The 128,910-nt window shown below is 40.9% G+C and overlaps 4 protein-coding genes across 7 annotated transcripts; 2 read left to right on the forward strand and 2 right to left on the reverse strand.

Annotated features, from left to right (window-relative positions):
- Positions 1-25,192: 25,192 nt before the first annotated feature.
- rab11fip5a (RAB11 family interacting protein 5a (class I)) lies at positions 25,193-58,728 on the forward strand. 2 transcript variants are annotated; one of them, XM_080414686.1, is made up of 6 exons: positions 25,193-25,888; positions 43,206-43,717; positions 46,410-47,025; positions 50,240-52,909; positions 53,924-54,068; positions 56,010-58,728. In XM_080414686.1, the coding sequence occupies exons 1-6, from the start codon at positions 25,509-25,511 to the stop codon at positions 56,265-56,267; spliced, it is 4,581 nt and encodes a 1,526-aa protein (XP_080270812.1). In that variant the 5' UTR covers positions 25,193-25,508; the 3' UTR covers positions 56,268-58,728. The 2 variants fall into 2 exon arrangements, with proteins under 2 accessions (XP_080270812.1, XP_080270813.1); XM_080414687.1 differs by lacking the exon at positions 50,240-52,909.
- A 976-nt stretch (positions 58,729-59,704) lies between these two features.
- On the forward strand, positions 59,705-89,056 carry sfxn5a (sideroflexin 5a). 3 transcript variants are annotated; one of them, XR_013932167.1, is made up of 15 exons: positions 59,705-59,863; positions 61,759-61,827; positions 63,926-64,003; positions 65,388-65,414; positions 66,519-66,573; positions 67,669-67,694; positions 67,991-68,044; positions 68,623-68,679; positions 69,425-69,490; positions 73,158-73,248; positions 76,263-76,378; positions 78,103-78,188; positions 83,552-83,669; positions 85,824-88,009; positions 88,938-89,056. XR_013932167.1 is itself a non-coding variant. In XM_080414793.1 (14 exons), exons 1-14 carry the CDS (start codon positions 59,816-59,818, stop codon positions 85,899-85,901), a joined length of 969 nt encoding a protein of 322 aa, XP_080270919.1. In that variant the 5' UTR covers positions 59,705-59,815; the 3' UTR covers positions 85,902-88,694. The 3 variants fall into 3 exon arrangements, 1 of the variants encoding a protein (XP_080270919.1); XR_013932168.1 differs by having other exon boundaries at positions 85,824-86,008; positions 88,938-89,040; XM_080414793.1 differs by lacking the exon at positions 88,938-89,056 and having other exon boundaries at positions 85,824-88,694.
- A 1,489-nt stretch (positions 89,057-90,545) lies between these two features.
- On the reverse strand, positions 90,546-97,829 carry emx1 (empty spiracles homeobox 1). The gene is made up of 3 exons (XM_080414794.1): positions 97,174-97,829; positions 93,836-94,023; positions 90,546-90,721 (listed from the first exon to the last, which is right to left on the reverse strand). The coding sequence occupies exons 1-3, from the start codon at positions 97,532-97,534 to the stop codon at positions 90,554-90,556; spliced, it is 717 nt and encodes a 238-aa protein (XP_080270920.1). The 5' UTR covers positions 97,535-97,829; the 3' UTR covers positions 90,546-90,553.
- Positions 97,830-107,239: 9,410 nt separating this feature from the next.
- noto (notochord homeobox) lies at positions 107,240-108,292 on the reverse strand (the record flags this gene model as incomplete). The annotated part of the gene is made up of 3 exons (XM_080414283.1): positions 107,240-107,449; positions 107,563-107,744; positions 107,908-108,292. 3 exons carry the CDS (start codon positions 108,290-108,292, stop codon positions 107,240-107,242), a joined length of 777 nt encoding a protein of 258 aa, XP_080270409.1.
- Positions 108,293-128,910: the final 20,618 nt, after the last annotated feature.

Raw genomic sequence — 128,910 nt, forward strand, 5'->3', positions numbered from 1 at the left:
GCCTCTTGATATTTTTCTGTAGAACCAGTGCTGAAAAACAGTGCTGATATGGGCAGTAGAGGGAGTGCTTGGCTAAAGTAATCCCATGTGTTGTGTAGCATCTGAAGCTGTTTCAGCCACCAGATGGAGACTTTGACACATTCATAGATTAGGTATTCACAGCTATAAAAATAAAGACTCAATAAGGCAGTATATATCCCTACTAATTAAAAATCCTTAGTATTATTGTAAACAAATGGACCCATTTTATTAAATGTGTACACTCAGGGTGAACTGCTGGCCTATAGCGGTTAAGGCACATACCACATAGGCTCTAATTGATTGATTGAATACTTTATTAACAGTTTGAAAATAGTACAGAGGTACAATTTTACAATGTTTGTTAAAAGGATAACACAAAAAAGCCTTAGGGGCTTGTTTCCATTGTGGTCCTGTGTATTCAATTTATCAAGAATGCAGCCTGACAGCGAGTCGATGGTTTGATTCCCGACCTTTGCTCCATGTCACTCCCTGTCTCCTTGTGTCTCTCTCTACTGTACTATCACTAAAGGCAGAAAAACAAATATCTAAAACAAATACAAATAATTGTACACTCAGGGTTACAAATGGCTATATTGATACTAAGGATTTTACTGTGTAGTATTCCTCCATTCACAGGCATGTATTGTCTGACACCCCGGAGGTGACAGCTTGTTTGTCTATAAACTATAAATACCTTTATATTTGTTGTTGTTAAGTTTTAGCCTGCAGCAGGTTTGTGTGATTACTAAATTAGAAAGGCTCTCCCCTACCTCACCAACAACCGTTTATGTCCTTGAGCGCTGAACAATGGTTGGAGCTGCTCAGTGGTCTAGCAGCAAGCAGACTGGTAGCTCTGTGATGCTTCCATTCAGAAATGTGTTTAACTGTATGAAGTGGGATGCAGGATATCAAAGCAAAGAGGATCTGGGATTTTTACCTGGATAACAAAAAAACTGTGATGAGTTAAGGTTTCAGGGTCTTTAGATATCAGACCCTCTCAGCCAGGTGAAAATGATCCCTCCCCAGGTAGTGACCACCCAGTAGTGCATGTGTAATCCACATGGAAACTGCAACTGTCATTAAATGCTCCTCTGCAGTGTCCCAGAGCCACAGCTATGCCTGAGTGAATATGTGCTTTATTGGTGCCATCACAACAAGAATGTCTGTCACTGTGGCTTGTATTAATCACTTAAACCATGTATACTCTGTTTACCGGGGTCCCCCAGAGGTCTATTCTTTCTTTTTTTCCTCTATATCAAATCCTTTTGCTGAATGTGTCCCTATTTTCACCAAAACGTTCACCTATTATGACATGCCCAGAGTAAAGACACTAGGGTTCAAGGGGTTAAGCAGATTAATATTCAAGATAAATTTGGTAGGCCAGGTAGTGCAAGTATCACACAATCCTAATGTCATTGGTTTGAATCTTTCTTGTAACCTGTGTAGTGTCATGTCATACTGTACCCTCTATTGTCTTGTCTGTCTTTTCACTGTGCTATCATAAAGAAAAAATGCAACAAAATCATCGTAAGAATGACAGTAATTTCATTAATTTATATCAGTCTTTCATGTGTTTTATGAAATTGACAGAAATAAAGAGAAGCTTACTGCACTTACACAGCCATGTAATCTTGTGCATATGCGATGTGTTTATGGATGTCACGCACAGTCGCACACAAAAGTGCGCACGCACGCACGCACGCACGCACGCACGCACGCACGCACGCACGCACGCACGCACGCACGCACGCACGCACACACACACACACACACACACACACACACACACACACACACACACACACACACACACACACACACACACACACACACACACACACACACACACACACACACACACACAGGGTACAGTAAGTTTTTAATGCACACAATGAAGAAACTGCGTAGGTGTTTTGTTTATAGTCTCCTATATGCTAAAGAAAATTACGTTTTTTATTTAATCTAGATGACTTGTATGTTCCAGGCCTTTATGCATACGAGGCCCCCATGAAATCTTGTTCTCCATCGGGCTCTGTGCATAATGAAAAGGGGCTTATCGTGATGTTGGGCCCCAGGGTGACGTCGACTTTCTCCATTTCCACCACGAATAAGGTGAACGCCACTTTCGACTACGTGAACGTGTGGAAATCTCCCCGGACACATATAGCCTAGGTGCAGGACTGGGAACAATAACTCTGCTAGAGAATAAAATGAAGAGTTCAATTGGGAAGCGATTAAAATGAATAGAAAGAAGCCTCAACCTGATAAGACACATACCATTTCCTCATCTATTTAACATTCATTGAATTGAATAATCCGGTCTTATTATCGTAAATAGTCTGCATATTTACCCTGAATATGCAAATTTATGTTTGCTGCAAGCGCTCCAGCGACTTAATAATTTTTTCATCAATATATGCATATCTCTGTCCCTTTCTCCTATAGCTATTTATGGAGAGGAGTGGAGAGAGAGAGAGTGGGGAGGGAGAGAGAGGAAAGGGAGAGACTGGTGAGAGAGTGAGAGATGAATACTGCCATATAGTGCTCATTGTTTCTGTAACTTTTCTATTCTTTTTTTTTTTTTTGCTCTTTGCCCAGGGCCAACCCAGTTACATTTCAATCAAAAGATTCATTGTAAAGTCATTATCCCAAACTAGGCCTCGATAATTGGCTGTCATTTTGCATAGTGGTCCCACTGTGGCTCTGGGGCAAATGGCTGTGGTCTTATCTTTCACTTTTAAGGAAAAATAATGGACAATTTATCATTAATCTTCTCCGGGAAATAATAACAAGTTAAATGTCATTCCCCATGTCGTGCCTTACAAATAAATCTCTGTTGCTTTAGGCTGGAGCTGATCACTGACTGACCTAGCCTCTTCACAGAGAAGGTAAAGGAGAAGTTTAAATGCTTGAATGCAAACGGCAATGGCTAAAGGCCTGTATAGAACTAGAGGATTAACATAGCTTTTCCTCCCTGTCACCGTATGGAATATACAGTCGTAGTAATGTTTTGTAACATAGTAATGTATTGAAATATGGTAACACATATGGAAAGTGTATTTGACAAATATATACATATACAATTTGTATTCCAGACATTCTTGGTTACACATTTAGCTAATCCACAGCAAGTTAAAGTAAATGCAGAAATTCAGTGTCTTGAAATGTACACACATAGGCCCATCTACTTAATAATATGCACAAATCATTGTCATCAAGTCATTTTGATTTACCTTGCATATCATAATATTTGGATTAATGGGGATTATTCTTTAAATATCAAGCTTCAAATATTGCTTTTTTTTCTTGCAGGTTATCAAAAGAACATTTGAAAGGTTTTGGCCAGTGACCCTGTTCATTCTGTGAGGGTCTCTGAAACCTATTAAGTCAAACAATATCCAATAAATGGCTAGGCGAAAAGGGGGACATCAGCAGAGGACGACACTCATTCCCATTCGTTTATCGGATTAGTGCCCCTGCAAAGGACAAGGGGAAGGGAATGACTCGTTTGGCATTCAAAGGCAACTGTGGCCCAAGCGGACTTGTTTGAACAAGGATCAATTATCAATCAGTCTATCGTTGAGGGTGAACACGGAGGATGCAGAGATGAACAAATCTTAGATGAGATCTGTTGACAAATAGCCGCCTAAGATCCTGTCAATGAATGCACACGACTGAGCGCCTTTGGCTTTGACACTGGACGGTGACACTGGTCACGGCTGAAATACCCGCTTAAGATTAGGGGGCCTGAGTCAAATAGAGTTTCAAATAACAATAGATTAGTGTGTATTATGTCTTGTCAATTGTTGGACCTCATTTCTGGCCCCTATTGTCAGTTGAATGATATTAAATTGGGGCCCTGACTAGCTGCTACAGGGCAAATGCGTTCTTGTCTCAGTTGATCATGTTTAATGTAATTTCACAAATATGAACTCCTTTGCACACCTGGGTATTGTATGTGATGAAGTGTGCATAAGAGGCCCCAGGTACGAAGGGAAAAAAAGAAAAGTCTAATACTTTTAATCTACTGCATCCAAAATGTTGTATATTTTCACAAATATAATTCAACGTCACTGTATCTATTTCTACTGTACATTCGTTTTATGAATTCAAATTACCGTTACAGGATTCAGTTAAACACTACGGCTATATAGGCTGTATCCATAATCGATGATGCAAACAATATTATATAATGCTGGAAATTGAAGACTACATTCAACCATACCAGTGTTTTTGCATGTTTTTGTTCATTGATACCAAATCATGTATAAATTACACTAACCAATTACTGACCATTTTCCAAAGCATGGCTTTTTGTAGATTTCTTTTTTTAATGCTTTATTGTAGAGAGGTGAGTGTATAGAGACAGGAAACAAGGGCAGGGAGAGAGGAGAGACCTGCAAGACAAGGCGGAAGTCAGATTCAAACAAGCAGCATGCTATGGTCTGTGCACTTACTGGTTAAGCCACCAGGCACCCAGCATCCCGTAGTTGGGATGTTGTAAGTCGTGGCTCTAAGAAGCGAGACATGTAGAAGAGGGTGTGTGTGTGTTTGTCCAAAGCTTATCTTGCAAACCACTGGACCGATCAGTGCCACATTTCTTGTGCAGAATGTCAGTATAGGCCAAAGAAGTACTTCTATTAAAGATATTTAATATTTCACTTTAATTTTACAATTTTACAATGGAAGTAAATGGGGGACGGTTCAGACTGAAACCTTGCCCAAATAGATATGTATGATGTCATACACATGACTTCATGCATCCACATGGGAACCATGCTGTTATTAGACCTTCTTGGGTAAAACTTTACGACGTGGCACCAAAAGGGAAAGCCGTTTAGATAGTTGTCTCCTGTACACATGCATGTATTGTATGTAGGCCTACAGTATGTGTTTATGTACTGTCTGTCTGTCTGTCCCCCACATTTTGCCCAAATATGGAGTTCAGCTCCAGCTCCAGACTGGACTCTAAGTACTGAGGGCACACCGGGAAGCCATGCAACTGTCATGTTTTAACATTTTTTTCCCTATACCTCCCAAGAATCCACTGTTCAGTACAGTATGAAAATCTACTTGACAAAACAAGACTTGAAACTTGTTTGAGATACAGTACTGTAGGTATCCCAAAACAATTAACTTTATGTCAGGGTTCAACGTTCAGAAATCAAAGTTACGCTTAATATGCCATCATTCCAGATAATGTAGCTGAAAGCACCGATTGATTTGAAAAGTCTTGCAAATGAAAAGATTCATGTATGAACTAAATTGAACCATTCTTCATGGCGACTGCTAATATTAGCCAGTGAAGCAAAGCATTTTATCATGGGTTTATCACCTGAATGTCTGGAGAAAATATAAAAATATAAAATTGTATAAGATATAACCAGCTTGGTGGCCTAGCAGTTTAAGAGACTGTCCTGTAAGCTGAAGGTCATAGGTTTAAGCCCTGCAGCTGCCAGTGTCTAGTATCCATCAAAATCGTCTGGTTGAGGTGCTCTTGACCAAGATAATGAACCTCAGAATATCCAGAGTAACACACTGTTAATCTGGATAAGAACATCAAATAAATGCCTGAAACATAGAATGCTGAATTTGCAGTAGCTGTTGTGGCATATGTGTCTGCTTTTTATTCTATTTAACTTGTTAAGTCATATCACTTTACAAAGTAATCTAATAATTTTGTTTCCACTGCTACTTCCTTATAAGTCAAGTCATGTGTCAGAAGGTTTGTTTTCTTCCACCAACATGCCTTCTGTTCTCAATTTGAAATTAATTGCTCTACTTGATTTTAAATCCACTCCTATTTTCTCTCAAAGCATTCATTTAAGTAATTCATGTTTATTTGGATATCCATTAACATGATACTACAAGGTAATACACATGTCGTTATAATTATTTTAATGGGAGTTCAGTAAATATACAGGAATTTTGCAGGCATTAACAATTGACAGTACATATGCCACGCAGTACAAGGACAGCAGGGCCTCTAATACAAAAAAGTGCAAAAGAACAGTGGAAAACAATTTGAATAAGTTTCAAAGGCCTTCCACTGATGAACATAAGGGCTGGTCAGCTGCTCAGTTGCAATGCTGGTGCTTTGTGCATAAATAAACATTCATATGAATCGGCCGATCAACTGCACTTTGAATATGATTGTTTGATTGTTTGGATAGCATCATGCTCACTAAAGCACAAGGAATCCACTGCTACACTTTCAACAAGGTATGACAGATGAGGGTTTGAACCTGGCCAAATGCCACTGTTTGCTCATGCTAATAACATGTAGACTATCTGGCCTTCTTGTTGTGTATTGAATGGAGGAGATCTTAATGCTCTTACAATGGCTATAATAGCATTCTTACACTGTTATATATTGTGTCCTTCAGCCTCATATCCACAACAATAGTGATGGTCAGTGTGTCCATTTGGAGGTCAATCATCACGGCCAATGCGAGGTCAGTGGGTGGACGTCCCCTCTGTCTGCGAGGGCAGGCTGAAGGGCAACAGACTTCGAGGAGGGTGAAGGGTTAAGCCTAAATTACACTTTGTCACACAGCGATGTCGCTCATGCCACGTTTATTGCTTGAAAATCAGTTGTTTTCGGCGAATGACCCCGTCGTGCGACGCAGTATAAATTACACTCCATAGAGAGGGTAATAGAGGAGTGTCTCCAAGAACAAACACCATCTCCTAATCCTGGCCTTCCCAAATTTCTGGCAGCTAACAGTTGACCATGATGGCTAAGAAGCAGGCTGACTGCCCAGGCACGTCTGAACTCTATCCTTAAAGGTACCTCAATTGGATCATCAATGAGTCTATGGACACAGCTGAGTGTGCTGCTTGCATTTGCAAATTATTCAGCATTTCGTTTTGACCTCCTCTGGAAGAGCGGTTTACGCCATCAGAGCATTACCCAGTGTGGTACCCCTTACCATAGTACATAGTGGCATAAAAGGGACACACAGACCTGCCCGACACCTCGCTCCCATCACCCGTGTCATTTGATCGGCCGGACTGTTCACCGTGGATTTAAGTAGCTTGGTCAACTCTTGCACCGTTAACGAATGGAGTTTAATTGTACCTATTGCACAACTACTGGTAGAGTGGCACAAAAATAGTGAAAAAAGCAGATCTACAAGCTATGATGCTGTGCAATGCGTTTGTGCTTATAGATTGGCTATTTTCAGTGAAGAGATTTGGTGTAGATGTTTACATTGTTTACACTTACAGTGTCATAAAAGTGATAACACATGTAAAAAGGTTATTTTGCATGGAACCTTGCCTTGAGATTGTGACTAGGCCTATATCAATGTGGTGGACATTTCTGTAATAAAGCGCTCACAAAGTCTTTCACAGGTTTATTAGCTCACTTGCAAGTGGGCACAAACAGCCTTCGGCAGAGTTCAGGCTGAACCATCCATTCGCTTATTTACTTATGCATTTAATATATTCTTGCTGTCTGGCAGAAACCTTGTACATCCAGATTTACAGTCAAATGTCCCCCCCCCCTTTTTTTTTGGTAAATTAATGCCGTACTTCATTGTATGAGAGTGTCCCGCAAAAGTAACAAAAATAGATGTGTATGTAATGACATGCCTAACATAGGACACCAGGTTTAAAAGTGGTTATGTCTGTCTGTGGGTTTTATACATATTTAACCAATGAAAAGTATAAACAACAGCTTGTGACTATTAATAACTACATTGGTTTCGGACATCCAAGGTTTCCACCTGACAGCGATGATATGGTAATAAGAGCATGGGACTATGATTATGATTTGAACAGTGTAGAGTACAGGATGCTATAAATTCTAATATAGTCTTGAATATTAGCTCAAGGCATGCAGGGTCAGATGCTGCTAATTAAAACTGTCACTTGCCTTGTGTCCAATTAGGAGGACAGAGACAAGGCTTTATTTGTCACATACAACATCTAGTGAGTATAGGGTCAGGACAGGGACAAGACAGTGACATGGTTCAATTCCTTCCATCAGAATCAACATAGTGATCATTGGTTCACTATGTGTTTCAACCTGTTGTGAAACACTGTAGGTTTTTATGTTGAAAGAAACAGTGATATACATTATAATTCTCATTAGTGAGACACACAATCCAAATATAGATCTGAGCACATATTTAAGGCGATTTGTAAAACAACAACCCTATTCACATACTTTAAAGCACCTAGATGACACACACACACACACACACACACACACACACACACACACACACACACACACACACACACACACACACACACACACACACACACACACACACACACACACACACACACACACACACACACACACACACACACACACACACACACACACACACACAAAATGCTTTTCTGTCCCATCTACAGGGGGTCAACCTGGGACGCTTTAAAAATCCTGACTTGGGAAACACTGGAGAAAAGCCTCTTGGGAATTAACCCTACCCTGGCAACCCCAAACAGTAAATGACAGGGGGCTTACATGATTTCTCTGTTCCCTGGGGACATCAAACAGGTCAGAGACAACCAATTGACTGGGTCCATTAAACATACCCTAGTAAAGTTATTCAGCTATGATTTCTCTGTCTCTTTTGGTTCTGTGTTATATATGGCTCATCACGCATGTGAGTGAGTCACTCTCCAATTTTTTTTGTATTTTTAACTGAGGTAATTGTTGACATTAGTCTTTAGTTTGCTCTCCTACAAAACTAAAGGGAGACTATTCTGTTGTTCTCTGCCCTTCTCTTTCTCTTGTTTCAGTGTTATTTTGGTCTCTGCAACAGGGAGACATGTCTATGTCTCTGTTCTTCTCTGTCCCTCTCCCTTTCTCTCTTGTCCCATTGATTGTAACCAGTTAAATGTTTAGACAACATTCACACCTACATTACTCTCTCTCTCTCTCTGTCTCATTCCTTTCTCTTACTTTTCTTTTAGATTTACTGTTGCAATGTGTTTCATGTTGCTCTATCTGCAGCTAAATATGCCACTGGCTTCACCAGGGCCTGAAAGGATTTGCGAACAGATCTCAGTGGGATACACTGGGTTAAGTCTGAATAAGAAAAACAATGAAAGTAGGATAGGACACTCCAATTCCCACATCAATTCCTCCCCATTGATATGAAGAGGTAAATCACCAAGGTGATGTTGATTTTACACCAGGGAGTCTCTTCCCCGCTACCCCTCTCTCAGCAGGTTAGACCTCTGGGTCTGTGGCTGCCCAGTATTGACTTGTCTCCCGGGGAGGAACAATAGCATTATGTCTGAGTAGATCTCTGGGGTGACTGGGTGTCTTCATTCAGAGAGGGGGCCCTGCTGAGACCAGATTAGCCTCTTTGTGGGGGGCCGCTGGGGATGAGACGCCGAGGGAGGAAGTATCAGAGAAAAGACAAATCATCTTGCGTTCTACTTGTTATTCATCGCAAACAGACAGCTGGAGGGTGCGGCCTTTGAACTGAGAGCGGTTGAGGGTGAGTTAAACACTTTCAACCTGGCGTGCCTATTTTGGGCATGTCATTATAGGCAAACATTTTCAAAAATGTAAAACAATTATCCAAGATTTTCTAAAATAGCCGATTTACAAGCTTACAATGTGTCATGATGCAATGCGTGGCAGAGCTTGTAGATCCATCATTTTGGACACTTTTTGAATAGGGCTTAAGTGGTTAATTCATAAGTAGAGTTGTGTGTTTTATTGTCTCAAAGTTCTTCTTTTCAATTTATCAGGAGCCCCATTGAGGTGATCACAGGTCCTCCTGAGGACCACAACGCACACATGGGAGAACAAGAAAATAAATAAATAGAAGTCAACAACAATAGAGAAGTAGAAAATGACAATGATCATTAACTGAAATAATTATTTGATCTATTGCAAAACAAACAAACAAACAAAGTCATCACCTAAAGTCCAATTAGTAAATTCCAAGGAACCTTAGTTTGATATGCATTAGGCCCCCATTTGATACAGGGTTTATCTCTGGGACCCTGATCTACGCTGTAAAAGCCTGGTCCCTTTGTAGTACACTCTCTGTGTTACAGATCCATAATGGTCCATTTGGTTCCTAACACCTTCTAGATCTGCAATTTTTGAATAATTTACCTATAATGACATACCAAAAATATAGCTGAAAGCGCTTGAAAAGATATAATTGTCACGCCTGTGTGTGTGCGTGTATGTAGCCTATATATATAGTATATATGATCTTGGAGCCATGACTAAACAACTCGCGCATAATATTAAAGATTATTTTCATTGTATTTTTATATAATATATATATATATATATATATATATATATATACACACACACACACACACACACACACACACACACACACACACACACACACACACACACACACACACACACACACACACACACACACACACATTTATACATACATATATATATACACACACACACACACACACACACACACACACACACACACACACACACACACACACACACACACACACACACACACACACACACACACACACACACACACACACACACACACACACACACACACACACACACAATACACATCACGTATAGCCTATATAATATACGTAATATCTTGGAGCCATGACTAAACAACTCGCATAATATTAGCCTATTTGAATTAGGTTTACAAGATTATTTTCATCATGTGCTTACTTTATTTCATTGCACTCACTCCCTAACATCTAGAATGCCACTTCTTACAGGGTTTACACATGGTGACTAAATGGGACATGAACAAAGTGGTCTGCACAGTATGGTAAATGCTCTTTTATGGAATTGATCATTTTAACTTGTCATAGAAACACATGTTGCCATTTGATTTAAGTGGACTGTGCCATCCGTTTTCATTGCCAGTCATGTATTCTAAGGCTGGATTGCATGACCAACAGATGGCGTCAGATACAAACTCAACTTGTATCTGCCTACTTAATAGATGGTGGAGTAGCCTAGATCCTTTAGGCCGGTTTGAAGAATCAAATAAAGTAAGGTAAACATATTTCCACAAAATACAAAATATGTAAATATGTGTGTAAATAATGCTATCACTAGAATAGGCTATTGTGTATGATATGGTTTAAGTATGAATACAATTTTGCCTCAGCATGCTGTTGTCTGATAGGACTCTTGTCTCTTGTCTACACTTGTCTACACTGCAAAAGCCTCAGTGATAATTTAACGAGAATGTGCAAATGAAACCAAATTCATTTGGTTTCATTTGTACACTCTGAGTTACAGAACCGTAAGAGACCGTTTGGTTCCTATCTATCAGTAATTTAGCTGATGGGAAACCTCTAGCCATGGTTCACATGACGCTCGTCTCTGTTTCAGGGCTAGGAACCCTCTAAAGTTAACCCACCCGAGAACCAGCACTACGAGTGGATGTGAATGGGAATCAGGTTGGTGTGTAGAATTTCTACACACCAACCTGACTATTTCTGCAGTAGGCCTACAAATAGTCTGCCTACCCAGAAAAAGAAAATCATATCAACTAAATAGTCTAAGTAGAATAATAGTTTATAGTTCATCAACAAGACACATGAACCTACAAATCCACCCTATTACTGAATGATTGACGTGTCCAGAGGTCAAAACGGAGTCCCAGCCGCTAGTTTGCTCTGTTCGACTGGACCCTCGACGCCCCGGCGCAGGCGAACACTTGTCCACAACAGCTGGCCTGAACGCGGCGTGTTTTTCTTTCGGAGCTTAATGTGGTGTTGGTTTACCAGCTTTGTGGATTCTCCTTTTGTGTCTGTTAACCAGGGACTTAGTGGTCTTTGTTCGATTTATATTTTAATTATCTGCTAAACTGCATATGAGGAGCGCTGTGTGGGAAAAGTGCAGAGGGTTTGCGTTGTGAGGCTGACTGTGGGCATTTGGCACTGAATGAATCTGCCGTTCTGTTTGGATAGGATGAGACCCTGCTGTCTACCGTCAGTCCAGGACACAGAATCTATCAGAGCTGTATGGAATTCCAATAAGTCACTGAGCCTTCCTGCATGGGTTAATGTAAGTTGGATAGTGCCGAACAATCACAAATTCCATTGAAACATTTCAAGGTCTAGGTTTTTTTCTTAGGCATCCTAATTAAGTGATCACTATCACCATATAGGCCTTTGCTGAAATGTAGCCTACTTGAACAAAAATGTGGTTTTAGAATGAACTTGATGAAATTGTGTTCAGGATAAGCCTATGCTATAAATTAATATTCCACGGTGGCGCAAGTGGTTTAGTAGCAAATAGTAGTAGAGGTGCACATGGTATAGCATTGAACTTGAGATGGAAATGTTGGCCTATTAAAATGATTTGGACTTGGTTATTGATATATATGCAATATTTTCTGTATAAGGGTTGTGCCAGATACAGTATGAGCCATATGGGTAATGAAATATGTCATCATTGTCTGCAGGTATGCATGTATATGATGTGATGTATATGTGGTGTATATGTATATGTACAGGTATGTAAATGTGAATTGTGATATGTATGAAAGTAGCCTACTATGTGATGTTTTATTTTATTTTATGTGGAACTGCACAATGGAATCAAAAACACATTTCCCCACAGGGACAATAAATGTATATCATATCCTTTAAAGGATTATTTATTTTTGTCCAATAAATGCAATGTTGACATAAATGTAAAGACAACTGTGTCTGTCATATTATTCTAATCCAGTGTTTTTGTGAACTATACAGCATTTCCCTGGACATTTTACATTTGGTTTTATAATTTATTTATATTTAGAAGTAACACAAAACATTTTTGTGTGTTTTTCTCATTTCAACAACACCACTCTAGGTCGATGACTATGCACTTGGCCATTCACTTTATCCCCCTTTCTACCAGGCCTGTGTCCATGAACTCTGGATCGCCAGATAAAAACTCATTAGAGAGGACCTGGGGACCCGGGCCCAATCTGTAATCGATACCTGATCTCCTCTTCACAGACTAAATATTTAGATATACATAGGCTAAAGCTCAGAAACATAGACTGACCCCTCTCTCTTACACAGCTGTTTCTAACCTGCAGAGTATCATCTCTAAATCTATGAAACTTAAATATGATACAGGATGTGGAGAGTAAAATGACAAATGTCTTCTCAAGTACAGCAATCATCCTCAATATAACTGCACTATCATACTTTGCAACACACGTCTAGCCCAGCTCGCAAGAACACATAAGGCGTTGGTTCCACCGTGCCTGAGGGGTGCTTCAGGATATACGGGATTGAGGTGTGACTGTGAGTGACAGGGAGGAGTCGCTCAACAGCTGTTGTGCCCCGTGTGAGAATCTCGAGTTGGCGAGGGTGTCACGTACAAGGACAGGAGCAGGCATTTCATTACGTTCAGCAGGGCTGAGAATGTGAGCCCTGATTAGGTATCTAATTACCCAGTTTAGACTCTAAGTAGGCCATTTGCACTCTGGTGCTTGAATTGGTTCCATCACAACCTGACCGGGTCTATCTGTTTCTTTTGGCCCCATAGAAAAGTGTCCCCTCACCGGCATCTGTCCCTTATTGCCTTTTGCTTGCATGTGTGTGTGCGCGTTCAATCACAATGTTCTATTTTACAGCGTGGATTAACCGCTGTTATATAACAGCTGTTGTCAGGCTCTCAGCGCTCTGATATGAATCTGTGGTCCTGATGAGGCCTTGATTGACAGCTCTACTCCTAGAATAGACAAGGAATGGACGGGAGGAATCCCCCTTTGATGAGGTCCTAAGCTTGGAGTTGATCCTCTTTAGGGAGCCAGGCTATAGGAATCTCTTGGTTCTCCTTTTGATTGGCCTGGCTAATAACTTAATTAGACAGATTAGATTGTCAGAAAATATTACTAAAGATCTCAGGCCTCCTCTTTAGATGCTCTATGACGCTAGAATAGGTTTTGTCCCAGTCTGATTAGGGTTAAGTCGAGAGATGCTAAGCCGCCTTACAATCTAATTCTGTACATAGGTTCATGTTGCAAAATAATAGATCTTAGTAAAAAAAAAACCATAGTAAAGGTCTCGACAATCATTAGACTCTGAGCAGAATTTAAAGGGAGATGACACAGGTTATTAACCTGCCCAAGAAAAACAACGATTAATATTGTAGTTGCTACGGGTGTCCAGCAGATGCCAATATAGGCTTCAACTGGTCTGTGGCATTAACATCTTGGGATGGGAAGATCAGGAAGATTAAAATACATTGAAGACGAATTAAAACAAGATGGGGTCTACAACGTGGCTTTCCTGTGGAAAGTTTCAGCCCATTCTGACCTCCATTGACTTCCAGTACAACATTTTAAAAAGTAAAATAATATGTGAACATTTTATATTAAATATTAGCTGCCGAAACAGACAGACAGGCACTCTAGAATCGATGGCTTGCCCCCTAAGTGCCACACCGTAAAGAAATATTCAAAGCAGTCAGGCGTTATCAGAATATCCAATGTCTACTGTGGGTAAAAACTTGATAACATGCAAATGTAGGCGTACCCAACATGCTCACTGTACTGTACTTTGATTTGCATGAACAGAGGACAGGGATTTTTAGACTAGTTTTAGACTAGGTTCATGCAGTGACTGGAGGTCACACACACTAGCACAAAGACCAATGCTAAGGATCAATCTCTTGGGATTTACACAGCATATACAGAGTAGCCTGTACCACAGGTTTTGAAAGTGGGGGTCACAGACCCCATGGGGGACCAATTGGAAAAGAGAGGAAAATTGAGGTATTTTCACATGCCCACCAACATATTGTGGTCATAGTAAAGATCTTTCAAAAATAGCTGATCTACAAGCTCATAAAGCCTCGTAACACAACGGGTCATAACTACGTAGATCAGCTATTTTCAGACTTTTTTGAAAAGCCATTTCACAATAGGGGGGCTGCAGCAGCCAGAAGCTATGGCTACTTAGGGGTCCGCCTTGGCATGGAAAAGTTTGGGAACCCCTGGATATACCATACCCTATACCCAGATAGAAGCATATACTACTGTATGTGCGTGTACGTGCTCGCGTGTGTGCTTGCGTGACCCTTCTTTTGAAGGTTCAGTTGTTTTAATTTTATGTAAACCGTCTTGCCTTGACCCCACCTCTCATGCTGGGGTTTGGATGTGCACAAGTGTCCTGTTTATACAGCCATTTAGCAGACGCTCTTATCCAAAGCGACGTACAGTACAATAACCAAGGTAAAGTAATCACATGCATAGAATGCAGAGGGACTGTGTAGTGCCTCAGGAGGAAAACTAGGATCAAGAGTAAACCAAGAATTTCGCATCAGCTTAAACAATAGCCTATCAAAAATAATAATCTGTACATTGAAACTATAGGATACCAGGTAAACAATGGACCTAGCATTTGTTTAAATAACATGCTATCTAAATTACATTCTTCTGTTTCAATATTTTTATTAAACAAAAAAGGTAAACGACAAGCATGATGTCACCCAACATGACAATAAAGACATAGGAAAAAAATACAAATCATAAGAAACGTATTCGCACCAAATATATATAGTAGTATATACTAGTATATGATAATTACAATATTTCAGCCAACAGCATCTCTCCCATATACAGCTCAGCCATTTGTATCCATCCCCTGCATCCCAATTAGTATGACAACTGGCATCCTCCGTCACTCCAATACACAGGACATTTGACCACTCATCCCCCTATATATGGCTCTAATGGCAGCCATGCTTCTACAAATTCGGCCAAGGTACCCCGTAGAACATATGAGAGTCTCTCCAAGGGCATTAAGTGTAACACTTTTTGTAACACAAACCATAGTAGGACACTTGGAGGACTGTCATCAATCCATTCATTATGGGTTGGCAACCGAGCAGCATAGAGCTAAATTACATTCTTAACATTGTGGTCAAGAAAAACAAGCTTAAGTAACAAAAACATGACAACGAATGACCAACGTATGCCTGCATGGCAGTCATATCTTGGTCAGTCGCTTGCATCAATGTACAGGAAGGGGTACATTACGGCGGAAAATTGGGAGTGAGTCTGCAGTTCTGACTGTAATGGGGAGTTGGCTCCACAGTTTGGGAGCCAGGAGGGAGCAGAGTCTATAGGACGTGTCGTGTGGAGCGTTGGCCGGATGTTTTAGGGAAGGTGTTCACTGTCAGACAGCTTCCCTGTGTTAGCTGATATGAGTGAGCGGGAGGGGTTGTAGGGTTGGATCAGGCTTTGAAGGTATGGGGGTGCCATGCCTTTGGTTGCCTTGTAGGCCAACATCAGTGTTTTGTACTTTGTACGGGCAGCAACTGCGAGCCAATGGAGGGAGCGGAAAAGGGGAGAGACATGTGGACATTTTGGCTGGTTGAAGACCAGGCGTGCTGCGGCATTCTGGATCATTTGGAGGGGCTTAAGTACACATGCCGGGAGGCCAGTAAGGAGGGAGTTACAGTAGTCAAGTTTTGATATGACTGAGGCCTGGATAAGGAGCTGGGCAGACATTAATTATATATATATATATATATATATATATATATATATATATATATATATATATATATATATATATATATATATATATATATATATACACACACACATATACACACACACACACACACACACACAAACAGTGTCACACACTCATTACTCAATGCTAATTTAATAAACACTTATATCACTGTGTTGTGCAACATCTCACCATTATTCTGCTATAATATTGTTCACTTCTCTCACTCTGTGCTTCTATTCCAGGCATTGATATGCATGACCTGAAAACATCCAGTTCACTTTAAATAAATTATAATGGGTACAAGGATTTGTCAAGTGGACCATGTTGATGCTCTCTTCTTGGTCGCTACTCGCTACAGGGACTGTTTATTCGGTCTTTACTTGAGTGGAAAGTCTCAAGTGCTTCTGTCAAAATACCCACTAAATAGATACAGATATCTCCATGAACAAAGAAGACAATTTGTCTTCAACCAAAATGAGCTCAAAACTAGTATTTTATTGAGTTCTCTCAATCCCTGTTCTCACGATACTCTTGAGCAAGGCACTGAACCCCCAACCAGAGCTTCAGTGGAAATAAATAGGAGACAGTTATTGTACAGACGTGAAAGTGTGATGCATATGAAGCAGTGTCAACAAACCCTCTATGGATAATTAAAGACATGGAAATGAATTCACCTATCTATGATTAGTAAGCTAACAAATCCATAGCCTGGTTTCCCATATTAATAGTAAAATTGCCCAGTTTAAAAAATAAAATCAACAATCACGATATCAGCCAATCAAAAGAAATATCCCAAAACTACAAAGTCTTCTATGAAGCTAAGACAAAAACAATCATACAAATATAATATGATAAATAATGCCCCATTATCTGTCCAAATTGACATAGGCTTCTATAAGCAAGCTGCCAACCAGCTGATCAGTCAGTCAACGACAAGTCCTCTGCATGTGATTTGCATGCTATACAGTAGTGCACTTAACAGGTTTGTGAAATAAACTGATATTTTGATGCCACTTGCAGTGTTGCAGCCTTTTAACATGGACCACTGGAGTCACACACTTTGATAAGTCACCAGCTCTGGCATAATTAGCAACCAACACAAACCTCTACAAATTAAAAGTTATACTCAAAGTTAGCCATGTGAAATGTAACTTGTTGGGTTGCCGCTTGCCCACCCTCGCTTTGCGAGTCCTTCGTGGGAGGAAGTAAGAAATGATGCAAAGCCTGCCTGCAGAGCTAGATCAGGCAGACAACACAAAGCAGCGCCAACTCAACATCAGGTGATCAGTCACATGCACGCTTCACTGATTGGCACAGGCTATTTAAACATCCCTGCTTACTGCTCATTCTGTTTGATGCTGCTCTGCTATGCTGCTGCCTCTCTGCCATCTTGCTGCACTGCTATGCTGCTGTTGCTTTGAGCTTTGCTCTATGAAGACTTTTGCGTTCCCACCACCATCCTAGCATCCAACTGTGGGATTTGTTTCTATACAATTCCCTTTGGGGGTCTTCCCTAATTGAATTCCCTGTAATATCTATTTGTCAGATTACTTATTTATTATTAAACATTTTCATGCTTACAGGGAATGAATGAATTGGGACAGAGCCTTGACTTCAATGTATACATACTGTACGCTCATAGATATTTGTGGACAGAGTTGAATATGCACAGACATTATGACTAGTAATGTGGGGGTTTTGGGGTCAGGTTTAATGAATGTTCGTGTTACTCAAACATGTGCTTCAACCCAACTGTCTCAATCTCTCTCGCTCTCTCTCTCTCCCCCCACTCCGTTTCTTGATCTGTACAATCTTCACCAATAAGTAACTGTACTTCATAAGAACAATGTTGGTTTAACTACAAGATATGCTGAAAGAATGTTTTACATGTATAGATTATCAACTACGATCATCAACTATTATCAACTACGATCCCTAGGGCGTGCGCCTGAGGGAGTGCCCATATATGGGCAAGGCCTTGGTGCCTTTTTACCACGGCACTGGCCTATTATTGGGCACTTGCCTAATAATAATTGTATTTGGTTAACTTGAAGGGCTTGTGCAAAGGAACAGTTGTGAGAATATGAAGCTACGTCAAGCCCAAGAAAGAGTCTAAAGATGGCAGGGAGCTACTACATCTGGAGCTTTTGGCCCAGTGACAGAACTTCAGGGTGTTTAACTGTACATCACACTTTCAAATACAAGAGAAACCGGCTCCTGATGTGAGCCAGTGCTGATCTCAGAACAAAAGGACTGTGGGTTTACTTGGCAGCTCCAAGTGGGGATGTGTGTAAATGTGCGACTGTAAATCAGAGTTGTGCCAGAAAAAAGCATGTGTGCTCAGAAAAATGCCCATGAGTTATAATAACTAGAAAAATGGGAATGAGAGTTATCATTCCTTTCAATGTACTCAATCATTCAGCACACTTCACTAAAAAAATATTTTCGTTCAAACAATTTGTTCACCAGTTGGTTCATTGCTTAGCTGGGTTTCCGCCTGTGTTGCGTTGTCACTCACTGAACTGAAACACAGACAGTTTGTTCCCTGACTGAATCAGTCAGCGCAACACGCTCTACCCAAGCCGTGGGTAGAACATTAACCCAAGCTGTGCTACTCATATGCTGAGTTGGCCGTGCTCAGGATAGAACCCAGAACCTGTTATTCAAAAGCAAGCACTCTATCGACTGAGCTACAAGGGCACTAAACTCCTATACTAAACTCCTTACTCCTATAGTGTAATTTAGCAATATATATATGATAGTAACAGACTGGATATTAGCTTAACCATGGCCTGATGACCCACTGACATCTGTTTTTGTGTACCGCCTGGACACATCGCACCGCAGACCCAGTTAGTCACATTCCCTGGAGAATCACTAAGCTAGAGGCCTAAAATGTCATTACAGCATCTGTCTATGGTCTGTTAGAACGACGATTCCCAGAATTCAGTTTGAAACAAAACCACAAAAGTTGTCTCCAAAACAAATGCCATACACACACACACACACACACACACACACACACACACACACACACACACACACACACACACACACACACACACACACACACACACACACACACACACACACACACACACATATATATATATACTCTATTTCCTGTACATTTCTGGTGCCTGCGTCATTTTGGCGTGAGTGTCGGGGCATACACTCAAGACAAACAATAGTGTTTAGAGGAGTTGTAAAAAAAACTCATTTATGAGGTATGTTATTGTGAAAAATACACCGTCAGCAAAAGATTATATCAAAAATAACTTTTGTTTCATTGAAAAAGTGACACAGTATGACTTTAAAGTAGCCACCCTTTGCCCGTTGCCTTAGTCCGGCAGGGGGGGGGGGGGGGGGGGTTGGCCAAAATTTTGTCTATATGCATACAGTACATTCATGAAACCACCTGCTGACCGGCTGTCAGCATTGAGCAATCTTTTTTATAGGGGGGGTATAGTAAGGCAAAGCTCCTTTTGGACCTCAAAATCAAAAGTAATTCTAGCAGAATTTTTTTCTTCACAGACCATTTCTAAGTCACCAGAAAAAACATACTAAAAGTCCTGAGAAGTCCTAGTTGCAGAAATATGTTTAATTGGCATCAATTCAAAATGGCCACCACATTATAGTCAAAAAGCCATATAAAATGATTCTTTTATATGGCTATGGAATTTTCATTAGTCTGAGATTTCAATTGACTTCCAAATACATTTTGAGGTAAGGAATTCAGATAAAATATTAAAAAAAACATTTGAGCCATTTTTGAATCAGTATAACAGAACTACAGGATGTTATTACCAGATAGTCCATACAAACTAGCATTTCACATCAAAGTAACTGTAACAGATTTTTTCTCACCAGACACCATTTCAATGAGGTGTCCAGAACAACATGCTAAAAGTCCTAATAAATCCTAGTTGCTGAAATATGTTTAATTTGCATCAATCCAAGATGTCCACCAATTATTGTAAAAAAGCATATAAATTTATGGTGAGTTCAATTTTTATTCCTGAGATTTCAATTGACTCCCAAAATTTTGAGGTGAGGAATTAAGATAAAATACCCTGACCGAAGCCTGAAAATTCTGTTACAATTACTTTGATGTGAAATGCTAGTTTGCTAGACTATCTGCTAATAACATCCTGTAGTTCTGTTATATTGATTAAAAAATGTCTCAAATGTTTTTTTCATATTTTATTCCTTACCTTAAAGTGTATATGGAAGTCAATTGAAATCTCAGATGAGGCCTGGGCCGTGGTGTGGCGGTCCAGGCACCCTAGGCTGCAGTGCCAGCCTGACAGCGTACGTGCCGCGAGTTCGAGTCCCGATCCCAACGGCCTTTGCTGCGTGTCATTCCCCATCTCTCTCTCCCCGTCTACTGTCCTATAAATAAAGGCATAAAAGCCCCCCAAAAAAACGTATACAAATAAAAAATAGCAGACAAATGAAAATTCGACTCAGCATCCTTTTATATGGCTTTTTGACAATAATGTGGTGGCCATTTTGGATTTATGCCAATTAAACAGGATTTCTTAGGATATTTAGTATTGTGTACTGGTGACTTAATAGAAATGGTCTGGGAAGAAAACAATTCTGTTACAATTACTTAGATTTTGTCCAAAATTAGCTAGTTTGCTTGGACTATACCCCCCTATAAAATAAATTGCTCAATGCTGACAGCTGAGCGGTCAGCAGGTGGTTTCACTAATCTATGTATATAGACAATATTTTAGGCCAATAAAAAAAAACGATATACCAAATGTCATACTTCAGCCAAAAAAGGCCCTTTGGCTGCCAGTCATGGTCATTCTCTCAACCAGTGTCATGAGGCAGTCACCTCATAGAATGCCTTTAAATTCACTTAAATTCTTAAAAGTTAATTTTACTTTATTTGAGCATCAGTTGTGTTGTGGTACAGAGTAAATAGCCATATTTGCTCATGGCAAGAGCAGCTCAACTAATCAAAGAGAAACAAAACGTTTCAAGAGCTGAATGTCTGAAATGTTTCTAGCAAAATCCACAAACAAGCCCCCCCAAAAAACAGTGTGATGAAACTGGCTCTCAAGAGGACTGCCACAGGAAAGGAATTTGCAGAATTTCCTCTGCTGCATAGGATACATTTATTAGAGCTAACAGCCAGAAATCACCAATTAACTGCACCTCTACAGTTCAGGTAGCAGACACACATCTCAACATGAACTGTTCAGAGGAGACAGTGATTAGGCCTGCTTGGTTGAAAAAACACTACTGAAGGAGACCAGTGAGAGGAAAAGACTTGTTTTGGCCAAGAACACAAACCAAAAGTGAGATTTTTGTCTTGTGCCTTTGTGAGATGCAGAGATTATCTCTGCATGTGTGGTTCCTACCGTGAAGCATGGAGGTGGTGTGACACTGGTGACACTTAAACAGCAGGTCTACCACAGCAATCTGCAGCGATACGCCACCCGATCTGGCAGTGGTGGAAAGTAACAAAGTACATTTACTTAAGTACTGTACTTAAGTACGATTTTGAGGTATTTGTACTTTACTTGAGTATTTCCAATTTCCAATACTTTTACTTCTACTCCACTACATCTCAGAGGCAAATATTGTACTTTTACTCCACTACATTTATTTGAAAACTTTAGTTACTATTTACTCTTCAGATATAAATTATGATATAATGAAACATACATTAACCACTTTAACCCTATTTTATACATAGGCTAGTTGAAAATAGCCGATCTACAAGCTCACAACGCGTTGCGATGCGACGCGTTGTGAGCTTGTAGATCTGCTATTTTCAAATATTTAGTACTTTAACTTTTGGTACTTTAAGTACATTTTGATGCCAATACTTTTCTACTTTTACTCAAGTAAATTTTGAATTCTGGACTTTTACTTGTAAAAGAGTATTTTTATATTGCAGTATTGGTACTTTTACTTAAGTAAAGAATTTGAGTACTTTTCCCACCACTGCGATCTGGTTTGTGTTTAGTGGGAACATATTTTGTTTTTCAACAGGACAATGATCCAAAACACACCTCAAGGCTAAGGGCTGTGGTGGAGTGCTGCATCAAATGATAATCAAATGATAATCAAATCAAATCCTAACAGATCTTATTAGCTATTCCCAGACTCTGCCATGATGGGAGCCAGGGGGAGGATTACATATTCACTGGATGCCCTGTTGGCAGAGCATATCCTCTTATTTGCAACCAATTTCTGATGCTCCCTTTCAATCCAACAAAGTTTGTTCCATTATCGTAACAAAGTAGTTTCACGTGGCCTCTTCTGACTATGAATGACAACGAGAATTGTTGAATGGTCTGTATCCAGGGATGGATGGGCAATCGGGTGAAAATGACACCATACCTTTTCACGAAAGATCTCCCTCTTTTTGCTCCAAAGGCACCAAAACTGTCAACTCCGGTGAATCTGAATGAAGGCTCATCCATCATGACTCTATCCCGGCAGATCAGGAGAACTGTTGAGATGCAAACAGAATTACACACGGAACAGGACTGTGTTTGCTGCGTTGCTGTTATTCAAACTTAAAGTGGAGGATATGGATTCTAGTTCTAACATTTAAAATGTTAAGATTTTGGGTCTGTGAGAAATAGGTAACGATCTACAAGCTCACGATCTACAAGATCTGTAGATCTGCTATATTCAAAAGGTTTTCATACATTTTGAACTTGTGAAATGGGACATTCTGCACAATGAGTACTTTTACTTTTGGTACGTTAAGTAAATTTTGATACCAATACCTCTGTACTTTTACTCAAGTAAATTTTGAATACCTTACTTTTACTTGTAATAGAGTATTTCTACACTTCAGTATTGATACTTTTACTCAAGTAAAACTTTTGTGTACTTTTTCCAACACTGGCAAAAACGACATGCAAGGACGCATACATCCACAGCTAGGTGGTATGGTTAAACTGTTTGAAGGGACTGTTATGCATGTTACTCTGTCCAGTGACTCAATATACATCCTCATCAAATCATAACTTCATATATTAGATCTCAAACTGTGTATCTGACATACGGTATGGTGCAATTTGGTGTTCAAGGTCAAGAAGGTCAATTATTGTCTTGATTACATGACTTTTGAACTATTCATGTTAGAAGGATAACATTGATTTGAAATCTTCTCTCAAGCCATTTCAATTCCCTGCATGAAGTCTTATAATTTATACATCATCATATGACTGTGTCGTTCACCACAAAACACGGATTGGTCTTATGTGGTCTATGAGGTCTATGTTGAAGTATAATAGGTGTAGTGACCTTTACCTTCAACCACTACTGGTTGCCGATTAGATAGATTGACGTGTGCTCAACAAACGGATGTCCAAACGCTTCCATGCAGTTCATAATAAAAGTATTTATTTTATGTTACACAGTTGTCGTCACTTTCAGCATACATTTTTCAAAGCGAAAATACAGGCCAAACTTAAACTGAGCACACACACAGTCAAAACGGCTTCCCTCTTCCCAATCAAATCAACTACACCTGTGCTACACCTCATTTAAGCACCTGGCCAGCCTGGCCTTGACTACCCTCAGTGTTTTCCTCCAGGTGGAAAGACTGGTGACACCAGGTTACCCTCAGTGACATAGACCTAATTGAATGGCAGAAAACAAGTATGGCTCTTACAATAGTTTCCTATGACATAAGATTCCATGGGCCCTAGACTGACAGGTAGCTATCTTCAAGGACACCATGGTTTATCTTATTTACTGTTTATTCCAGCATGAGATTTAGCCCAGCTCTTCAGCCTTTGCTGCCATTCTGTCCTAAACAAACAAACAAACAAACAAACAAACAAACAAACAAACAAAAACACACACACACACACACACACACACACACACACACACACACACACACACACACACACACACACACACACACACACACACACACACACACACACACACACACACACACACTTTAATATTTTAAGGCACACTCGCCTAATAGAAAAGTTACTAAAAATATACCTGTGCATAGACACGTAAATAAGGCTGGTAAAACATGAATCACAGCTGTAGATTTCACACCTTATCAAAGTTACATAACATTTACCAGACAGACCCCACCTAGTATCCTAAGGCAGGGTCTCCCCCCTCACCCCCATGTGCAATCCATGCACACATTGTTCATCCCACCACCTGATGGAGCATACATTGTTAGCATCTGTTCTCATGTCTTTGCTGTATTTATTTTGAAATGGGTAGAACATATTTTACATTGTCTATTGCAAAGTAAACTTAACCATATTGACCTACATTCTATATTAAAGGAGCGTATGCTCTATAGTTATTAAGTAGTACTGTATGGCACTTCACTTTATAATTCATTATTTATTCAATGTATTCATGAATTTGTCTTTCCCACCAGGCATGCTATGGGTCTAGGCTAGACAGGTAGGCCTATTAAAAGACATATTTACTCATGAGCATCTGCAATGAAGTCATTTAAGGCCAGCCATCTAGTCACATAAATCTTTTCATTTCCACAGACAGACCTGCAGAGTGTGTTCACAACAGGAGCATATTTACATTACATTCCGAAGCACATGCCCTGCATTATAATCCCATCATAGCAGCACATGTGTTCGCAGCGCTGCTGGACTTCCTTGTCCTGCAGAAAGGAGGATAAAGGCGTGACGTCGCTGCCTGCAGAGGGGCCTGCGTGCCCGAGAGGAGGAGAGAGGCAGACAGAGAGACACGCACTGTGTCGGGGAACGAGCGAGGCGAGCGCGTATGCGGCAGGCAGCCACACTGCGAAGAAACACACAACAAGGGGGCTAAAACAGCAACGCGAGGGTGAAATTAACCCAAAAATACATCTCGACAACTTTTAAGGCCACGAGGGGCAATAATGCGGCGCTGTCAGCCGCGGAGTTAATGCGACTACTGCACACCTTTTGACGAACAGGAGGAAACGGCGGGTCTATCGCGTTGAGAGCCCACCCGTGTCCCCCCGTGTCGCCTCGCCTGCGTCCCCGGATACTATGTCCTCGCTATTAATCGCAGAGGAGACAGAGCAGACATGGGTGCCCACACACGTCCAGGTAACAGTCCTGCGGGGCCGGGGCTTGCGAGGCAAGGGCAAACACGGGACCAGCGACGTCTACACCATCATTCAGGTGGGGAAGGAGAAGTACTCGACCGGCGTGGTGGAGAAGACCACCTCTCCGGAGTGGAAGGAGGAATGCGCGTTCGAGCTGCAGCCGGGGGTGCTGGAGAACGGCGGCCGGAGCGGCGCCTACCCCCCGGGGAGCTGCGACCTGACGCTCACGGTGATGCACCGGGCTCTGATCGAGGTGTTTCTCGGACAAGCGGTGGTTCCCCTGGATAAGGCCTTTCGTGACAATGTATGCGTGAAAAACGAGTAGGTTCTCATTCTATGGTTAAGCAATCTTTTTCCTATAAGTTCTCTTGTATGTGTTTTATTTTCTAATATAGCCTACAGTTAAATCGGTGTGCTTGTTGTGCTGCTGACCCTAGACTGCGTCGGTTTGGAAAGAGCACCTCTGTGGCTGCTGTATGTTATGTGTTCAGTTTATCAGGTCGTTTCCTGTCTAAACGGCTGATATGGGATGGTTGGTCAGTTAGTTAGTTGCACAGGTTTGAGCTAAAACAACTGTCACATATCGTTGTTGTGCTGTGCTGCATCAGGCCCCTGCAGACACACCCTCTCCTCCCACGGATAGTAAACTAGTTTAGATTCAGAGTGCCCACTACTGTCCTCACTGAGGAGTACCCACCCCAACCTGCTGTTTTTTCACTAGAAATGTTCTAGAACATCTAAGTTATTCCTTTACTATTCCTGAGAAGGTGCTATACTGCATTAGTTTTATTGGGTATTCTTGGAATTCTCTCTCTCTCTCTCTCTCTCTCTCTCTCTCTCCCCTGTGATGTACCACATGGATTACTGGCTGTCCTAATTCCAAGGATTATCTAACAGTTGTACAATCTAAAAGCTTTGGATGTATTTTTAACATAACATGTTATTATATAGAGTGACCCATAGATCTTTCTAGACCTTTGAAAGTCAACAAGATTGGTTGTTGTGTAGCAGGGATGCTGTGTACCCCAAAACAAACATAATATCAGCACGCACCATAACCTATTGAGGTAAAAACAAATGTGTTTCAGCTATAAACTTCATCGGCATAATCAAAACGAGCAGAAATGGCATTTCATAGAGGGTGTTGTGCACCCCAAAATTTTTTTGGTTCACTTTATGCGTTCCATAATGCTAATCAATACAGTTCATAGACAGTCTACCCTCATCTGAAAGCAACTCCCAATTTAGAAACACTGGCGTTATTTATGGAAACATGTGGGAAGAAATTGTGTGTGTGTGTGTGTGTGTGTGTGTGTGTGTGTGTGTGTGTGTGTGTGTGTGTGTGTGTGTGTGTGTGTGTGTGTGTGTGTGTGTGTGTGTGTGTGTGTGTGTGTGTGTGTGTGTGTGTGTGTGTGTGTGTGTGTGTGTGTGTGTGTGTGTGTGTTTTATCAGAAGATCTGCACATCACAATCTGTACGTTCCCCTCCTAGGTAGTATTCATCTTCAAACCCTGTCACAACATCATGGCATTGTGTTGACTAGGCTGACGTAGAATAGATTACTGACTAGATAATTTCCACCTACCTCATTATTTCTTCCTCCAGCCTTGACTCGTAGGTCATCAGAAAAGCATCTGAGTGAATACACTTCACCTAAGGCCCTGACACTTGAACGCAAAATGAAAGGGGAGCCATTTGCCTCACTGACTGCCCACTGAGCTTGGTCACTTGAAGGTTATTGTCAGCCAGTTGATGTGTCAGCAGTTTGATGCCCCTGGAAGATTCAGTGGCTTCATGTGGCGTTCAGTAAATCTAGGTTAGACAACAAAACCATCGCACCTGATGGTGACCGTTGCTTTCAAAACGTACCCCCCTAAACTAAATGACTACATATTCATTTCCCAAGACACTCACTCTTAACAGTAAACTACTGTACACATTGGCTGTAAAGAGCAAACGCTTTTCCTACTTTCAAGACAAGTTCTTAATCAAGTGTTCTATTTATTCCCGTTTGGAATTTTGCTTTTATCTACCGGTATGCATACAACACGATACATACTGACAAGAGACTAACTTAATACTAAAAAACATAAAATGAGCAGTGCTAATGAAGGAATGGTCCCTCAACAAGACATGGTGCATTTACACTAAGTTTAAACTTGTAACCTGCTTGGAAAGGCAAGTAGACCAAAATGTAAATCCCTGTCTGTCTCCAACATTCTGTTCCATTATCTCCTGGATGATTTGAACTTGGGACTGTTCCCAGCCCAGCAGTCCTGAGGAGTAAAGTTTAGTGATGTGTATGTTGGCATGTTCACTGTCCTGGAGGGGTTTCCCAGCTTTGTAGTGTCTCTAAATACAGTAACTTCAATGTTGTGGTCTTAAGGAGGTCAGCAGAAAATAATGGTTATTTCCCCATTTAAAGGGCTGTGCATTTTTTTACATTTTGAAAGGGAATGTTACAGCTAGCAAAGGGCCTGAATGGCCATCAGACTCGACACAAGCTGTCAGTCAGAGAGAGACAGAGGGGGTGGGGGATTGCACTTGCATGTTTTTTCCATGCAGCATCACTGGTGTTCAGGACCAATGCTGTGGAGGAGGATGCCAGGGGTGGGTATGAGCCAGTGCCCTGCCAAAAGCCCTGTCACTTACCCATTTCTAATATTTATAAGGTCTTTCACAGCAGGCAGAGGCGGATGGTGGTACAGTTCTGCAGCTCGTATATTTCAGCCCTCCCTTCTTCTCAGGTCTTTGCAGGACAGGACTCTGCATATCTTTTTCTGTTTACTACAATCGGTGTAGATTGGAGAAATAGTGGTGGTTGTATCAGAGAAGCTGTAGGCCTAGTATGTACCTGCATTTCTCATTGAGTGATGTTTTAGTGTGAGCTGGTCTATATCTACATCAGCTCTAAAGGGGAAATACCATGAGGAAAAAGTGTGATTGAATGGACAACCATTACATTGTTGGTCACCTGCCTAGATATGTATTTTATTCTGCCTCCATGTTGTATTTGACAAGCCTCAGTTGGGGCACAGATTCACTTAGGAGTTTGGAAATGGGCCTATTCCCCAATGGCAGTACAATATTTTTTGCTGTAAGTTTGTATCCAGCCCACAGTTTGATTAAGCATAAAGTAATTAAATGGATGAGTAACGCTTCCAGATTAAACATGTCCAACATGTCTATGCTTGTGTCAGCAGTTACTTGTACACTGAAGTAAAAGGCAGAGCACTTTACCCTACGTAGTACGTACAGTATTGTCGAGGAAGAGACGGGGGAAGATGGCTCTAGTTTAGATGTGCATGAGTGCTCTGCTACCTACCACTGTATAGAGCAGATTCTCAGAATGGTGCACAAGGGGCACACTCACCCTGCATGCATGCACACCGAGAGGAGGAAGCTAGTAAGCTACAGAGGACAGACACAAGCACAAATAATAGATTGAGACCACTGACAGGTCTTTCCCTGTTTGCAGTATGACTGCTTTGGTACTAAGACAATTATTTGGTGATTATTTTGTTGCATGTTAAGATACAAGTTATAATGTATTAATATACTGACATTGTAATGACAGATAATACCTTATTTTCATATTATTTTTTTTGGTGAGTGACTGCTTAATTAGGCTCAGTTTGAAAAATGTTTTTCTTGTGAGACTTTTCAAATTAATTTTTTGCAACTTTATGTTTAGACCAAGGATGTTGCTCAGCACTAGCCTGGAAACCAGACAAATCTGCCAGTGCAAAAAAAGGCCTCTGCACATTAGTCTGGCCCTGCACGGCTGTGATTGGATTTCGCTGCCCCGAAGTTGTGGGGCACCAATCAGGGCCCAGTATGCAAACATGGCGCAGGTTTATCACCAGAACCTGCATTCCCGAACATTCTTAGGTGGCCATCAGAAACTCCCCTGGGGCCTGGGCCTCTGATAAAAAAAGCTGCTGCCTCTTGCAATTTAGGGAATATTTGCAGTAAGTAAATCTAAATTCTAAATAAAACAGTTCATAATCATATTGCTTTTTAATCAGTTGTGTAGTCCTATGTTGTAATCAGGTTTTATTTATTTACCGCTGGCTCTCCCTCTTTACAATCCCTGCCCCGATTTGCAACATTTGGGGTGGCAGATCTTCCTTGGCCTTACATCTTGATCACACGACTACAAAGATAATGTGTACCGAGTATGGCACTGCATGCACACCATGCAGAGAGCAGCATAAAGGCTTAATGTCTTTATCAGTGAACCTGGAATTTCATGGAATAACATATTCATTCAGGTTAGGTTTGCAGAGCAGTGAGAGCACATTGGGTGTTGGCTCAAGCAACACCGTTTGATATAATTATATAGTTACAAAACTCCACACCTGGGAGCTGCCCAGTACCACTGCATTCCTTGGCCACTGAGCTCATTCACTGAAACCATTTGGGTTGAATGCCTTACTTAAGGGATTTTCAAGGGTGTAACTGAAGCAGTTGAAAGTAAAAGGGTGATCTATGGGCCTCTTCACACAGGTGCATAACTAGAGATGCCCCAGTCTCTTTTTTTACTTGATGTGCACCAGTTACAGTCCTGTAGTTAAGCTGAGAAGGCAGAATGAGACCACTAGCTAATGTTTTATACATGAATGTACAATGATCGGTAACAGAATCTGTGCACCATCAGAAAAACGAGAATCTCCACACAGTGGTTAATCCATACAATGAACAGTTAAAAGACCATACTTACGGTCTGGCATGTTTAGGCCATTCAATATGACTCATGGTGTATTTAGCATTACTGCTAACCATTTTCCAAAGCATACCATTGTTGGTTAGGAAACAGAATCTGTACACCATCATCAGAAATGAAGGAAAGAATTATAATAATCTCCATACACACGTCAATCCATGAAATGAATAGTTGGAGGACCATACCAGCGGCCTGGCATGTTTAGGCTCTATTAGACTATGATTCATGGTACAGTATGTTTCTGCTGACCATTTTGCAAGGCATATCATTGTTGGTTTGATTTTCTAGGAAACCATTGGATTCAGTATGGTGTGTAAATAAACTCGCCTGAAACTACCTTGTGTAGTCCAACATGCTAAATGTAACGATATGGTTCTTTTTGTCAAAGTTATGGTATTATCTTAGCATGTTTTAAGATATTCTTTTGTCTTTTTCTGCCTTTATTGATAGTATACAGTAGATTGAGTACAGTAGAAATAGGGAGACAGAGACGGGGAGTGACACGAACCAGTGACACGCTGTCAGGCTGCATTGGAGCCTTTATACAGTAGTGTATAATAATACTAAGTGCCCGGACCGCTAGGCCAGTGGTCCAGGCCATTATCTTAGCATTTTAATGTATTTTGAAGTGCAGATTCATTTGAAAAGCATAAAATAGTCCCTGGAGAAAAGATTGATTTACAAATTGAATCACTTAACCGCACAATTGTTTGACTGATTTACTGAACATTGACTAAATTATTGAGGTACGTTTAGTAACATTTTAATAACTTTGGACGAAATTTAAACAAATGTGAAGTCTAAACGTTTATGTACAATATATGGCCAAAGCGATGAATAAACAATTACTTGTACTGACGTCAGTAGGCACCATCATCAGTTTATTTCATCATCAGTTTGCTTTCTAATACATCCTTTCTAGTCAGAAAGTTAGCTGACTCTCCCCAGTTTCTCTGAGATGACTGATTTTGATATCTTAATCCTTTCCTGGATTTTTTGCTTGAGGCCTTCTGAAACAACAAACTTTTAGAAAGTTACTCTAATGCATTAGCTGTTATGTAATACGCCTGGCTCTTATCCTTTTACATTAAGTGCCCACAGGCATTTAGACTGGGGAGATTAACCAAGAAATCTAGAGTGAGTCTTTTCAGTAGATGGAAATGGAGAGAATCGCAATATATTTGCAATAACACAGTTGGTTTCTTACGCGACTGCCCAGAAACATCTGGACACTTGGCAATGTTTACAAAGCCTAGCCTCCTGTGAAGCCAAAAGAAATGGACCTTTAGGTGTCGATACATGCAAGTCAAGAGAACATATTTGAAAGTTGATTACAAAGTAGTATGTGAACAGAGGAGACAGCAGTAACAGGTAACCTTCAGGATGTACTATTATGCAGTGTCTCTGTATGCTACATTCCACATTCTACCTGTGCTAGTCTTTTTAGACTAACGTAATGGGTTGTATGTCATTAAAGACTCCATGACATTAAAATCTATGTTTATGTTTTCACATAACAGTTGTACAGGACGAGAGCAGTGGAAACATACAATGACTGATTTTCTCTGGCCACCAAGCTGCAGCACTTTCTGGAAATAGACGGATCCGAGCCGACCGATAGACTTCCGTTATAAACGGAACAGAATATTCACATAATATTCAAACATTTATTGCCAAAACCAACTTGCAGTTGATTTGGCCTGGTGGATATCTGCGCTCCAAGGAGTACACTTTCTTTCTATCTCCCAGTAAAATCCAGTCAATTCACATGGAAAGTTTCCACCTTGAATATTCCCAGAATTGTGCTACAACTCTAATTCACTTTAGTATTCCTGATCCCTGGGTTAAGCCCGAGAAGTGTTATTTAAACATACATTCCCATATACTGAATAAAAGTTATTGTCTGAGGGGTCAGTCTGTGGTAAGGCCAGGGCTCATCACATCCAGATGTGGAATGTGGTTCCCCTCTGTCTCCTCCATGCCTGTTCACAGCTTCTGCTAGTGAGGCAGTTTAGAAAGCCAGCCACCACTCAAGCTCACATGACCCATGTTATTGTACTGTTCCTAGGTATAGATTTGACGTGTGACATACTGAAAACCATCCCCAAATATTGCCACTGTCATTGCAACCGTAAATTGACAAAATGCAAAAAGCATGTTGAAGCCCTGCCTCTTCCTGTTGTGTTGCTGCTGGCTGCTCCCTTCACTATATTTGGCCATTTTGTTATGTCATGTCAACCCCACCCCGATGGTCTCCATTCGCTATCCCCCTCTACTTAAATATAATGTACCGTATGTCCATCTCAGAGTGAGTGAGATCCCAAGAAACATGTTGCTAAACTTAATAAATACAATTCTCACTAATACAGATATTTAAGTGTTTAAATTACAAATATATCTTCTAACTTTCCCTCACCCAAGTCAAAATGAAACCTAGTCCCCCAGGCACCCATAATGCTCCAGAAACACAGTGTCTTGTCTGCCCGGCTGCAATTCCTCCCCTAGAGCACTTTAGAGAACACTGGAGGAACACCTGAATATGTCTTGGATAAAGTAGGCTGATAACCTACTTGTTTTAATACCATTGTGCCTTGTCCTGCCTTGAAGGGTGTTTCTGGGGACCCAGTTGCCTCCTCAGTAGATCTATGTACTGCACTTGAAAGTGTTAACCTAAAATAAAGCACCAGCAGCAGTCCCTGGAATTGATCTTGTATATTTTTTCCCCTTCCCATTCCTAAGAGGATCAGAGAGACGGTGGATGATGCAGATGGTATCGTGCTGGGATGGGATGGAGTGGAGTGGAGTGGATTGTTGTGAGTTCCTGTTTTGGGGAGATGGGGAAGCAGATATGCGGTTGTGCGCCGACGAGGCTCTGGAATGGGATTGTTTACAAAATGTCTGTGTAGACTGACTCTGCTTATCGGTTCCTTCTCTCTTAAAAATCATCTTGTTCCTAAGATGTAATTTTTCAAAAGCATTTTCAAGCTTGTGCTTTTCTTTTTTCATTTCATGTTTCATGTTTTTGCCATCTATCTGCCCAAGGAAAAACTAATTAACTTTTCATTCAGATTGGCCAAAGGGGGTGTGGCAATGGGTGTGGCTTGTCACAAAAAAAACGTACCTAACTTTTGAACAGATTTAACATAAAACAACACATAACAATACTTTTTATGATATGCCAAATCATGGGCCCACGGCCCCGTAGGAATAACCGATCAACTGGTCACATGCATCTTGGAGGTTATAGTCTATTGGCCAAAAGGGGACATGGTGCCAGAAGCGCCACAACACAACTGCCACTTTGGCACAGGTCTGTTCTCTGCTGAGCACATTTATCATTATTATTTTGTATTATAACCCTTATTTATACTGAGTAGGTTGACTGAACGTGCATGCTCTTTTACAACGTGTTGTCCCTAACATGCATGTGTTTTTGGTGTGTGTGAGGAAAACTGAGCACCCAGAGGAAACCCACGTGAACATCATGGAGAAAATGCAAACTCCACACAGAAAAGCCTCAGTCAGAATTGAAGCGAGCTGCACTCGAGTGCTGCAGTGGTAAAGTACCTACCCACCACCGTAGAGTCTGGGGTTTTCGAATGGTGCATCCGGCTTTGTCGAGTGTCTATATTGGCCCGTGTTCGGAGGAGGGAAGGTGGGCGGGGAGGGTGATATTTGTCATTGCACATACGTCTGCAGGCTGGGGAGGCACCTGTCAGCAAGGAGTGTTGGGTGGAAGGAGTAGGATGGAGGCTCTACGTCCTTCCGTTGGGGGCTCCTCGGTGGCAGGTGAGCCAGTAGGATAAACCAGAATCTAAATCCTAACAGTAAAAAATAAAAAAATAAAAAAGTTTTTCAAGATTTTTCAAAAATAGCAGATCTACAAGCTCATAGTGCGGTACTCGGTGCCGCGCTATGAGCTTGTATATCTGCTATTTTTTAATAGCCAAAGAAATCTAAAGTGACACAGATGCGTTCCAGGTCTTAATGGGTTAATGTAATTGAAGCAAGGACCTTCTCACTGTGAGGCAACAGTATTAACCACTGAGCCACCATGCCACCCCTGAACGATAACATCTGTCATTTACCAAATCCTTTCATCCAAACAGTTTTACGGTATGAGACTGGTGGTCCCAACCTCTAACCCTAGTAGCACTGGTCCCAAGCTCTGTTTGTTGTGCTCCCTGGGCAATGGCACCAATAACCCAGCAATAGTAGCCTCTTCCTGTGTGCAGGTTTTTTATTTAACAGAAGACATATTCTGTAGTTTTTCCTTTATAGGCTGGTCATTTTTGTCTGTTTGTTTCCGTTTTGTACTTGGCTATGTATGTTTCCGTTTTGTACTTGGCTATGTAGGTTTGGTTGCATTCAGATGTTGTTTGTGCCAGTTATTTATGTGCCACATGACCTATAAGCACAGGTGCACAGAAATATACCTGTAATATTTTCTGCATAGTCTGCAAAAAGCAAGACAGTAGCTGTCATGAGAATAGCTTTTTAGAAAATGCCTTTTGTCAGCATAGGCTGTGTCCCATATATTTTCCGCTTCTCGGGAACACCTCAGCCTTTTAATAAAGCAGGAGAATTTCACTTATCTGGCAGTGTTTCAGGGCTGCACAAGTAATCGTGTGCAATAAAATATAGCCCTTTTTTTTAATGATTCATAATTGTAATGTACCCATATGCTATACTGTAATGTGGCATATGGGCAACAGTGAAACATTTCACTTAAGCCGGGGTAGGAGGAAAAAACACTGTTGTCCCTGCCACCACCACCCAGCAGCGGTGCCTCCGGCTTGGCCAGTCGCTCCAATGAACACAATGGTAGTGTGAGTGGGTGGGAAGACAGCAGGTCCCGCCCCCTATAACAATAATTTAATCTAAGATCATGTGCACTGTAGTTGTAGTAATTGCAGTCATAATCTTACAGTAGAGCTGTGATTCACACAGACAAGGCCCTTCTGATTTCTAGAATGCCTGCAATATGCATCCTTTTTGGAGACCTCACTAAGGCTTTTGTGTGTTTGATATTTGATAGGATGTTTAAGTTGTGTGAGACATAAGACTATTATGGATCTCGCTTCCTATTCCTTAACAAAATAACAAGAACGGGGTGGTCACAGACTAGCTTAAATGCCCCCTGAGGTCCTAAATTATAGTCCCTACGCATGCTGCTACCACAGTAATGTTGTATAATTTTAATTTCATCATGTGAGTGATGACATTTAGTAGAAAAGTCGTAGAAAAGAAAGTCCTACACAGTCAAATACCCAGTGTTAATTTGTAACCAAATGAGCCTCTAAGTCCATTTGTTGTCATTGACACTCTCAGAGTTAAATTAAAACACTGATTTTTACCACACACACACACACACACACACACACACACACACACACACACACACACACACACACACACACACACACACACACACACACACACACACACACACACACACACACACACACACACACACACACACACACACACACACACACACACACACACACAATGAAATGGTCTTGGAATGTTGTGGACCACTCCCTGGCCACAGGGTGTTGTCCTGGCTATGTCAGGAGGAGAGGAAGGAATGATACTATTGTTGGAGCATTGGTGTGAAACTAGAGTCAACACCATAAGAAGCATTTCGTCACTGTCGGGTGGAAACCTTGTGTACGTCCAAAACCATTCCTTTTTTTATTATTATATAAAAATAGTGAAAATAGACGATCTACAAGCTCACAACTCGTCGCATTGTGAGCTTGTAGATTGGCTATTTTCACTATTTTTGTGCGACACTCTTGCATGACTAAGTAGGACATCAACATCAAACATATAAACAATATGGAGATACGAGGTTCCTGCCCGACAGCAACGATTTCCGAGTGATGTTCAATTTTGAGGAGCTGTTTTGACACTCGTGCAGAAGCCTAAGCAGAGGCTTTGCGCAGTTCTGATGTGTGAAATAACTGTCCCAAGTCCAAAGGTCACGTGTTTTACCAGAGCCCTTTGTTCCAAAATGGGTCATTCAGTGTGTTTACATCAAGATTGTTTGAACCGCCAGGCCGAAGGCATGCCCAGAGATTTAGTTTTCACCCCTGTGTGTCTGTCTGACTGTTTGTGTATAATTAATAGTGTAGAAGTTTGGACTAATCTGGCAAACTACTACACGATCAGGGTAAGACTCCATATGCCGAGCTGGAGAGACAAAAAAAAGTCACTTTAAGATCAGCATCATTTATCATTTCCCCCAATCCTGTACAGTACCTGCCACAGTAAAATAATTTAATCACATGCACGACACAGACCCAACAATGACACTCTAGTCCAGTCCATTACTGTGATGTAGATGAGAGATTTGTTCAACCTCTTCATACAGCACTATCAAACTTTGTAGTAGCTTGCAAAGCACTAAATGTTGACACAATATGTCACATCTTACGTAGATAATTTCACATCATATGTATATGATTTCCTGCATTTCAATTGGGCTAGCGAGGCTGAAATAACAATTGGAGCAAACTAAAACATTTTAACCATGTGAATCCCATTTTTAGCAATTCATACATATGCACTGATTGCAGTTCTGATTCACTTCATCAGAGCAGGGAAATACTTTTACTTTACAGATTGTAATTCATTTTAATGTTTTAAACCCATTTAGACCTGAGGCCAATTCTAAAAAGGCCTTCTAAATCCTGACCTAAGTTTTCTGAAAAACTTCAAATATGTATTAAAAAATTACAAAACATGTATGTTGCTATATACTGTACATAGCAACAGGAACCGCAAATGGGGTTTCCGTCTTGAAAGGTATAGTTACAAATAGGGGTTCCTGCCCAAAATGGGTTAAGGCAAATATATCTCTGATTTCATACTTGTATATAATTGATAGTGTGAATATCTGCTGTTAGTCCATCTACCTGTATAAACATGTATTTCTGTTGGTCCTTTGTATTGTTGGTAAATATCCTGTTAATTTTCACATTACAAAAGATCACACTCATTCTGTGAATTAGCTCTGTTCTGTTTCCCTCTCCCTTGCTCTACTCAACTCTCTCTCATCGACCCCCTCTGTGTCTGTCTGTCTGTTATGGTACAGAAAGTAACTGCAGATGCTCTGTGCCAAGGTGACCGTCTTGCTTCACTGTCTTTTATCTAATCATAAGATTATATGGTTCTGCAGCTGTGATTGTAGAACGTTTGGGCTGTCAAGGGAAATGGTTATCCATAGTTAGCATGGCACTCTGCATGTATATTCTGCTCAATTTGATCAGAATGAAAACTATGATTTGGTTTTAAGTCAAAACTACAGTTCCCTGTGATGATGACCCACACTTACCCTTAGCTGTCCTATTTAAAAAAAAAGAATAAAGACTCACTATATTGGCGTGGCACAATAGTGCAGGAATATGGAGGGCTGTATCAGATACAGAACTGTCAAGACAGTCACATTTATGCATAAAACGAGGACGGAACAATTGTGGTCGAGGTGTAACACAAAAAAAGTCCATCACAGGAACCAAACAGGAAATTGTGTGTGTGTGTGTGTGTGTGTGTGTGCTATAAGTAGCATGTCTCAGTTTCAAACCTGATTATGTGCTACAATATGCACTCTCACTCTCTCATCCATAGATGTTTTTCTTTCCATCTGGCAGTGTGAAGTGTCAAAAAAAATCACCTTGAGGGGACTTCTCTTTTCAGTCATAAAAAAAAGCCACTTTTTGCCAGTCATAGCCGTCTCTGATGAGATTTCCCCATGAGTCATGTTGTTGTTGTTGACTTGTTTGTTTGACATTATTCCACCTGTTGGTATGCACAAACGAACCATACCATTTCTAAGAATTGTTTTTGTTCATGCTCAAACTGAAAGCAAAGAAAATCCCTCCTGCATCTCTCCTCCTTCATCCAGGGGTTCCCAAACCTTTCCCTGCCAAGGACCCCGAAATAGGCATAACCTCTGTTTGTGGCCCTCCTATTTTGAAATGGCAAACCTGTGTCCTAAGTGTACACTGACACTTGTCTTATACATGATCATTGTAAGATCAAAGGAGTAGTGTGGACACTGTGGCTTTGTGTTCCTTTAGTTTGGCTGCTTGTTATTCTCAGTGGTCTAGAAATCTGAGGTTCTGCTGTTGTAAAACACTTGATTGGAAACCGGGTCTCCCGCATGGGGAAACCAAACATCTACCACTCAACCGAAGGGGAATCCCTTGTTGGCCAAGACAAGATGGATGGTAGGATTCTGGTCTTCCGGCAGGGATACTCTTAGAAAGCCTGATTTATACTTACTTATACTCACGGAAAATAAGGATTATTTCTTCAGACTAGTGTGAGATGCATGTATGTTGGTAAGGTATATTGTTGGTGAAGATAATAGTAGTAGACTGGGGCGGTCATAGCTGAGTGGTTAGTGAGCCCGCCTAGGGAGCCAGAGGCCCTGGTTGCCCCAGGTACGATTCCAGGCCACGCCAGCATATGTGTCGATGAAATGAAATTTGTCCCTGAGCAAGACTCTTAACCCCTAATTGTTCACAGGCCCTCATTGGAAACAAGCCCGCAAGGACTTTCATGAACGTCTTGTTAAAAGGAATTATCCTTAGACGGTAGATTGTGATGAGGTGTTAAACCATAAGAGGTGTATGGTGACCATAAGGACCTTAAGGTAACTCCAGACCAAACAGACTCGTAAGATAAATGCTAAAATGTAAATGTTAATTAGTGTACTTTTATTGGGACCCGTTGATTTCATGGCCAGTTTTATTCAGGGTGTACATTGTTAAGTCAGAGATGAGTATTATTTTACCTCATTACCCTTGCTTGCCTGATCTGATGACAAAAATAGACGCCTCCCAAAGGTATTATGGGATGTCTGCTGGCTCTACTCCCAAAGTTTGTTTGGTGTCCGTTTAGTAGGACACAGTCTGACCCCCCCCCTCCCACACACACACACACACACACAGTATGTATTGTGTTCTACACGTGCACACACTGACAGAGTATTGTGTAACGTGCACAGATGCTTGCACGCATGCGCGCCCACGCACAGTCTCATTATGAGGACAGATTGACCTTATTTTCATTTACAATTCTGCATGTCCTCACTTAAGTCTGCACTCAATTGTTGAAAAGCACTCATTGAAAGGTTTTGGAGAGATTTGTATGGTTCTTGTAGCTGTGGGTACTTTCCAAATGGGGGGGGTGGGAGGGTGTGTGTGGGTACTTTAAAAATGGGGGGGAGGAGGTGTGTGTGTGTGTGTGTGTGTGTGTGTGTGTGTGTGTATGGGGGGGGGGGTGTTCAACTATATGTCATGTGTATTATGATAAAATTAATACTTGTGCTCTGGCTCTCTCTGACTTAACACAAAGCACACCTCATCTCAAAACCAACAAAAAAGAACACTACATTACATATGTGTGTGTTCACATTCACAATGCACTCATATGTATTACAATTGGGCCGGTGTAAATTTGAATTCATATTCATGTTTGAAACTGGACTGAACCACTAATATTGACTTTGGCCACTTGGAGTCACAGTTTTCTTCTAAAGTTTTAGTTCTGCGTGTGTATCTCAACAACCGCCTGAGTGATTAAGTATTATGTTCATCACAGTGTCATTTTGCTTATTACTAATGCAATACAAGATAGATGAGGTACTGTGTACCGGTTCAGTTGGTCCATATATAATAAAACTGGCTTAAGCTTGTACACCAGACCGGATCTGGTAAACTGGCCCAACTCTAATATGTATACATTATACACAATAACATTGCATATTATACAATAACAATGTGTGGTGCATGGGTGCATCAGCTGTTCAGCAACCAGACTGCCCGAGGAAAGAAATAGTTAATGAGATGGATGCTGTGTGATTTGATGATCCGATTAGGGCTTTCTTCTTTTCTTTTTTTTGATGGAAGGAGTGAGAGCAGAACCGGGGTGCCTACTGTCCTTAATTATGTTTTGGGCTTTCCTTTTGCAGCGGGTGGTGTAAATGTTATGGAATTGTGCTTGTTCTGTGCCAATGACTTTCGCTGCTGTCTTTGCAGTCTTTTGTAGCAGTCTACAGTTCTGAGTAGTCAGGTTGCCAAACCACACTGTGTTACAGCCTGTAAGAACACTCTCAGTCTCAATGGTATCCTCTATATTAAAATTGGCTAATGGGTGGGCGGGCCGCCAACTATGCCTCAGACATAGCCATAAACAAACCCGATACGCTCATATCTAGGAATGTCACTATGACTCAAACAGAACCATAAACAAATTAGATACGCCCATATATAGGCATATATGGAGATCCGGTTGTCCAGAGCCACAGATCCGACCGCTGTGCCCATATGGTCATGCACAAATATGGGACCAACCGACTTCAAACTCTGTGCGTGCATCGGCAAGGACTCGAGTGCGATGGGGGCCCTCCCTCGAGTCGTTCGGATATTCGGTATACAGTTGGTGTTGAGGGACAATGTGTGGGTGTATACCAAGAAATCAAAAATGTCAACAGATCCATTGATGGAAGTAGGAATGTGATTTCTTCTGATCCTCTGATTACGATTTCTCAAGTCAACAATGGTTTCTTATTGACATTTAGAGAGAGGTTATCATGGCACCATTATGTTAGATCTTCCACTTACCTCTCATAGGCTCTCTCATCACTGTTGCTTATTTGTCATGTTATTGTTGTCATCTGCAAGTTTTATGATGCTGTTGTACAGTTGTGTGTAAACAGACTGTACAATAGTAGGGGACTAAGACAGCAGCCCTGAGATCCTAAGAACTAATGTAGCTATTCTCACAGTCTGGGGCCTGCCAGTTAAGAAATGAAATACCCAATTACAGATACAGTCGCCCAGACCAAGACCTCTGAGTTTCAACCCCAGTTTGGATGTTATTCCAATGGTATTAAAAGCACAGCTAAAATCAATAAACAACAGACATGGGTAGTTTTTTCTTTTCAAGGTGTACTAAAGCAGTATGCAGAGTATGTGAGATAACGTCACACCTACAGCTCTATTGGAGCAATAGGAAAAACAAGACATGAAATGTCATTTGCAGCTTGGCTGCCAATATAAAGAAAACCAGTGTGTCTGTGTTTGTTCTAAGCTGGTCCACCTGGAATTGCTGGATAGCGAAAATGACGTAGATGACCGTACCTTCTTTTTATTTACCTTGGCCTGTCTCATAGGCCTGCTTGCATCAGGTCTGGTCCGGTTCAGGGGCTGAACAGCACTGCACGCATACAGGTATTTCGGGGCTTGTTCGAATCCGCCATTCCTTTGCTGGGTCAAACACAACTTTCACCATTGGAATTGCATTACGGAACGTATACATTGTTACATTTTATGTTTTTTTTGCCATTATAGCGCAAAATATGTCACCAGAGCTCTGCCCCTTTTAGAGTATGGTATGGGAGCCCATTGTGGGCCGTCCACCAAGACAAAAATAGCAAGACATACCATCTCCGGTTTACTTACTGTATCGTGTGAAATGGCGAGTGGCGAGATTTTCCGTCAGACGCCGGTGCGTACTTAGGAGACCATTTGTAGGATTTTGTGCCGTTTTGCCTCTAGCGGCTCCAATTGGGACGGCATATATTCCTAAATTAACCATCTTTGCCGTCCGTTCAGAGTGTGGGAAGCCATTGGCGACCCCTCATTGGCTGGCCTTTTGCCAACAGGGAGACAGGGGAGAAAGTGACGACTAGTTCCAGCGTCTGTATATTGACAGCTTTGCCAAGCTGTAAAAAAAAGTAATTACAAACCTGATGAGGGTAGCATGTCTTGAGGATGCCATCTTGGCCAGCGGCTTTATGATCCTTAACCCTTTTAAAAGTTCTACTAGAACTTACATCAGCCTCTGTCACCTCTAGATCGACTACATTAGGTGGACACTGTGCTTTGTCACTGGGCCCAAGTTGTGAAGTTCGAAGCGGGCACAAGAGTTGTTCAGCTCAGCTGGGAGAAAGGCAGAGGTGTTGGTGTCCAAACTGGGATTTGTAGTCCATAATTGCCTCCACATCCAAGCAAGTCACATCCACCGTAGTAATTTTCAAATGTATCCCTAAATTGTATTTTTGCAGCTTTGATTGCACTCCGTAGGTCATACCTGGCTTTTGTGTAGCGTGTGTGTGTGTGTGTGTGTGTGTGCCATCCAGTGAAATAGTCAAATTTTCTGGGAATGTTTTTTGAAATTATAACTATTAAAAACAAAATGTAGGGAACAAAATAAAGGGATATTTACTTGTGACCCATAAAAATGTGTCCGCGACACACACATGGGTCCCGACCCAGTGTTTGGAAAACCACTATACCTGCAGACTCCTTCATTGGCCTCTAAACAGACTAATGGCTAAACAGTTGCCAAAGACCAACCATCTTGTTCCATCTGTTGATTAATCATATAATACATGTTTATTGTTTATTAGGATCCCCATTAGCTTTTGCCATGACAAAAGCTAATCTTCCTGGGGTCTGACGATGTATGCAGACCTATTACCCAGTGGGTTGTACGAATAATAAACACACAGTTTCAGGCTGCCTGCCTGGTTATTAGCGTTCTTCTTTTTTGTTTAACCTCACAGGGATCTTGTATTCTCTGACAGTGGTTGAGAGTATCCATACTAACTAACGTCCATAAGTATATCATGCACAGTATACGTCTGCTGCTATGCACCTTTTATCTTATCTCAGGTACCATGTGTAAATATGTAGATAATGTGTTTTTTTTTGGTTCTCTTGTTTGATCTCCTTTCCCCCTTGCCACCCCCCCTCCTTCTTCTTCCCTTTCTTTTTTTTCCCTATGAAAATAACGATACGCTGGGAACTATGCACGAAAATGAATTCCACCCACTTTTTAACTTCTGTAAACCTGTGATGTAACAATAAAGCTGATTCTGATGTCTCTCTTCCAGGTGGTATAAGCTGAACTCAAAAACCGGGAAGAAGGAGAAGGAGCGAGGCGAGATCCAGGTCACGGTCACGTTCACCCGCAACAACCTGACGGCCAGCATGTACGACCTGGCCGTGAAGGACAAGAGCCACTCCACCTTCACCAAGTTGAAAGAGCGCATGAAGGGGAAGAAAAGATCCAGCGAGGAGGACAGCGCCGCGGACATCTTGACGAGCGGGTACGGCACGCTTGTCAAGAGGCGCGACCGGCTGCCAAGCGATGGCGGCGGGGAGGAGGAGTACGAGGACGACGAAGGGGGCGAGGCGCGGCGGAGCAAGATGAGAAGCTACTTCCTGCGGGGGAAGTTAAGGAAGTCGTCGGACACGCGCTCCAGCACGTCGCTGGGCTCGGAGAGCAGCGAGTCGTCCTCCAGGGGGGGCAGTCTCAGCCCCACGGCGGGCATCAGCGTGGTGGTGTCCGACCTCTCCAATTCACCCAGCAACAGCAGCAACCTGACGGCTGATAACAGCCCTGGTGAGAGTCACACGATCAAGATCAGAATCACTTTATCTGGTCCTATGCATACGTATTTCTGTTGTAGTAATCATCAAAACCACAAAAGAGAGGCGGTTTGGTTGTGTACATCATTCATCTGAGATGGGTCCAGTGATGGTACAGACTAGTTAGAACTTCAATAAAGCAGCTGTCAAGTTTTTTCCCCCATTTCTTGTCATTATCATTAGCCTCACTGAAGCCCAGACTAGGATACAGTCAGGGCCGCACCAAGGGTAGTGCGAACGGTGCGGCCGCACAGGGCCCCGCGCTTGAACAGAATCACGTTTAGTAAGAGTTAAACCGAGAAATAACCGCAAATAACCACCAAAAACTCGGAAATATCCGCCCAAAACCGCCAAACGCGACTTCGCACAGGGCCCCGCATTTCTCCCATAAGGATAAGGATAATTCCTTTTAACAGGTCGTTCATGAAAGTCCTTGCGGTCTTGTTTCCAATGAGAACCTGTGAGCAATTGGGGTTAAAGGGATACTTCACTTTCAAATAAAATAAACATTAAAAAAAAATATTTAAAAAAAATGAAAGAAGTTATGGCAAAATAAAGGCCCCCTCACGCATTAGAGTGTCCTACTAATGTGTGAGGGGGCCTTTATTTTGCCATAACTTCTTTCATTTTTTTTAAATCATTTTTTTAAATGTTTATTTTATTTGAAAGTGAAGTATCCCTTTAAGAGTCTTGCTCAGGGACAAATTTCATATCATCGGCACATATGCTGGGATAGCCTGGAATCAAACCTGGGGCAACCAGGGCCTCTGGTTCCCTAGGCGGGCTCACAGCCTCACTGAAGAGAGGCGGACGCCTCTGGATACAGACGCCTCTGGATACAGTGGTTTAACCCATTCAATCGGGGAACGCATCTGTGTCATCTATTCAAAAATAGCAGATCTACAAGCTCATAGCGCTGCACTCGGTGCAGCGCTATGAGCTTTAATTGCCAAAGTATAAAATAATGGTTATAGCTAAAATCTGAAATTTGCTGGGGTTCCAGGGGATCCCCAGCAAAAGTAGTTAATACAGCATCACAATCATCTTAAACACTTTATCCATTTATATGTTGGCTATTCAAACAATAGCAGATCCCATTCAATCCTGGAACGCATCTGTGTCATTTTAGATTTGAGCTATAACCATTATTTTAGGCTTTGGCTATTAAAAAATAGCAGATCTGCAAGCTCATAGCGCTACGAGCTTGTAGATCTGCTATTTTTGAAAAATCTTGAACATTTGTAATTCAAAACTTCTGGAGGTCCCTGGAACAAAATATTTTACAAATGTTCATTTTAAAATATATATTCAAAGATTTGCACACATTTTCACGATCTTTCAAAAATAGCAGATCTACAAGCTCATGGCGTGGCACTCGGTGCCGCGCTATGAGCTTGTAGATCTGCTATTTTTGAATAGCCAAAGAAATCTAAAATAACCCATCCTTCATTGAATGGGTTAATGCATGTACCAGAGTGGCCGCTGGTCAGACCTAAACCTGTTACCAATTAATATTGAAATCAGTCATTTCATTTACATTGAGTGATTGTGTTAGTGTATGTGGAGTGCAGGGTTGGCATGGTTTTGCACTTGGTATGGGAGTACAATTGGTTCCGCTGTGCAAGACAAGTTTTTGCCATCCCAGAAAGGTAATTTAATTTTGTTCCAATATTTCTTGAGTCCGGGTCTACTTGTGATTCTGACCTGCAGTGCTATGTTGAAAGCCCAACCAGGCAGTTGGTCAGAGCCTTTATGGTGTTTTCAATTGATAGGCAGCTTACAAATTTAATGTGCCCATTGATTTCTTGGAGCAATTGTCTCTTACTTTCTTACTTCTCCCTGTAATTTTCTTTGTCAAGTATTTCCTACACAATTGTGTAGTTCCATGAAACATAACATGTTGCTGCTTTAGTACAGCTCAACTGTTTTAGTTGAGCTTGTCTTTTGAAGTTTTGATTATAGTAAAGCTCCTAGTTTCCGTGGATTTCCCATTAATTTACTTTTGCGATTTCAGAAAATACTTACTTTAAGAGTTTTAACTCTGGTTCCAAGTCAACCAACTATGAGGTTAAGTAGTCAAGTGTAGTAAAATGTCAACTGTGATTTTGGGGGTGTTAACATTGCCACCAATCAGAAATGTCGCTGCCACACTTTAGGTTTGTGGGTACCGTCGTATTTCGCCATGATTTCTCCACGTGAATATAACAACATCGTAACATTAGGTTAATTTCATGCAGACGTGTGGCTTCAACTGGTACATACACTATACTATCGTTTCACAACCACGTAGCTCATGAGTCTACCCTGAATGACATTATGGTTAATAATACAGGCCTCCTGTCTATGCAGAATATCAAGGGATTTTTACTTCCAGAGCCTCACTGTTGAGCTCTATGGGACAAACCTGGAAAAATAAAGGTTTAATGAATACAAGCTGTGATTTATGGTATCACGTGTATGTGATAGAAAATATTATTACCTGATTGAATCTCCCTCTCTTGCTATCTCTATAACACTTTCTCTCTCTCCCTTCCTGTGTATGTCTCCCTCACTCCTTTTACTCCTTGTCTCTGTCTCTCATTGTCTCTTGTCTTTTTTTTCTGCCTCTACTCCACCCTGTTGTATTTCGTCCATCTTGGCCCCCCTCCCCCACTCTCGTTTCACAGAGCACACAGACACCTCGCCCAAGTTGTCCCCCCTCTACCACGGAGGTCACTTCAGTGATGAAGAGATTGGTGGGGAGATCACCCTCTTCGTGCCCCAGCCCTTCGCCCGCTTCAATGGAAGCCACACCCAGCCCACGGAAGAGCCTGGCTCAGGGAAACCCGTCCTGGGAAATTCTCTGGGCTTGCTGCAGAGGTCCCTGCCAATGTCCATGTCGCTCCAGAACCTCAGGCCACCAAGGGCTGAAGAGGAGCTGCCCAAGGGCCCTGCTGGAGATGGCCGGCGCTGGTCCTTCGACAAGGCCGGCGATGAGGAGAAGGCGGCCATCGCTGCGGTCCTGGAACAAAGCGGGTGCCCCATACTTGGATTCGGAGACTCAGTAGAGAGACTGGGGCAGACGGAGTCTGCCACGAATCCTCCTCCTGCCTCCTCCTTTGGGGCAGTGGAGTCCGTAAGCCCGGGTAAGAAGCAGAGGAGGAATCTGTTCTCTCATGGCAAGAGTGAGACTTCGGGGAAGGGGCAAAGCCAATCCGGCGTTGAGCCCCAACACGCCCCAACGCACACCCAGGAGAAACAACACAAGGGAGGATGGTTTGGATCGAAAGACAGCAAACCCAGGTGAGATTAACCACATGAACCCTAGCGTCCCTATTCTGGGCACAGAATTGTTGCTTTGCAACACGTTGTTTGTAGATCATCTATTTTTGCTAGTTGATGCACCACAAAGTATATACGGTTTAAGTGGTTAAATGGCCACAATCCAATGTGAGAGAGAAAGCGAGAGAGAGACATTTATGACACTGTGTCACAGAATAATAGAGGGCTAGTTGTAATATGAATGTGAAAACCTATAAAGGCTCTGTACCTCTGTCACGATGAGTGCTGCGGGGGTTCGCCACATTCAGGAAGTGTCTAACCTTACCAACAAAAGTGTCAAGACAGGAAGAGCGATGGTGTTATTCTGAGAAAAAGAGAAAGAGCCTATAAGTGGTACCTGTGGTCCATTAGAAACGAGCTCCTTAGTTAGTGTACACTAAACAGATGATGAATTGTCATTTCCCTGTGAATTTGACAGAACGAGGGCCTTTAGATCACTGGTTCCCAAACGTTTTAGCTAGAGAGCCCAACAGAGACATTTTATGTCTCCCCAGGACCCAAACTAGTTACTAAAAAATAGATCGGCTATTTTAAGTTTTCTAAATTTATGGAATTTATTCTTTTTTTATGTATGAAATTCTTTTGAATTTCGGAATTTCTTTTTTTAAAATCTTTTTAAATAATAAACATTGTAGGAAACGGGGGGGGGGTTATTTACTCGCAACCCAACAATGGGTCCCGACCCATTGTTTAGTAACCACTGCTTTAGATCATCTGGAGCAGACAGCATGAGCCGGCACAAAGATGATGCCTGTATTGGTTTCATCTTCCCCACATCATTATTCCCTGACTCCAATGTGTAATTGCGTGTGACCCGTATTATATTGCCTTATGCTTGTTCTGCAAAACTGGTGGCATGAAAGAATGTGTTTGATGTGGAGACCTGTATTGTACCAGCAGAGGTGGGAAGAGCACTGAAATATTTTAAGCATGTAAGAGATAGCGCTAGCTCAGTGATAGCTCTGAACGGCTAGCAAAACATTGTCACCCAGTAAAAATACTTTCATGCTAAATCTGTGGGGGAAAAAATATAATTTGATGCATCATTGTAAGTCTCAGAGCTAATGTCTCAGGTTGATGATAGGTAGCCTTTATGATGGTCAGTACATTTTAAAGTATTTTCTTTTATTTGAGTGTATTAACCACTCTTGTGTGTAAAATGTAAACTTCCTCAAGCCAAAGTAGAAGAAAAAATAAAACATAAAACAATTCTAAGTAAAGATACAGAAAGATTATCTGAGAAAGGGCGCTTTTGTTATGTAGCTATTTTAGTTTATTTTTGCATGCATAATAGCAGGGAGAAGAGGATACATTTACAGATGGAACATTTACAAGAAAAATAATGAACTCAGTCACTGGGCTTTTCACAATAACAATTATACTCAAGTAAAATGTCTTCAGTAATGGCAACTAATTAGTTTTCACATCTGCGTACCAGCATGATACAGGATCCAGTTCTGTATTCCATGTGCCCTACTGTACGTCACTTCCTCCCCCAGCAGTTGCTCTCTCAAGGCTCTGGTTACAGGCTTACAAAAGCAGGTATCTGCAATGCAGATGGGGTGGGGTGCTGCTCCACCGAGGCCAGAGTCCCAGTCCACTTAAGTCAATATTATTGCTCAAAAGTAAAGTGAAAATGATAAATGTGAGGTTGAAATGTTGTTTTAGTGTGTATGTGTGTGTCTGTGTGTGTGTGCATATGTTTTGAATTTGCAAGTGTGTGTCTGTCTATATGTGTTTGTGTCTATGTACATGTGTTTTACTGTACATGTCTGTGTACATGTGTTTTACATCCATATTTGTCCATTTATTTGAAAAAAAGGGGCAAATTAATAGTGTAATTATAGCTTCACTTCTGCGATCACTTTGAACACCCTTCATTGTGAGTGGGTTAAGTTATTGTATTTGGATAGTGCGTGCACTAGACATTTATCTTGCACTTATCCCTCACAATTATACTGAGCACAATGCTACTGTACTTATGGCTGTATTTATTTTTAAATTAAGCATTGAATTATTGACTATTATTATACTGTTGATATAAATATATATATATATATATATATATATATATATATATATATATATATATATATATATATATATATATATATATATATATATATATATATATATATATATATATATATATATATATATAAAATAAAAAGCCACTGTGTTTCCATATATTGGATGGAAGCTAAATCTTTACCAGACAGATGAGAGCATTCTGATTGCCACAAGTCAGATATTCTGGACACGAGTACATTGGATCGTATTTCTGACTGCTCTACAACTAGAGATTTTCATAGCCTGCACTCTCATGCTTTTTAAAACCTTGGGAATAGTGCCAAGTTGGCACCAGCATTGCTACGCAGCCACTATGTCCAAGTTGCATCAGCTTTCTCGCTATACAATACAAAACTGACCTCCTAACATATACTGTAAGCCCAGAATGGGTTTAAAAGGATATAACTAAAATATATTTTTCAAAACACCTTAAATATTGTATTTCTTTTAGAAACGGTTAATCTTTTACTCAAGAGGGACAATGCCCGTAGCAAGTTGATGATGTCATTTGTCCATTTGTGGTCCAGCCCTATGGAATTTATGGAATGCATGTGGAAAAAAAACATATTTAAAATATTGATTTGATGCTCATATTAACCTTAAGAAGTATTAATTTGTTTTTTATTTTCACTTGCATTCCATAAATTCCATAGAGCTGGACCACACATGGACAAATGTCATCATCAACTTGCGACGGGTATTGCCCCTATTGAGTGAACGGTGAATTATTTCTAAAATAAATACAATATTTAAGGTGTTTATTTAAAATTTAACATTTTAGTGACAATTATAATGTATTAAGGCATAATTGGCGTATTAGCCAGGGATCCTTTTAAGAATGAATGAATAATTATTCTGATATGACTCTATACAGGAATCCAGGATTGTTCCACACTCAAAAGCATGCCAAGAGTCACAGACTAAGAAAAAAATACTTATTTTAATTGGAAATAGGAAGAGGGTACAAAACTCCTACCACTCATGCCTAGTCCTGGAATTAGTCCAGTCCTTGAATGAACTTGAATTGCTGACTTGACTAAGAAATGAAGACTCAAGTGTTAACAATCCTCACTAATCAGCAGGATGGTGTGCCTTCCTTTCACAGCCCGGTGGTATCACCTAAGCTAGAGCCCAGCACTGACCACTACTCCCCCCACCACCCTCACCTCCCATCCCAACCACCCAGTGATCACCCATGGGGTCCCCCTGTACCCCCCATAGATCCCTCTGCTTCTCCGGGTTGCCCCTTCCACCACACTAACCCCTTCTCTGACTCACAAACCAGCCCACCTCCCATGTCCCCGGCCAACCCATTTTTTCCTCTGCCCCATTGTAACCCTTTCTTTGGAGACAAGCTGGCCAACCAAGCCCTCAAATCTGTGCCTCCACCTCTGCCCTGTCTCTCCAGTTCTCGGCCACCGATATCAGAACTCTTCCCAGAGCATGAAAGGAACCCTAACCCTGCCCTGTGCCATGGCCAAACAAGCCCTGAAGATCCCGTTGCCTTGGACAAACCTCAGCAACGGCCTCTTCCTCCGGTTCCCACAGAAGAAGAGAGGAGATTAATCAAGGAGTTGTCTAATCCTTTCACATCTTCCGGGGCTATGGAACCAGAGGCAGAGTGGGACGCAGACTTTGATTTGTTTACAGCTGGCAGACTGCAGTCCCCCGGGAGCCCAACTACACACTGCAAGCCCCATCACACTGTGCTGAATGGCCCTCAACTGGATCACTGCAGTAACAAAGGAGTGCTACTATTGACCACGGACATGAATGATGCAGTACACCCCCAGAATACTTGCACAGAGACATCAATTGAGGCAAAGGAAGTTACTAATCAGGTTATTAACTCTGACATGGAAAACCCAGTCATGTTTGCACGGTTCCCCAATGCTAACACACATGAATGCATGGAGGGTGATAATATAATGTTGGCTGCTTCTGCTGATGCCTCTGCTCACTCACCAGAACTGGGTGTTTGTCTTGAAACTATATCTAACCACAACACTAATGCTATTGCTGCAACCACCTCTAATGCAAATGACATCCCCTGTCATGACTGTGACCACATACACAGCATACACACATCTCCGTGCTCCAGCCCTATCCGGAAGCTCCACAACAACTCCCCAAATGCTTGTTCTTCAGGTATCGGAAGCTCTGCAGAGGAGGATGTTCCCACCAGTCTATCTCCTTATTCTGCATCCGAGAAGTTTTCAACGTCGTCTTCATCTGAGGATGTCGAGTTCCAGACTGTTGATGGCGCCTTCCATGAGAAGTGTCCTGAGAAAACCTGGAAAGAAATTTTAGACTGTTCAGAATCTGTGAATCCAGTTTTCAACAAGTCAGATGTCCTGTCTGTCTTATGTGATGAAGCATGTCAGTTCATCCCGTTTCAAAATTCTCATGACAAAGAAGTCCAACCAAGTGGCGCTGAGGGGCACGGGCAGTTATTGGCACCGCAAATTACGATCCCTCCTCTGATACCCCCCATGGTCATCAAAGAGGAGTTTGGGGATGATGAAACACTCTGTCTGTCACCAAATCTACCTGATATCTTGAGTCGAGACCTGCTGCCAAAACCTTCAGTCTCTTTACAATCAGTCAACGACCATGGAAAGAAGATACTTTGTAACCTCAAAGAACCTCAAGGGGGTATAGGAGGTTTTTCTGAGGATACAGATAACACCTTAATTGACAACACAAAGCCAAACATCCCAAACATTATTTTGGATAATAAAAATGTTGCCACATACACTTCCTTTCACATCATGACCTCCTCCCCCTGTGACAATCCATCCTTGAAGGAATCAGCTGTTGCTAGCATTGGCTTAGGACCACAGAACTTAAGCAAAGGTTCTCCCAGACCAGACCAGCTTTTCGGGGACTTTCTAAACTCCAGCTACATCGGGACCAGTCCTGCTCAAGGCCAAGGCTTTAACAACTCCCTACGACACACAGGGGTTTTTGATCAAAGCCCCAGCACCCTCCTCAGCTGCAGCCTGTACGTGAGTGCTGACACAGAGCATTATCAAAGCTGCCTAACTCACCACTCCGATGCCTCAGAGGAAAGCGTGGGCAAGCTAGGGGCTGGAACGCTACCCTCTGCTTACTCAACAGTATGTGGAGCAGAGGCTTGTGATGAGGTGGGCGAGTTTCAGTCAGTTTCAGTTGCTGACACTGAGCCTATATCTGTTCTGGGTCTAGAAGATTCTACAAATGAATGCAGTCAATGTGACGATGAAAGCAACCAGACTGAAGGACTGGAGATGCTGAATGCAGAGAGGATGGTAGTGTTTGAGTCATGTTTCACGATGGGGGAGGACTTTAGTTTACACATACTTTCTAATGCGCTTACGGACTCTCATATAAGCTCCGTCTCCAATGATCATTTTTCAGACCCCCCCAAGACAGAATGCACTACACTACAGCGCTCCCACTCTGAGGGCACCATGAACATTCAATCTGACAGCCTCCACATGCCCTCTTTTGGCAGTGACCCTGGTTTGTCTCTCTACTCCTCCTCTGCCTCTGCCCAGCCTGTCTCTGACCTTTCTCCTCCTTTGCCCGCCTCCTCTTCCTCCCTAACTGCAAAAAGTAGCTTCCCCTCAGCTCTCAGCCCTGTCCCGCTCCCCAATGGCTCTGTGAGGTCACCACCCAGCATGGCCCCACAAGCCACTGTCCCAGCTCTCTGCACTGCACTGCCAACGACTGACGCGCCGCACACAGCTTTGCCCCAGGAGACATGGTGGCAACCGGCCAATCAGGAGAACAGGTGAGGTTGCGTGCGGTGCTGACTGCTCAGGTGTCGAATATATGGCAGCGAACCTCTTCTTACGCGCTGCTTCCAGCATTTTCTATTTTTCTTCTTCTATCTTCTGTTCAGTGCCTTCAACCTTCTTCTTCAGGCATTTCCACTTCTCTTCTTCTTTTTCCTCTTCCTCCTCTTCTTCTGTGCCATAGGATCTCAAGGGATTTCTCCTGTTGTGGTGTGACCATCTCTTTGTATCGCTTCTCAGACACACACAGACAGGAACTCTCACGCACAAAAACACAAACACATCTCAGGGTACGCAGACACACATAATTCAGCGTGAACGACACTATCCTGCAGGTGTCTGTGGCCGAGAGGGTGGGGGGGAAACGGAGCCACAGTCCAATTAGCAGTTATTATTTTCCATCGCTCCTACCACAGGTCCCCGCCACTACCCCATCTCTCTCCCTAACCTCCCCCAGAGTCCAAATAGTGTTCTCACACAACAACAGACCTCCATCTCCATCAGGAACTAGGCATGTACTATAGATGAAGTGAAAGGGTGTTGTCTGTGTGTCAGATGACATTTTTACCACTATTTCTCCCTCCTGTCTCACCTCGGCTTAGTTACGCACTTAACATAATCATACATGTTTGACTGCACAAATGTGTGTAATTAATTGTCAATTAAATGAATACAATTAAATTATTTACAGTTTTAATGATTTAATGAAATGACAAGAATTATGTAATGACTTGAATGTTTAAAAAAATATATTTGAGGATGGGAATCTTTCCACACGATTTAATGACCTTGTGTTTTTAATATGATTTCCACTTCCCCTGAAGAACTCTATCCCATCTCCTTTTCTTCCAACCTCTCAAAACCTTTTGTGGTGGTAATGGGTGCTTTCTGGTGATAACTTCTGATAACCATAACACTCTCTCTCCCTCTCTCTGTTGTCAGTAATGTCTCTCTCTCAGTTGTCAGTAATGACTGTTGTGTCTATCCTTATCCTCCCCTCCCCTCTCCAGCCCCCACCCTGTGAAGCCACTGACCACTGCCATACTGGTGGAGGAGAAGAGAACAGAAGGCCGGTCGGTGCTGGAGAAGCTCAAGTCTACCATCCACCCAGGAAGGAGCGCCCAGCACAGCGAGCAGGAGGCAGAGAGCAAAAAGGCATGCAGTGATGATGATGTGATAATGACTGTAATGTTATTTGCATAGTGCCGTTCATATCAAAACAGGTGTTGCCCCAAGTGCTTCAGAAATTATTTTCTCACTTATACTTCATATTTGATGAAGTGAGTGAGCAACGAACGGATAAAACGCAACAAAAAAACTCCCAGGAATGGCAAATAGGGTATGATTAATGTCATTAATTAATGTCATTAACACAGTGGAAGCTGTGTGATATGACTCATATCCCGATATAGGTAATCATACAACATATCACGATATGGCACATTTTCTGTAGATTCAATGAATAAAAAGATTATTTATGACCACATGGAAAGGCCTACATTTTGAATTATATACTAGACAAATGATAGGCACTTACTCATATTTAATTATTTATGTCCAACTGAAATATATTTTTACATTATTTTAGACACTCACCAATGGCTAGATGAAGACAGGCCAAAACACTGTAAGAGCGTCCAATCATTCAGCTGAAGTGCAAGGATGTTGTTTGGACATCATCTGTAGTGACAGAGACTAGGATCCCCACAACAACCCCAGAGCTTTCCTGTGACATCTGGCTATAATTTTCTCCCTGTCTGTAAAAACAATGACTGCAGTGTCCAGCCTTGAATGATGTGCGTTGTCAGGCTCATTTAGGGCTATGTCACTCTGCTCATCCACCACATATCTGTTGTTGTAGTGTAGTACAATACCTTGTGCATTTTCTCCTCTGCTTTGGTCCAGCACTCTTGATATAAATGAGGCAACTCCACATGAGTGAAGTGTTTTTGTCTTGGGTCGAGTGTTACCACCAACTCATGAAACCCATGTCTTTGCAGATATACAATAAGTTGCAATGGTAGTTGTTATCTCCTACCATCTTTGTGATTCTTTGCCATATGGCATGTCGCAAGCAAACAGCCTCTTGCAATGTCTTTTGTGGCTCTCATCCGTAGACTCTCCGTACTGTTTGACATTATTCTTTGGTAGGGGGTAAAAGAGGTTTGCGTCTGTTGGGGCGACCGATCTGTGACATTCTTGCAAAGTATTGTTTTCTGGTCAGTATCAGACTTTCAATACGACAGAAGTAGCTCCTCTTTTAGGTATAACCCCCTCGTTTTGTGTTGGCTGGTCGGAGTCCTTCCCCTATTCAGAAGCATTAAGTGTCATGCTTCTCCATGTTTGTTTGTGTTGCCTTTCATTCAATGTGCGGTATGGAAGAATGCAAACCTTTGTCCAAATTATGTACATTTTGCTGTAAAGCCTGTGACATGTGTGACACGACAAAATAATATATAATATAGTAATATGGAACGATAGACATTTTTATATTGTTATAGGATGTATATCGTCATCTTTTTGTAGTAATATTAATAATACTACAAAGTTGATAACTGTTCTGTAATGATTTAGTACAGGGGGTCCTCAGAGTTGCTACAGGGGGGCTGCCAAATCTTTGAGATGGGAACCTTTTTCTTTTTATTAACCACTTGAAACCTAGCATCAACGAAAATAGCCAATCTACATTCTCACATGCTCAGCTATTTTCAGATGTAGATGACAGTGCTCTCAAACAAGTCTATGAAGCTATCTATGAACAAGTTTAATCTGCAACACAATTGTATACAATACTGTATGTAGTGGGGGTCCCTGCTTCATCTCTCTCTCATCCAAGCGGTCCTTGGCCCGAATAATGTTGAAGACCCCTGATTTAGAACATGTGTTCCATGCATGTGTTGCATTTATTTTATGGAAGAATTCTGAAAAGGATATTGTGTTTACTTACATATTGTATTTATTACAAACAATTGCAGCGCAATGCTGGCCCACCATGAACTATTCATTTCTATTCCCCATCACTTTTCATTGACATAATTTCTTTCTCTTTCCCTCTGTTTTCCTGTCTTTCTCTCTTCCACTTCATCCTTTGTGCAGTCTCTGACAGAGGGAGCTGGGTCTTACTACCACCTGAACCACAGTGAGCTGGTGGCCCTGCTGGTGCAGCGGGAAGCTCAGCTCCAGAGGCAGAAGGCAGAGTTTGAGTGCCAGCGGGTGCTACTGGCCAAGCGTGAGGTGGAGCTTAAGAAGCTGAAGCCGCAGGTCCGAGATCTGGAGGACTACATTGATACGCTCCTGGTTCGCATCATGGAGCAGACGCCCACCCTTCTGCAATTTGTCTGCAAGAAAAAGTGACAAGGGGGGAAGTGAAGGACAAAAAAAACTTGAGTTTGCAGTACAAGTATGCATCTGTTCACTCTAACCTCCACACCACAGCTGTCTAGTCTTTTCCACTGCTATGCTGTCCTTTTTTATATAATGAAGCTCAGCATTGAGACACAGTCTGGGCGATTGTTTCTCAGCCGGCATGCTTCTACTGTGTTGAAACACATCCTCGTTGAAGGGGTTTGGTTTGTTTGGTCGGTGAATCTAGGAAAGGTAGTGGGTCCTCAGGTTCGTTTGGTAACCCCCCCTCTCCAAATGCTTCCATTTTGGAACCTACTGATTGTAGAAACATTGAATTCCTCCTTTTCACTTCACTTTGTCACATCACCACTTCATAATGGATTTCAACCATTTCTTTCACAAATGGTGAATATCCTCTTGTGGAATGAAACTGTTCAAATGTTCCCCAATAGACAACAAGTGCACCAATTAGCTTTGGAGCTACAATCCAAAACAGCAGGTATAAGTATCCACTCTTGTCATGTGCACAATATTGGGGGAAGTTGATTGTAGGGTTAGAAAGATTGTTCAAAAGTGTTCTTAGCCAGCAAGTGAATGGTTTTATTTTATGTTTTATAAATGCACATAACAGTGCTGAATATCTTTTCTGCTTGTTCCTTTTTCTTTTTTTAGCATGTTTTGACATTTACATATAATGCTCAGCTGCATAAGCTAACTGGTCTGAAGTAGTTTGAGTTGGGACACATACAGTACAGCATAGGGCTTGTCGTTATCAGGTGAAGACAGTATCACACACTGTAACCAGTCAGTATCAAAGTCAGCCATCGTCGCTTCTCTAATCTAATGCTTTTTGCCGTCGTCCCTACATTATCAACATGATTTTTACCATTGCCAAAATGCCTAAAACATGTTAGTACTTGACTCCTCCGTCCCTTCTCTCCCCACCTGTCTCTCTGTTTGTCACATCCGCTTCTGCTAAAGCACGCAAACTGCTGCTATGCTTTCAGGTGTGTTACAAAATGGATATATACCGTATCTATGTACAGCATATATGCCATGGAAATGCCAAATGCTGCCTTATTTTGTTTTCTTGTCCTATATAGTTCCTGAGGTTTGTTTTGGTATAGCACCTCGTTTTACTTGTAGGGGCCTGGGGGCAAGCTTTGAAAAACAAAAGCCATCTGTTCACCGAGTTATTTGTCCTATACTTTGTTACAATATTTTTTTAAATCATTGCACAAAAATAAATGGTATGGTATGTATGTATGTATGTATGCATACCAACAGAAATATTTTACATTAATTCCGGTAAAACACCAAATGTTACAGCCAAGCCTTGAAACTTAATATATGGAGCAAAATTGATACACCGTAAAGTATTCTAATATGACACCACCTTCAACAGCATTTGTGGATGTTCTTGCACTACTTTTTCTTCAGAATTTACTTTCTACTGTACCCATCTGTTGTTGTTGGTATAGCTGCAGTAGATCTAGGATCACAGCGTACTACACTTTCCGACAGAAGTCTGACTGTTTCGAGTGTTTAAAGCAGAGGTTCTCAAAGTCGGGTCTGGGGACCCCCAGGATCCTTGAGTGGGTTCCAGGGGGTCCCCTGCTAAATTAGTTAATATAGCATCAAAAGCATCAGTTTAACCCTATATAGGCTACATCGGCTATTTGAAAATGGCTGTTTAGCTTGTAATTAGATCGGCTACTTGAAAATAGCTGATCATCAAGCTCACGATTTGTGGGCTTGTGGGCGATTTGTGGGATTTGTGTATCTTGTATCCTGACACAAAATATTTTTAGATGTGGGTCTGTGGCCAATTACATATAAATTTGGGGGTTAAGATGGGGTGAACATGAAGATGTTTGAGAACCTCTGGTTTAGAGAAGCACTTACCAGCAGTTATGAAGAACTGTGCGCCATGTTGGAGGAGTGAGTGTCATTGCCAATGACAATAAAGAAATTGCCTATTTTTCTGAGATGGTAAGAATTTTCAAAGCAAAATCAGAAAAGAGAAAATAAGGTTGCTCCATTTCCATTTGTTGTCACTCTTACAACATGGTGGCGTGTTTCTCATTGCTCTTTGTGACTTAGCCAAGGCTATGTGACAACACACAAATGACTGAGCTTAAAGCATACAAAAACATTGGAAAGACTGCCATATCATCTCAGTTCTGCTATAATTGCAATATCAAGTGCATAGATTGACTGTAGAGACATTAAATGTGACTTGCATTTATCAAGCAATTGCTGTCCTCTCCATGTCTTCCATTTTGAAAAGCATTTATTTTTATTTATTTTTAGTTTTAACTCCATTGTATTTCGTCCTCGGTCGTGTAGCAGGTGGAATGTGCTTAAGGTAGAAATATAACATTTGGAAAGTTTACAATCCGTGATGCAATTCTGTTTCACAAATTTTGTATATTTAATAAAGAATATTTTGTGTTTCTTGCTCACAGTATGATTTGGATGTAAATCTTTCTTTGTGTGCATTTGAGTGGACTTTGTGTGCCTATATCTGTGAGCTTAAATTACACAAGGGTTTGGCTATTTGCACAGGTGTCCTTGTTTCACCTGCATTTCGTACCAGATTTGGGGAAAACTTGACTTAAAATATTTGTAATATGTCAGTTATTGTTAAACAGCCATATAACAAATGCAAACTTCTGTAGCATGGTTAAAATATTTATGCTAATCATGATATCTATCTCATCTCTCTAGTATGTAATCTGTTTTGTTGTGGCCACACAGACTGGCAGCAGCACTACTACTATAAAAGATTACCACTAGAGGGCTATGTTTCCCCCCTACACTGTATTAACCTCGCATCACCAGTCTTTCAAAAACAATGTAGAGTATAATATTGCGAAACATTGTTTAAAATATTGAAAGTATAATCTGCCACTGGTATTTGCGCCGTCATCAGATAGTTACATTACCCACGCCTTCTATTTTCTTTCTTATAAAAACTAAAATATCAGATGTTTCACTGGGAATTGTAGTTTACTTCAATGTTCAAGATACTTCCTGTTTTGTCCAGCCAGCCTGAAAAACGACATTACCAAGAATTCCACTGTGATATGACTGTTGACGGCATTGTTGCCATGTCGTCTTATTATAAGCGACTTTGGGCTTGTTTTTCTGTAAAGTGCTTTTGGGCTTGTTTCTAAACGTGTAGTTGCTTATTTGGGCTTGTTAACACATTTTGTTTAAACCAGTGGTTCTTAAACATTTTCATGTCAAGGACCCCCAAATTAATATGTATTTGTCCACTGACCCCCCCCATCTGAAAATATAATATGTTGAGGCGTTGTGAGCTTGTAGATTGGCTGTTTTTCAAATAGCCATAGTTGCTTCTTTTGGGCTTGTTTTCATAGACCTGATTCCTTATATCTCTCGCAGAATCTGGCAACACTGGCTAGCTGCTAACTTCTGGTCACAACTCTTAAATAAGTGGTCAGACTCAGAAGTTCAGAACAGTAAACCAACAAGTTCACTGAGTTGTGAATTCGGATGGTTTGCGCTGCTTTTCAGCTGCACCGTGCAAAATGTCAGAGTCTACGACATTCGAGTATGGAAAGTCACGTTTCGACCAGGTAGTTTAAAGTTATTTTCATGCACTGTACAGTATTGACAACACAAACACATTCATTAAATCCTTATTATGTCCAAAAAGCACAAATTCACCAGATTGAATGTGAAAACTGGTGACGTTTAAATGATACTTTAAGTCGGTGGTTCTCAAACCTTTTCATGTGAAGGACCCCCACAATATTTGGCTGCGGACCCCCGCCACCCCATCTCTTAAATATTTTGTGCCAGGGACCTCCAGAAGCAAAGATTTGAGTGGAAAATGCAGAAAACTAAAACAAACAAATGATCAAAGATTTGCACACATTTTCTAGATTTTTCAAAAATAGTAGATCTACAAGCTCATAGTGCAGCACGAAGTGACGCGCTATGAGCTTGTATATCTGCTATGTTTTATAGCCAAAGTATAAGATATGGTTAAAGTGATTTCGCTGGGGACCCCCTGGTATCCCCCCAAGGACCCCTGGGGGTTCCTGGACCCCAGTTTGAGATATGCTTTAAGTAATATTCTATGAATAGACTTTCCTAGTATTTAATGTATTTCCCCAGTATACATGTTTTGAATTTCACACATAAACGTTGCGCAAAAGCTTTCCTAAATGATCCTGTTGCAGGTGCAAGGTGCATAAGTCAATGCAACTGGAGTAAAGGTGGACACTCACACTCTCCTCCTGTGAGATGTGGATGGATCCTCATGGTTGAGAGTGGTACTGTTCAGTGGTGGATAAAGTACTCGTTTTACTTAAGTAAAAGCGATATAGAATTACTCTGTTACAAGTAAAAGTCTGGAGTAAAAAATTTACTTGACTAAAAGTACAAAAGTATTGGTATCAAGGTGTACTTAAAGTAACAAAAGTAGGAAGTACTCATTATGCACAATATCCCATTTCACAAGTTTTCAAATGTATAAAAATCTTACATAATGGCAGATAATAGCAGATCTGCTATTTTCAAATGGCCGAAATGTATGTAGGGCTGAAGTGATTAATGTATGTTTTGTAATAATAATCAAAATCTACGAAGTAACTAGTAACTCAAGTTTTCAAATAATTGTAGTGGAGTAAAAGTGCAATATTTGCCTCTGAGATGAAGTGGAGTAGAAGTAAAAGTATTACAAATTGGAAATACTCCAGTAAAGTAAAAATACCTCAAAATTGTACGTAAGTACAGTACTTGAGTAAATATGTTTAGTTACTTTACAGCACTGGGACCAACGGGGACCTCTATTGGCCAGATAAAAAATAGATTTGATACCCAGTTTCCACACCAAGACATTTTGAACTAGCCATATGTTCAGGAAGTTGCAAGGCACAACAGTTTGGCAGTTGCCAGATTTTCATTCAAATTAAAGACTGCTGTAATTAAGTCTGAAAAGAATGGACGTTGCCCCCCCCCCCCTCCCTCTATTATAACTTCCTTATGCTATTAGGAATAAATGATAAAGAGATACATTTCTGGCACAGCCTTTGAAATTTTTAATTGCCATGGATGTGAACTGATTCGCTCCTGGGGGGGGGGGGGGGGGGGGGGAGAGAGAGAGAGAGAGAGAGAGAGAGAGAGAGAGAGAGAGAGAGAGAGAGAGAGAGGGAAAAAACACAGTTTGTAGAGGTATTAATGAGGAGCCTCCACCTGGCGTGATAAAACAACTGGCGTTCTGTGGTGTCACAATTTACTCTGCGACAGCTGCCCATGTCGTCTGGTAACGGGTGGAGAGAGACATGTGTGAGTTCCTGAATTAAAGGCACAATCCCAAATGTATTTGGCCTGATAATAATCTTTCTCTCTCTCTCTCTCTCTCTCTCTCTCTCTCTGTCTCTCTCTCTCTCTCTCTCTCTCTCTCTCTCTCTCTCTCTCTCTCTCTCTCTCTCTCTCTCTCTCTCTCTCCCTATTTCTATTTCAGAACACTTTCTTTGGAAGGTTCAGACATTTCCTGGATGTGATTGACCCCAGCACACTCTTTGTGACAGAGGTACAGAGCCTTTATCACCAAATATGTAATACTTAGAACTTTAACATGACATTTGTATTAGTTTGTGTGCTTGTTAAAATCAACATCAGCACCACAAACCCTTCCCCTGCTTAAGATCATCATGTACACATGTAGTCTACTTTATTACTACCAGAGCCAGTACGGAGAGTTATGACACTAGCGTTGACTCCCATTGTAAGAATGGAATGTGGAAGTGCTCTGTCTATCTCAATGGTATAGTTCCAATGTTTGGAACTATAGCCCATAGCAGCCCGCTTTGCGGCGAGATCTGTCTGAAAAAAAATCTACTCAATTCTTAACTGTGGCAGACCGGGAAGTTTGGGGGAAGACAGTTTATAGCAGTGGTTCTCAACCTCCGGGTCAGGAAAAAGACCATCATTGCATCAAAAGTAATAATCAACAAACTATTCTATAAAAACGGGTCAAACATTGGCCAAATTGTCAAATAATATAAGGGGGAGTCAAAACTTTTGAAAATAGACGATCTACAAGCTCACAACGCCTCGCAAAGCAAGCCGTTGTGCACTTGTAGATCTGTAGATCTGTAACTCTTACTCTCTGTACAAATGGTGTGTATACTGGTTCCATTTGTACACACTCAGAGTTAAATAAAAACGGTGGATTTTACAGTGTAGATTGGGAGATTGAAAAACATTTCTAGGCCCAGGAGAAAGGCAGAGGCGGGACTCAATCAGTACATGCAGGGGACTTTTTTTTTGCCACCACATCATCTCTGGTCACGTCTGGCATAATATTTCCCCCTGGCCCAGGTGGCGTTGGTGGAGGGTTTGGCTTTAGGAGGGAGTGCAGTGCAGTGCAGTCATCAGTGCCCTGGGTAATGAAGCTGTTAGCAGCCTCATTGCTGACAGTAATAGCAGCAGAGCCTCCTGGGATGAGATGAGGTGTGGACATGTGGGGCAGCTGTGAGGGGTGGAGTGTGTGTGTGTGTGTGTGTGTGTGTGTGTGTGTGTGTGTGTGTGTGTGTGTGTGTGTGTGTGTGTGTGTGTGTGTGTGTGTGTGTGTGTGTGTGTGTGTGTGTGTGTGTGTGTGTGTGTGTGTGTGTGTGTGTGTGTGTGTGTGTGTGTGTGTGTGTGTGAGAGCTCCCTCTGCCCCTAACTCTTGCACCCCGCTGGGCCAGACATAGCCTCAACTTGCCCCTAATGATGAGGAGTGGAGCAGAGTTGGCCCTTGTTTTTGCACACACAGGCAAATGTCCACGTGAACTCACACACACACGCATGCACACATTTAATGTTGTGGCACATGCACACGGGGTGTGCAAGAACACACGAACACACACACACACACTAAGCTAAGCTAATTAGACCAAATTGGACCATATGACCCTGTATTGTGCTCAGCATTAGTCAATGATCACACCATAGATCGATGCTCATTACCTTTTAGGAAATTCATTTGTCAACGGAAAATCAGCATGATAGTCACACTGACATGCAATTATCACACACTGAACCATGTGTAGAAGAATTAGAAATAACCTCTTACTGCTTCTATCACACACTGAACCATGTGTAGAAGAATTAGAAATAACCTCTTACTGCAGTTGAAGCCAGGCCTTCGGCACTTTCAACCCGGTGTCCCGATTTCAGGCATGACATTATAGAGAACTTTATTTATTTTTTACTTTTTTTATTATAGTGAAAATAGCAGACTTATAAGTTCACAACGCGTCACATCACGATGTGTTGTGTGCTTGTAGATTGGCTATTCATCGTATGACAAAGTATAGGGCTTAAGTTGTTAAAAGATCTTTGGAATGGGTTGCTGTTATTGCCTTTATTTGACAGTTTTTGGATTGAATTGTGTTCAGATTCTTCTTTGTATTATTATTACCAGTATAGAAATATTGATTTAAAAAAAATCTTTAACAGCAACAACGACTGATTATTGATCTACATTATGAGATTCAAAAGTGCAATAAAATAATGTGCCTTATTTAGACAAATAATTGTGATTAACAATCAGTATCACTATACGTATCACTGTACGTAAAAATATAGATATTTTAGCCATGACCATGAAACCCAAATGTCTGTATTTATTTTTGCTGATCCAGAAACGCCTCCAGGAGTGTGGGGAACTCCTGGAGCATTTCAAACACGGAACTCTGCCTCCAGGGGTGACAGATGCTCAGGTAAGCTCAGCACTCATTCAACAACAACACACAACACGCTTCTCGTCTGACTGGTCTCAGGTCTGTGAACGCGGATCAGGAATTGGTAAATGGGTCGTTCCCTGAGTAAATGAAAAGCATTTCCCCTTTGACGAGCCTTTGAAGAGCGTCTTAAGTAGTCAGACGTCTCTTCTTTTCCTCTCTGTTGTCTGTTGGCTGTGTGTTGTTTTTGAAAAAGGACACTGCGGTGTGTTCAGGATGTGTTGACTGGTCACAGACAAAGGGGTGGGGGCTGTCAGGGGAAACCAGGTGTGTTGGAAGGGTCAAAGGGCAGATGAGTTCCATGAGACTCTTTAAGTAAGTGTTGCTATGGAAATCTACCTGAACTCACTGCCAAACTCACTGCCAAACTAATACTCAAACATTTTCATGTCAAGGTCCCCCAAATTGACCTTGGCCACAGACCCCCATTTGGAAAGATTTCAAAAACAGCCGATTGATCGGCTGTTTTCAAATAGCTGAAAAATAACATAGGGCTTAAGGGTTTGAATTGTTCCTCATCTTGCTGGGGATTGGGGACCCCCTGGAATCCTCTCAAGGACCCCTGAAGGGTACCTGGGCTGGACCCCACTTTGAGAACCAGTGCTATAGACGATAAATTAAAGGGATAGTTCACCCAAAATTCTATCGATTAGTCACCCCATGGAGACTTGAATTCATGGATATTTTAATTTATTTTAAATTCCTACGCCAATAATTTGATGACCATCGGACTGGTAGGCAGTGGTTCCGGTAGGAGCTACAAAGGAGACTCTTTGTGTCTCCTACCGGAACCGCTGCCGGTCATCAAATTATTGGCTTAGGAATGTGACAAAAACAAAAACATATCCATGAATTCAAGTCTCCATTGGGTGTCTAATCGATAGAAAAAAAGTCATTTTGGGGGGGATCTATCCCTTCAAGGCAGCACTCAACAAAAGCTTAGATTTTGTAAAATTTAACTAATATTGACATCCAATTTAAATTACCATAAGTGGGGAAATTCCTGAACGTAAAGGTCATCGATAGACCTGGGGTAGTTTAGTTTACTTTAGCAATACACAGACACAAAGTATTGTAAATACTCATGAGGTTATTAAACAACACAAAGATGTAAATGTGCGTGAGCGATAACAGTTTTCTTCTCAGGGAATATTCAATGCAACATACTGGAACATGGCCCAAAGCCATGATGAAGCACTTAGCAATACACATTACTCATGCCATTTTGTGTTAAAGATCCTTGTATTTACTTTTCCTTAATGTTTTGGGTGTGCGGTTGGGTTACTACTTTGAAATGATGTGGCTCATCTTGTGATGGGCTGAAGTGGGCTCTAATTTAGTCTATTTGTTATTTATTTTTCAGCTTTGGCAAGCTCAGAAAATAAAACAGGTAAAACATGCTTCTTTCATTTCACTCTTTCATTCTCTGTCTCCCTCACTCACACATGCACACATGCACGCACGCACGCTCGCGTGCACACACACGCACGCACGCACGCACGCACGCACGCACGCACGCACGCACGCACGCACGCACGCACGCACACACACACACACACACACACACACACACACACACACACACACACACACACACACACACACACACACACACACACACACACACACACACACACACACACACACACACACACACAAACAAAAACAAATCTTGAGATCATTATCGGTGTTATCCGTGTTTGTCTTGGTGAGGTGTCACTGAATTGGCCAGGAAACTGACACCCGTGCTTTGTACTTGAGCTAAACATGTGTCTGTTTAGTCAGCACGTATATCACTTAGTGATGTCGCAATGACTTAACGGGGAAATTCTCAATTGCAGTATCTCAGTCTGTCCCCCTTCACCTGTCAATCTGTAACTCAGAGATATTCTGTCTCTACTGTGAATATCTGTTATATATGCTAGACTTGGGTGGAGTAAAGCTCAAAACTTAGCATTTGTTTTAACTTGCATCGAGTGCCATAAGCGTTTTGTTTTTTTACTTCTCTGTGCCGAGTACGTGGTCGGTCACAGAGAAGTATACGAGACGTATATTACTATACTAGAAGTATACTAGAATTAGACATATTTTCCTGTGATTGTTGAAAATGGTCTAGCTCTAACTGGGTAGCCCTGCCCATCTGGCACTCCCTAAATGTAAAAACAAACAAAGAACTAATTTCATTTGTGAATTAGTGTATTTAAGCCTTAAAACCAACAAAATGACATAAATGTATAATAAAGCAATTATTTATTATAATGTCATCATGCACAGGCTATATTAAAAGTAAAACTGCATATAGTAATATAGTATAGTATTATGCAGTATTTACCAAATTTATACCCAATATTTGAACGTTTCAAATAATGTCGCAAATATTTACTTAACATTCTCATTCTACTGATTGTACTCATGTATTCTATTCTATTCTATTCTATTCTATTCTATTCTATTCTATTCTATTCTATTCTATTCATTGCACACTTGATCACAGGCCATCATTCACCCTGACACTGGGGACAAGATCATCATGCCTTTCCGCATGTCAGGTATATTCAGTCACCTTCCTTTGAAGACTGGGGTGGTGGTGGTTCTATGTCTGTGTGCACTGTGTTTTAAACCCCAAATCACGGAGACTTGCAATGATGTACCCCTAATGAGTAATATATGTGATTAATAATCATTATCACAACATCCAACAAAATAATTAAGAGCATCATTTTAGCAATAAGTATATAATATAATATTTATCTCTTTATTATAACTTTATTGTGTGATCCTTAAAAGTAGCAGAGCTGTACATTCAGGGTGCTTGTTATGAGGTCCACCATAGTGGTCTCATCCACCCCTGGGGACTGTCAGGGCACCACAGGGACTCTTCAGGGTGTCTCAAACCTGGAAAAGGTCACTCGCAGCTGGGTGCTGATTAGAACTGCTCCCCCACAGTGACCAAGAGGTACGGTTGGACCTCGGGTGAAACCGAAGTGTTTTGATTGAGTTCTTCTCAACACCTTCTCGGGAGGAAAGACAACCTTGGACACGGACAAAGGGAGGGGAGGGGGAGATATGAAGTGAGACATGGAGATGGACAGGAGAGCGGGGGAGCAAGAGATGGAGAGTAATGGAGAAATGGAAAAAGATCGAAGGAATGTAAGAGAAGGAGATGGAATGATGGGAAGAGGTGGAATGAGGCATGGAGAAAAAGAGATTGAGACGGGAAGATGCTAGAGCCAAATAGAGAAATTATGGGGAAAGATTATGAGAAATTGAGAGATAAGAGAGAATTAAACTGCTGGAGAGAAAAATAACAATGGAGAGAGAGAAATGATAAAGGTATGGAGAGAGAAAAATTACGTAATGAAGACAATACAATTACAAATATATAGAGAGAAGCAGCATTGTATAGAGAGTAGAGAAAAAGAACTGAAGAGAAGTCATGGACGAGGAAAATGCGTTGGGAGATGAGGAAGGTTGGAGTGAAATGGAAACACCAAAAAACTAAAAGACAACAACAAAAAGAAAAGGGATTCATCTGTCATTGTTTTGAAGTTTTTCCCAAAACTGTGTCCATGATGTCAATGTGGTCAAATCCCTTGAAATTGTGATTTTAACACTGTTTACACCACTCCCTCTTTTTTTTACAGGTTTCATCCCATTTGGTACACCAGTGGTAAGAAATCTTGAAAGATATCATGTTGACAGGATGATATCTAGGAGCATACAAACATTTTTGCCAAATGCCAAATTTGGACCTAGCCTAAACTTGGGGATTTATTTATTTATTTACTTAGTTAGTTAGTTTAGAATGAGGAACAGTGTCCAGAGATAAAGAACATTAGGCTAAATGTTCCTCCATCTTCTCCTGTGTGATGTACCAGAAACTGTTAATCATTATTTCTGTTACCTTTACTATTTTAATTCATTCATGCTACTTTATGGCTACTAAGAGGTTGTCTTTGTGTTTAGGTTGTTGGTCTCCTTCTTCCCAATCAAACACTGATGACCACTATCTTCTGGCAGGTAGTGACTCAATGCTGTATTGTCCCTTGTATGTCCAAAAACCATTACATTTCTGGAAATGGAAAAAAATAATCTGTGTTCTAATGGATCAAATGTAGTTATTATTTAGTCACAAGCTCTTGTTAATACTTTTCATTGGTTAAACATTTATAAATTCTACAGACAGACTTAACCGCTTTAAACCTGGTGTCCCTATTTTTGGCATCTAATTGTAGGCGAAAGTCTTCAAAAGCTTTTACAGTTGTGAGCTTGTAGACAGGCTATTTTTGGGCGATACTGTCATATAACAAAGTATAAAAGGGGTCCTTAATTTACGAAAAAACATAATGATATTTGGAGATAAAGGTTTTTGCCCGAAAATATGATTAGCAAATTAAAATGATATTTCACTGTGGGTGTATTTGTGCTGAATCTTTTGTCCACATACGGTACCTGTAAGGCTTCATGAATGGAGTGAAATGATGACTTGACTTTGTTCTGAGCACAGCTAGTTCTTAACACAACTTTGCTAACAACAGTGTGCTTATTATAAATAACAACCCTGTTGTTGCATCTGTTGTTTCACCTTCTTTTACCAGTGGTTAAACCAGAGTCACAATGCTTGTGTCAATTACAGCAACCGGAATGCATCCAAGGTACAGTATAGCATCCACTGCTAAGAACCTACTGGTCCCACAGAGGAAAAATAACTGTAGTAACCTATATCACTGACTCTCACACATTTTCATATCAAGGACACCAAAATTGATATGTATTTAGCCACAGACCCCCATTTGAAAAGATTTGGGGCCAGGGACCCCCATAAGAGAAGATTTGTTAACATTTGTCAACATTGTTTGAAAATAGCAGCTCTACAAGCTTACAACAAGTTGCAATGCAATGCTTTGTGACCTTGTAGATCGGGTTATTTTCGAATGTGTTTAAACTGTTCCTTGGGACCCCCTGGAACTCCCTGAAGGACCTTGAGAACCACTGGCCTATATAATCACTTACTCCATGTAATTGTAATTGTAATGTTAGATGACAGTCAACACGTGCACTCGTGTTTCAAGGGGTCCGCTCATAATTCCGATATCCCATTATTCTGACGTCCCAATAGTCCGACAAACATTAGGTTAATATTGTAACAGAATAAAAGAAACAGTGCAGTAAACTCCCAGGTCTTATAAAGGGTCCAAACCTGAAAGCATGCAGTACAAACAGTAGTCAGTATTGACAAATGTAGCCTTTTCAATTATTCACACTGAAGAAGGCTTTAGTCTGAAATGCATTCATGTTGTTCTATGATGTGCGCAAATAAATAATCAAAAAGGTTTGTGAGTGTGTACTAATGTTTCTTTTTAATTTTGTAACCTCATGTCCGTTTTCTTGCCACTAAAGCCAGCGCCTGCTTCCACATTCTTCCAAGGATACCTGGGTGCAGTGACCAGTGCAGTCTCCATTGCTGTGAGTTTATGCTATGAGTTTATTAATTAAATGTCTACCTATGATAAATTTGGTGTCTCTCCATGACCCAAGCTTACAAAAATGTATAATATGAATCAAGCCTTTCATCTGCTACTTTCACTATTGTTGAACATTTTTGAAAAATTCAGAAAAGAACAAAACAAATTGGTAGGAAAGGTTATAAAATGTGATATTTACTCGCGAGCCATATAAAACGGGTCCACCAGCCTATGGGAAACACCTGTCTACCATATAATTTAGATTAAATCTGTGAATCATTGTCATGTGTCTTTTAAACCTGAGCAAATTATGTCAAAAGGGTCTAGCACAGGGGTTCTCATTGATTGATCTAATCAATACTTTATTAACAGTTTGCGAAAAGTACAGAGGTACAGTACAGTGGTCCTTGACAGTTCAAGAACCCCCATCCGAAAGGATGTTGTGCCAGGGATCCATAAGAGAAGATTTGTGTTATAGTAACATCTATAAGCTCACAACACGTTGTGACTTGTAGATATCCTATTTTAGATTAGCTTCGGTATAAAATGGGGTTAAACTGATTTTGATGCTATATTAGCTCATTTTACTGGGGACCCCCTGGAACACCGTCAAGATCACACTTTGGGAACTGCTGGTCTAGCACACACATCCTGACACTCTCACAGACACCTGCCTTACATGCCACTTAACAGCGCTTTACCGCTGCGTGGTACCGGGCTCAACTCAACAGCACTCTACTCGCCTTTTTTGGTTTTCCATCGGGCAAAAATTGTGGATAGTACCTGGTACTTTTTTTTTGTATCACCTCCATCAAGGTTCAGAGCAAGCTGAGGCGATACCATAAGGTGACGTGAAAACTGATTGGTCAGTTTTCCAGTATCGTCACTAGCGTCATTATTGCAAGGAAGCTCCTGAATACTGTTTAACAAACTTTTAAACTAGCCATTGTAAATGTTAAATGAATCAATATTGAGCAAATGCATGGCATATTTCTGGCCTAAAGTGTGACAAGAAATGTTTTGTTGTTGGACTGTATAGGTGCCGTTGTTCTTTTGGAACTACGCAGAGGTTTGGACGTCGCAATGACAAACACTGAAATTGACGGTGTACTATCTGCCATGGCAAACTGGTTCCACAAACGAGTAGAGTCAAGTTGTACCTTTCAGTTGAAAAGCGTCATTGTGTCATAATGGCCTAATAGCCAGGGCTGTTAGTGACCCGATCGTTCACTTTGTGATACAAGCGTCAAATTTTCCACAAAGTTTCTTCTGGACCTACTTTTTCACAAAAGCCCGTTAGCCACCCAAAAAAAAACAATATGGCTGCCATTTTCCAAAATGGCTGCCGGCGAAAGACATGCTATGTGGTTTTTGACCTGGGTTGTGATTGGATAATCCAATTTTGATTATTTTGGCATCAGAATATAGTTTTTACTTGCCAAATGTCATCCTATGCTCGCCATCCCCAGCTGCAGGGCTCTCTGTATGCATTTGACATACAGTTGCCTGGCTTCAGACACGGGCAACTTGATAAGTGGCATGCTTCACATGATGTGCAAGAGATGCCCTTGTAGGTGGAATGGCATCATAGGACCTCTGCTTCCATGCAAACAGGTCAAATATTGCATCATCAACCCCATCACAAGGGCTGTTCTTGTCATGCACTGTTACTGGTGGGTATTGACTGAGCTTCTGGAAGACATGAGACACTTCAGGCCACACCTACCGGGTTTCTGTCTTTTTGCCTTTTCCCACGAAAGGCTGACACAACCTCACATCCAGTGAAAGCGTGAAAGAAAAGGATGCCAATGGATTTTTCAGGGCCTAGATTCTTCACTAAATCGTGAACTGGTAACCAACAACAATACAGTACAGTACAGTGCTGTTCAATAACAATACAGTACAGAACAGTACAGTACTGTGCTGTACAATAGCAATACAGTACAGTACAGTACAGTACAGTACTATGTTGTACAATAACAGAACAGTACAGTAGAGTAAAGTACAGTGCTGTACAATAACAGTACAGTACTGTTTTGTAATGTGTTAGTTTGTCCTGTTACTTTTTACTTTACTGTTGTGTTTGTTTTATTTTGTCGTAACGTTTCCTGTCTTGTCTCGTTACCTTGTGATTAGTTTTATTTCTCCACCTGTGTCCCGTTAGTCCCTTAGCTCAGTGGTGCGCATTCTGCGCAACCTTTTTACAGTAGGCCAACACCCTCAGAAAACATTTGGATTATCCAATCACAATCCAGGTCAAAAAACACATAAAATGTCTTTCGCCGGCAGCCATTTTGGAAAATGGCAGTCATATATATATATTTTTGTGTGGCTAATGGGGGAGGGGGCGGGGGGGGAGTCAAAACTATATTATGATGCCAAAGTAATCAAAATTGGATAATCCAATCACAATCCAGGTCAAAAACCACATAAAATGTCTTTCACCAGCAGCCATTTTGGAAAATGTCAGCCATATTGGGTTTTTTTGGGTGGCTAATGGGGGGTGGGCGGGGGGGAGTCAAAACTATATTCTGATGCCAAAATAATCAAAATTGGATAATCCAATCACAATCCAGGTCAAAAACCACATAAAATGTCTTTCACCAGCAGCCATTTTGGAAAATGGCAGCCATATTGTTTTTTTTGGGTGGCTAACGGGGGGAGGGGGTGGGGGGGGAGTCAAAACTATATTCTGATGCCAAAATAATCAAAATTGGATTATCCAATCACAATCCAGGTCAAAAACTACATAGCATGTCTTTCGCCGGCAGCCATTTTGGAAAATGGCAGCCACATTGGGTTTTTTTGGGTGGCTAACGGGCTTTTGTGAAAAAGTAGGTCCAGAAGAAACTTTGTGGAAAATTTGGCGCTTGTATCACAAAGTGAACGATTGTAACATAAAAATGGACTTAAGGGCCCTGGCTATAACCTGCATGTTCACAGACACTCACTCAGACATAAATGCAAACACACAATACCAGATACACAAACTCTTTGCACACACTCTCTCTCTCTCTCTCTCTCTCTCTCTCTCTCTCTCTCTCTCTCTCTCTCTCTCTCTCTCTCTCTCTCTCTCTCTCTCTCTCACACACACATACACACACACACACACACATGCACACACCTACCTGACACACCTCTCGGTATAGACACAGGGACTCAAACTGAGCCAATTAGTTTTCCTGCTGGGTGTCCCATCCGCCCGCTTGCCCTCAGGCCCTGACAACAGCAGCAGGCATGGAGAACCGCCAAGGTTTCCGGAGTTGGGGGGCAGTGGGGTTGGGCGACAGGTCAGGAGGGGGGGCGGGACGTCTCCAATTAAACCAATGCCTTGGTGACGACCCCCTGCCTGGCCCGGGAGAGCTAGAGGGCAAAAGGGTGATGTGGTGTGATGGTGGAGGTGGTGTCTTATATGAGAAGAGGCTTTGTTATCCGGAGGAAGTTACGGGATGCTCAAATCTAATGGGGCATATTGACTTGGTATAGTCCCCAGAACTAGGTGCCGTTGGCAGTTTTGCGATGTTTCAAGTTTCAGCCCTTAAGTGCAACTTTTTCCAGTGTTTTTCTAAGATAGTCTGAAACAATGGGGGTTTCATGCGTGTATTTTTGTCTTTGTCTTGGTGTGTGTGTGTGTGTGTGTGTGTGTGTGTGTGTGGTAACTTTTGCAGGTAGGGCTGAACGTGTTGATCCAGAAAGCTAACCGCTTCAGTCCAGCCACCAGACTGTTGGTACAGAGGTTTATTCCCTTTCCAGCAGTAGGTACGTGTGTTGAAGAAATGCCTGAACACTTAAATACACGTCATTTAGGCCTGGGCCTATGTATTTTCACATTTCTGTTGTTTCTGTGTTGTTGTCTCCACCGAGACTATGTTTTGCACCCTGTCCGTCCGTCCGTCTTTCCGTGTGTCTGTGTCCGTCGCCCCCTCCGTCTGTGGACAGCTAATCTCCGCCACTGTTGGCTTGATCGCAGCGAAACTGTGCACACACACTCCCTGGATGCCCGTTCAGAACCTCTGCCCCAAAGTTTTCACATGGGCCTGTTATAGCGCCACCAGGAGACTGCTTTTTGCAAAACACATTTGTTGACACTACTTCTACAGATTTTATCCAAACATCACGCAAATCGGTACACGGTATCTCTATAGTCATTAAACGAAACTGGTCTTTTAGATTTTTCATATTCCATCCTGATTGGCTAAGAATGGCCTACAAAGTTTGCAGGAGTGCTCCGTTTTCAACTAAGTGCCTCAAATCATAAACACAGCATGCAATTTCCGTGAAATTTTGCAGCACATTCTCACATGTTTTTCTACATAACCAATTGTCCCCTCTATCTCAGGAGGGATAGGCTTGATTCTTTATCACTTGCGCACCAGTGTCACGCAGCAAAAATAACTAGCAAAATAAGCAGATCTACAAGCTCTTGTAGATCTGCTATTTTTGGTGTGCGACACTGGTGCACGTCCAAGTATAAATCAGGCTAGCAGAGAGGGTCTGTTATGTCAGACATACGTTGCCACAAGGCCCCCACTTTTTCTAATGTCACCCCACCAATCTCTCCACACACACACACACACACACACACACACACACACACACACACACACACACACACACACACACACACACACACACACACACACACACACACAAACACAAACTCAGCACCCCAAACACATAGTCACACCCTAGGGTATTGGACTGTGTGTCCCAGAGTGCCCCGGGGGCTGCTGGCTTGTAATTAAATTGTTTTGCCTGCCCCCCGCCTCACCCCCACAACCCAAAGCACCCTCCTCCCTCCCGCCCCTCCCTTACCCTGGCGGTATCTTTAATTAAATCAACAGGTTTCTGCAGACCCGCTCTTTGCCTGGTAATTGGCTCCTCGTTAGTACTGTGCTACCGCAAACAAATTGGATAATTACTCCTAAAGTGGCCTCTATGTCAGGGCCTCATTTACCTGATTTCTGTTTGTTCATTGTTGTTGTGGTTGTGCTTGTTGTTTTCCGGTACGGGTCTCGCATCAAAGGTAATTAAAATGGCTAATTGAAGAGAGCAAGTAAAAAGTGCCGTTTAAAATGTTCCAACCCCCCTGTTTGATGTGACTGCTTACTTAAGGGGGTAGATTTATTTGTAATAACCTAATCAAGCGGCTGTCTGTCATTCATTTAGATTGTGACGAAGACCTTAACTGGAGCATTGAGGCTATACCTCCAGAAATACACAGGGATAATTATTTTTTAATTTGTCTTTTTGAACAAACATTTTCTCATTTACGTGTGATATTTGTGGTGTAATGCGGCGAGAAGACCATTTTAAACGCTTTGTCTGCATTTCCATTAGTGTACTTTCATTTATTAGATGACAATTAGAATGCATATTAATGTAATTATTGACAATAATTATAAACGTGCACCCACATATTGCCATTTAGCTTTGCAGACACACAATAATCAATTAAATTGTATTAATCATGTAGAGTTGACTTAGATGCCTTCATTTGTTTTAATTGCAATCTTTTTTTCCTCCTTATTTGATCCGTTTGCTCTTAGTTTGTATTTCTCCCTGCCAGAATCCCCTCATATCTGTCCCTTTATTAATTGGTCTGGGATGAAAAAAAATCCCTTGTAGGTAAAAAGAGCTATTTGCTCAGTCAATTGAATTCCACTCACGCTGCGGGCCGACAGGCCTTCAGGCCCTCAGTAAAGATAAGTCTGAAACGCTGTTGTCTTAAATTAAAAAGGCCCGTGGCACTAACGCTAAACTCTCTAAAATGAGTTTTTTCTTATTCCTATTAGAGTCAAGGAGACAGGTCTATCTATATTAACATATACATTTGTGTTCATTTTGTGAATACATCACAGGGTGACAACACCACTGCTTTAACCTTGACTAGATTGCCTGTTTGTGGGGGCTGTGGCTCACAGTCAGAGTCACACATGCACAGGAGGAGAGTGGTGTTAAACTGTTAAATTACTAGTCCCACAGCTGTTTTGTGGAAGGTGCTGTTATAGGTCAGCATCTTATGCCAATGTTCACCATAAAATAAACAACCGCCAAAAACGGTGTTTTCACAATAATAGAAGTGGTAATTGTGGTAACGTAATACTGCTACTATAATTACTATCACTTTCACTATATGACTAAATAATAGTTTCACTTAATAGTTTAATATACTGTATAGATTACAGAATATCTGATTATTTTAATATCCATATCCATCAGCTTAAATGGGGTCAGACTCTGTTCTCCGAATGCAAAGGTGGGCAAACTGATTTGAGGTGATTTTAGGCTCTGCTGCATATTGCACATTGACATGTTGTACTCCAAATCCACTTCAGGTTTAAGTTTAAGACTTTACTATCTCAAAAGTGAAACTCAGGCAGGCATAAAAGCCAGATAATAAACTCTAAGGCTAATTTATACCAAATTGTACGTTATCAAAAACGCTATATTCAGTTCAAATCATTCTCATCATTTTTGGCGTGGAAAATGGTCGTTTGACAAAATATAGCTGAGCACTATGCTGTAGAACGTCTAATGGTGAAGATTCCTGTATCTGGAACCACACGTGCTCCCACCTGACCTGGATGGGATCCTGCCAGAGGCCTCTCTGCATGTTTTCACCCACTCTCACTGCAGTTATTATCCACTTTCAACCTGAACGTCCCTGAAAAATGTCAAATATTTTCCCAAAATGTCAAATTATCTCGAGACCTAAAATACAGCTTGCTAATGAAGTGCTTATTTTCTAAATCATCTTCTCTTCTACACAGCCACTGCCAATGTCTGCAACGTGGTCCTTATGAGGCACTCTGAGCTGTCAGAAGGCATCAGTGTGCTCGACGACAACGGAAATGTGGTGGGAACCTCCAAAGTGGCTGCCAGACATGTAAGGCTGCTTAAGTGCCCATTATACTTGGTTGCGCACGGGTGTTGCACACCGGAAATACCCAATCTACAAGCTCAACACGTTGCAGCACAACATGTGAGCTTGTAGATCGGCAATATTTGGTGCACGACACCAGCAAGCAACTAAGTAAAAATCTGACTTTAGCTCTAACATTTTCTGTGTATAACTGTTGTCTTGAGTTTCCCGAAGGTGGCATATACCCGTTTCCTGTTCCGGATCAGTTTTCCACATATGAAGGTGTCATATGTGTTTCTGGTTCAAATCTGCTGCCGAGCTAATCAAACAAAGCTATGGGAAACTGAAATGTGTATGCCACCTTCTGGAAACCTGGTACTACTCATATGCACTGAGTCTATTACAGGCAATGTGATGAACACATGAATTGTTGATAATTATGATGATAGAGTATTGTCTGTTGTGAAACATTGTGTCTTTAACCACTTACAACCTGTTGTCCCCATTTTGGTCATGTCATTATAGATGAAAATCTTCAAATTATAGCATGTTTTTTCCCCTACAATGTAAGATTTAAAAGCTCACAGCACATTGAGATGCAACACCTTGTGAGTTTGTAGATTTGTTAGTTTAGCTAATTTCGCATGACACCGTTGTGTAGCGTAGTACCCCCGGCTGTGGAACTCACTCCCAGACCATCTCAGAGCTCCTCAAACTGTGAACACATTTAAGAGAGCACTAAAAACCTACCATTTTAACAAAGCATTTGGTTAGCGTTTTAAGCCGGTTTTATAACCCTGTCTCTCCTTTTTAAACTTGTTTTAAACATGTTTTAATCCTGTTTTAGACTTTTCGATTTTTTTGATTCTCTTGCAAATGGTTTTCTTTATTTGTTTTATTATGTACTGTAGCACTTTGAGGTTTGTTTCAAATGTAAAGTGCAATACAAATAAAATGTATTATTATTATTATTATTACCGTTGTTTAGGGCAGTATGTAAATACGATTTTAAATATGAATGAACGCTAGGGAATTTACTTCACCTCTTATATAAAGACATTTTTTGTGTATAAGTCATGCTTTCTATTTTTATTGACCAATGACCAATATCACCCTCCCCGCCCGGCTTCCCTCCCCCAAACACGGGCCAATTGTGTTCGCATAGAAAGCCGGATGAACCATGGTGGCTTTTAATAATAATAATAATAATAATAACTTGAATTTATATAGCGCCTTTCTGAAACCCAAGGACGCTTTACAGTACACAAAATAAACAAATTAATTGCCAAAAGCCTGAGTAAATAAGTGTGTCTATTCAGTGCAGACTTTTGGTTTTATTAAACAAAAAGGACAAAAACATTTCTCGTGCAACTAAGTACAGAGAGTTGTTTAGGTATTAAGCACTTAGAGAAGAACATTGAACATTGCCTCCTCATTCTGGGCATGTCATATAGGTGAACAGTCAGCAAAAATAGGCGAACATTCGTCGCATTGCAACAAGTTATGAGATTGTAGATCGGTGAAGTGATTGGATCCAGAGGGAAAAAAGGAGGTAGCAAAGGATAGACCCTTGGGGGACCCTGATCGTCAAGTATTTAGGTTAACCCTATATACTTGGTTAACTTGTCATGTGGTTTTAACTTATCTATGCACTAAATGTAATCCATTCATTTAAAACAGTGTGGGATGCAGCATACTTGTTGACAGCCTTCAATAAACTTGTGTTTTTCATTATGTTTTCATGATAGGCACTTTCAGAGACAGCCCTGACCAGGGTGGTCCTACCCATGCCAATCCTGGTACTTCCTCCCCTGGTCATGACTGCACTGGAGAAGTAAGTAAACTTTATATTACATTACATAATCATTACCAGAGCTGAAAAGTTCAAGATTCTGCCAGATGAAAAATACATTATGTAAAATATAGAGAAAACAGGTATAATATACCGAAAAGATTCAACTAAATGAATTTGATTAAATTAATCTTTTTAAGAAACCTTACATGAATAAGGTAAATTATAGGACATTTTTACATTTCGTCGCTGTCAGGTGGAGACCTTGCATGTCCAAAAGCGTTACTTTTCAGGAAATGGAAAAAATAAGCAGTTTTCCAATAAATCCAACGTAGTTATTATTTAGTCACACAAGCTCCTGTTAATACTTTTCATTGGTGAAATATTTATGAAACTCACAGTCACTTAACCACTTTCACTTGTCTTAACTTATTTCTCCTCCAAAAATAGCAGGGGAAAAAGCCGATCTACAAGCTTTTAAATCTGCATTTTTCGCGACTTTTACGCAACACTCTTGTACGACTAAGCTGCTAGGCCCTAGCAGCTTAGTCGTACAAAAGTGTTGTGTCCTAGCAGCTATGGCATTCATTTATGGGGGCGAGAAAAAGTTGAAAAATGGAGATACAAGTTTTCTGTCCGACAGCAACAATATTAAATTACTAATTTTAACCTACTGCCTAATAATAGCGGTTGATATTTACCAAGTGCAGGTGTAAAGGGGGATACCAGAATATAACCTCCCGCAGGTGTTATGGAGATAATTTAACAAGAAATCTGTGATGAACCCCTTTGACAAAGTGTTGCTTGATAAAACTGACATCTTTTCAACTGGGTAAAAAAATTGTTATGCAATTAAATTTAAATTAGCTTTTAATATCCCCGATGATGCTGCTGTCACCTGCTTCTTTTGCGTTCTCGGTTTTCGTGTGGGTGGTCATAATATTTAATAACCCAAGTAACAAATTATATCTGGGGCTATAAATTTAACTTGCCTCTTTGCCAGCGGTGAGTGGTTTTAATCTTGGGCAAATTAACCAGTTAGACAAATAGGGGACATAGTTGATCTACAAGCTCACAACGGCCCATGGTGTGATGCGTTGTGAGCTTATAGATCTATTTTTGAACATTTTTGAAAATGATCACCCATGATGAAATGTCCAAAGTACAGACACCAGGGTTAATTTGGTTAGCCCATTTTGGGCGGGAACCCCTATTTGTAACTATACCTTTCAGGACGGGAACCCCTTTTGGGGTTCTTGTTGCTATGTACAGTATATAGCAACATACATTTGTTGTAATTTTTTAATAAATATTTGAAGTTTTTCAGGTCAGGATTTAGAAGGCGTTTAATGTAGACTGTGTCTCTAGAAGAAAATGTTTTTCAAATTTTCGAGTGAAAAATGTGATGTGTCAGGCCTCACATGTGAGGCAGACAAGTACTTAAAAATCCTTAAAATCCCTTTCATGTCCTACCCCAGATTTGAACCGAGGTCTCCTGCGCAAGTCCTCCAGGTTGACATTTATATCCTGTGGTCCCGGTTTGACCACTTGTCAACCAGTAGTGGTTAATCCATTTAGACCCGAGGCTGGGTTTAAAAACGCCTTCTAAATCCTAACCTAAGTTTTCTGCTTTCCGGGTTTTAAAGGTATAACAACATATAGGCTTTCCAGGTCTTAAAATATTTTCGCCCCCGTTTTAGGATTATTACGGTCATTTCCGGGTCGCGCGGCCATTATTAGTTACGTTAATGTTTGGGCTGGGATGCTTTCCAGCAGGGGCCTCAGTGCGGCTGCAGAGTTCATGTGCAGGACTGGTCTGAAACAGTGAAACCCCCCCCCCCCCCCCCCCGTTGACAAAACGGACTCCCCCCCCCGTGGTGGGCCGGGGCTGAATTTCGGTCCCAGTCCGGCCCTGATAGTACCCATCAGTATAAACACTGCTCATCTTGGACCACAGGCGGGCTCAAGCAAATTACTTCAAGTGATTTAAGGGATTTCAGTTGATAATTGGCCCCAGGCAACAACACATTTTTAATGCTTTATTTCACATAGGTCAGTATAGAGAGCGAGACAAGAAACATGGAGAGAGAGAGTAGAGGAGTGGCATGTGGCAAATGGTCCAGCCGGCCGGAGATCAAACCAGGAACTCGCTGTCAGGCTTTAGAGCCCATGTGGTATATGCACCCTAACCACTTGGCTCGGGTCACCCATTTCCATACTTTTTTCAGTAGAAGGAACAGAGGAAATAGGCAGATGGTTTTGTTGTGCTGCTTTAAAGACTAATTTATACTTTGTCAATCGTGATGCTCACCAAAAAATAACTGACTTGGAAAATAACTGATGGGTTGAGCGACATGGTCACATGTACTGAAGTATGTATTTGGCTTAAGGCTCCATCTTTCTTTGAATGAGTCTACAAGCTCCCCAAGTTCCCTCAGGAATTGGTTCCATCAAAATCCTACTTCCATTCTTCAAATTCACACAATACTGCTGGAGGAGCTTCCCTGTACCACGGCGGCACAGTCTTAAACAACTGTTGGAGCAATTAAGCGTTGGTTTCGTGCTCAAGGGCAATTGGGCAAGATGTTAGTGGGCAGTGTAACTTATTTGTTTATCTTGATGTCTACCATCTCATAGTTTCCCGGCAAATCCAGTGATCTAAACGGCTCCTACAGCATAACTGCTGGCTGTTTCAGCATGTCACGTCCATTACCTTTATCCCAGACGTTGTCATTATTTCATATACCTGTAAGCCCACCGACTACCTGACCGTTTTAGACTGGATTGACTCGGCCCTTGTTTGATGTGACTGTAATGATCCATTTAACAATGCATTGTGTTTATGTGGAAACGTCCCGTGATAGACGGCCTAACTGTACCTGCGGAGGTGCCGAGGAATGTGGCCATCTTTGAGAGCCTCTGACAGCAGCTGTCGCGATGGCGGCACTGACTGGCCAGGTGTGTTTAGGATTCCTAGCACTTGAATGATTGAGCCAGGGGGGAGGGGGACAAGAGAGAGTAGAAAAGGGAAAGCCTGGAGTGAGTTTTGGTGTGTGTGTGTGTGTGTGTGTGTGTGTGTGTGTGTGTGTGTGTGTGTGTGTGTGTGTGTGTGTGTGTGTGTGTGTGTGTGTGTGTGTGTGTGTGTGTGTGTGTGTGTGTGTGTGTGTGTGTGTGTGTGTGTGTGTGTGGCTGCAGGTGAATTGTGTATTGCTCAGCCGTCCTCCATGTCAGCTTGCCTTCACTGGCTTTCAATGGAGCGAGAACAAGGGGACAGAGTGAGGTACCTGGACGGCCCCCCAGTGATGGATTACATCGTTGAGAGCTGTGTTGGGGCAATGACTGCAAAACCCCCTCTCTGTCTTTCTCTCTCTCGTGCATCTAGTATAGCTGTGAGATCTGGTACTCTTCATATTCTCACCTAGAAGCAACTTGTATTTTCATTTCTTTGTAACCTTTGCATTTCAACCTGGCGTCCTTACTTTAGCCAATAGGCAAACATTTTCAGAAATATTCTACAAGCTCACAACAAGCCATGTGGACCATAGGTGAGGCAGCCGATGTACAAGTACACCCCCTAACATGACACAAGTATGTCATATAGGTATAGGGACTTAACCCCAATACAACCCTCAATGCTGAGTGCAGAGCATGGAGGTAATGGCTACCAATTATTTATAGTTTTTATACTTTGGTATGACTCTGCCAGGGATTGAACCCCTAACCTCTCAATCTCAGGGCGGACACTCTAACCAGATGGTCACTGAACAGGTGACACTTTGTGAGTTTGTAGGTTATATTTGAAGTATATTGGGCTTTTCAACCTCTTGCTAAGGCTTTTGAAACTCAGACGCAAGTGTGTGCGTGTGTGTGTGTGTGCGTGCGTGCGTGCGTGGGTGTACCCCATCCTCCATCTCTTCTCCCCAACCACCCCTCAGTAACCCACCCTGTGCCCCTCACATACCTTGCAACTTTTTCCCATTGACTTTTCTGTCTGTATTCCCTCTAAATGTGTGTCTGTTCGTATGTCTGCATTTGTGTGTGTGTGTGTGTGTGTGTGTGTGTGTGTGTGTGTGTGTGTGTGTGTGTGTGTGTGTGTGTGTGTGTGTGTGTGTGTGTGTGTGTGTGTGTGTGTGTGTGTGTGTGTGTGTGTGTGTGTGTGTGTGTGTGTGTGTGTGTGTGTGTGCGCGTGCGTGTGTGAGTAGGCTAATTAAACCATGGCAGCCATATGTGTTAATGAGCTCCCTCATTAGGCAGTAGCTCTCCTCGTTAAGGAGAAGAGGCGTTGCTTGTAGGAGGAGGAGAGAGAGCAGAGAGGGCCTATCTGGAGCGCCCGCTGAGCACGCTGTCCCACACTCTGAACAGGGGATTAATGTACGAAGGGCCAGGAAGAAGGCAAAAAGTGAGAGGGGGGGAGGGAGCGAGAGTGGGATGGAGATGAGAGCATATCACAGACCAAAACCATGCGCCTCCAAAAAGGATGTTTTTTCTGAGGAAGGAGAAAATAATGAATGTTTTCCAACTGGTGGCCATGTTTTGGGCAAGTTATACAATGGAGTATAAACAGCTTTTAAAAGGCCCAAGGGGTCTGAATGTCACTCAGCACACACAGGCAACCAGGGAAAGATTTATTGAAAGAAAAAGAGAAACATACCAAAACTTGTTTAACTTGCAAATTTGACTTGCATATCAGACTCTTAAAAGAGGTCACTTACAGTATATAGGGTGTGAATCCATTCTGATGCTGTGGAATCAGCGCAATCTCATCAGTGCATTTAGTTATTTTGTAATTTTTGAACGACACTTGGTACGCCCGGTGTCAAGAAACAGAAACCTTATTACTTTGTAATAACATTAATATATTTTTGTAAGATACAGTAGCATGTGATGTGTCAAATATGATGGTTTCCTATCACAGTGTGACCTAATTGCTAACAAGCTAACAAGAGGATGAAGTGACACTTTGTTTGTTCTCCAAACAAGCCACATCATCACATTTTGCCATTACTTTTCCTGTCTTCAACCATACCGCTCAGACAAACTGTCACTTCAGCTAGAGCATCAGGTGTGCGCTCTGTGCACTTTCATTCCCATTGCGCAACACCGCACATAAACAAAATATTTCAAGCCCTTAACAATCAATATTTCATTTCAAAATAGTAGTTTCGAAACAGTTCAAAACATCTCTTAAATTTGATTGAGGAAATATTGTTTAAACATATTTTTGATTTAATACTTTTTAAACGTTTTTAAACATTCACCCATGGACCACCTGTAATTATGCCGAATGTGTGATACAGCAGTTACTGTTGTGAGAAACTCAGCAAGCTGTCAATATGTCTGCTCACAAGTGCAAGACAAATCTGTTGTACTTGATTCCGTTTCCTTCTCCATTTTTGTCCCTCTAGGCTTCCTCTACTTCAGAGGCATCGGAGGCTGGTCCTTCCCGTTCACAGCCTGGTGTGTCTGGCTGCCTTCGGTTTGGCTCTACCTCTGGCCATCAGCCTCTTCCCACAGATGTCCCAGGTCCTCCTTCACAACACCTCTCCTCTGTCCAACAATGCTATGTTGCTCTACTTCACTGGTTCTTAAGCTTTTTAAAGTCCCCCATAACTCTGAGAGCGTATAAATGGAACCCACTCAATTAATCTGAGATCCCTAGACTCCACTTTGAAAACTACTGCTCTACTCTCAGTGGTTCTCAAACATTTTCATGTCAAGGACCCCCCAAATCTGGCCGCAGACCCCCATAAGAGAAGATTTTTTAAATATTTTTTGAAAGTCTACAAGCTCACAACAATCATATTAAACCACAGAAAGGGCACAGTAAGACTTAAGTACAGTAAATATAAGGGCACAATAAATAAAACAGCTCTACGTATTACACCTTTTACCCTGCTTTATTTTTAAAACTTTTTGACGATCGCCTCACTCGCTCAGCTCTGCTGTCAATCCCACAAGCCTTTGCGCGGCATTGCCTCCTGCTTCCATAGAAAATTGAAAAGGCAGCATTTAAACAAACACGAAGATGTTGAAGCCCACAATGCAGTGATGTGGCCATTCAGCCACTTGCTTCGCTCCTGCCTAACAACAGCGATCCTGGTTCATCCTCGAGTGTCCTGAATTTGGCCTTGTAAACCTGATGGCACAAAGGACTGTTCAAGTCGCCATTGGACAGGGTCACACACTGTTATTAGGCTCTTAATCTAATGGTGATAAACTGTTGAAAGTTTGCGAGGAAGATGACATAGGTGAGGCATAGAGAAAAAGGAGTGTTGGGATTTGATCCTGGCCTGTGCGTGGGTCCAGAGATGAGGGGCTTCACTTTTACTATTTTTTCTCAGACCTGCGCATCCTAGTATGGTCATTTATGTCAGCGATGATGACAATGATGATGATAGAAAGATCTCTTGCTTAATGTGTTACTGAAGTAAAAAATATGCATGATATATACGTATATATGTTTATAACGTGACCCTTACCATTATCCATCATGTAACACAAGATAAATTATACACAGCCTTCATTGCTTTGCTTAGGTCTGCTTCCTCCATTGGTTTCAGTGACTGATGTTGATGACTGAAGTCTTATGACCCCTTTAACGTTAACTAGTGGAGCTTTACTGAGACTCTACCTTAATGAGCCGTGACTTTGGCTTATCCCTCTGCATTATGATCTTTCCATGCATTGCACAGAGCTCCTACTGCCTGGCAGCCACTCGGGGCTCATTTATACTTCGTCGCAAAAAACTGTGTCGCTCGACAAAAATAACAACAATAATAATAATAATATTCAACTTACAATCATTTATTTTTGACAAGTGACACAGTCGTGCCATGAAGCATAAATGAGGCTTCAGCCATTGAAGCAGTCGACACTAGCGGGCAGAATCTAACTTTAGCATCAATGCATGTCATTCAACTCAACAGGAGGGGCTGTGACGACTTCACTTCTTCCTCCGTGTGTCTCTCGCTTTCTCTCCGTCTCTCTCCCTCCCTCCCATTCCTCTTTGTCTCTCTGCCAACTGACTTGCTGACATGAGCCTGCCAGCGCTGGCTTTAAAATGTTTAGGATTTAATTACCGATGGAAATAACTCAGACAGCCATATGGCAAAAAACTTCAGACATATGTGCCGCCAACAGTCCTGTGAAAGGCAGGCTCCTCGTTCTGTAGCTAGTTCCTTGTTTTTCTCCTGCTAGTCCTTTTTGCACTTTTTTTTTGCGAGGATACCAGACGATAAAAAAAAAGAACTCCCTCCCCCCAAAAAAGCAATATGAATCCCCCCACTCTTCTTGCTCTGCTCCCACCGCTCTACCCCACCTACTCTCAATTTGTCCCACTTCCATGTTTCACACCTACCAAGATGTCTTGATTAGAATTCTGCCTCGGAGTCACAGCCATCTGTCTCTGGTTCAAATATTAGGAGTTGCTAGGCTCAAAATTGGACTTTAATCTGCCAAATTGGCTGCCTTGTCCTTATTAGCAGCAAAAGCAGAATATTAAAGGCCTTTAATGAAACATTTAGTCTATAAATGAAACTGTTGCATATATTTAAGCAGCAATGTATGGAGATTACATATGTCTGTCACATTGTATATGTAAACATGCTGTATCTGACACATCTACATGCCAAATATTATTTTATGCACTATTGACTTATTTTTTTCTGTCCCCCACAGATCAATGTGAGTCAACTGGAGCCAGAGATTGCCATGGCAACTGATTGTAAAATTGTGACATACAATAAGGGGCTTTGAAGGATCCATTTTGCCAAAACATGTAGGATGTGTCTGCAACGCAACGCATGTGTATGCAATGGAAGTTGGCATAGACCCATGCTAAATACAGAGCATCACTTAATCAGGTAAATGAATGGAAATAAATGTTTTTGTCATTTAGGGCAATAAACCCAGATGATGTTATATACAATAATGTGTACAGTTATGTTTAGACTGAAATTGATGCCAAAGAGATAAGAGTAAGAATCTGGCATATTCTCATTAACGCACAATTAGTAATTATTATAGTAGACACCATTTTACCTTATATAACCATATAACGTGCTGCTAATTATAATATTATATAATATTAATATTATATAATATTAATATTACTACATTGACAGAGTGTTTAAAAATATATATGTTTATAAAAATGTTTCACTATTATAAAGTAGGAAACTGCTCATAACTACAGCATGTGTTGTTTTATAACCAGTGAGTGGACCAAAAATAAACCTCTGAAGCAGAGGAAATCAACACAAACTGTAGATTATGTTCTCAAGTTTTAGGATTTCACTGACAAAGTTTGGCTTCTGCCAGTTCAGGTAAACTGAGTCATTCAAGAACTTAAATCCGAGGGTACACCTTGATGTGATGCACTGTGGAAACTGTAGGTCAATCAGGGTTTAGTTTCAAGTGAAAAGATTTACCTTCATTTGAGTGACTTCCAAAAAACAGCCAGGTGAAAACTAAGGAAGCCCATTCCTGCCCATTGAATAAAAATAAGCCCTGAATTCGCCCCACAATCTCACAATTAAGAATTCATAATTATGAGACTTTCACACAATTGTGACTTTAATCTCAGAGGTCAGTTTTCTTGTTGCAACTGCCCACCTCACAAAGGTCTGAGTTGCAATTGTAACAAAAAAAAAGACATAGTCTAATAACGGCTTAGCTCCCATACTGGAGCTAGTATAGAACTTCATATGGCCAGCGTGTGATGTCAGTCATCTGCACGTTCTATCTATTAATGACATATGACTCCAAATTTTCCTTATCCGATCCCCTTTGAAATTTTAAGTTCATTATTTGAGAAAAGAAAATGCGTGGATGTACTTCGTTCTAATCGGTCCAGCCTTTTTTTTATTTGTATTCAGTTGTTAGAATTAGCTTCCATAGAAAACTGCTGAAGGTCTATGAAAGGCATTGGTATTTTCAAACTCAGACAACTACAGATGTCCAGACACGCAAGTCTTAAGTTGATTTGGTGTTATTATAGCCTTCGAATCACATTTCTGTGCTTAGCCATGGGTTTTATGGCCATAGTCTTCTCCCTATAGCACTGACCTCATTGTTTTAACAATCTTTGTGTATGTAATCATGCCTGATTCATGTCAACTTTCTCGCATGAGATGCTATCTTTTGCTGTAATCTGTGTGATTAGTTTGTTTGCTTGGTTGTCAAGGGGACACGGCACGCTAGGTTGCGGTTCAGGCCAACCTGACAAGACACCACATGATGGTGGATCATTGGAAGACGCTACACAGTAAAATCCTGAGTTTTAGATGGATAAAATCACACTAAGGACTGTGTTTTGTACAGTGGGTGTGAGTAGTGGCACACAGTGCTAAAGTGCTAGTGCTGAGACTAATTAAATTAAACCTACTTATAAAACATGGTTCATGCAAGTCATTATTGACAAGTGTTTTGTTTATGTTGTGAGCATTTGACAATAGCATTTTCTATTATGACAATTGAAGAATAAGTTACCCTACCTTTACCATATTTTCTAATTGATGAGTTTCACACCGATATGCTTTACATTAATTATATTAAATATCTGGTTCATTGCTCAATGTTTCAAAAACTGAATATCTAAAAAATGATTCAGTTTTTCTCTTTAAGCAAAGGTCAGTTAACTGTACTAGTACAGTAGCTAAATAATCATCAAGTAATAATCCACGTGTTGGTCTTTTTAATGTCAGGCAATGATTTTGTCAGAAGTAGGCGTCTTTAAAAAAAAATCTAAACTAAATTCGATCAAATAAAAACTCAAATTTTGCCGTGTATGTCATTTTTAATCCAGTGTTCTGCTGCATTAAAGTAACCGGATCTGCTCAAAGAATGCTTGGACAGTTTGATAGGTCAGTAAAATGTGCATCCGTGTAATTTTACTAGTTAGAATCCCTGTTGTTCAATCAAATCTCATGTGGTTTTCAACACCTTCGCTCACTGCTGTACATCAAGCGCTGATGCCATGGCTCCATCCCCCGCTACCTCACAACACATCCTCCCTAGCCTCCTCTGTGTTCCTCCTCGGGAGAGAAGTGTTGTTTGTTCATTTTGCATTCCTGCTCCCTCGTAGTCCACCTCCTCCTCCTCCTCCTCCTACAGCTCCTGTGCTCTGTACTCCCCTCTCTGCTGACTCAGGTGACAGGAGACGCAACGTTTGGGGAGACAAGTGTGACTTTCGCCTAATTGTTTCCTTAACAGACAACTCTGAGAGGTGTGGTTCTTGTTAACCATGCACTTACCTCTCCAAGGTGTGATTGGAAATCACATCTGTCTGTTTGTAAAGGGGGAAGACTACAAGTCCCCAAGTTTCATGCTTGTGAGCTACTGTACTGCTAAAGATCCCTCTTTGGTGCTGTTTGTTTGAACAATAAGGAATGCAGAGCTTTTTAACCACGTATTTGCACCTGCAGGGCGTATTAGATATCCAGGAAACTCAAAACAAGGCATCCGGCCCCTTTTGGAAGCACAGATGTCTCTAGTATTGTGGGCCGGTGTGCTTTTTCTAAGAGAATGGTAGCACTGACGTTTTTAGCACGCCCGGACTGTTTTTACCCCTTTTCCTCACTGTCCCTGTGGCCTCTTAGCTTAGCTTACCAAACAAAGATGTCAAGGTCAGACATCAGGGGTCGTGCCTCAAGCCTCGGGGGAGGGGGGCATTAAAGCAGACATTCCTTCCGTTTTCTCATGACAGGCGATTACTGAGGCGCTCTGTGAAAAGGAGTCCCTCGCCTCCAAACAATAGTTAACTACTTTCGCCTTTTTTTTTTTTTTTTTTAGGTCATCCCCCCACCCCCAAGGCTGAGAATTAGCTTGCGTTCCCCCTTTCCCTTGGAAGTGAAGAGTCCACTACTCTGGGTAATGCACCTGACACCTGCCCAAAGCCCCCATTTCCTGATTCTCTCTCCTCAGTGTTGTTGACATGTCATATCAAGAGCACTCGAGTGACATACGAAAACATTACGTCTCCCACGAGAAAAACTTTAAGCATAATTTCCCTTTTGATTTTTTTTATTATTCCTAAACCATTTTTTTGTTTTGTTTTGTTATCACACATGTTTTATTTGTTTTTCTTGAAATTTGTTTTTTCATATGTTTTATACTACATGGTTTTCAATTAAATCTGCAAACTTTCAACAAATGAAGAATAGGAGGCCGGTGATCAACAGCTCCCCACACCCGAGTACACACACACACACACACACACGCACGCACGCACGCACGCACGCACGCACACGCACCCACACACGCACACACTTCACCAGTAGACGCATCTTTCATCTGTAAAGACTTCTGCCCTGTGTGTGTTTGTATTAATGACATCTCTAAGCAGCATGTTTTCAACCAACATAATTCACCGTGGTTGTTCTTTAGCCCATTATGCTTAAGACAGCATTAATAACATTCTTGGCTGTAATATAAATGAATTGAGTCATGACATAAACACCTCGGTTGTTCTTTTTAGCCCAAACAGTGGTCTATATGCACTAGCTTGTATATGGTATGTTGTTAACATTGCTTTGTTCTTTTGTTGACATAAATTCTACTCTTTTATGTGGTGGAAAATATGAAATAGCTTCCTCTTAACACCAGGGGGCTCTCTATCAGTGTCTTTATCTGTCCCAGAGAGTCATGCACAACTGTTAATGAACAATCTATCTTTCTGTGGTTGGATAATGGTCTGGAGAATCCTCATCAGGAAGTGTCTTGGAGCAATGGAATATCTGTGGCCACCATAAGGGCAGAATCTGTGTACCGGTGTTATAATTCATTCCGCGAGTTCATTCATGTCCTGTTTGTGACCATATCCCAGCATGGCAGAGTTACTTGGATCAAGTCGATATAATTCAAAATAAAATTACTTTCACAATATTGTTGTGTTGAGATTTGAAGTTTGAATTTGAATCAAATCTGAGGTGTGAAGTTGGGCATAGGGGATGACGTGTGGATGGCATAGGAAGGTTCTAAAATGTTCAATTCAAATTCAATCAAATAAAAAAATCTGTCACAAAGGCAAACTTTGTAATTAAACGGTGCACAATATATAAAAATAAAAACAGAACAAACAAACCGTATTGTTAGAGGTTAAGTCTGAAAGACTTTAAGTCACACACCAAAGAGCATTGTGGGAGATGTGCAGGATTGATGCAAGTGCCATAAGATAATGTATTTTTCCCTCCGTTTCACATACTTAGTGCTGAACCTCAATGAAGAGACAGGCGATGGTGATCACATACTCATGTCCCCGTTTCTTCTTCTAATGGGGCTAATAATATTACACAATAAATAGGGTTTGGTCCTCTGTTTGCTTCAGAAGGGGTTTCAGGGTATAGTATAGGGGTAGTAGCATTGTAGAAGGTTGAATTGAGGAGGGTTTATGGGTGGTTGTTGTTGCTTTAGTCCTCTGAGGTAACATCAATGTCCTCTGAGCTGCCCTGCTTGGTGGCGATACGCCATCTGTTGATGTGATGGTTCCCTTTCTTCTTCTGCTGATTGTCGGGTCCTTCCTCTTCAAGCTTCTGTCGCTTGTACTTGGTCCTCCTGTTCTGGAACCACACCTTCACCTGGTGGAAATACAAACCAAACCATTTTTAAATATAATTGCTATATTTAAAGGGCCACTTCAGCTGTAGAGAAAGACAAACAAGCTAAATCCCATTGCTCTTGCAAAGCATCATCTTCATTTCAGAACTAACATTTAGATTTCGCTGGATCTTCATCAGAGTAATCAAGCATGACACTTATCTTAAATCAAGATGCACTGAACACTGAAAAACAGGCCACTGAGTCTATTTGCACAATAATCTATCCCCAGGCTATAGTTGTTTTAATTAATTAATTATTTTTTTTAGATTTGGTTTGAATCCTTCTTCTGGGTGAGGTCAAGAGGACATTTCTTTGTTGTATGTATACTTAAAAACAAATTGGGCTTTAGGAATTCAAAAAAATAGATCAAATGCAACTTCACAGGCTTTGTCTACTTGCAAATAGGACAGGAAACATGAAGATACATATATCCATCAGTAATATGCTGATGACATTTCCTTTAGCAAACACTGAACTGAACAATTGTAAGCACTCTGAATAACAGCATGAGATAGAATGTCAAAAATGTAACTAAAAGATACGGTATATGCCGCAATGACTATAACTTCCACTGCTACTAGGCAACTAAATTATTAGAATAGAAATGAATAAAACATAATGATGGACAGTTTAGCTGTGTGTTCGGTAATATGATATCCTGTATTTTGATGTCATGTCGACTGACACCATTGACATTTGTATTTTTTATTTGCTCCTCAGTTACAGCGGTATATTATTTTTGTGCCATTTGATAAGTCTGACCAGCACTCAGTCAGGTTTACACAATAAAATCCAGAGTTTTAATTTAACTCTGGGAGTGTACAAATGGATAAATGAACACTAAAGATGTTTACTGTACTGCTCAGGTTCTTTAGGGGCAGTTTCATTAGATCCTGTGACATCTCCATTTCCACTAATGCTGTAGCTTTAGATGTTGTGACAGATTAATGGATCCCTGGGCCTGATGAAAAAATAACACTGTATGTCTCCCCCATCTTACACCTCTATGTCTAATATGTCTAAAAAATTAAGAAAGAAAGCTTCCGCCCTGCATCCGGGCACCATGCAGCCAAATAGCTAAATTACCATGTCATCTTATTAAAAAAGATGATCTACTGACAATACATAGCCTAATGTATTGATATTGTTGGCTTCTGCCCTTTCAGGCACAAATTGTCTTTGTTTTCTGCCTTATTATGCACTCAATAAGAAACACACAATGTGTGACTAGCTAATTAAAATTCGACTCACTTGACACATTGTAATTTGCATAATGCAGTCAGTGTTAAATTATATTCTTTCTTATTTGATAATGAAAACATGTCAAACTCTCAAGCATCATTTGCCCATCTTTTTATTGCCTATTAGGCTTAATTGACATCTGGATAGTGTGGACTCATTAAACTTTGGCATCAATAATATTTACACACCTTGGCACTAAGACCTCTTTTAGCATGTATTCAATAAATGTACAGAATAACATTTAAGAAGTCCTCTTTAATTTGTTGAATTTATGTCATATATTTGAGGGCAAATTAGTACAATTCAGTAGCCTATTAATTGGATCAACTGCATATCAATTGTCAATACAAAGTTTATGCATTACAGTGAGATACAAATATCACATTGTAAACAGTTTTTCTGATAACTTCAGGTTTTAGGTTATTTAATAGCTATTTTAAATGCACAAATCTAATCTCTTTCAATGCTCTTTAGACCCCTCTCACGTTGTACATTTTAAATAAACATTCATTTAAATTATTAATAAAGTAATACATATAAATAGTTATAAACGATTAAAAAATAATCAATAGGCTACAGTACATATGCTAATCATACTTATCATCTATCTAGCACAAGTAATAACAGCTGAATACATTACAATAGTAGCCTTTAATAATATTATATATAATTACATAAATAATAATACTATGATAATAATAGACTACCAATAATAATTCAATAATTTATGAAAATATAATAGTCTGCTGCCAATAATAATAATAAATGTGGTTGGTTCTGTGGTGCTTGCAGAAAACAAACCTATGGCCAGTTAAGCAAGTTAAACTGATAAGTGGTTTATAGCAAGTAATTAAAAAACGTTTTACGAGGCTATATTTGATTGTGCACCTGCGCGCGTTTAAAACAGCACCTCTGCGTTGGCCCTACCTATAGCAGTGGTTCTCAAAGTGGGGTCCTTGAGGGGGTTCCAGGCAGGGTGGTGTCCCCAGACAAATTAAATTAGTTAATATAGCAAAATAGTTAATATCACCACTAACCCAGATTGGATATGTTGTGAGCTTGTAGGTCTGCTATTTTATTTTTATTTTTATTTTGGGCAAAACATTGAATCTGTTTAGTAACCGGAAGGCTCACCCCAAATAACGCTCACCCCCATTTCTTTCCACGGACCAGCGGTTCTTGTATTCTTGCATTTGTTTGACTGCGGTTATGTTTGGGAATAAGGTTAGGTTTTGGCACCGTTTTACTGAGGTTACGTTTAGGAATAAGTTATCTACTATGTGTCTCGCTCCGCGCCGACCACGTAGTGAGAACCACTGGTCAGTGTTGCCATGTCCGCTTATTATTAGCGACTTTTGGCTTGTTTTCCTGTAAAGTTGCTTGTAAATATTGGTACTATAATTGCGTGTTGCTTATTTGGGCTTCCTAATGTTGTTTAAATCAGTGTTTTTCAAACATTGTCATGTCAAGGACCCACAAATTAATATGTATTTGTCTGCAGAGTGCAGACCACCCCCATCTGAAAATATTCTATACCAGGGACCCCCATACAAGATTTTTTCAAATGTAATAAATATATATATATATTCCAACATTTTCACATTTTCTTTAATATGTTTTTTGGGGGAAAAACATCTGGATTTTCAAATACTGCATAAAGGGCGCTGGTTGCTTGTTTCTCTCGCAAAACCTGGCAACACTGCCACTGGTCTATCTATTGGTAGGCTACTAATAGACCAGTGGCAGTGTTGCCAGGTTTTGCGAGAGAAACAAGCAACCAGGTCTATGAAAAAGTACTGTACACATTTTTTAATGAACATCATTGATTGTCAATTTGTCATACATCTTACCTGTGTCTCGGATAAAGTTAAAGTGTTGGCGAGCTGCTTGCGCTCCGCCCCGACCACGTAGTGGTTCTTCTCGAAGGCCCTCTCCAGCCGCAGCAGCTGAGACGGAGAGAAGGCCGTCCTGATGCGCTTGGGCTTGCGGGCGAACGGGCCGCCGTGCAGGAGCAGGTTGTCTGGGGAAACGTCGGTCCCTATACAGGGGCAAAAAGAAAAAGAGAGTATTAGGAGTGGTGTAAAGTAACTAAGTAAATTTACTCAAGTAATTTTGAGGTATTTTTTTTACTTTACTAGAGAGAGTATTTCCAGTTGTCAGTACTTTTACTTCTACATCTCAGATGCAAATGTTGTAGGCTACTTTTACTACACTACAATTAAATGAAAACTTTAGTTACTAGTTACTTTGTAGATTTTGATTATTATTACGAAAACATACTCTACTCTATACTCTTCGGAGTATATTTAACTTGTGAAATGGAACATTCCGCACAATGACTTCTACTTTTGGTACTTTCTTTAAGTATGTTTTTATGCCAATACTTTTGTACTTTTACTTAAGTACCTTTTGACAATACGGGACTTGTAACAGAGTATATCTATCTACATTGCAGTATTGATACTTTTACTCAAGTAAAACATGTGAGTACTTCTTCCATCACGGTTAGGATCTTTGATCAGCTTAACAACTTGAACAAACAAAAGAGGGTGTTTAGCCGAGTGGAAAAGCGCAGAGACAGGGTATTAGAGTATAGGTAGGCCGATTATGTTTGTATAGCCCACAGGGCAACTTTTAAAAAGTCTTTGGAAGGCATATACCCACTGGGCTAGTAAATATGGCTCTATTATCCAGTGGCAGTCGGAAGCCTTATTGTTCCAGGGTTTCCCACCATAATTAGTGAGAGCCCCCATTGCGTGCCATAGCCTATGAAAATGTTATTAGAAATTACATTTTACAAGTTTGGAAAATAACAACTTTCTTGTAATCTATAAGTTAACTGTCACAATGTCTTGTTATATGCAAGGTTAGGCCATGATGTTGAATTATTTCCTCCAGATCAGTGGTTCCCAAGCTTTTTAGCGCGAGACCCAAAGAGAAATTCTTCTTAAATGTTTTTATTTATCATGGAAATTATTAGATTTTTTTCACTATGAAATACTTTTGAAAAATGTTGGAATTGCTTTTATTTGATGAAAATAAATGTTTTTGTTGAAACTTTGTTTAAAAAAATAATATAGATATATATTTTTTAAATGTAGGAAACGGAATAAAAGCAGGACAAATTTACTAGCGACCCATAAAAAATGGTCCGCGACCCAAACATGGGTCCCGACCCACTGTTTGGGTCTAGAGTGTATGTTTTGTGCAGAGTAGCCTATAAAACGTTAATTCTGTGCAACAAAGGGCCGCCTGAGCGACAAGTAGGCTGTACCTGTCGGAAACGATGTGGCCCCCAATTACAATCCCTTCCCTTATCATTAATTTAACTAATCTATCCATCGTTTTTATATTGACTCAACTTCACTTGTGCCCCGACACAATTGATATTGATATTCATATAGGCCATGTTAATTATTTTATTAGACTTCAGTTCTTATGTCTATGAAATAATTCATAATACAATGGTACAACTTGGCTGATATGTGCAGATGATACTAATATATAACTTTGAAATTGTATACCCTTGCAGTAAATGCTTAATAAGACCAATTAGGCTACCTAAATATACACCTTATGCACATTTGCCTGTAGTATTATGGGCATATCGTTGACATTTTCAGCGTCAGAAACGCATGGTCTAAATATTTGCGCAAAGATTGTGTTGTTGAGTTGACCCATGTTGAATTTATTATATAACGCGTCAAATACCTGGTATGTAAATGAAAATCGTTTTAAAATAGTACCATATTTAAAAAAAATAAACCCGTTACCTCTTTTCATGAGAATGTTATAGGAAATAGGGCTAAATCATATCTTATTTCTCATTCAAAGATAAGCTATACAACAGTTGTATTGCAAGACATGTATAGGATATGCCATTGGTTCTCAAAGTGGGGTCCGGGGACCCCCAGGGGTCTTTGGCGGGGTATAGCGTCACAATCATTTTAACCACTTTAACCATTACTTTGATTAAAGTAATAATACTTTGGCTATTCAAAAATAGCAGATATACAAGCTCATAGCGCGGCACCGAGTGCTGCGCTATGAGCTTGTAGATCTGCTATTTTTGTAACATCCCTGGCACAAAATATTTTTTAGATGGGGTCCGCAGCCAAACACATCATTTTGGGGGTCCTTGGCATGAAAAAGGTTGAGAACCACTGGGCTAGAACCTTGGGCGAGTTTCTCTGTATGAAGAAACTTCAACAACGGTGCTTATCAGATCCTTGCTGTGGCTTCACCAAAGTGTAGCCCGCGGCCAAATGGAAAGTGGAAATATTCCAGGCAATCTATGACTAACCCATCTCCTCTACAGCTGGGGACATTTGTTAGCCTGCCTTATGCACCTGTGGCTATTGTTTATCGTCCAGCTATACAATTGTCATCATAGGGATGTAAATAATGTGGCCATGTAATGTTTTGTTAGCCTAATTTAAGAGGATACAGGATAGGTGGGCACTAGGGACATCTGGGCACCTCGATGTAAAATTGGCTATTTTGTCCAAAATGTTAAAAATAGAATATTTGAAAAATTGTCGTGAAGTATAAAGTATGATGTGAACGTGCATGGTACATCATTATCAGACTTAATTTACCCTTCAACTTCTTGTTATGCCCCAAAATGACTGGATATACAGGTTTTGTAGCAATTTGTAGCAATTGTAGAAATATTAGACCTTAATTGTCGAATGTTTGCAAGCATGTTCTAATCATGTATGCGTTACTTAGTTTAGGGTGAGTCAAATCCAAAAGCCAAACTTTTTTTAGCATTTAATTAAACAAAATATTTGTTAGTTATTTTATATATACGCTCTTATATTTCACTTTTTATATATATGATTTAATGTTTATTTTATTTGAAAGTGAAATGTCCCTTTAATGTTCTTTTCTTTCAACACAGACACACACACACACACACACACACACACACACACACACACACACACACACACACACACACACACACACACACACACACACACACACACAGGCCTATACTTAACCACTTAAACCCCAGCATCGGTATTGTGGGGAAAGCTTTCGCCGAAAACAGCAGATCGACAAGCTCACATTCAGCTAAAGCTTTCCCCACAACAATAACAGAAAACACAAAATACACTAGTATTGAGTCCTGAGGGACCTATACGGGGTTTAAGTGGTTAATCCCCACGTTTTTCTTTTTCACCTTGGAATCTATGCCCGAAAAACCTATTCCTTAAGACCCACGGGTAGAAGTTGAGCGCGTCTCGTGGGTGCTGCGTGCCAAAGAAGTGCGGGTGCTGTAGATGCGAGCTCCCCAGCTGGTGCGGTGCCATGGAGGACAGGGCGTGATGATGATGGTTCACCGTCTCCGGGAACACCAGCTCCGGGCTGTGGTACAGCGATCTCCCCGGCGGACCCCCCTGATAAGTGTTCATGAAGGAGGAGGGGTCCGTGGAGGGGTAGCTCAGAGCCGTCGGACGGATCGGCTCCTCCATGTTCAGCGGGTTCTCTTTGGCCACCAACGACTCGATCGTGAAGCACCGTTTCCCCGCGGACGAAAACATGATGGCAAAACACTTTGAAAAGACGCAAGAAATCCCCCAAAGACCGTTTTATATGAATAAATGTGAACCGCGTTGATGTCCTCTTTCAGAACGCCGTGTGTCAATGAAACATGTTGACCGTTTAGGAAGCGTGTGTGTTTTGTGTCCAATCAATGTTTTATTTTTAAAAAGTCGTCGCTATCATCAGAGTCGGTTGTGCCTTTAATCGCCGTGGTCCATGGATGGAATCTGTCTGTCTGTGTGCGTGCGTGCGGTGCGCGCTCTGAGGAATACGTGTAGTGTACTGGTGTGTGCAGAATATGTGTAGCCTAGCCTACTGGTGTGTGTAGAATATCTATAGTGTATTGGTGTGTGCAGCGCGCCTCGGACCCCAAGCAACACTTTGCCTTGACGAGACGCTGAGCAAGCGAGTTGATTGGATGATACACCTGCCAATGACTTCCCCTCTCAAGTACCTGGTTCTCTGTGTGTGTGTGTGTGTGTGTGTGTGTGTGTGTGTGTGTGTGTGTGTGTGTGTGTGTGTGTGTGTGTGTGTGTGTGTGTGTGTGTGTGTGTGTGTGTGTGTGTGTGTGTGTGTGTGTGTGTGTGTGTGTGTGTGTGTGCGCGCGCGCGCGCGCTCGCGCATGCAATTAGGCCTAGTTATGGCTCATAATAATGGCATAATATTATGACAATCGAGAGTCAAACTGCAAGGGAAAATCTGGATTTGTATACTATAGCCTAATTTACTGTATATTCTCATGAGTTAACATGCGTTAAGTTCAAGTTAATTATTAGTTGATATTAGGTAGGCTATTAATAGTTATTATCCTGCATGGCTGCTTTCGCTTCATATTGTATAGCCACTTTTTTCAGACCTTCAAAAACGTATGGATATAATTCAGGAATATTATTGATTTTATTTATGCATCATGCTTTCTTTGAAACCATGCCACTCTGACACACTCTGTTGTTGGCTAATAGGCCTATTAGCTTAACGAAGTGAACCGCAAAGAGGGAGTGCATCAAAGAGTGTCATAACGGTAATTCAAACTTGGCTGTCTTCAGGCACACGGAGATATACAATAAAAAAAAAGTATAGGCTGAATATCAGAGTTTTAAAAGGAGATAAAAACACCAACCGATTTCGAACTCACAGTGTAGGCTACCCTACATTAAATACACCTCGTTGACTTAGATAGTTGTGTTGTTTTAACTTGTATATTTGTTTAACTTCTATCTATAGGCGTATATATATATATATATATATATATATATATATATATATATATATATATATATATATATATATATATATATATATATATATATATATATATATATATATATATATATATATATATGCTAATTGCGATTTGCAGCAAAGGGTCATCTCATCAAAAATAATTCCTTTAAGTTAGGAATACATTATGATACATGATTGATAATAATTGGCTATGCATGCCTTCAGATTAAAACGTTATTGAATTTAACCTGGTGTATGGTGTTGAGAAGACATCTATAGCTTCACCTCAACCGGGGAATGCGCTGGAGATAGATTATAGCTAAACACATCTATTGCTTTTCAGACGTGCAGGGAGGATAAGACTGCTATTCATGTATTCATTCTTTTCCAGGCAAAGGCTAATCCAAAAATGCTGTTTTTTTTTCTTCCCAAAGGCTTATTGATGTAAGACCCCTAGTTGACTCAAATTAAGTGAAATTAGCTTTTTCTAAAAGAATAAGAAAAACTATTTGCCACCACCTTGGCCTGGGAGAAAACAACAGTTTAAACAGGCTGCTTAATTTTCATTTAAAGCCGGCATCTCCCTTTTATTCCTTGGTGTTTAGCTTTCATGGTGCAGTGCCCAAGTTAATAATTATCCTCTTAATTTACCCGCTTGTGCAGAGGGTGCATTAGAAAATCATTACCGATGGAAATTATGAGCTAGAACAAGTTGTTGATTAGGTGTTTAGTCTCCTAAACGCAGTTGCGTCGTCCTTTACATGCAGGTTAGAACCCCATGTGTGTTGTGAGCGGAAAATGGCTTATTTCTATAGTCGAAAATATAGGCTATATTTTTAGTCGGTTTATTGCCGAGTAGACCTACAATAGCCTGGCCTATTTTCATGTCCAGCGACTGCATAAACGACCGATTGTAATGCTGAGATAGGCTAATAGGCCTTAATAGCCTTTTAATGTTTCGCCTTCTTCCCAGAATCATTGACTTAAATGAGAACACTTCCTTCATACAATACAAACAATATCACAGTACCTAAACTCATAATAACAGAGCCTAGTGATCGGATAATAGGCTACTCATTAATGTACACAGACAGTGATTTTTTTCATATTCTCAGCTAACCCAAAATATAGCCTACACCAATGTAATAAGTATGTAGGTCTCTCTCTCTCTCTCTCTCTCTCTCTCTCTCTCTCTCTCTCTCTCTCTCTCTATATATATATATATATATATATATATATGCTATACGCACAATGGGGAGACATTTAATATGAAGCTGATGTTTTGTCTTGTCGCATCGGTCACAAAACGTTGAATGAGACGTGGGAAATTGTACGTGACACACCCACTCATGCAGCGCCAGGAATTTTAACGGTGACCGAGGCCTGTGAAAATGCAACGCAAAAGTGTAATAAGGAAAGCCAGGCTCATGGCCCGTATCCACTGACCCTGATCAGAGCAGGTTAATAGATGGCCAGGCCGCCTGGCGTTGACAAAACAAGGCAAATGCAGTCAGTCTACAGTTCTTCCGGATGTAGTTTAATTTGACCCCAGGGCACAGAGATTTACTGAGAGCAGATAAGAAACAATGCCATAGTAGCCTATACGGTATAGGCTATACCCCTCTACCTGTGCAACAATGTTTTTTTTTGTTTTGTTTTTTACAATATTTGTATTTCAAGGGTTGTTTACTGTTTACAGCAGTGGTCCCCACTTCCCAAACTGTTTTGCTATTTTCACTACTTCTTAAACATTTGTTTTCGAATTTATGGTATTTCTTAGATTTTTGGCATTTATTTATTAAATTATCTTCAAAAATGTCAGAATTAGTTTTTAATTGAACATTTTAGATTTTTTTTGAAAAAAACTAAAGGGGATATTTACTCGCGACCCACGATCCACTGTTTGGGAACCACTGGTTTACAGCATCAGAGAAAGACAAACTTAAATATTTTTCTCTTTCCTTTTTCCTCCCCATGTCCCCCCACCCCAGAGGACTATGCCCATACTGCAACAATGTACTTGTGAACAGGAAAAATAGGCTAATATGGACATCTGTGGGGATGTAACAAGTTAGTTTGGGGTATTCAAATTTACAGAAATATCAAAAAACGTTTATTTTGTGTGGTGCTGTTTATTTGCTTGTCTCCTCTGTCGAGCACCCGGCGCGAAAGTGCTTCCCTCTGGAATCTATGGAAGCACAATATTTAAAGGGCACTAGATAGATAAAGATAAAATAGGCAAGCTTTTCAACTTTAGTTGGAGCGATACAGAATTGCTCACCAGCAGGAGTCCTCCTATAGGCTGTGTGTGTGCGTGTGTGTGTGCGTGTGTGTGCGTGTGTGTGTGTGTGTGTGTGTGTGTGTGTGTGTGTGTGTGTGTGTGTGTGTGTGTGTGTGTGTGTGTGCTGGTGTGTGTGTGTGTGTGTGTGCGTGCGCGTGCGCGTGCGCGTGCGCGTGCGCGTGTGTGTGTGTGTGTGTGTGTGTGTGTGTGTGTGTGTGTGTGTGTGTGTATTTGACACATTATTTGTCAATATATGCGTCTAATTTGGCAATACGCTACTATGTCTAATGTCATCGAGAATTCTGCGTTTAGGCCTTGTATGAAAACAATTTGACTGTAGCATGCATGTTTAGGGAGTCTGACTCATGCAAGCTACAGCCAAATAGTTGTAATAGGATGTGGCACCTCAGAGATGATTAAAACGTTTTTTTTCTTATATATATATATATATATATATATATATATATATATATATATACATACATATACATACATATACATACATATACATACATATATACACATACATACATACATACATACATATAGATAAGATAGATATACTATATATAGGCCTGTCCTACAGTATACTGTAAAATATAATTATGACTATGCTCAACCATTATAACTCTAATGTGCTCAAAACTGGAGCTGACAGTATCCTCAATTTTGTTTCCTGACACAATGCTTCCACCCAGTGGTTGAATGGAGGTGAAGCACGTTTTTAAAAAACAGCCATTTAATCCTGAGCGCGCTCTCTCTCTCTCTCTCTCTCTCTCTCTCTCTCTCTCTCTCTCTCTCTCTCTCTCTCTCTCTCTCTCTCTCTCTCTCTCTCTCAATTCAAAGGAGCTTCCTATATTGTCAAAGCAAGTGTCAAAAACATAAATACAAACAATTAAAACTAAGAAATGTATATAGGCTACAATTGAAAATACAGCAATATGTGACCAGATCTATATGTCACATTTCAGTATAGGCCTGCATGTAGAGCAGGGCAGTGTAAACAAATAGCAACACGTTTTCAGGATTTTCAGCCTAGGTCAAGTTGGTACAGATGAGATAGGGCAGGAGTACAGAATTTGAATATTGCATTTCGTTTTGTCAAATAACAAATTGTGAAGGACTTCTTCAACCCATCTTTCTACATGGAGCATTTACCCCACACGTTTGATGGTTTGAAAACCAAATAAAATCTAAATACACTGAAACATAGCCTACAGATCAGACTACAATAGGATTTCTCACCCAGTCCATTGTCATCTCTTAAATTTGAAAGGAATGAGTTACTAACAGCAAACATAGAAACACCGGTAAAAAAAACGTGTTGATCATTCGGTAGCTGTGACTAGAGGCCGTGACATCCCTGAGACCCTTCGCACCTCCATTCATTAATAAACTAATTGGCTATTTTGTTTCGCATTAGCTTTGTGTGTTCAGCTAATCTGTTCCACTTAAAAAACTGGAAATTTTCACCCCATTATAACGAGATGGGAAAAGTAGCACATCGCTGCGTTTGTGCCACCTGCATGAGAAATGGGCTCGTTTAGACAATTCCCCCATCGCTTCCACTGCTCATCATTAACACATATATGGCCTACATTTCACGAGTTATTTAGAATAATATCGTAATATTTTTCAGTTTTTTGTTTCACTTTAAAGAAGTAAAAAGAGAAACGGTGCATAATTTTAGGCTTATATGGTCCCAGTCAGACTGAGACAACAACACACTCACAGTCCTCCTAAAAGTGTTTTATTTAGTCATTTGGCTCGCTTCACGGTGTTCTCTCTTGCTGAATGCCTTGTGAACAGAAGCCCTCATTTCCTGACGACAGAACCAGAGACTTTTAAAAGATTGTTCTCCAGAACGGATCGTCCCCGCGTGTGTTACAAGTCATTGTGCATCTCGAACGCAACTCCTTTCACTGCGACACAAAGGACAACGTCGACTTCAAACGGTTGTAATAGAAGCTAATGACTATTAGATGGAGTAGAGGGGGCCTAGCCTCTGCAAATAAAATGCAAAAGAGGATTTTACGATGACCTACCCTAAAACATGGTGCTGCTCAAATGAACTGCACTCAGTATCGGTTATGGGGCTCCGATGAGAACTTTCACACCTTCTTGGGGTGCATTAGTTGCTACCCAGGACATGCTATTCATTCAATGTCGGCCTGGGCTAGAAAAGGAACTGTTGTTTAACGGCTGGTCAGAATCCGGCTCGTCAGAATCTAAGAGAGAGCATCTGTTCTGCTAGTAATTGAGGAACTAAAGGGGATGAATGATCTGTAACCTGTTGCAGAATACTGTCAAGTATGTGTCTTGCACTTCCCTTTGCATATGTGTCAGTAGCCTGGGTAGTATAGGCTGTATGTATTAGTATGTCTCACTCAGCAGCACTAATATGAACATTTTAGAGCCCTTAATTAGTTGACAGAATGGACAGTGCTTGCAAGTTGCACATCTCCTTGGTGGTTAAGCAACAGTGATAGGAAGGAATATTGTTTCTTTTACACTCCAAAACACTGCATTTGGAAACATTTCACTGAAATAACACAGTAAAATCAGTATTAGTTTAACTCATCGAATATGTACAACATTACCCATTTGTAGGCTTACATGCTCATGAATTAAGTAATGATTTTTTCCTTACTCCATAAAGCTCAAATTGAGATTTGTTTTCTACCAACAAAGTGGCATGTTGTCACTCACATCCATTGATAAGCTGTTGTTGACATTCCATGACAGGCAAAGAAAAGAATGCAAGATTTTAGTACATCAAGGAAACAAGTGTCAAATTAAGACGCAGCACTTTTCTTTCCATAAGCAGCTTGGGTTTGCTCATACAAACCCTGGAGGGAGACTTAGGCAACCCTGGGCTGGCATGGTTCCAGGGGTTATAAGGGCGTCTATGCGCTAATTGGAACGATGAGCGTTAGTGACCCCCGTCTCTCTCTGGGCCTCTACAGGTTTTTTCCCCCCAGACCTCTGGCTGCTTCTTTCTGTCCCACAATGGGATTACGGGTTGTGCTGCGGGGAGAGAGGAGAACCGGGGGTCTCACATCAGAGACGGTGCTCTGGGGGTCTTACACAAACTCACAAGCCCCCTCGGAAGAGCCTCAGCCCTAATCAGCCAAATCAGGGAGGGTAAGCAGGGGGTGACGGAGCTGAGGAAGGGGAGAAAGGAGATCAGTGCTGGTACTGTTTTATTAAAACTCTGATCCCTTTGATGATACTGTTACTGGCCGTGTTCTGCCTGTCTTGTAGCATAGTATCTCCCATTCATTACTGCTCCACCAAAGCCAAAGAATGTGATTAGTGGAACAGAGGAGAATGACATCAAAGTTTAGAATAAGTAAAGGACTGTTATGATGGTCAACAGCATGTTATTCAATATACATTTGTGATATGAAATCTAAAAACCTTGACTTATTTTTCTGCTGATTTGTCTTTGCAGAGCAGAAGAACTGATTATTTTTGGCAGGGGGGGATGGAGGGGTAGGCAGAGCTTTGAGAGCCGTGGGAATACACAGTGAAATCCTAAGTGTTAATTCAACTCTGAGAGTGTTCAAATGTAACCAAATGGACCTATTTGTTACATTTGTACAGTCTCAGAGTTAAATTAATACTGTACTGGAGATTGTACTGTATTGGAGAGGTTGATGCTCCTTGAATTGATTGGAACACATCAGTTATTCTTCACTGAAGCTCAGACTGACTTTTATACCAAGTTCATTTACTAATATAACATTGTCATTTTTTTTATTGACGTTGGAATATGAGGAACAATTAGATTAGGTTATAGGTTGAAGGTGTGAATAATGCAGTTTATTAACAATTTAGCAGTTGGAGAGTCAAAGGTTCACATAATATCTGCATAACTCCACCAAACTATAAACTTTTGGCAGGTGCAACTGAGAAAAACAGGTATAAAAAACTCTACGCAACCTTGCAAAAAAGGATAAAGATTGTTTCAGTGGAGTTGTGTGGAGTTTTTTTGTTTTTTTTTACCATTGCTGTACTTCTTTTTATTTTACGACGGTTGGCATCCAGCTTTTGGTGCATTACCATCACACCATTGCTGTACTGATTCAAGGTTGTGCTTTATTGTTACATCTTGTGTACAGTCTTACGTATTTTGTTCAGCTTCCTTCAGACAATGCAGCAGCATAGGTAATAATAAAACAGTAAAAAAAAAAAGAAGATATTATATACACCAACAGCAGTAGCTGCCACATTAACGTTTATGTAAACAACTTCACAGTATCTTATTTAGGAACAGTTCAGGGATATTAAAGTGCAAGAAAAGGACAGGAGAGGGAGGAGGTGTGAGGGTGTTTCCTTTTGTGCTGATTTATTTTTGTTCTTGTCAGATCGTTCATTGAACAGGGAAAGAAGTTTTAGCAGTCTGTTGCCAGTGGCTCTGAGACTGTATAGCCATTTTCCACCCGGCATCATCTGAAACAGTCTGTGGTTGGGATGACATGGATCCTTGATGATTCCGCAAGCTTTGCTGACACAACGTTAATCGTGAAGGGCTCGGATGTCATTCACACTTTGTTAACAACTTAAGCCCTATATTCAAAAATAATGTGTAAAAACAAAACTTGTAAGATTATGAATGCTTTTTGAAAATGTTCACCTAAAATGACATGACACAAAACAGGGCCACAGGGTTGAGAGTGGTTGATGTGATCAAACTGCCCGCTGGGCAGACAGGTTGTTTCAGGTTGACCACCCCAATTAGCTGCTCTGATGGATCCAATCACCACATCCCAATCCCTTCTACACGCTCTGGCTTCTCCACTCTCTTCTTATCCCGTCTGTCTGCTAGTCAGCCAGGCATCATTGGACAGCATGGGTCCCTCTTTCCGCATGGAAGGGGAGGGGGGACCTCACGTTTCAATGTAGACTCTGTTCTTGTACCAAGATAGCACACCTGCCATGGGTGGGCAGGCGTTCAGCGAGCCCCGCGTCCATTGAGAACCAGTGGAATAAACTTAGACCAGGCATATTGACCATTTAAACAGATTAAACAGTGAGACGCAGCTTTCCCTCTCCCCTAGCCTCCGAGACAGACTGACCCCTACCACCCCTGGCTATAGATATCCCAGCTAATCCCAAGGTAGTTATTTATTTGCTTAGCTTAATCTGAGGGAGGGGGACCCCTGTGGGTCTGCGGGTCTCTTGTCCCAGGTTTTGAACGTAAATGGCTTTGCGTTAAGATCGAGCCCCAGAGGAAATGTCTCGCCATGTCTTCTTAATCAAGCCGCTGAGGTGTGACCAAAGTAGGCTACAGTGTGTGAGTGAGCTGGGAGTAGAGTAGAGTAGGGACTCAAAATGATGTCTTTATAGGCTGTGTGCAGAGTGCAGACTTGTGTAGAGGAAAGTCAAATCACTATAAACCACATGAACCTTAGTGTTCCTATATTTCTGGGGCAAACATTTGGTTAAAATAGTAGATCTACAAGCTCACAACACATCACACTGCGAAACGTTGTGAGCTTGTACATTGGCTATTTTTGGCCAAGAGATTTGGTGTAAACAAATGAGGGGTCCTACTAGATACCCCTGGGGGACACCAGTCAATGGGAGGTTTTAAGTGGTTAAAGTGAAGCAGTCCATATAGCAGTATTTCTCAACCAGTGAGTTAGGGACATGAAAATGTGTTGCAGATGTTCTGCTTGAACAAACAAAATTATTTGGCCATGGCAAGGGTTCTTTGACCCTGGCAAGGGTCAAAGAAGAATCTACTTTGCTTAGCTCTAAACTGGGAAATTGACAGTTGGTCTGTTTCTAGACGAAGACCTTAAATCTTATATCATTTTCCTCAGGGAAACTATATGATCAGGTAAATGTAAAGGCATGTCTGAAATGCCTTTACTTTACCTATAGGAAAACTTATAAAGGTATCAGAATTGGCATTCTTTTGCATTCTATTCTTAGCATGTACATCAATGGAATAAAACCCAAGGCAGGAAATTATTTTAGAAAATATATTTCTGAATATTTCATCCAAATATACAAATACAATACAAAGTGGGTACACTCTTGAAAGAGCAAATGCATGGTAAAATAAAATCATTTAAGATAATTTAAATATAAATCTATACATCTATTAAATAGTACTACACAATTTTCAGCAGTGCAAAAGAGTATTTTTTTCCAGTAAGTATTTTTCAGAAGTCCAGTGAAGCTTCGGTCAACAGTGGTCAATGGACTCATCGGACACATCGATATCCACGTCTGAGGAGTCTGAGAACGCCTCATCCTCGTCGCCGTCGTCTCCATGGCCTTGAGAGCCAGGGCTTTTCGGCGGGGCGGCCAGGCCGAGTTTGGCCAGCTTGGCCTGCTGCTGCTCCAGGCTCTGTTTACGCCACTTGATACGTCGGTTCTGGAACCAAACCTTAACCTGGGGATTACAAAAAAGAAAGCTTTGTTAGGCCTATAATCATGAATCATTCTGGACATTCGTTTTAGGGTCATTCATTGCGTTTTCAGTTGACTCGTGGATTTGATGTTTACCTGAGCTTCAGTTAACTGCAGAGCAGAGGCCAGGACAAATCTCTCTGATCCGACCATGTATTGTTGCCGTGCGAACTCCTTCTCCAGCCGGGACAGCTGCTCGTTGGTGAAACTCGTTCGCATTCGTTTCGATTTCCCACCCTTTGTCTTGAACGAATGCATGCTGACCTTTGACATTGAATCTGTAAGGGGAAAGATTCATTCGTTAGTATATTGTCACACTCACAGATATATGAGATAACCCTTTTTTTGGTCACGTCACTGTTATCTGGGGAACCCCCCAAAATCCTGGGGGTCCCGACCCACAGGTTGAGAACCATTGATATAAGTGATGTCCAAATTTACCTTGTGCGTAAAATGCTGACTGATAGGTGAAAGGAGGGCAGCAGTAGACAGTGGAGTATGCCTGCTGATGGGCATGGTGATGATGCATGGCTGGGTGCAACATGCCAGGCGAGTAGAGATAAGGTGGCATCGGTAGTCCCATCTGGCTGGGGGTCCGCAGCGGGAGAACCGGGGCTGCATGTGGATATTTTATCCCGCAGTGGGTAGGACTGCTTCTCCTTGTGTCCTCGGGCTTTGCGAGCAAAGCGTCGATGGTGAAAGATTTCCCGTTTGCAGGCTTCGTTGGCGTTCCTGGATACTGTGGGTAAAGCGACGCTGGTGCGTAATTACGCATATTGTGGACGCCGTATGCTCCGATCGGTCTGTGTGGGAGTGGGACCTGCATGGTATCACCCAAATGTATAAAGTTCCAAACACGAAAAGAAATGAGATCGTTGTGGGCTAGTTGTTTCTCTGACTGAAGCTAGGAGTAGAATGCTGTCTTAGTAGGTTAAGAGTCCTCTATTTATACTCCGGCCGGAGACTGAGGTGTCAACGACCCCCCGTCGCTCCTTTGTCTTCCTAAGTAGTAGAGATGAGAGATGCGAACGTCCCGACAACCAGTGTTGCCATGTCGGCTTATTATAAGCTACTTTGGGCTTGTTTTTCTGTAAAGTGGCTTGTAAATATTGGTTGTTTGCGGGTTTCTTTTTTTGGGGCTTGTTTCTAAAGTTTATCGCTTATTTGGGCTACTTTCCTAAATGTTGTTTAAATCAGTGGTTCTCAAACATTTTCATGTAGCCTAAAGGACACCCCAAATGAACATATTTGGCCACAGATCTGAACATATTTTGTGCCAGGGGACCCCCCCCCCTACATACAAGATTTGTGTATTCAAAATGTTTCAATATATGATGTATAGGTTCAACGTGTTCATGCATGTGCAGGTTGATGCTTTTGGGCTTGTTTTCATAGACCAGGTTGCTTATTTCTCTCACGAAATCTGGCAACAGTGCCGACAACGTATCCAATTAATTGATGGGCTGTCAAACATCCTACCTCTTTGAATGACAAGGCTTTTGAACATCAGTCCGCAGGGGGAGTTCTCAGAGATTTGATGTTAGGCTACAAATTCTTTGCATGGATCTTAACTCCAAATGTAATCATTACCGCTGCGAAAGCCTTGATGTTACCAAATAATCTTATTTGGAGTCTTTTTTAAGTCAGAGCTGGCCAACAGATGCTTTAAGCAGCGTAACTAGCTACTCCACTGGAGATCTCCAATCCACCAATAAAGACATGTCTTATTCCCGATTGATGGATTTCATTGTCATTATAGCCTAATCTTTATTTTACTTTATTTTTTAGCCTATTTTTTTGGGGTGAAATTGAGAATGGTTTCCTCATCCTCTAACCTATAAAGAACAATTAAGTATATGAGTCCAAAGGGGAAGAATTCACAATGATTTACTGATTTCCTAATTTAAAATAAAGGCTAACTAAACACAAAAGTTTTGACATTTTGTAACTTTTTCTTGTTTTGTTGCATGGCTATTGGTTGCTCTTATTTCTTGGTTAATGGTTTGTTGGAAAAGAAATGCAGGCCAAGGGGTAGCAGTTTTTAAGTGTTTTTGTCACCTAGTTGTAAATCAAGAATCCGTTTTGTATGTAAACAGCCTATAATCTATGCCCTTTTTACAGTGAATCTGTTCTTTGCTCAACGTGTGCATTTTGACAGAAGTGGTGTTGCTCTAGTGTCGTGCTTAATCGAGGCGTCAAATCTATCAGGTCGACTGATGGTGCTGTTTTTTAACCACCTGCGACTGAAGTAATCCCAGTCGATCCAGGAGATGATCCCATATTTTGAATGCATAACTCTGCATGTGTAACTCTGACCAGTGGTGGAAAAAGTACTCAAATTGTTTACTTAAGTAAAAGTATCAATACTGCAATGTAGAAATACTATTTTTTTAAATTTTTGTTCCTATTAGCTGAACTTGTATTGAACTGCACTTTCATGTGTTTGTTTCTGCAAACTTATAATAAAGTATAATCAATCAATCTTACAACAAGTACAAGTCCGGAATTAAAAATGTAATTGAGTAAAAGTACAAAAGTAACATCAAAATGTACTTAAACCAAAAGTAGAAAGTAGGCTCATTATGCAGAATGTCCCATTTCACAAATTTTCAAATCTATAAAATCTTTTGCAAATAGCAGATCTACAAGCTCACACATTGTGAGCTTGTAGATCGGCTGATTATGTTCTGTAATAATAATCAAAATCTACAAAGTAACAAGTAACTAAAGTTTTCAAATAATTGTAGTGGAATAAAAGTGCAATATTTTCCTCTGAGATGTAGTGGAGTAGAAGTAAAAGTATTGCAAATTGGAAATACTCCAGTAAGTAAAAGTACAGTAGGCTACTTGAGTACATGCATGTACTTAGTTAACTTTACACCACTGCTGAATGTATAACTCTGACTGAGAAAGGGCACTGCATTAATAAATCTATGCTATAGCAAGACCTAAATTAGCTCTTAATCCTAAATAAAGTTCATATTTATTCTGAATAACTATGAATGACGTTTTAAATGAGATGACATTATGGCCCTGCAAATGCATTAATTGTCTAACTGGAAATCAGACATGGTTCAATTACTGGACCCTCATTAGAGGCTTGAAAGGGCAGATGAAACGACGTGCGGCTTCTTAGAAGGAAGTGATTTGCTTTTGTACACTACTTTAGGACAAAGGACTCTCTCTCTTTCAACTTGGATTATGACCAGCTCTGCAAACTTTCCGAGCTCATTTCCATCATTTGTAAGTAGTGGAGAGAGCGTAAGTAACTGTTAAAACACATTTAAACACCGAGGCAAACCGCTCTTCCCTTTGACTTCAGAGCATCTTATTTATTCACCCTAGCTGACACTAGAATGTCTAATGAAGAGAGCAAATACAGCCTTTCTCGACTGGGCCTGAACAATGATGCCGCTCTGATGGACCACCCACCCCAGGGCCGTGTATTTGTTGACGTGTATTTCACAACTAGAGGCCAAGGCTAGGAAATGGGATCGTGATGCTATGTGTGCCCTGCCCAGCCTCCCTTCCAGTGTTGCCATGTCCGCTTATTATAAGCGACTTTGGGCTTCCTTTTCTGTAAAGTTGCTGGTAAATATTGGTGTAGTTGCTTATTTGGGCTTGCTTCCAAATAATTGTTTTATTATTATTTAAACCAGTGGTTGGTTCTCAAATATTTTAATGCCATGGACCCCTAAATTAATTTGTAGCCTTTGTCCCTAATTAACCCACATCTGAAAATGTTTTGTGCCAGGGAGCCCCAGCCATACAATTTTTGTGTTGTTAGAATGTTTCGAAAATCTTCCAAATATTCCACATTTTATTTCAAGATAAAAAAAATAAAAAATAGCAGATCTACAAGCTTGTAGATCAGCTATAAAATAAAATAAAGTAAAATAGCCGATTCAGATCCAGTTCAAAGTGCTCATGTTATTAGTCGCTTCTTTTAGGCCTGCTTTCCAAAACCTGGTTGCTTATTTCTCTCACAAAATCTGGCAACAATGCTCCCCGCACATCTGGCTATAGCGTGGGCACGGGGGCATGTGCGCTCAGACTCAACATCGTGTTTTTGGTCTGTTTTGAAGAGCAAAATCACAAATAATGTACTTTGTTATTATTGCTATACTATTTGGCCAAAATGATGGATCTACAAATTGGAGTGGAGTAGTGGAGCTGCTCTCCTCTGCTTGTGTATTGGAGCCAGACAAGGAGGAATACACTACACTCTAACCATTGTCCAGAGTCCTCCTTTCATAGTCATAGGATGTTTGTAGAGAGAGGTTGAATGGGCTGTTCTAGAATAGCTCTGCAAGCCTTTCCAAATGAAGCTCTACTCAATAGCCTGAAACTATCCATTAAATACCCCCCATCAGCAGGTCACTAGTTGAATCTGTACCAGATTATTATGGTTAGAAGGAAACGTGACATTATTGACACTCAGAACAGCGTAGAAAGAGTAATCCGAATGCACATACATAGTTTAGCTGATAATAAATTGGAGATAATTTTAAGTATCCAAACAGTAACCTTTATGGAAAAAATAAATAGCACAATCTTGTAATATGCATGTAAACCATTTATGAAGATGTTTGTTTGTCACTTAAAGCATTGGTTCTCAAAGTGGGGTCGGGGCCCCCCAGGGGGACGCAGCTCAAAATTAGCTAATCTACAAGTTCACACGCTGATCTACAAGCTCTGTAGACTGGCTATTATCAAAAACATATTGACAAATGTTGACAAATCTCTTATGGGGGTCCCTGGCACAAGATATTTTCAAATGGAGGTCTGCGGCCAAATGCATATCAAATTGGGGGTCCTTGGCATGAAAATGTTTGAGAACCACTAAGGCCTGGACAGTTATTCCACAAGGAATTGTGTCTTCCACATGTTTAACCACTTAAACATGTGATTAAACATGTGATTAAACATGTGATTAAACATGTGATTAAACAGGTTTCGTCGACTGAGGTCCCCCAGGGGTCTGTACTTGCGCCCCTCCTTTTATCTCTCTGTCTACACCAAATCTCTTCACCAAAAACTGACAATCTACAAGCTTACAACACACGGCGTTGCGATGTGTTGTGAGCTTGTAGATCTGCTATTTTCACCTATTATGGCATGTCCAGAATAGGGATGCTAGGGTTTGTGTGGTTGGTGATCTGGCCTCATGTATAGTCAGCATCTCCTGGGACCTGGGTGCATGCCCCCCCCCCCCCCCCCCACACACACACACACCCCAACATGCATAGGTGTGAAAAATAACTTTTGGATAATTTGTCTAACCACACATTTCTGTGCTCTGCGTTCCATTCACATTCAATTAAAAGAGTGCTTTATAAGTCAGAGAAGGTCTTTTACAAAAAAATAAATCAACACAACTACAAGTAATAAGACAAAAATCACAAACCAAAAACAGGGTTAAAGAAGAAAACAAGTCAATTGTGTTTTAAAAATACATTTTAACGATTAGATTTGGGAGGAAAACTTTTGAAACTTTGGAAAGTTTTTTTTTTTACATGCCCAAAATAGTTGAAGTGAAGTGTGCAATGTGAGCTATTGGGAAGGCAGAGGCCCCTTTCTCACTATAGTTCACACATGATTGCATAAAACAAAAGGATGGAGAAACACAGTCATCATCATTATTATTATGGATGTGAAAGGGGACAGGTTTGTCACCTGCTCAACACATTTAGCAAGCACTGTAATCTCTTTCTTTCTTGTTGAAATGCACATCCATCACTAATGAGTTTATGAAGCGATTTGCAGAATGTTTCAGAATGGCTTGCCCGTTGTCACCTTGCTGCTGTACCTGTATAGGTCATTATGTGGTAACAAAGGGATAGGTCCTTACCTATGACAGGGAGTCCAACGAAAGGGCCCAGTTAATGTTCTGTCTGACTCCAATACACATTTAGATCCTGGCTTCAAGTCTCTACACAGTACACACAATTCAGTGCAATTTCAATTCAAATGAGCTTTATTGGCCTGAGAAAACATAAGTTTACATTGCCAAAGCAAGTGTCAAAAACAATACAATAAAATAAAATAAAGAATGTATGTACAATTGAAGGGAATACAGCAATGTGCAGTTATACACATAATGATTAGTCCTTAGTCCAGATTCAGAACTAATCTTGCTGCTGTGTTTGCACATTTTTGTATCACTTACAGCAGGTATGAGAGTTTTTTGTCATCGGTCTCATTACACTTCCTGCCAAACGTATGTCCTCTCAGCACTCATAGTAACCACGAAGGCGTGTTTGGTGCAGTAATGTATCGACATAATTACACAATATATCAGCACTGGAGGGTTAGCTTTGTCAGATAGGTGCTCAGACCAATTAAGCAAATCCTGAACTGCTTCATATTCATAGAGAATTCAAGATTTTTTTTTACATCACTTGTCTGTCTACTATTATGACAGACAATTATGTCTAAAATAAATCACATTTTGTTAATAAGTTGCTTTGTGTAGTTACTGATTTTGACAGAATTTTGTCAGAGTTGTTGCCAAATTATGTGGAGGCATCATATAAGTGGTCTTCTTTTGCCTTCTTTCATTGTGTGTATAGGGTTTCTGACAATCCTGCAGAGCTGTAGAATTGAAGGGACTCACAACTAAAGGAGCATTTCAACCATTTTCATTGTTATCTTCATATAATTGGTCCTCAAAAATACTTATTATAAGATCATCATTTCTGTCTACTCGCTTTGTGTCTCATTGGTTGGCTGATTCCAAGCTAATATAAACTATAGCCTTTCTTTTCCTGGAAAGTTAGCATGCTGAAATAGAAGCCATTGTTTTTGTATTAATAAATACAAAATAAAAAAAAAAATTAAATCTTGTTTGTAATGGCCAAACCTGCCTACCGATGATGTCACTGGTAGGCAGGTTTCTGGACTGTCCACAGCTCTCCTGTGAGACACGGACTGAGTAGAGAGAAGTGGTGCCATCTTATAATGACCATCAGTGAGGACAAATGTATATGAAGATAGGTTGAAAATGGCTGAAGTGGTCTTTACAATGTTGTAGGTCCCAAGCAGGCATAAACACAGAAACAAGATTGCCACCACTCAAAATTTGGTGCACGTTTACACACCAAAATCAAATATGCCGACACATTGTCTGCAAATCTTGTATATCTGAACGGGGCTATAGACTCCTCTGCTGTGAGACTTTACCTATTTTACTTGCCTCACAACTTTAAAGCTAAAACAGATTCAGATTTGACCTGCAAAACCCAGAGCAGTATGTATCTCTGTCATTATATGATTACTGTAGTTAGCCTACTGCTTTGGATACATTTTTGCCTTTCTGTAGCGTTTTTATTTTATTTTATTTAGTTGGCTAATGTTGGTATTTGATCATGCGGATGCATGGACAAAGGTATGGCCAGCCCTTAAATCTCTCTCCGAGCCTGCATTCAAGTTTCACTCGAGTTAAAATCACCTCTGCGATACGGAGTGTCAGTTTGAAGGCCCTTGCACACAAACAAGGGATGACATTTTAAAACAAACACACTATTCTCTATGACCTCTTGCACACCTACTTCAATATTGTCATCCGATGAGTGGCTGTGAATATTAATCATTAAAATCATCAGACTCTGTGCAATGGTTTTGAGTATAGGGCTGCACAATAATAAAAAAAAAGTATTGTCATCACAATATACATATGGCAAAAGACTGCTTGGACTGCGATAAATGGTACATTTACGTGTTTTCTCTGCATATTAACACATTTGACCAATCACTCAGAGCTCTGCTAATTATTTAACTTGTTTTCAGGTTTTTATTCATTTCAACAATCCATGTATAAAGGGTGTTTTTGTTTCGATTAGAAAAAAAAAATGTTTTAAGGGGAGTAGTGAGAAACTGTATTTCTAAGTTGGATGGTATGTATTCATTGTCAATAGCACCTGTAGCCAGGTGCAATATTTTCGATAAAACCTTGTTGGAATGGAAATACGTAATATATTTCTCCTCCTTTCTCCATCCTTTCTTCTTTTTTTCAGTGTATGCATACAGTAGGCTTTTCATTGTCTGGATTCTATGTTGGGCAGAAAGTAATTTAAATGATATACTTCAATATTATTTACGTATCGCGAGTCAGATCATCATCACAATATTCAATGTGTTATCGCATATCATATGTTTTCCAAATATTGTGCAGCCCTAGTCTTAAGTACAGTATACATTATAAGATATGATATGATAAGTTAAACAATATGAATTAAAATAAGATAAACATTTATCGATCCCTGTAGGGAAAATTCTGGTATCAGCAACAGCCGTTAAATTGAAACACAGGATAGGTTGGCGTACAGGTAAAAAACATTTATAATATAAAAATAGACCAATAGTGGCCAATTGTGGCATACTGTCCAGACTATTTTTCTGAATTGTCATGCAAGAATATGTTGAATGATATGGGTGGTGTAAAAGAAATACGTTTTACTCATCAAGACAATGGCAGTGAATATTGCATTCATAAACTAAGCCTATTAGTTAGTTATGTCTTCATTTATATTCTCAGCAATGTTTCCCATCCTGAAAATGTATCCAACCCATGTTGCTATGTAGATGATGTGTGTTTGTCATTTACATGTATGGAGGCAATCAGGGAGACCTGAGTTACCTCAGTGTGGTTCTGTCACCATTAGCATTAACACCAATGTTGTGTGAATAGCTACTGTATGAGCAGCTTTTCTCTGGGCTAATTGTGGGGCATTTAGGCAGAAAGTCCTTCCAGGGTGCTCCCATCCACTCATAGTACTGTCCTGGTCATTACCAAGTTAATGAGGGATTATCTCTTTCCCTGCACAGTATCTGTTCATATGGCCATCCCAGCTGCCTCGTCCTGGGAACAGGGCAATGTGTGTATTCGAATCAACACTGTCTGGCACTCCATACAAGCCTGCTCTGACATGTATAAAGTACTATACTGTATATCAGTTGTGGTAATGAACACAGTAAAATCAGTGTTAATTTAATTCTACACTCTTTCAACTGGATAAACGAACCCCCTACCTACACAAACCCCTTACACAGACACGCCAACGCGCACCACGCACGCATGCACGTACGCACGCACGCACGCACGCGCGCACGCGCACCCACACACACACACACACACACACACACACACACACACACACACCACAACCTCCATTAGACAGATCATGTGTCCCTATCCAAATCAGGTTCTTAAATAGCCTATTCTCTCTTAAGACACTTATATTGTGGGATGTTAGCTTTTTGTGGGTGTCTTTTATTAAAAGTTGAACGTGCATTCTGTTTGTGTTTCTGCACATACTTTTTTTTTCTTTATGCCTCCCAGAAGCATTTACAGGCTGATGTCAAATTTTATGTGTAGTTGCACAAGTGTACCTGTTACTTTTGTATTGCTGCAGTTCTGTATGCTGCCAATGCTGGGGGGAATTGATTCTTCACAGAATGTGCGTAAGAGAGGCAGGGCCGGATACAGAAATTATTAACTGGGGGGGCATTAATAAATGCTGGGGGGGCGGCTTCCTCGGCGCCGCGCGCCGCGCGCCGAGGAAAATTTTTTTTTGGGGGGCCCAAAACCATTTGGGGGGTTTTCGGGGGCCCCAAACGGTTCTGCTTCATTTTTCTGTGTGTGGGTTTTGCGAGCAGTCGGCCCGTCACAGTCCCCCCACCCCCCCGCTTCGGAGAGACACTAAGCGGTGCGTGTTCAGGTGGGTCTAAAATGCTGCCCACGGTGCCCACTTACAGTCTATGGTGCCCACCCAATCAAAATAAATAAATGTCACATAAATATTTTATGATAAAAAAAAGAATTGGCAATTTTTTTTTTTTTACCCAAATTTTGATTGGGTGGGCAGGATGCACGTTTGGGTGGGCACTGCCCACCCCTGCCCCCCCCTAGAACCGGCCCTGAAGAGAGGTGTACAGAATCTCTCGTCTCTGATCACTTTTTGCCTCAGTAAAACAGGATACGTGTTGTTGTGGCTCTTATTTCTATCATTTGCACTTTTCTATTCTACACAAGCATCCTAGAGACAAAAAAGAACGAAATTCTGGCCACTGTGACTTTTATCATTGCAGTTCTTACTATTGGGTTGGCATATTGGTAGCCATTCATTGTACACCATTCTCGATCGATAGATAGATAGATGGATAGATAGATAGAAAAATATGCTCCCATAGATATGTATTAACCACTTAACTCTTTTGTTGACTCGGGGTCCCCCAGGGGTCTATTATTGGTCACCTCCATTTTCCCCTCGTATACATCAAACCTATTTGCATTAAATAGTCAATTTACAAGCTTCTAGATCTACTATTTTCGCCAAATGTCTGCCTATTTTTTTCTGAATTTCGGCCTATTATGACATGCCCAAATGAACGCTAGGGTTCATGTGATTAAATTATTACCACAAAAGGTGCTGTTTTGAGTGTATAGCTCTCTTTCAGACCTCTTCCTCTGAAAAGATGCTCAAAACGTCACCTTTGGTGGTAATACAATCAATTTTGTGGACTCGTTTGGATGTACGTGCGTTGGTAAACTGTTTGTGTACGTATAAATCTTACATAAAAAGACAACAATTTGGCAGGTATTTCAGATGGTATTAGAACCAGAATCCTTTTTTTGCCAAGCACTACAAAATAACATACATTTCTCTTGGTGACATTGGTGCAGCAGACCATAATGGGCATGCCTTTAGCAACATAATAGCAATGGGACATCACACTTAGCACAATGACAGGGCCCCCGTATTTAGTACATAATATGAAACCTATCAACACAAGCCCCTGAGGGACTTTTACTGGCTTCTTCCCAGGTGCTCCTAGGTTCTCTGTAGAGACACTCTTTAATGGAGGTGAGAATTGGTGGGTTGGACTTTAACACTTGACCTGTGTTTACACTTCCTGTGGGTGTCAGGGCTGGTCCATAAACCAACCACTGCTCCAAGGGACATTCTGCATTGAAGAGAGTGAGAGAGAGAAAGAAAGAACCCCAGCGATGAGAGGTGAAAGTGCTGAATGCTCCTCTTTGGGACTGTGATTATTGGGACAGGCCATTTCCCCTCTCTTCACATGCTCTGTTTGCTTATATTACAGCCACACTTCCTTAATCACCCCCCACCCCAACTCTATAGGTCTTTACAGGGAAATGATGATGACCCTGCATATTCAACTTGACACTTGCTCTCAACCTCTCTGGTCTTAGTAATAGAGTTTAATGCATTTGTTAAAATAAAGAAATAAGTACATACATGAAATATATATATAAAAACGCAATGTTTCAGCAGCAAAGCTGCTGAATTTCAATATACACAGGTGCAGAGAATCAATGTGACAACACTAACCACAGGTAAAAATCACTGGAAGGTTAAAAAGAGGTACAGTGGAAGGACAATTAAGTTATTATCTAACTTTCTCATGATGTGAAATCTAATAATGAGTGCATTAGAAAAATTCTATTGCAAAAAAAAGTTAAATTCAAAATACATGGTAAAATAGACAAAATAGTCTTCCCTATGAAATCAAAGAATGTAATTTATAATGAAAAACCACCACACTAGGAAACATATTTTAAAAAATATTGGCAGGATGGGTTGCCATTTTGAATATTGCTCATTGCATTCAAAAGGGGGGCTTTGGCTCTCGAAAACAGGTTTTAAGGAATGAGGTTTTATAAGAAAGATTTGGTCCAAGACTGTTAATGCGCTATAACATTTTGTCTCAGAAACTCTCAGATTGAAACCATTCATATTTTCGTCAAAGTAAGTAAGTAGCCTTGGGAACAAATGGTTCAGCTTCCCAAACCATGCGGCCCATAGGGCAGGAGCCTATCTCCTGTTTCTGTAGCGTGTGGCGGCTTGATGTACAAGTACATCCCCCATCCATGATGTACAAGCAGACCCCTGGACATGACTCTAGTGTGTCGCAGGGACTTACCCCAATCCAACCCTTGACGCTGAATGCCAAACAGGGAGGCAACTGGGTACCATTTGTATAGTCTCTGGTATGACCCGGGCGGGGAATTGAACCTCCAATTTTTTTTTTGTCAAAAGGGAGTTATTAACTCTCTAGTCTAAGCATTAAAACAGGGCATCTGCATGTTAAAAACATGGGCTTCTGTCTCCCAGCATGCATATAATTTTCAGTAAATTTGCATTGGGAACATAGAAGTTGCAAGTCTGAAGGCCCCCTACACAGGCACGCGCACGCACGCACGCACCTGCCATGTTTCAGCATACAGTACCTTTAATTAACTATAAGAGCATGCTGTGTTGCTTATGCTGTGCCACCTGTCATGTTCACAGTAACTTCAAGAACCTCTCTCTCTCTGTCTCACACACACACTTTCTGCTCCAGTCTACACACCTTCACGTTGACAGACACCTGCATTACACCTCTGAGCTGGTAATGCAACAAGGTGCAAGGAAGTTGATTGTTGGAGAAAGTTGCAGGAACATGTACAGTGAAACCAAACTTAGGTCTGGCTGCTACCAACCTGTTAGCAGAGAGTCAATCTTATAGTCTCATAGTGAGCTTCAATACCCTGAGAAAGTCTGTGTCAAGTTGCTATTTCAATGTGTATTATACATGTATTTACTATCGTTGCAGATATTTAGTCATTACACCTGACATTATTTATTGTCTGTCTGTAGCTAAACACCAGTGGTGGAAGAGAAGTACTCTTTCTACATTTCTAACCTAAATGTTGCAGTACCACTCTGTTACAAGTAGGCTTAAAAGTCCTGCATTCAGATTTTTACTTGAGTAAATGTACAAAATTACTGGCATCAAGATATACTTACTGTACCAAATGTAAGTACCTGCATTTTACAGAATCCACCGTGGTGCATCCGGCTTTGCCGGGCGTCTAGGCGAACACAATTGGCCCGTGTTCTGGGGAGGGAAGCCGGGCGGGGAGGATGATATCACTGCACGTATTCCGACGGGTTGGGGCAGCACCTGTTATAGCAGGGAGTGTTGGGCGGGAGGAGTAGGACGAAGGCTCTAGTCTACGTCCTCCAGTGGGGGCTCCTCACTGGCAGGTGAGTCAGTAGGATACAACAGCAGTGACAACACACACAAAAATGTGTGTGGGGAGGAATTCATTGCCATAACAACTACATTGGGGAGAAATGGATAAAAAGAAGAAGGGGAGAAAAAGAAATTGTATTAGTACTTGAGTGAATGTACTGTAGCCTACTTACATATTATGTACTGCTTTCCACCACTGCAAAATATACTGCGCTAAGTTTACATGGTGATGACATATTCAAAATTCCCTAAAATATGGCATCAGAAATGTGCTACAGAAGTTATTTCTCAAAGATAAAACGTTTTCATCATGTCTACTGTTATTGCAGTGGTTTATTATCCAACAGTCTATTTTTCTGCACCATTTCCCTTTCAGCTAGCTAGTTATAATATAAGGAGAGTACCCTCCTGAGACAGATCAAAGGAACTAAATCTCCATGGAGACATACCAAACAAAGACAGATATGCTGACTTTGTGGATGGACTTGGTGTCAACTGGTGACTTTGAGTATTGAGAGCAATATCATTAGAACAGACAGTCCATCAAACAGCACCATTATACCTCATTTCCCATTCTCTTTTAAAGTATGCAAAGAAACAGTGAGAGCGAAAGTGACGGGGAGATTATGAGATGGTTTTATTGGTGTGGACACACCACTTCAAAGAAGACCACACAAGGTAGTTAGTACTTATGGTCTAAATGAGTTATATTGAACATCTGGTGACACCTAGCGGACAAAAGATAGTGGCGTTACAGCTGGCCAGTGGTCACAAACCTTGTTGGAAAGCGCTAACAACCGGCCGTAACATTCAGTTTATACCTCCTAAAGTCCCAATGAAGCAGACAACAACCACAACAAAAATAATCACAAAGGACATATGCCTACCGAATGCACAATAGCAGGGGTCTTCAACGTTTTTCAGCCCAAGGACCCCTTAACTATATATTGTATAAAAGATTTAACTTTTTCATATGGTGAATGTAAATAAAGTTTAATAATGTAATATATTTCACAGAAACAACAAGTAGCCTACACTGCTACTGCCACAATGTCAGATAATGTGAAACTACTTCAAAAGACATATGTGCAATTTGTAAAGTAGCCTACAATACAAATTGTTGTATACTTCGTCGCATTATGGTGTCGAGCGCCGAAAATAGCAAATTTAACAAGCTCACATTATTGTGAGCTTGTAGATCTGCTATTTTCAGGTGCAAATTGTAGGCTTGACTTCCAGAGCAGTGTTGCCATATCTGATTTTTTGATCGGCTACCTCAAGGCTCAAACCTGAGTCTCTTTCTTTCTTTTAGGTTCTTAATTCAAGGACCCCAACGGAAACAAGTCCGCAAGGACTTTTTTGGTCGGACCTTTTAGACAAAAGTATTATAAATGTAACTGTATTGTTTTACATTCTTTTGCCTAATAAAAATGTCAATCAATCAATCGGCTTGTTTTTTTTTAGTCCTGTCTGCTTGTTTCTCTCGCAAAATCTGGCAACACTGTTCCTGAGCGCGGCATAATCAACGAGGCACACAGTCGGATAAAGCAGGTGTTTCTCATTGTAGGCTAATCAGCCAGTTCACTTTCATTCATTCAATCAGTAAAGAAAGTTAGAGAGTTTGGAGAAATAAACCTTTTTAACACCAAGATGGCGGCCAGTGACTAGCCTGGGCACCATTCCTTTTCGGGTATATGATCCGGTCGGGAGCTCTACGTCATCCGCGTCATCAGCGACCGGATCGCGACAAACCGGAAAGACGTCTCACCCCAAAATAGGTCCGTCCTATAAAATCCTTGATGCGGCGTAGTTTAGCTTATTTTTTAAATATAAATGTGAGTGTACTTTCCGGAGACTATTTAGCGTCTGTATTATCCGTATTATCCCACGGGGAAATTCTATTCCATTTAAATAGGGATTGGGGAACCAAAACAAAGCGGCACCGCAAAACCGGATCGCGACAATCCGGAAAGAAGATTATTTTTTCTTTTTTCTTTTTCAGTAGGCGTGGCCTAGACCGGATCATATGGGTCTTTAGTAACAGACACCAGGCTTTCCTCCGAGGTGGAAAGACTGGTGATGCGAGGTTAGCCAGTGACTAGACTACGATGACAAAAGGTGGCGAAAATACGAAGAAGAAAGTCAATTGGTCCAGAACTTCGTCTGCGGCTGCAGAGGATTGTCTTGTGGCATGACACAAAACCCAGACTACGTCGTGACACCCGTCACTACTGCGCGGCCATGACAGCCACCGAGAAGAAGGAGTTGTTCATCTTCGGCCTGCTGTACGCCAATCTGGGCCGAGGCAGAGGAGGCACGCCTGTGGTCCGGGGACCCCCTGGGAGTCCTTGACGGGGTTCCAGGGGGTCCCCAGATTAAAAATGAGGTAAATATCGCATCAGAAAGCAATTTAAACCACTTTTTAACCATTCTTATTTACACTTCGGAGATTTGGAGGGGGAACAAATGTAAGTGTTTGAAAATGTTTAACGACACAAATCTTGTATGTATGTATTACAATAATGCACAACAATGATTACGATGCAATTATTAGAAACCACAGTCACACACACATGTAGCCTGCTCAAAGTCCTTTAATGGGCAGTCCATCCACGTATCAGCATAGTCCTTTTCCTCCAGATTAATCCAGGGTCTCATTAAGGGGCAAAAAAACAGATCAGTTGATTGTTCAATAAGGCTACTACTAGGCCTACAGTGCGTGTGCGTGCGTGCGTGCGTGTGTGTGTGTGTGTGTGTGTGTGTGTGTGTGTGTGTGTGTGTGTGTGTGTGTGTGTGTGTGTGTGTGTGTGTGTGTGTGTGTATTACATTACAGTTTGACTCTCAATCAAAAACAACCAGGATTAATTGTGTTCTGGAACAGAAATCGGGGGATGAGTTCCACAGACAGCTGGGGGAGGGGGGAGGGAGGGAGAGAGAGAGAGAGAGGGGGAGAGAGAGAGAGAGAGAGAGAGAGAGAGAGAGAGAGAGAGAGAGAGAGAGAGGGAGAGAGGGAGAGAGAGAGAGAGAGAGAGAGGGAGAGAGGGAGAGAGTAAGAGAGAGAGGGAGAGAGAGGGAGAGAGAGAAAGAGAGAGAGAGAGAGAGAGAGAGAGAGCGAGAGAGGGTGGGGAGAGTTCCCTCTGATGTCAAAACACTTCGTCCCAGAATGTATTCTTCTTCTGCTGTTCATCGAACTTCCTGACGTCTGTCCGTCCGTCCATCTGTCCGTCCGGAGACAGACAGACAGACAGACAAACGGACGGAGGGATGCTGGGAGAGAAGCCGTCTGTCTGCTTGGAAGAGACAGACAGTTAACTGTCTCCTTTCAAAACGCCAAGGCAACTCTGCAACAACTGAAGATTCCCCTGGACACACAGAATTGGGGACTCACCCCCTAGCACTCGTCTCTTCAGACTCCAGTCTCTTAATTGGAAAGGCAACAGAACACAGAGTTCCGGAGATGACATGTGAACCCAGAGGATACAAATCAAACGACCATGATACGTGAATGCTGGGCAGGTGGCCCCCTTATCTGTGTGTTTACATTCTTTGCTGGAACATTTAGAGAACATATGCCCTTGTACTGGGGGGGGGGGGGGGGAGAGAGAGAGAGAGATGAGAGAGAGAGAGAGAGAGAGAGAGATGAACTGCTGCCAACACATCAGCCTGCCAAGGACCCCCAAAATGAATGACATTTATTTGGCCGCGGACCCCCCCATCTGAAAATGTGGGGACCACCAGAAGACTTGAATGACACTTTCGCGATTTTTCAAAAATGATCAAAAATAGCAGACAAGCTCGCAGCATGGCACGAAGTGACACACTGTGAGCTTGTACATCTGCTATTTTTGAGAACCACCATCAGCGATAATACCTGCTCAACAGAGATGGACCCAGAAACTCAGAAGAAACTTCGAAGTCTTTGAATCTTGAAGCTTTGTCATTTTTGCGATGGCTATACAAAAATAGCAGATAAACAAGCTGTGAGCTTGTACATCTGCTATTTTTTTTTACATTTTGAAAAAGCTACTGATTTAGAAGACATTTGTAGAATCGGCCTCAGGTCTTAATGGGTTTATGTCATAAGCATCTGGTGCAAAATCTGTAATTGTTACTTTTGAAGATACTGATGTAATGGTTCTCTGTTTTAGACAAAGACACATCCCCTTGTCCCATCTTTCAAAAGTGTGGTACACAAAACCACACACCAGTTGTGGACATACACACAGTAAAAACCTTGAATTTCAGGAGACATTCAAACAACTTGGCCAGACTCTTTGACGGACTGCAAGCAGTGCACTAGCTGGAGCCTGAACGAGATCTGCTTACCAGATATTCCTGTGCCGGAATTTCTCTTACTTCATCCAGCCTTTTATATTAAACTCGTGTTAACTGATGAGGTGAGCAGACACATGCTATTATATGGGCACATTTCCTAATAACGATGACCACAATTCCACTTCTTGAGATTCCAATTCCCGTTTTTCTGTGGAAGCTCCAGTAACTGCTGTCAACAACATTGACGTGTCATCTTAGGTCACCAGGTCATTGAGTGAATTGGTTTCTCAACTAGTGGGACCATGACATGATCACGGGTTGGTCCATGTTTGTCTCTTCTTGGCTATAGTGGAGTTTCATGTCATTTTCTGTCTCGAACCTTGCCCTGTACATATTTTCCAGGTTTGCCAGCATGAATATACTACTGTCACAGAGAAACGTAGTTACAAAAGGTCAAACACATTTTGCTTTTACTGCAAGCTCTGGGAATTGTGCTTGACAACTCATCCAGAACTTCACAAGGGACTGTGTTTCATACATGTGCCTCTTGATACAGTCTGTGTCTCAGAGGAGGGCTATGGAAGAGTTCAGAAACCCGTCTGTCTACCAGTGACACACTCCCCAATATTTTGGATAGTTGACCCAAGGTACCACCTCCATTCCTTGCAACCTCGCTGTTCCACTGTCCTCCCTCTCGTTCAGGGGCGAGAGAGAGAGAGAGGAGAGAGGAGAGAGAGAGAGAGAGAGAGAGAGAGAGAGAGAGAGAGAGAGAGAGAGAGACGAGAGAAGAGAGAGAGATGAGAGAGAGAGAGAGAGAGAGATAGAGAGAGAGAGAGAGAGAGCCGAGCAGACAGAGACAGAGGCAGAGGCAGAGAGAGAGAGAGAGACAGACAGAGAGAGAGAGACAGAGGCAGACAGAGAGAGAGACAGAGGCAGACACACACAGATCTAATGGACAGCCCATGGGTCACCGTTGAGACAATATTCCTACAAACACATCATTCATTCATATCATTAATCCATTAAGACCGGGAACGCATCTGTGTCATCTTAAGATTTCTTTGGCTGTTCAAAAATAGCAGATATACAAGTTCGCAGATATGCTATTTATGAACACTTTTTGAAAAATATTGAAAGTGTTTGAATTTCTTTTAATAATGTTGATTTTTTTAACACTACGATATTACCACATCCCTACGATAAAAACCTCTAGGTCTAGTTATATTGAAGCTACTTTGTGCCTAATGTGTTTGGTAATGTGGCTGAGGACATTGAATATTGAATACAATATACGACTGTAAAGCTACAAATGGATTAACCAAGTATAGTGTGTAATTATTTTCTTTTTATATATTATAAACACATTTTTGTAGACTATAGCTAACTCATGGTGTAGTTAACAGTAGGCTACTGTTGACATCATGAGTAAGTATAAACTTAATTTAACCACTGACAAGAAATACTGCCACTTGACATCTTTGGTGACATTTATTTAGAAATTTGTCACACATTACGTTACACAGCTATTCCAGCCAGCAGAAATACTTTTAACCACTAGATCATGGCACACGAACTGCACTTAAGTAGGCTATAGAATTAATTTGACCAATGAGGATTATTAATGAATGGACAAACTTGAGGCTCAAATGAATTGGGGTCCTAGTTTAACACTGTAGAATGTGTCCTTATTATGTTTACATCTTTAGACTTAGTTCTATCTCCATCTGTAGTGCCCAAGTCCGATACTTAAGGGACTACTGGTTGCCGAGGAAGTTTCAGACTGTGCTCAATAACTGATGTCCAAAACGTCCGTTGAGTTCATAAACAAACGTTATGTATTCTCTGTAGCCAATCTGTCACAGCATACAGTAAATACATAACTAAATAAACAGTCAAACGCACAGGATACGGACCACCAGCTCTCATGAATCACAGTCAAAAACGTTTGGCAACACCTGTGCCAGATTAGAGACAGGGTTTAAATAACCTGGCCTTGACCATGCCCTGCAGTGACGTCATCGAACCAGAAACACCATCTATCTGTCTAAGTTTGAGTTGTTTCACCTGCAGACAGCGGCACAGAGTGTCCTCTTATTTGTGCCAGTCTGTGTGTGTGTGTGTGTGTGTGTGTGTGTGTGTGTGTGTGTGTGTGTGTGTGTGTGTGTGTGTGTGTGTGTGTGTGTGAGAGAGTGAGAGTGAGAGTGAGAGTGAGAGTGAGAGTGAGAGTGAGAGTGTGTGTGTGTGTGTGTGTGTGTGTGTGTGTGTGTGTGTGTGTGTGTGTGTGTGTGTGTGTGTGAGGATGGTCATGGTTGGGGTGTAAACTTCCCTTTCTAGTAATATATATGGTCAAGAAGTACTTAGATATTTTACTTAAGTAAAAGTAGCAATACCACAATATAAAAATAATCTGTTACAACTAAAAGGCCTGTGTTCAAAATGTTACTTGAGTAAAAGTACAAAAGTATTGGCATCAAAATATACTTAAAGTACCAAAAGTAAAAGTACTGAAATGTTTGAAAATAGCCTACAGTATGTATAAAATAGGGCTAAAGTGGTTAATGTATGTTGTATAATATAATGATTTATATCTGCAAAGTAACTAATAACTAAAGATTTTCAAATAGTTGTAGTGGAGTGAAAGTACACTATTTTCCACTGAGATGTAGTGGAGTAGAAGTAAAAGTATTGGAAATTGAAAATACTCCACCTCAAATTGTACTAAGTAGGCCAGTACAGTACTTGAATAAATGTACTTAGTTACTTTACACCACTCCCTTTTACCCCATGATTGGTGCATTCTCAATTATGGGCGTGTGTCATGCAGCATGTGTTCCGAATATAATAAGCACAGAGATCCTAAAAATCCAACCAATACTTGAGTGCGGTCAGTGCTCATATCCGAACGCAGAACGAGAGAGAGAGAGAGAGAGAGAGAGAGAGAGAGAGAGAGACAGAGAGACAGAGAGAGAGACAGACAGACCGGTAAGTGATATCTCATTTATTTTGTTAAAAGCTCTATTGTACTGTAGGCCTAATGTGTATTAGCCTGGCTTTTGGGTTTTGTAAAAGAAGAAATTGCTCTTGGGTTCATTTGCTGTGTGTATAATGTTTTATTTGTTGTATTTGTTTGCGTGTGTGTCTGGACACACACGCGCGCACACGCTCAAGCACAGCCATGCACAGACCCTTGTGGGTCCATTTGGTTCCATTACACTGAGAAACAAATATAAATATCAAATGGGGGGTCCGAGGTCTAATGTCTGTCTGGTCTGTGTCACCAGAACTTTCAAAAGTTTGCCAAAAATGTTAATCCCAATCAGAGTGGTTTAGATTTGGATTTTTCTAGTGATTCAAAACAAAACAAAACAGCATTGGGAACACTTTGATATCTGATCAGTGATCATAGAATTATCTCAGTATGTCAATACAAAAAATATGAGTTTGATTTTTCAAATAATATCTTTAACGCCCCAAAATCCAAATCTGATCCACTTCGATTAAAAGTTTTGATGTCTTGGGCTAGATGTAATATTAATGACAAATAAGCCAAATATAGCTGACAAAATGTCCCAGTGTAACTTTACGTCTCTGGTTGGCTCAGTTGCTTTGATTTAAATCACTCCAATGTATTTATGTTTTTTATTTATTATTATTATTATTATTTATTATTAATTATTATTATTACCTACTATTATTATTATTATTATTATTATTATTATTATTATTTCTCTATGTTTATCAATGTGTTTGTTTATTTATTTTTGACAGTTGAATATAATTTCACACTGTCTTTATTCATCCAAAATATGACTCTCTTCATTAAAGACAAGAGTATCAGAAGGTGGTAGTAGCCCCATTACGAACCTCTCCCACTGACACTCTAGCCGCTAGAGTATCAGTGATGTTATGTTTTTCACGGGCATTATAGGCTATATCTGCCTTAATGTTTGACCCCAAATCACTTCAATATAAAGTTATGTTTTTTCTTTATTATTATTATCATTGTCACTTATATATCTATGTATAAATTATACCAGCGTTTTTTTGGGTGTAAAGTTTGGAAATGAAGTGAACATTTCTCATTGTGTCTTTATTAATAGGCTATACAAAATATTACTGCGAGGCTTT

Source organism: Gymnoscopelus braueri, assembly GCF_963280865.1.
Source record: "Gymnoscopelus braueri genome assembly, chromosome: 19".
NCBI classification, from domain to species: Eukaryota; Metazoa; Chordata; class Actinopteri; order Myctophiformes; family Myctophidae; genus Gymnoscopelus; species Gymnoscopelus braueri.

Bases quoted from the DNA above. Each gene is read 5' to 3' on its own strand.
- rab11fip5a (XM_080414686.1), top strand. From the start codon at position 25,509: ATGTCCTCGCTATTAATCGCAGAGGAGACAGAGCAGACATGGGTGCCC. The intron at 47,026-50,239 runs GTGAGATTAACC...TTCCTTTCACAG, and splicing joins TCGAAAGACAGCAAACCCAG to CCCGGTGGTATCACCTAAGC. The intron at 54,069-56,009 runs GCATGCAGTGAT...TCCTTTGTGCAG, and splicing joins AGGAGGCAGAGAGCAAAAAG to TCTCTGACAGAGGGAGCTGG.
- emx1 (XM_080414794.1), bottom strand. From the start codon at position 97,534: ATGTTTTCGTCCGCGGGGAAACGGTGCTTCACGATCGAGTCGTTGGTG. The intron at 94,024-97,173 runs GTGAAAAAGAAA...GCCCCTGTATAG, and splicing joins TTTCGGGCATAGATTCCAAG to GGACCGACGTTTCCCCAGAC. The intron at 90,722-93,835 runs GTAAGATGTATG...TATTTCCACCAG, and splicing joins TAACTTTATCCGAGACACAG to GTGAAGGTGTGGTTCCAGAA.
- sfxn5a (XM_080414793.1), top strand. From the start codon at position 59,816: ATGTCAGAGTCTACGACATTCGAGTATGGAAAGTCACGTTTCGACCAG. The intron at 64,004-65,387 runs GTAAGCTCAGCA...TTTATTTTTCAG, and splicing joins CAGGGGTGACAGATGCTCAG to CTTTGGCAAGCTCAGAAAAT. The intron at 67,695-67,990 runs GTAAGAAATCTT...CTTTGTGTTTAG, and splicing joins TCCCATTTGGTACACCAGTG to GTTGTTGGTCTCCTTCTTCC.